We start from the raw sequence: 144,179 nt of genomic DNA on the forward strand, positions 1-144,179 counted from the left end.
CTTCCCATACCATCATGGATGCTGGCTTTTGAACCGTGTGCTAATAACAAGCTGGGAGGTCTTTACTCTGGAGGATGCAGTGTCCATTATTTCCAAAAAGAATTTCAAATTTTGTTTCATCTGACCAAAGGACAGTTTTCCACTTTGCCTCGGTCCATTTTAAATGAGCTTGGGCCCAGAGAAGATGGCGGTGTTTCTGGATTGTGTTGACATATGGCTTCTTCTTTGCATGATACAGCTTTCACTTGCATTTATGGATTGCACGGTGAACTGTATTCACAGACAATGATTTTTGGAAGTGTTCTTGAGCCCATGCAGTGATTTCCAGTTCAGAATCATACCTGTTTTCAATGCAGTGCCGCCTGAGGGCCTGAAGATCATGAGCATCCAATACTGACCGTCGGCATTGTCCCTTGTGTACAGGGGATTCTCTGTATCTTTTGATAATATTATGTGCTGTAGATGGTGGGATGTCCAAAGTCTTCGCAACATTTTTTTGAAATTGTTCCACAATTTTTAGACGCAGTTTTTCGCAGATTGGTGAACCTCTTCCCATTCTTGCTTCTGAGAGACTCTGACTCTCTAAAATGCTGTTTATACCCAGTCATGTGAGTTAGTTGCAAATTGCTCCTCCAGCTGTTTTTTTTTATTAGTACCACTTACTTTTCCAGCCTTTTGTTGCCCCATCCCAACTGTTTTGAGATGCACTGCCATCAAGTTCTAAAGAGTTAATGTTTTTCATGAAATGGTAAAATGTCTCACTTTCAACATGATACATGTTCTATGTTCTACTGTGAATAAAATATGGGTCTATGAGATTTGCAAATCATTGTATTCTGTTTTTATTTACATTTATTTACATTTTTTACACAGCATCCCAACTTTTTTAATAATTGAGGTTGTAATATTAGTCATATATGTTGTGTTGGTACATTCAATAGGCTGAGGTTAAACTAGGACATTTGGTTTTGCCTTAAATGCCTTCATACATAAAATGTTATGCAAATACACTCAAGTAAATCTACACTCATTGTCCCCTTTTATCAGCTCCACTCATGGCCATATCTACAATATGGATGACCTCTGTGACAATATGGATGAAGCCAGTGACTTAACATAATTTTTGAACCATTTCTTTTACTTAAATCTCATAATCATAAATACACAAGAAGCATCATTGTGTAAATTTGGTGGACAGTGGCGTCTATGTCGGGTCGTCACATAGTCAGGATCATTTTGGAATCTTATAGTGATCTCAAGCGAGCAGATGCCCTCTCATTGGCTTACCTGACTGACATTGGCAAGGTCCAAGCTGAGGGGTTAACTCTGGTTGAGTTTAGACATTCTGTAAAGCAGTGGTCACCAACTCTGCCTCCTGCAGACCATCGCTCCAACCCAGATCGACCCCACCTGAACCATCTAATTATCACCTTTAGAAGTCCTTGATTAGCTAAAAGAAGTCTGTTTGGACTTGGGTTGGAGGTGAAGGCTACAGTAAAGCAGATCTGCAGGAGCAGGGTTGGTGACCACTGCTGAAAATCGATAGAATGAGACATCAGCAAAATCAAGACCTTTTCAGCGAAACAGTTTTAGGTTGTCATCAGTGGGTTTGTGGGAATAGGACACTATCACTGTAACGCTCAGGGGCACCAAAAGGATCTTAATTTGGCCTTGGCTCCACTTACCATATACACTGACCGACCACTTCATGAAGTACATCTCTTTGTATCTACAATCATTGTCCACTTACCATATATGAGCACTTTGTTGTTCTACGATTACAGACTGTAGTCCATCTGTTTCTCTGCAGACTTTCTTAGCCCCCTTTCACCCTGTTCTTCAATGTTCTGGACCACCACAGAGCAGGTATTATTCAGGTGGTGGATCATTCTCAGCACTGCAGTGACACTGGCGTTCTGGTGTGATAGTGTGTGTCGCGCTGGTACAAGTGGATTGGACACCTCAGTGTCACTGCTGGATTGAGAATAGTCCACCAACCAAATACATCCAGCCAACAGCGTCCAGTGACCACTGATGAAGGACTAGAAGATGACCAATACAAACTGTGCAGCAGCAGATGAGCTATCGTCTCTGACTTTACATCTACAAGGTGGACCAAGAAGGTAGGTGTGTCTAATAGAGTGAACAGTGAGTGGTCGCAGTGGAACACGCTAAGCAGACCTGATAAGATTAGCGTATAATTGATGACAATACTACTTCAAAAAATCACACAGCCTGTCTGAGAAAAACCTCAATCAAAATGTGTAATATTTCCTTTTTACTATCAAATTCCTTATTTGAATAAATACATTTTGTAAATATATGTTAACAAAATGCTTGAGTTAGCATTTCCATAAACAGTCTTCCTTCAAGACTTCAGACTTTCAGTGGGTGTAAAGAATGTTCCCCACTTGCCTGCCAGGTCACAGGTCAGGTTTAATCTGCCCAGTGTGCGGCGAGCGGGTCATTAAGGATTTGCAGGACCTTTGATAAAGCATGAGACCGGTGAGAGGAAGTTCCTGCCAGGCCACGTCAGATGAATTAAACAAAGAACTCGGTGCTCATTAGATACAACTAGTTCAGCCTTCAGTAGAAATGACTGTAAAAACTAGAAGAACCTTCATGGACTTGATATATTATTTCTAGTCAGTATGTAAATCAAAACCAAATGCACAACATTCTCCCTTTTAATATGGCTTTGACCTCTTTATTCCACCACAATGTTCCCTCTTTTCAGACACCTGAAACAAACTGACCATTACTGACCATTATTAAGGTCATCATCATGGTAAAAATGGCACTGCTTCATGAACTGCCTTGTTATCTTAAATCATATTCATGTTCTGTGAAAAAAATGTCATGTCTTAAATGAAAAGTCTATGTAATGCATGTTAAATCGATGAACCAGACATACTAACATTCAGCACGGTAAAATCACATGTAAACATTCTGTAAAACTGTAGGCTACTGTGGTCAAGGAAGACTGGATAATGTTACATACTGTACAATATGTCAAATTCATCGCGATCCTCATGATTTATCCTTTATATTATACTTCATTGGTTCTCCCATGTCCGAAAGAGACAACAAACTGCACTGCTAGTCATTCATTCCTTAAAAATCCCTTTCAAATAGAATATATACTTCTGTACATGTTATCTGTAATATAATCAGACAAGTGTAAAGGGGAAGGTATCAGAAAATACAGAAAAAAACATGTATAAATATGGAGTAAAAACATAAAAACGAGTCCTTGGTATCTGTGTCATATTAAATGACAGTGGAAGTTTCCATCAGTGACACTCAAAGGTCTGGATACATTAAACTGAGTTTGCTACAAAATTTGGTGACCATTTTCAAGGAAATCTGCTGCTTCATACATACAAAGACAAAAGCTTCTAGGGATGTGCAATGGAGTATTTGGTTCACCATTCCAGGTGCCAATTTTGGAATTCTGAAATCACTATTCCAGTGTTATGTTGCGTCACAGAAAGTCAGGGAGAAAATATACAGGCCAACAGTTCATGAACTTGCTGCACAATGTAAGCTTTGGTGATTTGGAGCCCTCTCTGGTGGAAATGTGTAATTGCACTCAACATGCAAAAGATGGTTTTGGAATGTGGGTTGTGCCTCAGACCGCTTCCCTAATGTTTGTGAGGACACTGTAAGAGCATTCAAAGAGAACTCAATCAAAACTTTGTAAAGGACGTGTCTTCTGACGATGTGAGTAAACTATCTACTATTGTCATCATATCTTCATCAGTATAATGTTGATTTTGCATTTGAGACCCAATTATTCTTTTTGATCCTGTGCGTGTGACGTTAATATGTAAAGACGTATGACATCATCTGAAAATCTCCCACAAAATCCAACCCAACATCTCTGATTTTAAATTATTTTTTCAGGCTTTACAGGCTTTACAAACAGCATATTTTAAACGGTTTTTCCTGGTTTAGCAATATTACTTCAGTTTTAACCAAAAAATTTAGATAATACAGCTTTAAGATTAAGTTATTATCCTATATACTGTTACAAGGAAACATGAGCATTAACATGTGATGAGTTCACAAAGAAAACATTAAAATTCAGGGTTAAAGGTAGCATAAAAATGAATAAAAATAAAGATGGATAATTATCTATGTGGACACACTGCAGTAATGACAAATGGGGTAAAAAAGAATAAAAAATCAAAAAAATGAATTATAAAAAAGAATAATTTAACTATTTAACTTTCTACTGTACCATATACAGCTCCAACTGATCTACTAAATTATATGAACACAGTTTATCTGCAAGATGATTATGACACTCAAGTACCTGAGGCTGTTTCATGAGAATGACCCAACTCGGCTAACTGCTCTAGCTGGCGTAGAAGGTTGAGGGCAGGATTGTTAAACTCAACCATTAAAAGGGCCATGTTAAAAAATCTCAGCAAATCCATGGACCACGTGTTTTTATTTAATTTTTCCTTATCATTCTGCCATGACTTGAATGGGCCATTGTTTCTTCAAAATATGCCAAAACTGCAACAGCAAAATTGGCACTGAATACTTATTTAAAAATAATTCTAAATAAAAATAAAATTGTTTTAGGTATTTTTAAAGCTGCCTGCTTGCTTGAACTAGACACCAGGCATCTTTTCTTTTTGTGTAACCGCTGGTCCATAGATTCCTGTTGGGGGGAAGGGGGGTCAGAACGCACACTATGTTGCAGTGCATGCTGGGGTCTGTAGTGCATCTTAGGGTGAAACGGGCTAATAAGAATAGAAAATGAAAACACTTTTGTAGGCCAAATAGGACTGACTTGGCCCAGAGGCCTTGTGTTGGACACATGGGGTTTAGGGTTAGCCTGGCCACTTCCTATTTCTCCCATTATAACAAAAAGCATGACTCCAAAATACAAGAGGGCGCCCCCGAGCAAGTCCTCAATAAACAAGCATAAATGGAGCAAAATGGCTGAAAATAAAATATTAAACATGTTTCTAGCCTTTATACAGGAACATTCTTTAACTTAGGAAAGTAAAAAGTAAGTTTTTCTTTAAAAACTTGAAGAAAACTTTATGAGCATGTCTGCATTTTTCACATCAAACAGGTTTTGGGGGAAAAAACACTCACATTACTGGTATCGCACACTTATCGGTTGGCATTACGGGCATCATGAATGTCCATAAAACAGTTAAAAAGTCATAAAACAGGAGTTCAAAAGTGCTGAAAATAGCTTTAAATCTTTTATTTTCGTTGAAATATTTAATGCTGTTATTTTTCTGTATGAAAACGATTAAGCACACACAAACTACGATTTCCACAAAAGCTCCACAGGAACCCATTTATTTTGGACTCACTCAGCAATGCCTTCTAGCATCTGACAAACATGGAAGATGTTAATGAGGGTCAGTTCTGCTTATTAGAAATTCTCCCCGGTGTTATCTAGTACCAAAAACAATGAAAAGATATTTTACTGTTGTAAATTTTACCTCAACCAACAAGTCGTTTTGTATAGAGGACGACAAATCGTCACCATCTAGTGCTGCACTGGGTCTGGCGCTAGTGTTAGCTAATTAACTCTTTCAAGGCAGCCCGTTACACAAGTAGAGTGACCGAAAGTTTTCCTTGGGCTGTTACTTTTTAATAAGACAAGTTTTCAGATGACCACCTCTGTGAGCTGCTAGGTTTTGTTCTTTTTACTGTATTTTTACCCTGTCTGTGTGTTATGATATGCTAATATCAGAATAAAAGTCATTTATTTTTCTTCCTGGTGGTTAACTGTATATATGATCCTCATTATCAAAATTAGTCAGATTGCACATCCCTAAACGCTTCATGTTTCACTATTTAAGGAAACAGACGTGTTTCTGCTGCTCTTTCTAAAGAACATACAGCTCTGTGGGAACAATCGACACAATCGGAATGAAGATTTGCTAATCATTGCTAATCATTAGTCTTTTGTCTTTGCAGTGTATCATCACATTCAGTGTGCTGCTTTATTAAAAACATTGTCATGAGACTCCCATGAAGATTGTCTTGACATTGTACTGTATCCAGAACTTGCTGAAATACTTCACCCAAAAGTGCTAATAACGAATGGAAACATGGCTAGTTAGCACTGTGCAAATGAGATTCTGCTACTCCCCATTAGCTTCCATTCACTGTAGCCAAATTAGCATCTTTAGGGGAAGTGTTCCTCTAAAAACAGCTGTTTCTTTCTATGTATCAGGCTTTCAGGCAGGAGCCACTCTATCTAGCCCTTTTCATTGGCCTCTAGCGTTCAAAAGAAGGCTGGGTTGGTGTGCTCAATGACACAGCGCTTGCAGTGGCGCTTGACGAAGCGCAGTGCCTCTAGCGGCACGTCGCAGTCCTGCACGTTCAGCAGCTGGAGGTCGAAGCAGTTAGCCGCCACCACCTGCAGGCCGCGGCCCGTGATGCTCTCGCATGCCTTCACGCTAAGTCTCTTCAGGTTGAAGCAGTTTAGTGCTAGCAGCTCCAGGCCCGCGTCCGACACAAGGGGGCACTTGCCGATGTCCAGAGACTTCAGCTTGGAGCAACTCTTGGCCAGGTGCTCGATGCCATGGTCCGTGAGTCCTTCGCAGCCACGTGCGTTCAGGTAGCGTAGCCGGACACAGTACTTAGCGATGTAACGCACGCCCACGTCTGTGATGCGCCCGCAATGCGCTATGCTGAGGTAGCGCAGGTGACCCTCAAGCTTGGCGATCTCGCGCAGGCCAAAGTCGCTAATGAAGCGGCAGTCGCTAACACTGAGCTCGCGTATGGACGGGCAGTAGATGACGAGGAAGCGGAGGCCCTCGTCGGTCAGGCGCACGCAGCGGCGCAGGTAAAGGTGCGTGAGCTGCGTGCAGTGAGCCGCAATGGTGTGCAGGCCCTCGTCCTCCAGGGCGAAGCAGTCGGTCATGTCCAGGAAGCGGATGGAGATCTGCTGGCCGTGCAGAGGAGAGAGTTTGATGGACGCCTCTCGGGTCAGGCTGATGCAGGTCACCTTAGAGCATCCTGCAAATGAAAAAGAGACAACAACAGTATTTATTAGTGATGCATCAAGATCAGTCTTGATTACAAAAAAAGACACAAACTGAAACTGCTAACAGGCTAATAGCTAATGGCTAATAATGAATGAAAGATGAGGATCATCCGGATTATTCTTGGCTTATAATGAATGAAGGCTTACAGTTGGCAGTTAGCCTTACACTATTGAGAGATCATGCTGGCAGCCACTATCTTTAGCACTCCAGGCTAAATACCAAGCACGCTTTTCACAAAATACGTCATATAATTGTTGGGAATCTCCCCCTGCGAAGTGATAAAAAGCCCTGACTGCTTGCATTAGCTGTCTGGCCTCTTTCTGCTTTAGCCACATAATGGAAAAAAGAAAAAGCCCTTTATCGACTTCAAACTATCAACTTTTCCAAGTTCCATCCATCTTCAAGACACATCATCAGAAGGGGGTGCATCCAGTCTTTAAACTGGAAAATCTCAATCTAGAGACTATTGTGGCACCACTGTAGGAGGCAAGTCAGCAATGGTTCCGTTTTTTTTATGTTGGCCACGTGCTCTTTGAACTGAGGACAAAGTAAGCTTATATCACAGCTATGCTGGAGCCTCAGCTTTCATTTTGAGGAAAGAATATTCAAGACAGTATTATTTGCATAAATCACTATTGCAGAATTCTCATTAATCATATCAAATGCAACAGTTTAATCATTCGGCCAAGTAAAGTTGAACCAAGAAACTGGCTCTACAGTGCTAAGTAAGAGTTAACTCACTGCTCAAGCTTCCCCTTGAATAAAGGAGGTAAAAGGGAGGAGACTTAAACCTTGAAGAAACATCTGAAAAGAGTTATGTCTCATACGGTGGGGCGGGGGGGATTGTCCACACAGAGAAGTTCTGGGGTGCAGTATCGGCATCAACCAGCAGAGGGAGCCATGCTGCATTATTATCCTCTGGAGGAGCATCAACTTGTGGAGACTGAAAGGACGTACTCCAGCAGGAAGTAGTGCAGGAAGTCCGAAATAAAACTCCAGGAAAGGGCTTGGTGGAGATGGAGGAGGATTTTCTGAATTTCTCACTTGCCAGGCATTTCGTATTGTTCTGTCCACAGTGTCCTCCGGCAGGGCTGGATATTGTTTTCGAGGTTGAAAAAGAAAGATGGATGGATTGGGGGGGCTTGTGCTTTGGCTCAGATTCACTAGTTTATCTGGACCATGGGGTGACCATAAAAAAACAATAAATCAGAAGAGATAAATCTGACAGCTTTTCCGCATAGTTTGGGAAACATCCTTTTCGGAGATGTCTCCAATAAAACATCTGAATGACCTAATTTTAAATTTACCCTTTATAGCAAAATCATTCATCTGAGCAACGCAAATCAGTCAATGCCTTTATCAGTCATTCTCTTAATGAGCGGAGCAGACTATCCCAAAGCACCTTGAAGTCAGAGGTCCTGGTCCTGCAAGGGCTTATTTTCCTCTTGGAAAGTAGAGCGCTTGGACAGAAAGCCAGAGCTATTAATACATTTCCCAGCTCCAAAAGGAAGTCGTGGACATTTCGGAATAATCTATGAGGAAAAAAAAGAGCCCCACAGCTGTCTCCAGTGATGAGCAGTGAAGTGGAGTAGAAACAGTTGCAGTGGCTGGTTCGGGCCATGGCCGTGTTTGGGCAGAGCGGTGCATCGGTTCAGACTACTTTTAGAGGAAAAGCTTGTTGGGGAAAAAAATGTAGACAGTTTTCATCTTATCCTAAAGGTTATTAATCAGCCAAAATGTGTTTAGTGTCTGAAGTTTGCTCCTCTTTAGTTTTGCGCTGGAACTACAAGGCTAATGTAGCCAACCAGTTTTGGAAGCTTATACTAGGCTTGTGAGATTGTGTGCAACATATCATCATCCGATCAAGCCCCCTAGCTGTCGCTGATGGGCAATACTGTTGTGGTTGGGGGATGTGGTGGCAGGCAAGCAAGAGCCACTGCTTTTCAAAAAAAAAAATTAAAAAGTAAAAAAAAAGAAACACACAAAAAAGCACCCATGCAATTAAGGTGCCTCAAATTTTACCTGCAGGGCTGCTATTATCCAACAAACAAGAAACCTCTCAGTCCAGATTCGCTGCACCTTTCTCCAATAGCATGTTTCAGCATGGCAAGTAATGTGGTAACGCCACAGAAAAGACTGTGCAAACCACAAACCTGATAACTTACTAAGCTATCTTTGTTCTGACAGTCACTTTTCTCTGTACGTTTTCACTCCAAGGCCATAAATATACTTTCAGTATATTTAAAAAAAGTAAGGCAGGTCACTCTTCTCTAATGTCCATGTTCAGTGGCCGTGGCAGTTGGAATGACAGAAGATCTTGTTCTGATTTGTCCTCTGTCGCTTTCGAGTACTGAGCGTTTCAACTGCCACATGTAAGAACATCTAATGTAAGAATGCAAGTTTGTACAGAAGGACAGGGCATTTGCAAACCATTGGCAGGACACTGCCTAAAATAGGGGTCGGCAACATGTGGCTCCGGAACTGCATGCGGCTCTTTTACTGACCTTTTGTGGCTCCACAGAATTAGATTTGTAGGTAAAAATAAAATAATCCTCCTTTGCAGTAAAATAAAGCTCTGCTGATCGTTCAACACAGATTTAACAATAAATGGTCTGGAGAACACTGGAGTTAATGTGGCCTATAACTGCTAATTCAATCCTTTAACCCAGAAGTTTGGTGCGCAGACTGCTGGTCACCACAGCAACGCAGACAACAATCTGGCCTAGCTAGTAGTTAACGAAAAGGCAAAGAGAAAGATTTAAGACGAACGTTGATAATTCGTAGCCGAACGGACCTGTTTGCGTTTATAAGCACTATGAAGTCAGCCTCTTGTTCGAATTTTCGCGTTCCACCTTAAATAGTGCAGCAGTTATATTCTGGTGCCATTTAAGGTGGAACGGGACAATTTGAACAAGATGCTGGCGAATGAGAAGCTGACCTCAGCCTCATAAAAAGCGAATGTTGAGAGACATTTTACAAGAAACTATTCTACTTTTGAGGAAAAGTTTCCTGCCAGAGATGCGAGAAAAGCAGCTTTATCTGAGCTAAAGCTTGAAGCAGAGCAAAGTAAGTTTGCATTTTCATTTATATTATATTTTTAGCCCATACTAGTACATTAGCACATACTGAGACATATTTACAGCCAAGATGGTAAAATGGGCATAACATGTTGTGGCTCCCAAGGTGGTGTGATTTTTATTGAAAGGACAAAATGGCTCTTCTTAACATTTGGGTTGCCGATCTCTGGCCTAAAACATCACCCATCTTAGAACTTTACTTGAAATCTGCTGCATAACACTGACATACCATAACCATGTCATGGCAGCTGCTGTTACAAGTTATTATAAGCCATTGTGTTTATTACTGTAACAGCGTCATGTTACTGCTACTGTTTATTGTAACCTAGAGATGCCACATTAGTTTGATGTCATGACAGCTTATGTCACATGCTGACAAATCTGTTACAACAATTAAGCGTAATGATAAAATGGCACTGAACATAGTCTGTATCATAATCATGACAGCTAATTTTAGCATATGACATCTGCCATGATGTGTTTATGACCTGGCTATGTCAATGTCAAGTAGCAGGGTTCAAGTAAAATGTTACCAAGACATCTAAAGCCCAGTTCAGACCGGATTAAATTTTCATGGAGTTCTTTCCTCTTTCACAGGTGCTACTCAGTGATTTTATTTCTGTCTAAATCAACCATGTATTTGTGTTTCTCTCTCCTCTTTTGAGATGATTCCAGGCCAAATTACTGTTTTTCACCGAACACTGAGCTGTGGTCTGTTCATTTTAGTCCTGTCCAGACACAAATTTCTGTGATTTTCCAGGCAGATGTTGCCGCATATTGGAAATGAAGGCTTTTGACAGCTGCTGCTCGCTATATTTGGTGTCTTAGCGCAAAGTCCACATTAAACACTTCCCTAACTAGAACATGATGGATGCTTTGGAAGAATCTTTCAACCATTTACTCGGTTTGGGTGGTAGAAATTCCCCTCCATCCTCTCTACACTCAGCAGGAGAGTGAAAATCAATCAGAAAATGAAGATCCTGCAGGCTGATTAAAGGCATGATTATAATGGCAGCTACAGGTGCGAAGCATTCCTTTATATTCATAAATGAACATCAAATTTTCGTTTTCTTGTAATAATGAATATATGACCATGCATGATGCATATATCCAAGTTTGTAGAAAATACAACCCACTAGAAACTTACACGTCCTGCATGTATATATATATATATATATATATATATATATATATATATATATTTATCCTGAGATATATATATCTCAAATATTTTCCCTCAGAAAATCAAACATGTCATTTGTACCTTCTATACACAACTGTAATTCATCATGTAAATAACCTTGTATTTAATTATGTAAATATGTATGTACAGTGCTATGAAAAAGTTTTTGCCCCTTCTTCTATTTTTTCATATTTGTCAAATTTTGAATGTTTCAGATCATCAGACTACTTTTAATATTAGACAATGATAACCTAAGTAAACACAAAGTCCTGTTTTCAAAAGATAATTTAATTTATTAAAGGAAAAATGCTGTTCAGCCATACCTGGCCCTGTGTGAAAAAGTAATTGCCCCCCTAGCTACTGAATCATCTAGTAAATAAATCTTTATCTTCAATAAAGTGTTTTCTTTATCATATATTAAAATAAGTTTAATAATCTGAAGCATTTAAGTGTGACAAATCAGCAAAAATAGAAGACATTAGGTGAGGGGCAAATACTTTTTCACAGCAATGTATGGCAAAGTGAAATTAAAAGCTCCAGATATAAAGACCAAATGTACATGTTGAGAAGACAAACAATGAGAAGACTAACAATATTAATAAAACAACAATGCTTTATTTTTTAATTTGAGATTTCCTTTCCTCTACTCTGCAACACAAGCTGCGTACCTGAAACATCCAGGTGCTCCAGGTTAGGGCATCGTGAGACCACCTCAAACACAGCCTCATTGGACACGTTGTAGCAGCCAGCCATCTCCAAGCGCCGGAGCTCTGGGCAGCACTGCGCCACCGTGTACAGGCCACGGTCGGTGAGCCTGCGGCAGCCGCTGACCACCACTGTCTCCAGCGTCAGGCAGACGTTGGGCGTGTCCTGGCAGAGCCGGCGCGTGAGCACCCGCAGAGCACGGTCCACGTGCAGCACGTCACCCGTCAGCCGCACGGTCCGCCACAACCGCGGGTCCCACGCCAGGTTGTACCAGCGGCGGCAAACCCGCGCGCAGCGGCACAGCTGATTAGTGGGCAGATGGGCAAAGATCTGCAGGAAAGCGTGGTCTGGCAGAATGTCAATGGGCGCCCCCTGCTGGTCCCGGGGCTGCCGTAGGCACCGCTGCGGGTGTGTAAGGCCTGCAGGAGGTGGAGAATGCACCATTGCAACCGTCTCCGCGGTGAAGGAGGAAGAGGAAGTGGAGGAGCCATTGAAGAGGGCAGGCGAGGAGCGAGGAAGGATGAGAGCTGGACTGGGTGTGCTCAGAGTCCGCATGCTCACGTCAGAATCTGAGGAGAGAGGAAGAGAAATATGCTGAATGATGCTGGTCTAGGGCTGGTCTGGTGCTGGTCTGGTGCTGGTTTAGCTGGTCGCCCACCATGGTCATGACAGTTGACCAGCAGACCAGCATCCAAAACACAACATATGCTGGTTTTGCTGGTGACCAGCCAATGCAGCCTAATGACTTAGCTTTTCACAGATGCACAACATTACCTTTGACCAGTCAGTGCATGCTAGCTTTCCCACCACGGTGTTCTGACAAACCAAACCACATCCTGAAGATGCAAAGTCATAAACATCGCTAAAATCGATCATGTTACTAACATAACTCACCAGAATGTCATATTATGTTCATTAGAAATATTTATCAGCTAAAAACTGTAGAATTGTTAATTAGCTTAAAACTCATTTAACAGCTCATTTTGTAAACAGTTTTCAATCAGCTCATCCTTGAAACCTGTTCACACAGAGCTCATCTAATAAACTAGCAAGTTTAAATATTAAGTTAAATGCTGCTGCAGCCTGAGGAGCCATAACATTACACACATCTACATCTACATATTTACGATTATATTGCTTGTTTCAGCTACTACTTATTACATACTGTGGCTCAAAATTCTTAACAGGCTTTTTAAAAGCACCATGTTTTTCCATCAAATTTTAGCTCTTGGTGAACGGAACCTCAGTTTGTCAGAACATTGCCAAACATATTATTATTGCAGCTCTTCACATTTAAGCCAATTCATTATTAGTCAATGACTTCACATGAATAATTGAATATCAGGATTTTGCAGATTTTGTTCTAACTGTGATCAAAACATGACTTTAGATGATATATGACTCATATTACTTTGAATTTTGATGCATCTCACCCCCGCCTTAGCCTAAAAATACATGTTTTAACATAAGTGTAAACTTCCACTTTTTTATTTTACCTCTCTTCTACGTCTCAGAAATCTTTCTGAAAGTGCAGAAAGAGATCTCATGCTTTTCTCATTGTGCTCCACTTAAATGCTTATGTAAGCTCGTCTTTTCTGTTAAGAGGGGTTTAGGACATTTCATTCTCCTTCATTAATACAGTACTGAGATCTACTTTACTGATATTAGATACTTAGATTAGATAATAAAGATTTACTTTGGATTTTCCCTTTATTCCTCATGTAGGCTCTCGGTCAAGATATGTTTCGTGTCTAAAGTTTGCTCCTTTAGTTTTGCCCTGGAGCTACGAGGCTTAAGTCACTGCTAGAAAAAAACAGCACAGGCCAGCATGGCTGGTTACCAGCAAAACCAGCATATTCTGCGTTCTGGATGCTGGTATGCTGGTCAGCAGCAATGGAAGTTGATTTGCTGATCACCAAAAAAAAGCATATGATGTTTTCTGGAAGCTGGTATGCTGGTCAACCTGCCTGACCATGCTGGGTGAGGAGCTAAACCAGCACTAGACCAAGATAAACCAGCTAAGACCACCACAGAATTCATGCTAATCTGTGCTGTTTGTTTCAGCAAGGGTAGCTAATAAATTGTACTGACGTCCAAACTCAGTGCAGTGCAACCCGCATACCCAAATTATCACACACTTGCCTTGAACTGCGTCAAGCTGTTAAGTAGTTGTGAAGTCAAACAGATTTAGCTAGATATAGATAGATAGATAGCTTAGCACTGGAGCTACGAGGCTAATGTAGCTAACAACCATCACAAACTTGCCTCAAGCTGTGTTGAGTCGTAATTTCAAACAGATTATCTTATGTGGTTTCTGACACTGTATGACATGCTGTCATCTATAAAAATGGACAAAACTACATTGCGAAGCTAAAAACAGTAGCCTCATTTTTTCTGTACTTTTGTGCCAACAGAACATCTCACAGTAACAGAAACCACATAAGCTACTCTGTTTAAAATTACGACTCAACACAGCTTGAGGCAAGTTTGCTACACTAGCCTCGTAGCCCCAGTGCTAAGCTAAAGAAGCAAATATCTGACACCAAAGATCAGATCTCCATTTGTGGTAAGGGAAGAAACTGTAAACTGGATTTCTCAGGAGTTATTCCTTCGGTGAGACAGAGAGAAAAAGACCGAGTTTTACCCACAGCACTCTGAAATTCATTATGTAAAAGAGACAAGCCGTTGAAATGCTGTGAGCTGATCTTGGTTCTTTTGTTCTTGAGTCATTTCCTCTGTAAATCTATTATCTGTCCTCACCTACAACATGCTGGTCCTCGCAATGCGCTAATGGCTAAGATGTACAGTGAGTTTAAGGAAATGCGACCACTTGACCAGTACAGCTGAGGAAGCCATATTTACAGACGCTAATCTCCAATGACAGACGCTACATTTCCTCAGCTGCTGAGGCCCTCCGGTCCACTCAAATCCCCCCCCCTGGCTGGACACATGCCATGCACCCAGGCCTCAAGCCCCTCTCCCTACCCCCAATGTTACTAAGCGCTAATGCAGGCCTCGAGGCCTAGCAATGCTTTCCAAATGGTGAGGGCTCACGTGTAACATGCGAAACAGACTAAGCAAACATGCTAGTCTACTAACAAATCATGTGCCGCTCTATTCTTAGCTTGCATATGCGCTGACGTGTGGTTTCTGCTGAGCATTTAAATTTTATAAATCATTCAAATGTTGATCCAGTTGGAGGACATCGCACCACATAGAGGATTAGAGGTTCAATTCCCCATTCAGGTTGGAATACAAGTGATACACCAATAAGAGTATGTAGACACACACACCACTATACTAACAATAGTCTTTGACCAAGACCCCTAATGCTACATCTAGCCTCTGTCAAATCATGTAAAAAGATTTACATAAAATAATGTAAAATTTTATAATAATAATAATAACTGTAATGTCTGATCTATAATCTTGTGCCTCAACAACTAAATATAATACCACATTTTTTAGAATTTAATGTCCATAATGTCCATCCATGAAGACACCATAACAACTCCCTACCAACTGCCTAGCACCCACTTAGGACACCATATGCAGGGATATTTTTCCACACTTCAAGTTCAGTCGTAGAAGTTGGTTGTCGTTTCTGCTTCTGACAATCCAAGTTATCCCAATTACAAATTTAGACTTAGTCCATAAAACCTTATTCTACATCGCAGATGCCCAGTTTTGGACATAACTTGTTTCACGAACATAATTACACATACTTTCTGGCCCAGAGTTAAGAGTTGTCTTCTCATGGTGGAAGCATGGCCAGAAACGCCTGAGGATTTCTCAGATCGGACGCAAGAGTGGAGCTTGATTTTCTCCTCGCTTTCAAAGATGAAGTACTGGTTATCTGATGGGGACAGTTTTTTGGTCTACCAGATCTTGCAATGTTGTTAGGAGGTCACCTGTAGCTTCTTATCATTTTTTAATGTGTGCACATGCATTAAATGTCCAAAGGTATCCAGACACCCATTCTAATTAGGGAAATTTAGCTACTGTTAGGTGCACCCATTGCTTGTATAATCTCCATAGAAATCCAACAGAATAGATGCTCTAGAGCAGCCACACATGAGCCCAAGGTCACCATTCCCAATGCTAAGCATCACTTAGAGGAGCATAAAGCCCCCCAGCTTTAGACTGTGGATCAGTTGAAATGTGTTCTCTGGAAAGATGAAGCTCCATCCACTACCTTTGGGATGAATTGGAGTTCAGTTCATATAGCTGAATGCAAGAACATCCTTACAGCGATATTGACACATCTAGTGTCAATAGGGGGGACAAACCCCCTGTTATTAGCCCTGATTGGAAGAGCAGGTGTCCACAACCTTTTGGACATACAATATATGTAAGAGTTAAGACCAGACATTGTGATATCACAGTGTGACATGGCCGTTTATACAATGATACAGTGCTATGGGCCACAGGGAAAGGGGTTGCCAGGTTCAGGCTTTTAAGAAGCTTTAAGTGAACAACATCTGATGCTTACGCTGTATGTAATCCATTTACCAAGGATCAGAAGCAGCAAGGCTATTACATCCATTAACATGGCCTCACCTCTCCACAGTACTGTTCTTCCTGGCAGATGTTTTTTGTCCCTAACAATTCACATTAATAACAGGAGGACACAGTAGGATTTAAAGAGGAAGCCACGTTCCTCCCCATATGGCTCCATAGATGAGAAGTGTTTTCCCATCATGTGGCAGCTTACTGGCATTGTGGTAGCTGGTTTTCTAGTTCACTGCCACCATGTGTCCCCATATGGAAACCACATCGCCATAAAAACAGCAGCCATCCAAAACAATTCCAGCCCAGGAAGACTTTTAATAAAGCAATATGCCATGAGAATTCTTGAGTTTTTGTGTTGTTAGACACAAAGTGAAGTAAAACCCACTTTAACATGGTTAAATCAGTGTTTCCAGCAGCTTGTTGCTTTATAAAATGGAAACAAAATTCAAAATGATATACCAATGCCCAAGAAATAAGTATGTTTTTTTTATTAACAATAATAGCAAGAAACATCTCTTCCGACATGCAGTATAGCTTATTAACAGGAGGCTATGGTTGCTAAGAAACATTGACATGCGTTTAATAACTTCAAGCATCAAAGATCCATCACACAGAAAGCTTTATTTCCCTCACTTTGAGTTTCAAAACAAACCTTTCACTCTTCAGTCCATACAGTCCATAATCGGGAACTAATCTGCTGCTTGTGATTCAGTTTCTGTGATGTCACAAAAACCAACATATTTACATATATCTGTCTATTCAGCCTATAGCTGTTTAGCCCTTGCTACCTAGGCTAGGACATATAGCAACCGCCTAGCAACTGCTTAGGAACCACTAAGGAAAGCATAACAACTGCCTAGCAACTGCTTAGCATCCACAAAGGACAGCATAGCAACTGCCTAGCAACTGCTTAACAACCACGTAGGAACATAGCAACAGCCTAGCAACTGCTTAGGAACCACTAAGGACAGCATAGCAACTGCCTAGCAACTGCCTAGCAACCACTTAGGACACCAAAGCAACTGCCTAACAACTGCTTAGGAACCACAAAGGACACCACAGCAACAGCCTAGCAACTGCTTAGCAACCACCTAGGACACCATAGCAACAGCCTAGCAACTACTTAGCAACCACAAAGGACACATAGCAACCACAAAGAACACCATAGCAACCGCTTAGCAACTGCTTTGCAACCACCTAGAACACCATAGCAACCACCTAGTAATTGCTTATCAACCACTTAGGACACCATAGCAACAGCCTAGCAACTGCTTAGAAACCCGCTAGGACACACACTTAGGTGTGCAAGGACAACCATCTAGGACTATTCATACTTAAGTTAATTTAACTTAAGCACAATAACAAAAGGAACTTTTGTTTACATATATCTGTGCAGCCTACAGCAGTTTAGCCCCACCCACTTTGTCCAAGATGTTACACAAAGAGAAACTTTGCACCAAAATTAGCAGAAAATATTTCAATGTGTGCTCCTTAGAGGATGTGTTAACTTTCACTTACAAAATGAACAAAACATTTATTTGTATATACTTGACTGAATAGATGATTTTATTATTTTGCTATTTTTTAAATAGAATGTTATGACGTCAGCTCGCATATCAATTTGTGTTAGAAATGTTGATGTAAGTTATGTATGCAGGGTTAAAGAAAACACTTTAAGGTACATTAAATGGTTACAATCCACAAAAAGACAAAAATGCTACAAACAAATATATAAAGATACAGATGGTACATGTGAAAGTGGCCCGGACGAAAAGACGCCCAAAACCACACGGCTTTCGAAATCTGGCCTGATCGTGTCAAACGTATAGTTTTGAGTGCGCAGTTGAAGTTGCCCCGTTGCAGGCCGAGGTGCGTAGGGCAGCCAGTGTGTGGGACGGCCTCCTGCTGTGCGGACCCACTGGAAGCTGGCAGGGCGAGCTTAGCCCAATTATGCTTTTTAATGTCACCACTGGAGATGGAGAGAGGGAAGTGGCCGCGCAGGCTGGCTTCAGGCCTTCAGCTCTCACACGCTAGAATACCACCCTTTCTGCAAGCACCACCAGCTTCTAAAGAAACTCCAGGAACGCAATTACTCTGAGGCCGGACCGAGCTGCACCCCAGGAGAGAGCAGTAGGCTGTGATTTAGCATGCTAGTCCATACTAGCGTCTAGGAAACTATCAACAAAGTTAAAAACGAATCATTAAACAAAAGAGACGCTCTTTGGGAAGTGGAGTTTAAAGGATTAAAGCTATGGCAACTGCACAACAGGGGCGCATGGGGGGTTGTTTGGGCTGGTAAACAATAATTCTGACAATTTTTAGATTTTTTTTTTCCCTAAAAACTGCTACACAGCTATTAAAGCTTTTTAAGATCACAGCTTAACAAAAATATTACTAAATAATAATAATGAATCAAATATCAATTTCATTCAAACTGTCTGGTTGAAAAAATGTCTACTTTAATATTGAATGTCATTTCAGTGTGACTTGTTATCAGTTCTCCAATTCTCTAGTCCTTCATTAGCGGTCAGTTTTGACCACAGGACTGCTGTCGGCTGCAGATTTTTGGCAGACTACTTTGGATAAGTTTAATTTACAGGATGACTCGGTTTTCAACATCACTTGACAACAGCATCATTTTACAATTCTATTAGGGATGTCCGATCCTTTGTTTTCCCCCCTCAATTTGATCTGAGTCCTTTAATATTGAGTATGAGTTCATACCAAGTCTGATCCACTATTTGTGCTTTAATAGACAACATAGCTGCGCAAAATAATGCTACAGTGGCAATTCATGTCACAGGTCACTTTAGTATGTGCATAATGTGACATTCTTGACTGATGCATTTGGTTTTTTAGTCTACTCTTAGTCAAAATAACCATTTTATAGCATGTTTAATTTTGACTTCTGATCAAATCTGACTGAGCTGATGATTTGCCCAACGGTTACTTTAATATTCAGCAGTAAAATCCTTTCATTTTTGATACGTGTATAGAGATGAAGTGACAGTTTACCTTTATTTGAGTAGTTAAGTGAAATAACCACCCTATAGTGTAGTTAATATGCTTCGATGCCACAGCCGCTGCTCCTCTGTCTCACTTTTGAAGGCGCTGTTTCTGTGAATGTCAGCTTTGAACCAGAAATGGCGAAAACTTTGAGTGTCCGCAATTTGGTCGTGACTTGAAGATGAAAAACACAGACCACTGAAGTCGTGTAATTATTTTGTAGGCAGCATCATCATTCGAGACCCTGGGTCTAAGCTAGATTTCTCTATGGCAAAAATGAATGGAGTTTTTGAAAATCACTGCCTTCACAACCAAACCAAATACATTTTATCCTCTAAAATCACTGAATGTTTCTGAATTACAAGGTCATTAAGGAGTCATACTAGTAATTTTATGGCCTTAAATTTTCAATATCTATTTTAAGACTTTATAAGTCTTTTTAAGGATCCAGGGTAGGGGTGGGCGATATGGCACAAATTTTGTATCACAATACTTTAAGACATTTTCACGACACAGAATACACACATTTAGTTTTTCTGAGATTTATTAAGTTGCCCAAGACAAAATAGAACTTGTAGTACCACACATTAAAAAATCTATAATAATAATAAAACCACAATGATTTTTATTCAATCATTTACAAACTGCACTGCACTAAATCCAATTAAACAGGCCTAATTACACTCACTTTATAGTGAAACATGTACCTACATGGTGTTCTTTAAGTATCAATAAGACAACATCCACAATATGCTCAGAAAAGCATACTGTGATATAATTTATCATGATAACAATAAACATCATCATACTGCCCAACTCTAATTCAAGCGAACTTTGGAATCCTTAAATCTTAACAGAAATTTCTAAGACGTCACTGGATTTGACCAACATTTGATGACACAACCTAATTTGATTAGGCCACACTGGGCTACTATGCTACAATTTCTGCGCTTTATACATTTTATAACTCTCTACAAATAAAAGTTACAGTTCTTTGTAATCCCAATTTAATTTTAGACCCAATTTATATCAGCATCAGCATCAACTGACACATAACATAGCATATCAGCATCAGCCCATATTTCCCATATCTGTGCATCCCTAATTTTCACCATTATTTTGTTGGGTTGCCATAGTAGCAGGAAGACCACGGAGGAGTCAGCGCCCTAGACAATAGCACGAGCATCTCGCAAAACAGAGCACACGTCAGGATTTGCCCAGCTTAGATCACCTCTGTGGAGCAGACGCTGTAGAGTGAGTGTGTCAGGCTGCTAAGAAGCAGAAAGAAGAGAGGGATTAAGAATTCACTAATCCCCTTTCAGTCTTAATCAGAGGCCCATTTGTAAAAACCCCCATGAGGGCTTCTGTTGGCCCCCCTACCCACATAATGACCCCAAACACACAGAGCGCTATCTCGCTATCTGTTTTTTCTAATGAGAGTCTGCAACTAGCAGCCTGCAGCCATGTACAAACACCACACAGAAGAGCCTCTTCTAGTGCTATTTAAGCCTCTGAGAAGTGCTTTCTAAACAATGCTAGTAATGGAGAGGTAGAGTAATATGTTAACCCTTAGAAGTCTAGATGTATTATTGTCGTTTTGCTATATATTTGATTTGTGTCACATTAGTATCTTACTGATATTGTATGATCACAGTTATGTAATGAATTATATTTACATTCAACATGCAAAGACTCAACACCAGTCCTTAATTAACTCGCACCAGTGATATTATTCATTTAAAAACTGAGCATTAAAGTATAATCTTTGGTTAGAAAAGCCTTCAAACTCAGACTCGCAGTGACTCAAGACTTGACTTCCCAGGGATCCCAGAGACTCGAGAGTTGACTCTGCCTCAGAGACTCAAGACTCAGACTCACACCTCAGAGACTCAAGACTTGACTCAGACTCACACATCAGAGACTCAAGACCAGACTCAGACTCGCACCTCAGAAACTCAAAACTTGTATCTGACTCGCATCCCAGAGACTCGAGAGTTGACTCGGACTCACACTTTAGAGACTTGAGATCTGATTCGGACTTGCACCTCAGACACCTCAAGGGCTTGAATCAGACTCGAGACTCGAGACTTGACTTTGACACGCACCCCAGAGATTTGAGACATCAATCAGATTCGCACCTTATTTCCATTTGTTCTATGTCAGAAACCACAAAAGCATGGTTTGGTCATGACGTCCAAAAACTGACTCAATTCTAACAGTGGTGTTTCTCAGACTGCCATTGTTATTGTCTAACAGACTCATTTTTAAAACACTATCCCAGCCCAGTTTGTTTAAGCACTTCCCAGAACAGCCTCTTTTGTCTTCCTCTCAGTGCTGGACAGGCTTTTCTGTGGTGCATTATGGGCTGTAAATTGGTATTCCAGACAGGTATGATGAAGAATTCAGACACACTACCCATTTCTGGATCTCAAGCACATTAACCCCTTCCCATGAAATCTACGTCCATAGCCGTGGGAGAAAGGAGAAAACTTTTTTTTTCTATACATTTCTCATCACCCATGAAAGGCCTTTAAGTCTTTCACGGTATAAACCTGCACACTGACTGATAAGCTGCCTTTCTGTAGCTGCACACTTAATCTGTCACGCTGAGGTGAAGTTTTACATTCCTGGCTCAATGTATCTCATGTAAAACGCTGTCTGTGATCTCATTCTGACGTAGATCACCTGTTCTTCCTCCAAGCATTCCAGCTTGAACCAGCACAGATTCAACTAATGGGGCCCTTATTCTGTATTACTCTTGTATTTTACTTTTTCTACTTATCCGCTTTAAGTCCATTTATAAAATTTTTGTGATATTATATACTAAAAATGTTATTATAATATAATAAAAATGATTTTTTATGACCATTTTCCATTAAATAGGCTGTTTTTTGTCACTATATCTTTAAGATTGAGTAAGATAATCACCTTCGTTCAGATTGGCTGACCTCTTTGGTGACTCTTCAGTAACTAAAGACTGTCTGCAGTAACAACACTCCTCATCACTTCAACATAAATAGGTGGCGCTAAACTGCTGCTGGCTGAATAGGCGTTCATAAGTAAATGTGGCCATGGTTGTGACATCACAGCCATGATATGAAGACCTCTGTACTACAGAATGAATGAAATATTTTTAAATGCAATATTTATATTATTTTTAAAAACAAGGAAAGCTGAAGTTTGGTTTCAGTGTTCATGAAAGGGCACATGAATTATTCTATTTATTCGTATTAATATTGAACTGAAGCTGTTTTTGTGGTGCGGTTACTCATTTGTCTTCACTGGCAAATCAAAGAAAGTCAGCTTTCGAGTTTAACTCCACTTTCGCAACACTTACGCAAAATGGCAAAAGAAAGGAGACCAATTTTGCAAAGCACATGAAAAGAAGTTTTCAGCTTCACAAAGTAAAAAGATGTTTTTTCCCCTGTTTATAAGTTCGGGCCACCTCGTCCTGGATCGAGTGAGGAGGATTTGGGGGCGTTATAGGATTACGTTTTTGCAAAGCACCCTGCTGTTACTCCTAATAGGCTCTCCCATGTACTCCTTGCGGTCAAAATAAGGCAGTTCTAAGAAAAAAAAACATGTCATTTTGTGAGTAATTACAATGTTAAGGTCCCTGAAGATCAAGTATGTATCTTTAAGCTTGGTAAGTGCCAGTTAGAGTGCATTTACTCTAATCACTGCTAATGGCTCTAACTGCACTGTACTCATTTGTGATTAAATGACCACGGACACACAACATTTTTAAAAAACCCAGACATTTTAGTATCCAGTCTAGAACTTACTGGAAGTAATAACTGGACGTTTGTTTGTGTTTTAGTTTCGTCAATAGGATAGAAAAGAATAACCAAAAAGCTACACTGCCCATTAAAGTTTGGGCAGTTTAGAGACTGAAAAGCACTATATTGTGCAATAAGATGGCCACCTATCAGGGTCCTTCACCAGTGCACCAGTTTTTATCAGTTTGGTGGGACAGAAAATAATAATTATCAAGCTAAATGCCAGCCTGTTAACAGTAGCAAGCCCTTCTAGCCAAACTAGGCAGTTCTTGGTCATGTTTTGTGATTTCTCGACTACTGAAATGCTTTGTTCATAGGACGTCCTGCAAGCACAACCAACGAACTACAACTTGTGCAAAATGCAGCAGAAAGAATATTAAGACAGACTAGAAAACAGGATCATATTAGATCAGTTTTAGCATCACTCCACTGGCTGCCTGTCTCTTTTAGAAACAACTGTAATATTTTATTACAAATTTTTAAATCTCTTAATGGTTTAGCACCTTCATACATTTCTGAGTGCTGACAGATGATGTTCCAAATCGAGCTCTAAGATCATCCAGTGCTGCCTTCTCCATATTTCACATATGAAACTTAAAAGGCAGCATTTTGTTTTATGCACCAAAAATCTGGAACGCATTACCAGTAAACATCTGTCAGGCTTCTTCTGTCAATGTTTTTAAAAAACAGTTAAAACACATTTCTTTACTTTAGCATTTAACTCATTTTTGTATTGTTTCCTTTGTTTTTACTGGAATATTACTATTAGTTTTATTTTTTTTATCCTTTTTTATTTATACTTTTATCTTGTGCTTTTTAATTGTAATTATTAATATATCCTCGTTTCTGCTATGTATTATTTATTTTATTTCTGATTTTTTTCTCTTCTTTCTCTATTGTTTTTACTTTGTATTGTGAAGCACTCTGAGCTGTATTTTCAATGTATGAAAGGTTTATATAAATAAACATTACTATAATTATTATTATGCTGAGCGATGAAACCCCATAGCCTAGGGAACACTTTGCCTTCTTTAGAAATATGAATTTTCTCGCTGTTACTTTTAAAATATCTGCAAAAGTGTTGCTAATATCAGAGATCCTGTTCACCTACCATTTGTTGAATCTGCTCCCCATTAAAAGGTGCAATAAGGTATCTCAATCCACAAAAAAATAAAAAAATAAAAAATTGTTCCTTTACTAACCTCATCAACTACCCAGTTTTAGTAATCTAAACTGAGACAGAAGGTTTTTTGATTACTGGTGTATCTGAAGCTTGTGCTGTATTTTGTATGTATGTTTTCTGCTATTTATTTTATATATCTTGTGCAACCTGGTGAAGCCAAAGACGAATTCTAGGGCCATTAACTAAGATAAAAACTTTAGTGAGGTCCATTTTGCAGAAATTTTACCTACATCTCATAATGAATAAAATAACTGCCAAATATGAGAATTACACCAACCGAAAGTCACTCTTTTCTCCTTTTCTTTTACCAAATCATTGCTCCTTGTTACCCATGCATAACTGTTATACACCTTTTCCTTTCTTTTGTTCCTTCCCCATCCCTTAATTTTTCCATGAACTGCTATTACTGTCCCATAAACTGATTTGACTCCAGTTGCCCTGTTTAAGTTTATGTAATTTATCATATAACTATTTATTTTACGTTCATTTTGAAAAATTAGCTGAAAATATGTGTACTCTGGGACTCAGGGCAGCGTAGAGATAAACAGAGTGGGCAGTAAAGTCTATGTCCGAACCACAGCTGTTCTTGGACCTTGGTGTCCTCATTGCTAGTTACGGCCATATTCTATTCTATTCTGAAACAGCTATGCGTTATATGCATTAAAATCTATTGCAAACTAAGAAAAAAACATGCTCATTATATTTTATACTTAGTTCATCAGATATCCCCAAACGTTTGGAAGGCAATGTGCATGTATAAATAGATTAATATTAGTGAGACTCGTCCAAATGCAATGAAGAGCCCCGACACCAAGATAAGCAATAAAAGAGGTCTTACTGATGACTCCTTCAAATGACAGATGGGAATGCATGGAATGCCATTTTGCCATTTGCCTATTTCATATGGGGCTCCTGTGAACACTCAGGTTCAACACTCCTCCAACAGCTACACCGTTAAAGCCTGCTATTACCGAGCCCTCAGCGACTAATCAAATAATCAAAAAAGTGAATTTTGGGTTAGTCTGCTTAAACCAACAGGGATCCAAAGGAACCCAAGGGACACTTCAGCCAGTATCTTTGAAAATCTTCCCACAGAGAGAAAACACACAAGTTTGACAACAGAAGAGCTGTTTCATCTCAGGAGAGTTCCAGGGATAATTGCTCTGAAATACGCACAGCGCAGATTGGTGCTTATCTTCAGCCTGGACTCTTAACCGCAATCGGAGCAGAAAATCTCCTCCCTTTTGAAGGATGCAAATGAGATGTTTGGAGTACGAGTGAGTTTCCATGTTTTCGGCAGACTCCTGAAGGCCTGGAGCTCAGGTGAACTGGCGGTCATGCTCATACACTTTCACATGGACATTCACTCTAAAAAGTATGTGTCTTTTGTCTTCTGAGCAAAAGAAGAACCAATTTTGTTTAATCAACAAACTAGGACTGAAACAATTATTCAACATTTTCATTCAATAAGATCCTAAATAAAGCCTTAATTCAGTCTTTGTGTCATGTTTTACTCTATCATTTACTCATTTATATAGAAAAGGTCATTTCTGGGTGCTTCTCTTACTGGTTGTCTTAGTGGAGTGGGCAGGATAGGAGGTGTGGCTCATCAGTGGCTGCCACAGAGCACAGTATAGTGTACATTTCAAGGTGGGCGATATGGTAAGTTATGAAAATTTTCACAACACACAAAATGTCACAATATTTATATTTTCACACATCTGATCTGTTGGAGCCGAGAAAAAAGAACCAGAAGTGCTACATTTTAAAAAAACTATCAAAAACTGTATATTCAATGATTTTTATTCAATATTTGGACACTGTGTAGCACTAAATCCTGTTAAATGGGACTAAATTTGCTCTCCCCATAATGAAACAGGCAGTTGGTCAATGTTCTAGAAGTACTGACAATATCCACGATATGTTCAGAACCGCATATTGCATTGCATAATCATAATAACAATATATATTGTCATAATGCCCAGCTTTACAGCTGCAGGCTGTAATACCTTTTAAGCACTTTTACACTAAAAGATGACTGTCACTGTCCTACACAACAATGTTTAATGAGAAAACCTTTTATATTTGCTTTCTAAGTAGCTTGTTTTGCTTGTTTGCTTGTTTACAAAGATCATGGCATTTTTCGTTAGCATCCTAGCATTTCAATGTTATGATAGCATCAAGCTAATGTGATATATATTTACATTGTAGAGCAGCTCTCTAGCTTACACTGAGACTTTTAAAGTTTGTAACAGATATTCAAGTTTCATATTTCATACTTTGGACAGTTTGGATGTCTAAGATTTAAACTCAAAGCCTGTCTCTGCGTTTTACTGCAGCCCATTAGCTTAGCTTATATGCCAAACTTTATCCTGAGAGGACATTCTAGCCCAAAGAAAGCCTGTTACCATCAATGAGAAAGCACTTTACATTATTGTGTCCATCAAAGACATCTGCATGTGAAACAGCAGCTGTGATGGTGAAAGTATGAAGGCTGGGTTAGTGGGTGTGGTTATGATGCTAAATACAACTACAAGTAACGTATATCTCCTTAAAGCCGGGGTTACCTGATTGTAGCCCTGATTCTCTGTCTGGCCGAGGCTGTGCTAGTTGGCTGTAGTCTGCAGATGTTTGGGTCAGTCGGAGTTGACAGTTGGAGAGAGAATCGAGTCGTGTGTGAGGGGAGCAGACTCAGATTTTTGGCCTCCCGATCGTGTTTCAGACCAGTCGGAGTTTATCAAATGTTTGATTTTTTTGACCCGACTCTGAGTGACATCTAGTGTAAACTGGTCAACGACTCAATCTGAACGGATTCCTGCAACAGCCAATGAAAACCGAGAGCGTGAAAGAAGAAAATACAGCAAGTACACAGAGAAAAATGGCGAAAAAGTCACTCACGTCCGGAGCGAAGCTTTTCAATGAGTTTCAGGCACGAGCACAACAGAGTTTATTTACATTTAAAACTCTAAAAAAATACACTGATCACATTTTTAAATCAATGAGCCTCATTTAAACATGTTTACCTGCTGCTTCTTTACAGTACAAATGGCAGAGAACACAGCAGCAGCAGCTTCACATTTGTTTATTTGCGTCTCCTTGTAACGGGAGAATGCAAGAGTTAGCATGAGTTCAGTGACAGCTTATTAGACGAGTAGTGTACGATCCCTAATCGTTTAGTGTGTGGTACGCAATATTTCAGTCGCCCAAAAAAATCTGCAAAAACCACATAATTTCACATCATTTTTATAATCTTTATAATCTTTATAAAATTATAATATTATAAAATAATATTTATCTAATCTTATAATCTCATAATTATAATCTTTAAAAGTCGTGTGGTGTAACCCAAGGCTTAAAGGAACCTCGAAATATATGCCAATTAAAGGGCTTTCCTAGAACTCTAAACCAAAGGCAAAAACCATTTAGGAACTTTTTTTGGTCATTTTAAGGAATGTTGTTCAGGTTTCGGGAAGAGGAATCACTGTCAAAGAGCTACATTTTTCACCCTTGAAAAGATCATGCTGCCCACTGAGAGAAAAACAGCCTGCATCGGTCAAACACAGTTATGTTGTTCCCCAGGCCTAATCAATCACATTTGCTCTGTGCTGATATTTGAACTCTTTCGTGAGAACTCTACTGCATTTCTCATCCTCCCTCCAGCTAAAAGAAGCAGGATGTGATGTCACGAAGCCATCTACCTCATTCCGACTTGGGCTCTGACCTCTGCCAGTAGGTAACCCGATCTAGCTGTGAGGCCCAGGGAACTTGTCACATTTGGCTGTTAGAGGCCAAAGTATGAGACCGCTGCTGCATTTTGATTAAATCTGTGTACAGCATGTTAAGCATACTGACTAACTTGCTTACTGAGCACAACTGATTGGGAAATAATTCAGTGCATCATGGAATCTTACCACGATACAAAGGAATTCGGCTCAGTTACTTTGATATTCCCTGCTAGAAAAAATCAGTATAGACAAGCAAAACTAGCATATGCTGTATTTTAGATGCTGGTATTCTGGTCAACCAGCAGGACCATGATGGGGGAGCGGCTAAAGCAGCCAGCACCAGACCAGCATGCTTTTCAGTTTGGCTATTTTTTTAATATACATTACTTAAAATACAAATAAGACAGGAAGAAATAGTAGAAAAGTTTTATTTTGGATGAAAGATGAGTCTATAATTTATTGACAATAATTACAAATTGATTATATGTTGGGGAAGGGCATTTCAAATTCTCCATAGGACTAAGGCTACATGCTACCACACAGCGGATACATTAGCCAAATGACAAGCAATGCAAAAATGATTTACTCAGACCACCATACTACTAGGGTACTTTATTAAAACCAGAACAAAAATACAGCGGCAGTATACATAAAATTTACACTAAGAAAGGCACCAAATCTAAAGTCTTTAAGACAAACAGATCAATGCTCTTCATCTGTTTTCACATCGGCTAGTGTTACAAGCTAAGTGATGTAAAATTTTTCACCTGATAACTTTTTAGCTAGAAAACAGCGAATTAAAGCTCATTAATGCTCAACATTTAATACGGATATGGTTACGTCCATATTCGCGCACGTTCTCTGAAAGCTTACGGATACAGATACAGCCATAGGGCCAGTGCAGCCAATAGTTCACACAAGACACAATGCCAAATTCTCTCATTGGTAATATAAGTGAAAAGAATTCTCTGTAAACGCCACAACGTATTTATTGGCCTCACAGACACACTAATGCCTCTTTCTTCTTTCGTAGTTGGTACATTATTACGGCCTCCTCTACCGTCGCCATGTTTGTTGTTGTCAGAAACGTTTTGCTCTGGACTGCCCTCTAGTGGATGTACTGCTTACCATCCATGCCAATGTAAGGGCACATGGACGTATGTGGGCAGTGAAGGTTGCATCGTTTGAAACTGCCGTGTTCTTTTTCATATGTAAAGGGAGCATAAATGAGCCTTTAAAACGTAGTTAGCTGACGCCGAACTTGAAAAACCCATTGAATGATGTTGGTCCTGTTACATCTATTTGAGCTGAGTGTAAAATTAGTTTGAGCTTGACGTTCATCTGTGCTTTTCCGCATCGCTTCTTGTGGTATAGCTGCACCGCTATCTGCTAAGCAGCTTGGTGTGTGGTGGCCTTTAGACGGCTGAGGTAGTCTTTCTATCCACCTTCACTGGACTAAACAACAAGAAACTCAAAGACGCAGCTCTTCACTGCCCTCTGGTGGAGCGTAGAGTTCAGACATCTCATTGTTTTTGAAATATGAGAAGTATAACGATAGAGAGAAGCTACGCTGATCAGACATTCTAATTTACTATTCAATTATTTTATCTTTCATGACCTGAAAATTCAAAGATTTTCACCCCTATTATATAGATATTGTAGCACATTCAGATTCATGCGTCACACTTCACTGACGCATTTTTCACTCCTACTCCTAATCCACAGCAGTCAAATAATCCAACGTGAACCAAAGTTACTGCATATGTGAGGAAAGTCTAGACATAAAATGATTAACATGGAGGATTTACGGAGGGATTTTTCGCATCTGGCTGCTTCAGCTCTATCTGGAGTTGTTGACAGACCAGGTTCTGCGGGCCTGGCCGATCCAGCAGTCTGACCACATCCCTATGACAGGCACTGGTCCCGCACATGCCTGGGCTATGCCCCCTTCCAGCTTCCAGCGGGGCATCTTGCTTTGATTAAAATGCCTTCTGCGCTTCTCATGCGAGATTCTTCTGGCTCGGCGGCACTTTGCGCTAATGCATTTGAGAGCAGCTGCGCTCACACACACCATCAGTGGGCCCACATGGACAAATCACTCACAGACATCTCACTAGACACTCCTCTGACAATACCAGCAATGCATATTCATGCGCCGTCACGTGTTTCACAGCAGACAAAGTCAAGTGCTGGAAAATGAGAAAAGTTGATCGTCACGTAGGAGGAAGCATCAAAACTGGTCAGGAACTCTGTTCTTTTGCAAGAACGCAGTAAATCTTTGAAAGGTTATATCCTTCCCAAGCTGTTTCACCATAAAAAATCCAGGCTTGCTGGCTGAGTTTGCTTAAAGGAATAGTTTTGTGAAAAGTCAAGTTACATACCATTTTCCCCTTAACTTCTATACATTTGAAAATATACATTTACAATTTGTGACTAACCCTTGTAGAAAGTGATCTGCTATGGACTAGCAAGTGCGGAGCTGCTAGTAAACACAAGCTAAACTAAAGAAAAAAGCTACTTTTTATTTACGTCGTGCTAATTCATTTCGTTCAGGGTGCTCAGCGACCGCAACCATCTCTTAAGGCCTACATTCGATTTAATCTTGGTCAACACAGAAAAACATTGTTTTTTTTGATTCCACACAATAATACGCACACGCAAAATGTGTCGTTCTCAATGAAAACAATAAAAAAGCCACCTTGTTCCAGTCCAGTTTGAACCATCCATTTTTGTGTTAGAGCTACAAGGCTAAAGACTAATGTAGCTAACAAACAATGGAAGCTTTTACCTCACCGATCAGCACTGTGTAGCAAATGTAGCAGGCAAGACATGCTTCTTTAGCACTGCACAGTAGCTACAGCGCTAATTTAGCTAAATGTAATGGAAGCTAAGAGCAGGTTAGCATACCCCACTTATTAGCATTTGGCAAACTGTACCCTGAACGTGTCTTGGCTGATCAACTACACAGTAAAGCTGTAAATTAGATCTTCCGTCACACAAACTATTCCTTTAACTTTTATTTTAAAAAGTGCTGGCTGCTAAAAATAACTGAGAGCTGGTAGAGCTAACCTGGAATTTAGCAAATGATGTCATGCTAACTGAACTCACTAAATTGCATTAATTGTTAGCCACACCAGTGTTTTTGGTCAGACCCAATGAGCATTGCAGTCTGTATCAGATATCAAAGCAGTCAGGGCTGGAACGTAGGGTGGGACGGAGGAGAAGAGTAGAAGTCTTAGTTTGTTATTTTGTTCCCTCTCATCCTTCGTTTGTTCATTACAGCATGTCCAGGGGTCAGAATCTCCTCCCTGCCTCATCCTTGATGTCGCCATGCTCTAATTATCATAAAACGAAGCGGAGTAATTGTGTCACTGTAAATATAAGAGGGTCCCCTGACAGACCCCGCTTCTGCGATGACTCATTCCTACGAGCACAGGATCCGTTTTATTAAATCAAAAACATCATAGAGGAAATATTCAAACATCTGGTCTATAAACTAGGGCTTTGCCACAGTAAAGGAGGCAGAAAGAAAGGGGGTTTCATGTCCCTAACCAGTCCGCTTTGCCCTCTCTCTCCCCTCCCCGAGTTTGGGGGAGCCTCACTGGTGATGCAGAAAGCAGAAAGGATCTGGAGAAACATTCTAAAAAGTCTGATCACTCTGCGGCCTGGCCTGGGCCCACATGCGCTCAAATGAACTACACACACACATGCAGACATCGGTAGGTTTAGGAAATCAAAATGGGAAATGGAACAGGCAGAGCAAGGTGGATATAAATGTTTTTCAAATGCTCATACCACTGATATTAATGAGGGTTATTAACGTAAGTGCCAGAGTAATGGTTCCACATTGACTACTTTAAACCAAACGCAGATGATCAGCCATGTTTGGAGTCCTTTTGTTTAAGAGCTGTGATGCGAATTTAGCCAACAGGTAATGGAAGCTAAATGTCATACGGTTAGCACTGCATCAGTCTTACACGTCTGGTGGGTTTCGTCACTCAACATTGCTACGAACCGCCTACTGTGACAAGAAAAGGCCATTTGACTGACATGCAAAACAACCAATAACAGACCGTTGTTTCGCCTAACTGTCTAAAGGGTGCTACAACAAAAAGACACCCGGATGAAACAAAGTCTTATGCACATCACATTTAACTGCTATTAACTAAATACTATCTACATGCTATCTACATACTACTACCTACAAACCTCCTGAACTACTCATGAGTCAGGATGCAGTGAACCTCTCCAGAGATTGAATTTGACGTTGACATCAATGTTGTGATGTGCAGGCCTTCCCACTCCTGACTAGCTAACATTTAGCTTGATGAACAGTATAACTGTCAGGCACCAAGCTAAGTATACAGAGAGGGTTTTACTGAACACTACATGGCAACACAACGAGTCCCCCTCTACCCCTCACTAAGCCAGCATGGCCATGTGTGCCAAGCTCATTATTAAAGGCCCTCATTGGTCTTACAGAGACCTAATCTCCAGCACTGAAGGCTAATCTGCAGGTTGGGCTGCACAGTCCACGTCCGAGCATGGAGAGACTTGATGTTCAAGTGCTGGATTCCATCTACTCTACGCAGGGCTCCTACAGCTACACCCCTACCCCCTCCCCGTTTGTAACATGTGGATGCTGATGAACTTATTAAACCAACCCAATCTCATTTTATTAAATTCCACAGCAACAATGATGAATTAGCTATTCCTCTGTGGCCAGTCAGCTTCATTTTCATACAATCCTTTTTAAAAACCTATTATCACCTGCGTTTGACGCCACAACTGAATATAATCCTATTATAGTTTGACATCAAAGAGAACAAGCAGCTTATGATGCAGCGCAGTGCAGCGGCGGCCTCCTGAAAGGAAGCAGTGACCTCACTGGACTCGTCTGGGCACAATGGAAATAGCTGCCTACTGGCTTCCTGTTCTCTCCTGTACAGGAAACCAGCACAGTGACAAAGACGTCCGTATTGACCAAGAAGGCGCAGAGTGTGTCCAGGAGCACAGTTCTATGCCAAATGAACTACATAGAGAAAAGTCTGTAAGTAATAGGACTGTGATGTAACTGAAGGTGTTTTGGCTCCGTACTCCAGTACACTGGAGTTGAAACGAAAAATATGCCGATGGCATTAAAGTAAGGGTGGTCGATATTTACTCTAATCTATCACAATATTTACATTTATAATAATGATATGATTTGATTAGTCTATGAGGAGGAAGCATGTTTATAATAATGTAATGTAAATGTTTAAATTCTGTCGTTTTGTTGCGTTTCTGAGAGTTGTTTAAAGAGGAATTCCACCCATTTTTCAAAATGTACATAATTAAATGGTTAAGATGCAAACAAAGTAATTCAGAATGGTTTGATGTGAAATGTGTTGAAAAACATGGAAAAATAGGGCCTGGACAACATAGGCCCCTTGAAACATAGGGGCCTGGACAACATAGGCCCCTTGAAACACATACGGCCTGGACAGCTAGGCTGCTTGAAACATAGGGCCCTGGGAACATAGGGCACTAGAAACATAGGACTCTAGGAACACAAGACACTGGAAACAAGGGCTTTTGAAACATAAGGCTCTGAGAACATAAAGCACTGGAAACACAGGGCTCTTGAAACAGGGCACTGGAAACAGGGCTCTGAGAACATAAAGCACTGGAAACATAGGTCCCTGGAAACATAAGGCACCAGAAACATAGGGCTCTTGAAACATAGGGCTCTGGGAACATAAAGCATTGGAAACATAGGTCCCCAGAAACATAGGGCTCTAGGAATATGCGGCACTGGAAACTTCAGGCTTTAAAACATAGGGCTCTGGGAACAAAGCACCTGGGAAACACAGGGCCTTGGGAACACAAGTACACTGCCTGGGGAAGTGGCCCTCAATGTGTCAAAATCAACTGTTTGGCACGCTGTTAAGAATCAAGAGCACACTGATGAGTTTAGCAGCAGCAAACAGCCTGGCAACACAGAAATTACAACAGTAGTGCCAGTAGAATACCTTACTGCCAGTTGAACTCAATCATGAAGTAAAAGTGCTGAACAGATCAAAAACACTCTCCGGGATGCTGGCTTAGATGTGTCAAAGACTGCTATAAAGAACTCACCAGCCTGACCTCTAGGATGCAAATCTCGAAAACAGAAAGGTAAGGTAACAGCTACTTTAAAAGATCCAGTGCTGAGAGCAAGTATCTCAGCAAGATGAATGACAGGGATTAATGTTAATCTTCACCTGAACTGCACATGGTACAAAGTGAACCACTTCATCTGTGAAACACAATGTCATGACCTCACTCTTTTAGCTCATTTAACTATATCAGTTTTAGGTACAGTTACAGAGATGTTGGAAAATGGTCATGCTACAATTAATTTTGGCTATTTTTGGTACATAAAACCACACAAACATTACTGATAGTCCTCAGGAAGGAAAAATGAAATGCACAAAAAAATGTAGGATGTGAGGCCTACCTACCGAGTATTGGAAAATTCCAAGTCATTCAGTACCAAATTTCCTTACCTCAGGCGTCAACCTACTTAGCATCTGTGTGCGAATAAGCATACGAGTCCCAAAACTGGTGACCTGCTGTCTATATGACATTCCATATACATGTTATTAACGTCAGCCCTTCCTGCAATTTGTTACGGTCAGCAAATATACCCACTTCCAGCATCTCGCACTCCTTTCTCCTTTAAAGCCACACCAACTTTCACTTTGTAATTTAACAGAAGGCATCGAAAAACCCAGCTGAGTACCAAAAAAATTCAGCAATCACTCAATTTAGAGGACAATGCAATCCAAAGCTAGTCTTAATCTTGGGAGATCTCCCTTGGAGGTGCGCCCACTCAACTGCAGCTTCGGGCTGTTTTTTGCTGTGTGAAGACAAGAAGAAAAGATTTGAATGAAAACATTAAGCTGTAACTATACCAAGAATCAAATCCCCACCACACAGCTATTGTGCTACACATTCCAAGCCTAAAAAGCTCCTTAGCTCCAAGCTGATCCCCCACCCAGCAATGGGCCTTAAGACTCAGCGCTCCACATGCCCTTCAGAGACCACTCTTCATCTTGCTCCAGCAGGGGTGTATGCGGGGTCTTGTTTACTCTGTCCTCCCCACATGAGAAGGGCACCCCTCCCCGCTCATCTGGAGTGGCCTGAATATGTCTCTAGCTCGCTTATTATTGCACCATATGGAAAAAACTAATATTGTGATTATACTGCCAGACATCGCAATGTGCCTTACAGTTTATTTCAAGTCAAAACCAAAAATGGGTCTTCATTTTTAGTTTTTCCCATAATCTTTTACTGAAATTAAGTGACTTTTGCCCTAAAACATCTTCTGAGTTTTGCTTACATCACCATGCACCAGTGGGCGGGGAAAAATATTTTAACCAATAATATTTAGGGCTGTCAAATGACTGAAATAATGTATTAGTAGTTAAATGTAATTAATCAAACTTCCCAGAAAAAAGGGAAGTCCCAAAGGTCCCAGATTTAACGGGAATACTTCTACATTTAAAAAGCTGTGCATTTTGTTATAGCTGCAAGTCATGTGCAAAAGTTTGTGCACCCTGATATGTTTTGTTGATTTTAAAGGGGAAAGTTTTTAATACACTTTTAATACACAATTAAAATGAAATAAAACATAGAAACACAGAATGTGGCCTGTGGAAAAGTTAGGGCGTTTTATATTTTATGTTTTATTTTTTTCCAGTATATGAAACTCAGTAAATAAATAGAGATTATGCCCCAAAAATGAGCAGAAAAAATGACATACTTAAGTTTGTTCCTGTAGAGGATGTGTTATTTTACTTTCACTTAGAAAATCAACAAATTATGTAATATGAACAGGGGGTGTTCATAATTTTTATACTTTTTGCATATAGCTGTATATGAGTGGACAAAATAAGCTTAATCAGAATGTACTTATTATTTGCAATAATTTTGAAAAATGTTCGAGAGAATACAGAGTCATTTCATCCTGAACAAAGAAGTCTCACGACTTCCAAAGAGTGAACAGTTTCTTGTACTGATATTGTACTGCCGTCCAGTGAGAGCAACAGTGGCTGCATGTTAAAACCAATAACCATATATATAATATATATCATCTGTCCAGTTAAATGGTTCAACTCCTACATTACTGTAGCCTCTCACTCTGGTTCATACAGCTCAGTGATGTCTTATTACAGTAGACCTTTTCACTTTGCTCTTGCTTTTGCTAATTTGATGCTCATTGATAGGTCTCCGGTGAGCACCAATGCTGAAAATATCGCTTTAAAAGTCATTTAAAAGCTGTATTTAACTGCAACCATTGATACAGTCATAGCAACATACAGTGTGCTGCAGCTGGGTTTCAGCCTGCTATGGATAGGTAGATGACTCAAACTAGGAAAAAGCATTGTAATTACTATATATATATATATATATATATATATATATATATATATATATATATATATATAAATATGTTATAGGTGTCTTTCTCCCTGATACCAGGTTTCACCTTCATATTTTTAGGGTATGAAAGGAAAATGTGTTATAATTTCCCCTTCACATTAGCACATATCCGAGTTTTCCTCACCATTTTAAAACAACATTTTATGTAGTATGTAAAATACATATAAACTACGATGTTCATTCCCTGTCCATACAGTCCAAATATGGAAACTAAACTGCAAAAACAGCCTGTTTTAAATTCACTGTTTCTATGATGTCACAAAAACCAACACGCTTTCATACATCTGAATATTCAGCCTAGAGCAGTTTAGCCCCACCCACTCACACTGAAGTGTTTCAGCCTGGACAGTTATGTAAAAATTAATTATGACTGATGTATAAAACATAAACGTTTTATGTGAACCTGAGGGAAAAAAAGAAATACAAGAAGAATGTACAACATTGAATATTTTTTTTTTTGTATTATATGATCAGTTTGTCGAAACACCCAAATCTGCATGGCCAGGATTCATTTTAGCATCTTAGGCCATCTTAGCCTATAGCAACATAAGATCTATATACACTTGTGGGTGGAGTATCTGAGGCTGTCACCGAATTTTGACAGGCAGCGTAAACATGCAAGCGCTCTCGGCTCTCAAGACGTCCCGAACATTTAACCGCTTCATCCGAAACAAAGCCAACAAATGTTTGTTAGAAATGAATGAATGATTACAGAACTCTACACAAGGTGAAGTGACGCGATGCTCACGAAGGCTCCCACTATTGTTCGGAAAAGTGTGTGAAAGGCAGGATGTGTACTTTATTCTCCCATGTCCCATTAAATGATGATAAATTTCAGAGTTCGCTGTGAATGGGGAGAGTCACTCCTCAACTCAACACAGACGGCAACACAAAACCACACAAGATAAACAGCTCAATAGAAATGACTATAGTATAAATTGTACAAAACAACTGTAATCTGCTGTATTCCAGGATTCCACTGAGTCACATTCCTAAACATTCCAGGAAGAAACTTGCTTGATGTACCATGCAAGACTGTCATGGGAAACGAATTTGGGAGAACTTCAAAATGCTGGCATCAGTAACCTGTCTGTCTGCTGCATCGTCACTGTCCACTCACAGGTCTGTAGTGGCTACAGCTTTCTGGAAGGAAAAACAGTGTGGTTGAGTGAGGGCCCCTCTTTAAATGTAACGTTCTGGCAAACCTCACCAGACATCAAAAGCTCTTTCCTTTTAAAAAACTTCCATCAGGAATCACTGCAACAAGCCAGTTAGTTGTGGAGATGCAACAACAGAGACTTGGCCTGCTATAATACTCCAGCACCTCCATCACACTATATAGGTTGACCCGCCTTTCTCTTAGGCCCAATCCCATTTCACCCCTCGCCCCTACCACTTAGCCCTTACTCCTCCGTTTTGCACGTTCATGTCTAAGGGTAGGGTGTCCAGATAGAGGGGTAGGGTGAAGTGTTAGGGCTACATGGACCCCAAACAGAGGTTTTTCTGAGGCACACACCAAACAGAGTGTTATGAGAAAAAAAGAAAAACCGGCAAGACGGCTGCACGAGCGACAAATGTGAGAATTTTCTCTGTTAAAAATTATGGTTACCATTGTATTATCTTAGTTTAATATCGTTTCAATGTAATGTGGTTCTTTTCTTCATAACAAGCATAAAAATGCTAGTAGTATGCTGATGTCTCATTAGCTATCTGCTGCACCACTTAAGGTGGAACGAGAAAATCCGAACAAGAAGGTGGTGAATATCTGACTTCAGCTTCATATCACTGAAGAATTTGGGGTGGACAATAATGAATAATTGTCATCCCCCTCTTTAAAGACATATGATTCCCTAAATGTAACTAAAGCCCAGCAGTGAGGAGCTGAACTTTACCCTCCTCTGCTATCACGGCAGAGGGTCGCCTACAGAGCACTGCTAGTAGCTGTTAATGAAGTAATGCTCTTTTTATCTGAGGGTCCCATTTCATAGAGGAAGATTTCAATCACTACCCCTTGTAACTTGGTGCCAAGGGGCAAGGTGACACTCAAAAACATGGGGTAGGGGTAAAAATAAGAAATGGGATTGGGCCTTAGTACGACTCATGCTTACTCTTTTCAGAGAAAACTGCCTCTTCATAACGATGGCACAATAACACTTGTTCTTTCCCAATACTGATACTGAAATCTTGACTGATATTTTTTCTTTAAAAGATTAATAATATTTATACTATTACACTATGTAAGTTTTGGGGATTTGACCTCTCTGGTGGAAACGTGTAACTGCACACAACATGCAGAAGAACAGTTTATGAGGTGGGTTGCACTTCAGACCCCTTCCCCAAGAGGATGAATCTGATGATTGTGAGTGTGTTGAAAGAGAATTCAAAGAGAACTCGGTCAAAACGTGGTGAAGGATGTGTCTTCAGAGGGTGTGAGTAAATGATCTACTGTTGTCATCATATCTTCTTGTATATGAAGTATAATGTTGATTTTGCTATTGAGACATGAAAACAGAGCCAGACCTTTGAGCCTGTGTGTGTGACATTAATAGGTAAAGATGTATGACGTGGTCAAAACCCCTGAGAAATACAACCTGACTTCTCTGACGTTTACATTATTATTTCACACACAGGATGACTTCCAAAAAGCAGTCCAAGCTGAACCACCCTTTACAACATCAGCGTGAATGGGTGGAGCTAAATATATATATATACTGCTTTTTGGATGAGGAACAGTGCAGGGCAGCCAGTGCAGGGCAGCCATCAGAAAACAGCTCCTTTATATATATATATATATATATATATATATATATATATATATATATATAGTTTTTTTAAGCCTATTTATGGTGGAGAGGTGCATGCAGAGCATCATATGGCAAAATAGACTACAAAGATTTTTTTAGATTTACTACTATTTTACCTTTACTAACCACACAAAAACTTAGAAGACACATGTGGATGTAGGTTCACTGGTCATTTTTTATTAGTAGACTGAATTTGCGTGTGTAAGTTTCTCTACAGCGCACCCTGCCACACTAAACCAAACCAACACATGACTCTGTTTGTTTGACTTTGTTTACATCATAAGATACATACATATAAGCTTCAGGACGGATTACTGACCCAGCCAGTGGGGCCAGTGCCCAGGGGCCTTTGGCTGCCAGGGGCCACGGGCAGCCACAGACCACAAGGCCAGAGGGGGTACAAATGCTTGATGCAATCCAATGCAAAATTAAGCAGTAGATGGATGAAATGAATTCAACAAGAAATGTTATATTATCACTGATTTTGTTGCTGCCATTAAAATGGTATGTTTGACCCTTTTTATATATGTAGAATATTTCTTGTTCTGCATCACAACTCAGACTGGCTTAAAGGGAATGCATTGCATTGCTGATAAACACGAATGTGAACTATTGTTTCATCTCACTCTAAGATTATTTATTTATTTAGTGTAATGGTTAGAGTTGGGGGGCCTCCAAAGATGCTGGTTCCCAGGGGCCTCGGAAGCCCATGATCCATCCCTGATTAGCTTCTATTATCTGTTAGCTATGATAGCGTCTGTGCAAAACTAAAGAAGCAAACTGTGGACACCAAACATGCCTTTGTTAATCATCTACATTTGTGGAAAGAAAAAAATCAGCAAATTTGACTTTGAAATATGTATTTCATGTTTGCAAAGTTTGAACACAAACAACTGCAAATGGATTGTTGTGCTGAGCTTCTATGTGAAAATAACTTCACACATTCCAGAAAAAACAACAGAATATGACAATTTGTTCTGGAAAATTCAGCACAATTTCAATTTTTTTTTACATATTAGAAAAAATTAAACATTAAATATAAAATGTCCCTTCTGCACAGGCCACATTGTATTTTTTATTTTTTCCCCCAAAATATTAAATTGAAAATCCAGTAAATAAACAGTAATTGTGGATAAAAATGTGCAAAAACATGCTCTTGGTATGCTCTCAACAAAATGTTGCCTAGGGCGCCCAAACATTTGCACACACCCATGTCTGCTGCTGTTATCTATTGGATATCTAGTTTGGAGAGAGGGCCATGCCTGAAGCTGCTCCTCTATCATATCTAACTTTCTATAAATGTCTTTCTCTAGCTTCCATTTCCTGTGATTAAGTTTTTGCACCCCACCACCGTCTTCCTGTTAAAAAGTGGGAGTCCAGCCAGAAGCTGCCCAAAACTCCAGGCCAAGTTCTCAGAGTTCTCAGACGACCCCTGCTACAGTTACAGAATCTCTCCTCACACTGCAAACATATGCTGAAAGTGTGGCCTGATCAGTGCCAAAGGAGAGGCACTATGCAGATGTTCATTCTCAGAGAGCAACATGGATGTTTCTGCACTCTCCCACAGCAGGACCTGCTCACCTCAGCAGTAGTCAGTACTTGGCCTTCTCCTTCCACCTGTTTCCTCTCGGAAGCCACAGAGATTTGTTAACTTGTCACGATGGGCCGGGCAACAGCTTTCACCTGAGAACCCACAGTTGGAGGAGCGCAGAAAAGAGGGCCAAGTAGATCCAAAGCCAGCGTCAGGAGGAGCTGTTACACAAACACCTGCTGGACGTTTCCCTTCGAAAACACCACGGTTTCCTTCTGCCGCTGGTCGGCTTTCAACAGTCCTGGTGCAAGGACCAAACGGAGGGGCGAGGGAAACCTCCTGAAGGAGAAAATGAATACGGGCATACCTACCACGCTTCGCTCATGAAACCGAGCCGCTCGGCCTTAATTGATAAAACGCTCTCTTCCTCTTTAAAAACAAGACCCGGGAGACAGAAATATAAAAAGTAAACATCGGAGGGGTTAGACTACATCTAGGTTTCTTTCTTGGAGCTCATTTGAGGGCTCTCAAATAACCACCAGGTCATTCCAGTGCTGTCTGCGCCGAGGCCAGCAATGAATCTTGTTCTTGGCTTTGGTTAGCAGCTATATTGCATATTTGTCTGCGCTGTTTTCTTAGACACAATCCTTCTGACCATCATGACTCTCTAAGGGTTTAGCTGGACAGTTATTTGCAAAGCTGCTATTCGAAACAGCTGACTGACCTCTCTCTCAGCCAGGCATGGACTGGCCTCTGCTGGAATCCAACCAAATGAACAAAAAAAGGTAAGAAAAGTCTTTGTGCACTTTGTGTGCTTCTACAAGATATACTGTGTATAATACAGTCATATGCAATAGTTAACCGTGCATTAAAATGTACAGAAGTCTGTTCTCTGTACAGCAATTTATTTTCACTCAGAAAATCAATGCAGCATGTCATTTGGCCAGGGGTGCCCAAACAAGTAGAAAAAACATGCTATACTTCTTTGTATTTCAAATCCAGGTACATCTACTTCTAATTTTATTTTAAATTACTTCTAATTCTACTTCTGATTAAACTTACTTTAACTTTTTTATACATACATTTTTTAATAAAACTGGTATCAGCATCAGTAGATATGTACATATAAAAAAACATTGAATATTGGCATCATCACACAATTCCCACATCGGTGCATCCCTAATTATAAAGGTTAAAGTTTAAATCCAGTGTTTTCCTTTCTACAGTTTTACTGCTTCTTATATTGCGCTTCTTACTCAAATACCCCATTTTCAAGAAACGATCAAACTATAAAGACATCAAAGCACTGTTACCTTTTCAAAGAAGAACATGTAACTTTTTTTTTTGATTGTTACTTTTCTGCAATATTTTGGCATGACAGCTGTCCTTTACACTGTATGAAAATTTCATCATGAATGGACCAACAGAAATGCTCCAAAATGGACCAGCAGAAATGTCCAAAACTGTCTTTAGATTAATCTACATTGAAAATAAAGACCTTTTTTGACTCTCCTGTAAACTTACCATTTCGGAGATGCTTGTTTTCCTTTGGACAGCGACGATGTGTTAATTAGACATAACTGCCCTTATTCAGGAAAAGATTTCATTTTAAAAGAAAACAGGATTAGATCATTTTGAGAAAATATATAGGCCTAAAATTTGGATTTTCAACTGTGAAACCATTTGGAACTCACAGTGTAGCTTCAAATATTGCATTCACAAATGTATAATTCACAAGTTTGCTATACATGTAGAAATACTACATAAAACCTCCATTTTGCCAATTTGGAAAAATGACAAATATTGTGCAATCTGAGCTAAAAGGTTAATAAATTAACCTGTTGAAGGCATTTACTTCACAAAACTTTGCATTAATTCAATATTTTAATATTTTAGCTCAGTTCAGTCACTCTGTATGCAGTTAAACTCAATATGTAAGATGCAGGATAGATCCTAATAGGGAAAAAAACTTCATAACTAAAAAAATCATAATTAAAAAACTAACTGAAGCACAGTTTTGAAATTTTGTGGGGTTGCACAAACCAAGTTGAAGTTTTTGCTCCAATTTTTTCATGGAAATCCATGATGCGACTGGCCGTACTTTAGGTACAATGGCGTAGTGTAGAAGTCGTAGCTTCAGAGGCTTGTTTATGATGGCTAACATTACTTATCAGTATGACACACACACCAAGAAAGCTCACCATATTGGTGGCATGAAAAGCAAAGTTGACGGTTTAAGAACAGGAACGACTGCTCACACAAGCTGGCAAGATACTCCCATCTAAACAAAGTGTTCAGCTCTCAGCTTGATCCCAACTCCCAACGCGTACATATAGAGCAAAATGTGGACTATGTGGGGGGGTTAGAGGAGAGGTTTTAGAACAATTGGTCCAGTTGATGTCCTCTGAGATGGAGTACAATGAGGACAGGGGTCTGTCCGGTCTGAACAAAAGACCAGGGCCAGTCCATTCCTGCTCTTAGTGCTTGCTTTCTGAAGAATAAAAAAAAAAGATCATGGGCTTCTTAATCTGACCGATAAGACACAGATGAGTTCACAACACTGCATCTCCTCTCTTTCTCACTAATTAAAACCCAATACTGATGTGTACTGTTCAGCACTCGTTGTCGATGCAGTCCTCTGGGCGGAACCTTACAAATCCTATCAAGTTGCGGCGCATTCCTCTTTACCCATGATTCCTCTCCAAAACAAACGGCATGAGAAGCCAAAGAAAATTTGCCAAGACTCGGCTTTCCAAAGCCCAGATAATATAAAACCGGCCCAATCTTTTCCAGAACCCGCATAATATCAAACTAGAGCTGTCTGCACAATGTAACTCTAGGCCAGGCTTTCCAGATTCAGGATGAAACCGAACTGTTATCTATTGTCTCCAGAGAAGAGCTGAGCTTCCTGGCCTCTTCTATCTAGACTGGATCAAGTGTGCAGTTCTTTGCAGCACAGAGAAGAAATCAAAGCCAAAATCATCACCAGCTGCTGTGAATGCATCATTTCTACTCTGGGCACAGTTACTGTAAAGTTGTAAAATAAATCTAATTATAATCCCCCTTATGACAAATATTTGCTCATGCCAAAGCTCACCCACACTACACCCTTACCATGAACACTTAGCATTATTAAATACACAAAATGTACATATTATTATACACACTGTATTGCACTATCCTGAACATCAATATACAGATATACACTAATCAGGCATAACATTAAACCCACCTCCTTGTTTTTACACTTCTCGTCCATTTTATCAGCTCCACTTACCATGTAGGAGCACTTTGTAGTTCTACAGTTACAGACTGTAGTCCATCTGTTTCTCTGCATACTTTGTTAGCCCCCTTTTACCCTGTTCTTCAGTGGTCAGGACCCCCACAGGACCACCACAGAGCAGGTATTATTTGGGTGGTGGATCATTCTCAGCACTGCAGTAACACTGACGTGGTGGAGGTGTGTTAGTGTGTGTTGCGCTGGTCTGAGTGGATCAGACACAGCAGTGCTGCTGGAGTTTTAAACCCCTCAGTGTCACTGCTGGACTGAGAATAGTCCACCAACCAAAAATATCCAGCCAACAGCGTCCTGTGGGCAGCGTCCTGTGACCACTGATGACCAACACAAACTGTGCAGCAGCAGATGAGCTATCGTCTCTGACTTTACATCTACAAGGTGGACCAACAAAGTAGGAGTGTCTAATAGAGTGGACAGTAAGTAAGTTAAAAACTCCAGCCTCACTGCTGTGTCTGATCAACTCACACTAGCACAACTAACACCCCAACGCCACCACGTTAGTGTCACTGCAGTGCTGAGTCCATGAGTTGCTGTGTAAGTGCAGGTCACAAGACTAATAACCTGCACAGCCAGCTTCTTAGCTAGCTACTTAGCAGCTCCCAACTGACAACAGAAACAGCTGGAGCTCAAATAAACAAACATTACCCACCGCTGCCCTATAAAGGTGTTGAAAGTTAACAGTTTTCGTAAGATCCATACCGATCGCAATATCTCAATAAATGTGTGTCCTGCCTTCTTTTATTTAACTGCATTTGCCTCAATCCAACTACCTAATTCACATTCAGTTTGTCGAGGCATAAACATAGCATTATAATAGATAATAGCTGGCGAAAAAATTGCGGTTAGCTTAAATAACTGCAATCAGGTGATTATGTAATGCTATGATGTGAATTGTTCACAGTGGTGGTGATGGGAACCAGACGTCAGACGATTCTAAAGACTCTATAACAGAGGTCTTTAATTAAAATTCAATAAGGTCCAGTTAAAGAAAATTTCCTCAAGCAAAGGTCTGGAACATCATAATGTCTACCTTGCATTATGATTCAGTGCCATATACTGTTTACTGAAGTAGCCTAGTAGGTATATCAACATCTTATACACAACAACTTATATAGTCAACAACTGAATGTCAAATCAAATAAAGTACAATTCAGTCATATTTCAACAATATTTCTTGTGAGATTTCTATTTTAGAGCGCACCATGTAAAATAATCTGGCTCACTTTCTCCTCTGACTGCTGTTTCCCGCCTCGTCCCTCCCCTGTGTGTGCGTCACTCACTCGAGTCTCAGTGCTCATCGTAATGTACAGATCTGACTGGCCGAGTAGCGTCACGTGTGAACCGGTACCGTGATGACTAGAAATGATACGGCGATTAAAATAGGACCACCCTGTCGAAATTAAAGAATTTTCCATAGTTTATCGGTTGTAGGTCCCGGTCCGCATAGTACAGCGTCTGGGTCCGGACTCGGACCGTGGTCCGCCTATTAGTGACCTCTGCTCTATAAGCTCCGTCACAGAAACTTAATACACAAAATATTTACAGATACACTGCCTGATTCCTGAAACATTGTCTCATAATAGTTCTGAGATCAAATTTTGGCCTGAAACATGATTTTAACACACTCGTGGCGTAGAGGTACATGCAGGGTGTTGTAAGGCAAAACAGCACCCAAAGAAAACTTGTCTGAATTATGCAGACGCTTTGAAACATCAGTAGAATTCCACTTTAACCAAACTAGCTGATATTGAGTTACAAACACCTTCATTTTGCATGTCTGGCGAATGTTGTCACTGATGGCAGCGGTACAGCAGTTTCACTCTCCTCATGATGAGCTGCAGTTGCAGACTGTGGCTGTTTTCACACAGAGTTACGTCATTTATACTAATCTGTAATCACACATCAGAAAATTAAATTATGATGCATCAGTGCACAACGCAGATCATTTGTCACGTCTTTGTTTTTCCACTTTACATGCATAAGAAAAAAAAAATCGCTTAAACTGTCCATTTATGGCTCTGAGTGAACAAGCCTGCTTAAGGCTGCGCAGGGCGATCTCAGCAGGGAACAGGGCTTTGACATAAACCCTATCTACCAGAGCAATAAAGCAATGCTTTGAGGAATGCAGAAAGAAAACATATTGCTTTATATCTGTTCTATGCCCCTCTTGAGGAAGTCGATGCCTTATTCCAAAAGTATTACAGCATGAATTGCATAACCTCCAAGGCTCACAAAAACTGGATTATACTCAGCAGACTAGAGGGTTATTTTCTTTTTATAAACAAAATCGACTTTTTTTGGATGACAAATAATCAATTTTGCTCCTTTAATGGAAAAAGGGCCCGGGGAAACCCTTACAAATCCTTATCTGACTTCCAATAACACTAGGGAGATTTGGGTGAAGTGACCTCCGATGCGTCAAATGAAACGCTCAAGCCATAAATCCACAGCGTTAAATTTGAAACGAGGAAGAAAGGACAGAGCTATGTGGAGATATGCTGGGTGAGGTTCTACATAAATGTTCTTCTCACTTTCCACATGTGTTTTTGGTGCTAATTCTTTCCATAAACACACTTCCCAGGTGTAAACCAAAATGAGAATTAGACACATTTTAGTACAAACCTCACTTATAAAAAGTTGGGCCCAGAGCTATTTAAGCCTAAGAACACTGTAAAATGTTCAAAAAACATCTTAAACAGGTGAAAACACATAATAGAATATGCCAACAGCTGAAGAATAATGCTCCTCCAAAAGCAATTTAAGGTATTTCACCCTTCATGGTTTAGTACCATCAACAGGTTCAGGAAATCCATAGAAATCTTGTAAACCGCTGCTTCACCACATGGGCTTGGGAATACTTCGAAAACACACTGTCAATAAATAGCATTCCACGCTGAGTCCAGAAATGTACGTTTTACGTCCATAATGTCCATAAACATTGCGGACTTCCCTGGGCTTGAGCTCAACAGAAGTGGACCGATGCACTTTGGAAATGTGTATGGCATTCTGACAATATGCTCATGGAAATAATGGGCCAATGAAGAAAAGGTCTGTCCAGATTGTTACCAGCATAAAGTTCAAAAGTCAGGGTAAGTCATGGAATGATGGTGTGTATATACAATACAATACAATCAGCTGTAATATAATTCAATATAATATGATACGTTGTATTGCTCTTTTTCTACACTCTTCAAAAAGATAAATCTTCAAGGATTCTTTAGTAAAGAAAATAGTTCTGTATAGAATCATGAACACTCTTTGCATAATTAAAAGGTTCTTTGCATGATGAAAGGGTTCTTTAGACTGATGGAGAATGTGCTTAGATCGTGCTATATAGAGCCTTTTTGAAAAATGTTCTTTATAGCACCCAAAAGGGTTTTTCTATTGTTACGGTCTCAAGCTTGTTTGCAAGCAAGTTTGACATTGTAACGATAGAACATTTACATTTGTGGCATTTGGCAAAAAAAAATTGATAATGTCTACACAGGTAAGTGAAGACAGTGTTAGGAGTCTTGCCCAAGGACCCTTATTGGTATAGTGTAGGGTCTACGGCATAGAAGAGTTCTTTTTCAAAAAGGTTCTGTAAATCACCATCTAAAGCACATTCTCCATCAGTCTAAAGAATCCTTTATGATGCAAGAACCCTTTAATAATGCAAAGGGCTCTTTGAGTGTGATGGTTCTATACAGACTTTACTGCATTTACTTTACTAACCATCTTATTTAAGAGTGTAGCGCATTGTTTGTGCATCTAAATATTGTGATAAATATTGTGTATCATGAAACTGCCTTTAAGTATCGTGATATGATATTTCTGCCATATCGCCCACCCTTAGTTAAAAGATACATTCCACTTTCAAAACTGAACTGGTCTCTTCAGTCCCGAGATGATTATCAGATGTTGTTAAAAGGAAAGGTGACGTCGCACTGTGGTAAACAAGCTCCTACCGAAATTTTTTGGAAAGTATTGCACACATCATATGTCTGATGAGCTTATATTTACAGGGTGGCGCAGTGGCACTGTGGGTAGTGCAAGAAGGGCCTGTGTTTGATCCCCCAGCCAGACGACCAGAGTCCTTTCTGAGTTTGCATGTTCTCCCCATGTCTGTGTGGGTTTCCTCCCACAGTCCAAAGACATGCAGTCAGGCTAAGTGGAGATGCTAAATTGCTCCTAGGTGTGTGTGTGTGAGATTGCATATGTGTCTGTGTGTCTGCCTTGTGAAGGACTGGTGACCTGTCCAGAGTGTTCCTTGCCTTCTGCCCAATGACTGCTGGAATAGGCTCCATCCCCCCCCATGACCCAGGAGGATAAGCGGCTTATATTTACAAAAAAACAATACAATTCCTAAGGTTAAACATCAAATATTATGATCTTTTACAGTTTTCGATCGAATACAGCTCAAACAGCATTTACTGCTCACGGCTTTCAGTGTTTGTTAGAATTTCACATCCTGTCCCAACTGAGGTTTGTACAAAACAACAGGAAGAAAAGAATTATACGCACAAATAGGCTTTGTTGGACATGAACCAAACCCAAGATGCAGACTACACTTGGGAAAAATCACCATCAGTGACTGCAGCTTCACACCACCTTCCAGGATAGCAAAGGATTGCATGTGTGTGTGCGCGTGTGACCCCTTGCTGCCTCCCACAGCATGCAAATCTGTGTGTTTGAGTGAACTGCAGCTCAACTCTCACTCCCCCACTCCAGCTCGCTGCGGACATAGAGCTCAGATTTCCACAGAAAACTCCACTTTTAAAGAAACAGAACACAGGCCAAATATGCATAGCACACATGCTAAATATGCTAACGCCTTGGAGCTGAAGTCCTGGAGCACTCTTTTACCCAAAAATCCCATGCTCCTTAGTCACAGCACAGAACAGCTGCCACAAGTCATGAAAGTAATCAATAATAATAGTAATAAAAGTTCTTTTTACAGCACTTTTTTGCTTTGCAAAGGGAGATTTGCAAAACATTTGAAATTTGAACTGTCTTTCTTTAGTAATTGGTTTCTTTAGTAAATACAATGTTCTATCCAGAACCATGAGTTCTAGATAGACCCAATGCATGCTTTGCATGATGAAATGGTTCTTTAGATTGATGGATATGGTTCTTTATAGCACCAAAAAGGGTTACAAGCTTCACATTGTAACAATAGCAGAACCCTTTTTGCTGCTATACAGAACCATTTTCAAAAGGTTTCTGTAGAATCATATACAACACATTCTCCATCAATCTGAAGGACCATTTCACCATGCAAAGCACAAAATAGTTCTACATAGAATTCATGGTTCTAAACAGAACCGTTGCCTTTACTAAAGAACCCTTGAAGAACCATCTTTTTAAAGCATGTAATCTACAGCTTGCATGAAAGTTAAATTCATACGTAACTTCACACTGCAACAAATTATGCACTATAAAGAAAAAAGAGACAAAATAAACGAAGCAAGTGTCAGTCTAAATAAATAACGGCACAAATTATAGAATATAAAATAAAAAACAAGAGCCAATAAGTTAAGCAAATGCTTTCCTAAACAAATGTGCTCTTAATCTAGCTTGAGTTTGTAATATTCTTCGGGAATCAAGCCACGTCCTGCCTCTTGTGAATGTGCACGACACAAACAATACTTGTGCTCGTGGTACAGCATGTGCAGAGCTGTTCTGAAATCTAATAAAGCTCCAGTAATGAGGGCTCCTCCTGTGGGGAGGCAACTCGCTCTCCCTTAAAATCCATTCAGACAGAGAGAGTGAATTCCACTGGCCTGACGCAGACACTGAGGACTGAAAAACGCAGAGGCCTTTCTGTCTCAAGTACAGACAACTGTAGGGCTGATTATTTTTAGAATCAATTAATCTTGTGTATCTTATTCCTTGCTTGTCAATGTGTCACCATTATTCAAAGTTAAAGCAGAGCCAGTTTAAAGGGAACTTGGCCACTTCCTATTTCTCCTATTACATCAAAACTATGCCATGACTGCAAGCAAGACCTCAATGAATGGGAGTGAATAGGTTTACATGGCTAAAAATGTTAATGAAATATTTTTCTTGGAATTTCTGTTCATTTTGGACTGTATTAGATGGTTGTATTTGTGTATGTATTTGTGCCCGAGCGAGGACATCGGGGAGAGAAGAACTGGGAGGGACTGGTGGACGGCACGTGAGTCCCGAGCCACGCCTCCTGGGCACCACCTCCTGTTCCGCAGCGAGGCCATTAGATCGTCGCAGTCATCGATCTCCTGCTCTCTCTCGCAACTGACATCCTCCTCCTGTTGTTATTTGCGGCCTTCGTCAGCGTATGAGGCTCAATCACCGCCTTCCTGTCCTCTCTCAGGTCAGTCATCAGGGCCCGGAAGATGGGCAATAACGGCTAGGGAGTTCTAACTGCATGGCAAACTGGTCAGTTCACTGGCCAAGTAAGACTGAGCAAGGTGTTCTACATCTCACGATTAAAAATATACACGATCAATTTTATGAATGGGTTCATGAAACCATCATGTTTGAGGCTCTCTCGGGTCCATCTGACCAACCTGGAACACATTATTAAGCAGCAGGTCGCCTCACTAAAAAATTGTCTGGTTATGCCTCGGATTTCTTCTTTTGCAGTGCAGCAAAAAACAGATATCGCCCCCTATGCTTCCTGTAGTTAACTGCAATCTGTCAGAATCAGCATTATAGAGCATTTCAGAGTGCTTTTGGAGTTTTTCTTTCCATCCAACTAACTGACATTGTTGACTAATCATTGTAACCTAATCTAAGAAAAGTTAAGAACATTTTTGCCTTTTCCTGTAAAATTACCATTTTGAAGATATATGTTTTCTGATTTCACTTCATTTTTTCAAAAACATTACAACTTTTTGCCACACATGTCCAAATATATAGATGCTTCTATCTGTGTTTGGGCTGCTGAGCAGAGCATCCAGCGCTTTAGTCTTGAATAAAGCCTGCAGGGTCATCATTTAAAGGCACCAGTTTACAGTTCAGGGATCAGCCCAGAGAACACATGTTGCTTAAAGATGTAGCTAGCGTGGGGCTAATGATTACTTCCAGCAGGGCTAGCAAAGCTCGCTGGGCTAATTACCTCTGATAAAATCAATCCGACCTTGGCTTTGCGTTCCTCCACGCTCTTGACAGGGCCTGGCGGAAAACTTGAAAACAAGATCGTTTACACACTCGGCGCAGGCAAACAAAAGCCTGTCACTCCTCCAAACAGTCACTTTTTCTGGATTAACTGCACTTAAAAGGCATTTTACAAGTGTGCAGCGAAATCGCCAGTGCCTAATCAACACCATGTTAAACAGGTCTCCACTGTATACTACATTCAAGTTGGACGGATCTCCAGTGTACAATGGACTTCGTTTAATGCTGGTACGTTTCCTTCGGTAGGGTCATTTTAAAGTGATAATTCAGCAATTTACAGTGTTTTCCCATTTCCCCACATGCAGAGGATCAGTGTTTGGTCTTAGTCTTGTGGTGCCAGACGTTATCTCGTAATGGCGATGCTGGGGGACAACAAGAAACTGTGAGCTAAATGTTGGTGGGAAAGTGAGTGGGAACAAACTGAGTGTGAAATTTCTAAACCAATCCAAGACCTCATGAGGGCAGAGCTTGCACTAGGGGGCAATGGTGCACTCATCGTCGTTAGCCCATGTATGTAACGCAAGTTAGCAAGGCTTAAAAATTTCCTCAAAAAAACTGTATGTGTCCCGTGAGCAAAGAACAGATTACATACAGTATAAATAAGCATGAACTCACACAAAGGAAAAACTGTTCCTTTAGCTAAAGAAAAGGGTTGCCAGATTGCTTCCACGGTTTCTGGACAAAAAATGTTTAAAACCCACCAAAATGCATAAAAAAAACCCCCAAAAAGTACATCAAAACAGTCTGATATTACAAAATAATATAGCATTTAAACAACATGGCATCAACAATAAGCTTCTGGGTATGTTATCCACTGATATCCTGCCTTCAAAAATTTGAAGTTCTTGCTAGATGGCATGTCAGTGCTTTTAAACAAATGTGTTTATCTTAACACTGCAGCGAAGAACCTAAAGCTTTTTACTTAATTTTTAGTATTTCTGTCTAACATGTAAAAAACACCTGGAAAAAGAAATTTCAATAAAATAATTAAATTATTTGGTTCGTATGTGCATCTTTTTTCCATAACCTGCAGAGCTCCCACAAACTCATCAGAGTTTTCAGAGTATTGACATTTTTTAATGCATTGAACATGATAGCATATTGATATAACTATTTCTTATTCACATTTTTAAAACTGGCTTTCTTTTATAGGCTGTGCCAATGTGCCATGTGAACTGGATTACCTGCTCCATTACATCAGTAATAAACTGGGTGTATAAACCGCTGTTAACTGGGTAATTTTCAATAAAAGGAATCAAATTTACATCTATTCGATAGCTAATTGGATGTGGGGAGAACTTTAGCTGTTTATTAATTTGATATTAATAATTTGTCCACCGCCAAAGCACTTTTTCCTCTATCATATCCAACCAAAATACACCCTATTTGGTGGGAATCCACCCAACACTGGCAACACTGGTTTCACAGGAGACATACTCTTGTTAGTGGCACAAAAAAAGAGGATATGTTATCTCCAGATGTGTCATTGAAAGCATGCTGAATTGTTAAATGGGTGTGCTTATGTGGTTCTGACACTATGAAATACTGAAATGGACTAAAGTTCATCACACCGCAAAAAACAGTAGTAGCAGCCTGAATTTTCTCTGCACTTAGGCCATTCTTACAGATAACAGTCTATAATTGGCAGTATATCAATGTTTCATGTGTTTTAAAACTCATGAAATAGACTAGACTAAGTGCAAAATATGTACTCTGGGGTCAAGAGTCACATTCCTGAAGCCGTAGTGCTCCATAGCGCACTGTACGGTACACCGCCAAACTTCTAAACATGCTCACAGTGCGAGGAACATCAAAGCATGGGTGAGGGAAAACTCTGCTGGGGGGATGACATCAAATATCCCCAGTGAACGACTTCAGAGGACCAAGGTCCAGGTTTGTTTTATTCCCACGCAGCAGCACGTCTCGGTGCTACGTTCCATGACCGGCTAGCACATACTCACATGCTGCATTAGGATCATATCAAGCTACTGCAAGAGGAAAGCAACCTTGGTCAGTTATCACTAAGGAAATGGTGGGAAAGGCCACTTTCTCAGAACAATGCTATCGGCCTAAGCTGATGCAGCACGGCCCAATGTTTTTAGACCTACAGTGGGCATTCTTTTCAGTACTGAGTAAGGCCGGATGAGTCACCCAGGAGCGTATGAGTGCGCATAGTTTTCCAGCAGCAGCAGACAACAAGGCAGCAGACGTACATTAACACAATCCCACCACGCTGGAATTCTCTGTCTTAATAAACAGAGGGCTTCCTTAGCCTGTCTGATGTTTGGCTATTTGCAGTGCTGCAGTCCCTCATGACAAACACAGGCCGCATGCAGTGTGTAGGATAAGCAAACACCCGCAAATCCCTATTTTATAGTTTATGCTCTTTGCACTGAACTGCATCCTTCTATTCTTGCAACTCGCTATCGTCTTAAATCACCAAATGATGGCCAAGATTACATCTGTCTGAAGTGCAACGGGGAGCAATGAGGCCAGCGAGCGCATGAACAAATGTTTCTCATTCTAAAGTCGTTGCACTAAACCTGGAGTGTTCAACTCTGCTCCTATAAGGCCAGCATCCAGAGAGTTTGGCGATTCCCACACTTACACAGCTACTAAACCTGGCAATCAACAGATGAGTAGAATCAGGTCTGTTTGAGCAAAGAAACCACCAAACTGTGCTGGACACTGGCCATATAGGACCAGACCTGATGACCCCTGGACTAAACCTACACCAAAGCTGCTTGTCTAAAAGCGATGGTGCCTAAGAGACTATTCAGTTTCAGCTGAATTCATTATTGAGCAAAATTTAGATTGTTTTTTAGTGTCCGAAAAAAATGAAAATTACACAGAGGCCTAACACGCTTTGTCTCTATTACAGCGTCCATTCTTTTCAGAGACTGACTTTCAGTTTTTCAAACCTCCAAAGTTCGGTGTTAGACGTTGGTTGCATTTTCTCCTTCTTACAATCCAAGTAATACCAAACACATTCAGTGATGGTGAGGCCTGGACTTTGGAGTGGTCAGTCAATTGTTCTGAGAACACCAGGAGCTTCTTTGTTTGATTTCTTCTTCCTTTTCTCAGTGAGGTTCTTCTTGACAGCTACACATCTTTTCAGACCCATAGCGCTGAGTTGTCTTCTTGCAGTGGAAGGATGGACAGAAACACCTGTGGATGTTTTCAGTTCTGAAGCAGCTTGATTTTCTCCTCTCTCTCAAAGACGAAAGCGTTAAGTGCTGTTTATCTGATGTGGTCAGTCTTGTTGGTCTACCAGGGCATGCACAGTTGTTCAGAGTCTCATTTTCTCTGTATCTTTTGATAATTTTTCAAGTCCAGTTTTGTAAAGTCTTGTTTTTTCACTGTTTTCCTCTGACCTTCCCATTCTTTTTTCTAATCTCCTCCAAAATATCTCCTGAAAGGAGAATAACTTGTACTAAATGGTTGTTTTGACTGGAAATTAAATATACAAAGGGGGTCCCTGACTTTTGGACAGTAGTGTATATTTCTGTAGAGACAGCTGGACGCTCACTACGGAGTTGAGTGGAGTAGAACCTGACTGAACCTGGTTGACAGTGTTTTAGGGTCATTATGAAATCACATCTGGGGGTAACCATGAAAATTTTTGGGCTAAACGTAGGTGGGAACGTGGACTTTTTAGGAACCTAGAGCGTGAAATTTTTAAAACAATCCAGTGCTTCGTAAAGGCACAACAAGTAGGGGGCGATGGTGTGCTTGTCAACCCAGTTCGACAGACAACAAGCCAGCTGTTTAGCCCATGGATGCTGCATAACTTATCATGGCTGAAAAAATTCCCCCAAAAAACTCAAATTAACCATGTAAATGAGGGCGGAGAGATGTGTGTTGGATGTGTGCATAATAACAAAACAGGCTGTTTTCCTACTATGCCTTTAAGACTGATATATGTAAACAAACTCTGTTCTGATTGGCTGAGGCCTTCAGTAATGAAAAGGGGCTCAAGATATTGAAAAAGCAGCCCATGTATAGAAACAATGTATAATGTTAAGTCTGCCGTTTGCTTAACTGCTATAGGCTGGTCATAAAAATGTGTTCATGATTGTGACATCACAACCATGACGGATTCAAATCGAGCTGTTTTTTTTTGCATATATAGACAGGAAAGGGAATAGTATGCTTATAAGACTTCAACCTCTTAAAATCCCAGGCTTATTACATACTAAGGCTTATTATTCAGTACTTCAGTGCAAGCTGGCTGAGCTATTCTAAGGTTACAGAAGTGTGTAATAAGACTTTGGGCCATGGCCATTTAAGCGGTTAACAATGCACCCATAGGACTTTAAACTGTTATTTATAAAAAGTAAAGAAAGTCTGGTGTGGATCCCTTTAAGAAAAGCATTTAATTTGAAAAGGCAAGGTTGGTTATCTTCTGACAAAATGGCTGTTGATAATGATAGCAGTTCAACTCTGCAGCCAGCAAAGCACAGGCTGAGGGAAGTTTATGCCGTGCAGGATTAAGCGTTTCTCTTCCCTCCTGCTGACACGAGAATAAGCGGCCATAAATCAGCATCTCCGAAGCCGTCGGCCGTAGAGCTACTCCGACATTACTGCGGGTGGACGGCGGGCAGACAGAGACTGGGGCGAGCCCCGCGACGCACAGGGGGAGCGAGATGGACTCCGGCCTGCAACCACACACACATACACACACCACAGCCTGGCTCCCAGCAGGCCCTCCCAGGAGAAGAAACCTCCGCCCTCAACACGCTACACACACTCTCCCTGGCCTCCACACACTCCATACACTCTCCGCCCCCCTGCCGGGCCGCTCCAGGATCCACATACGCCAGACTGTTATTGTTGTTTCAGGGACGAGAAGGCAGGCGGCCTTTGCTGTTCTTCTGGAGACAAGACATTGTGCAAGGACACAGTGAGTTTAGCAATAAACTACAGGCCAAAAGTTTGGAAGCAGCACTAACTTTGTGGAAAATAAACATGAAGGACTACCGTCTTTACTGACCTCATGAAATCCCAGGCTTATTCAGGGTTATGCAGTAACTACAGGGGCTTCAATGTAAACTGGCGGAGCTATTCTTAGGTTATAGAAGTGTGTAATAACACTATGGGCCCACCAGCACAAAGGGTTTCACTAAATATCTGTGCATCAATCCAGATGGTAGAATTTGAATAATATGGATTCACAGATAAAAATCTATTTGTGTCCATGGTTGTGTCCAGCTGTTTTTTCAACTGGAGACTGGACTTGGGAGTTGACTGTATGTTCTAAGACTGGTATGAATGGTAAGAAAGGTATCACTGATACACAAATCAGCTCCCATGGCTGCGCTACACCCATTTCCATGGTTAGGTTTGTACTAAGTTCTGTGAAAAAGATATCATTACATGCTGTTTGCATTCAAAATGTAGGTGAACAAGAAATTTGAGATGACGCACATTGCAGGTTTGTGGATTTTGCAACATAACCAACCATTCTAACCCAAATTCAGTTATATATGATACTACATCTATGATCAAGATGATTCACAGACAGTAAAACAGTTTTTACGAGCTGTGTCTACAGTTATATCACTCAGCAAAATATCCTGCTATTGTATTGTATTCACAGTAGAGGTCTGCTGCTCAATGGGTTCTGGATCAGATTCGGGCCACAGTCGGGCTCATGTTTTTCTTATGAGTGATTTTTTTATGTAGTACTTTTCTCTCTTTTTCTCTCTCTTTCTTATAATGGTAGCTAAGTTCAGAATAGCTCTGGAGTTTAAGGAACTGGGAAAGATGTCCCTGAATGAAACCATGGACGGTGAGAGTGATGCGTTGGTTTGATGGTAGCTTATCTTTTCTCTTGCTTGTGAATCTTGCCCAAAGCACGTTAAGCTTTTGTGCAGTAGCCGCAGTAGCAAGAGGAACTTTAGCACAGCGAGGCTAACGGCTGATCAGAGGAGGGTGGATGCTGCTCGCTGCCAGATATGATTAGCAATACCTTAAGAATATATGGATAAACACTGTTAGTATACGCCAATCAGGCATAACATTATGACCACCTCCTTGTTTCTACGCTCATTGTCCAGTTTATCAGCTCCACTTACTCTATAGGTGCACTTTGTAGTTCTACAATTACAGACTGTAGTCCATCTGTTTCTCTGCATACTTTGTTAGCCCCCTTTTACCCTGTTCTTCAGTGGTCAGGACCGCCATGGACCCTCACAGAGCAGGTACTATTTGGGTGGTGGATCATTCTCAGCACTGCAGTGGTGTGGTGGTGTGTTAGAGTGTGTTGCGCTGGTCTGAGTAGATCAGACACAGGAGTGCTGCTGGAGTTTTTAAACACTGTGTCCACTCACGGTCCACTCTATTAGACACTCCTACCTTGTTAGTCCACCTTGTAGATGTAAAGTCAGAGACGATAGCTCATCTGCTGCTGCACAGTTTGTGTTGGTCATCCTCTAGTCCTTCATCAGTGGTCACAGGACGCTGCCCACAAGGCGCTGTTGGCTGGATGTTTTTGGTTGGTGGACTATTCTCAGTCCAGCAGTGACACTGAGGTGTTAAAAAACTCCAGCAGCCCTGCTGTGTCTGATCCACTCAGACCAGCGCAACCAGCAACCTAACATTTACAGTGTGAATAACTGCTATACTGTGTGTATGAAATTGTGTGTAAACTGAGCCGTTTACATGTGAGTGTGCGATTTGTAAGGCCCTATGATTTCTATGAAACAGAGAACGTGGACAGAATCATAGAGTTAATACATAAACATGAAGTTCAGGTATCAACATAGAAATGTGCCCCCTAAACTGTAACCTCCCCATTTCAACACTCCCAAACGAAACCTCCCCTGAGATGCTCTCCTTCTACCAGCACCGCTGACTCCGGACCAGGACTGCAGATTCAATTTTGAAAAATATAAAAAATAAAAATTGACTCAGAACCTCCACTCTGAACGATGATCACAGTGGCCGCTTTGGTTTCAATTGAAAAGATTTCCAAAAAAAAAAAAAGGCCTCATTTTTTTCCAAAAATAGTCAACAAGACAAAAAAAAGGCGGGGGAAAAAGAAAAGGCAGCCCAGTGACAGCTAATGAGGACCAGATGCCCTACCTTCGCTGGTAGCTGCATTCTTTGGAGCTTTGGTGGATGTCTGATCCGTACTTGAACTCAGGTCGGAGGAAATGCTGGAACTGGCCTTCCCTGCAATCAGAGAGAAACAGAAACATCCCCCCAGGACACGTCAGGACACCCACCGCAACACTGCTCACTGCCATGGCACATGTTAGTCATAATGAACAAAGAGAGAGACGAAGAAGAAGGTAGAGAGAGAAAGAGAGAGCGAGCGAGAGAGAGAGATTTGGGTGCACATGGTGCACAGGACACAAACAGTAGCCTACAAGCAAACACAGCCGAACTGGTAATGATGCAACAGCATTAAGGCTGATTTATGACTCTGCTAAGATGCATGCAAACATATCAGCGTTGGGGCTCACAGAAGAGGTTCATGGGAGAGCGTGCATGTGAGAGGTTCACAGCCACGATGTGCACACCTCTAAAATCTCTAGCACACGTTGCGCAAGTCTGCAGAGCTGTGTGTCAAGCGAACGTTGATCAGCTACCAGGTAGCACTGGGGGAGGGAAGGGACCCAAACAATACTTGCCCTGAACCAGAACTACTGTAAAAAATCAAGGACCAGTTGAGGAAAAGAGACAGAACACACAGAGAGGAGCCCTCAGAACCTCCTAGACCTTCAGAGAAGGCCTCATGATTTCTGGGAACTAAAAAAATACGGTCTGTAATTCTAGTTAATTCTATGAGTCAATATTATCCTGCTGGTACTTAAACTCTGCAAGTATTACAGAAATACTCTTGTTTCATTGTTAAGTTTTTAATGGAAACATAAGGAATACATTCTTGAAACATTCAGTGGAAAATCAGCCAATCAGCAGTTGTTTTTCTCCATGGTGTCTAGGTAGATATAGCTAAGCAAGCTCTCCTATTGGTTAGGGCTTCAGTAGCTGAAGAGAAGTTATAATGCAGTAAATTAACCTTCAGCATTATTACGAAGTGACAAAGCAATCAACCAATCACACTTTGATTTCCAATTTTGTGAGAAAAAACATCTGGAAGTCCTTCACATCACCACTGTGAACACGAGCAGCAGCCTAATATACGGCTTTTTGGAAATGGAAAACAGCGTTAGCTTTACCAGAACTCTCTACTCAGAGTCACTTTGAAGCTTCCTCAAAGAAAATATTTGCTCATTTGTCTCTCACAAGCTGCAAGTAAAACATGGAATGTCTTTTAGAAGCTTTAAATGCCTGTGCTTAATCTAGAAGTGCCAAAAATGTTAATGTGAACTGCCTTTAGCTTGACGCTAACAAAATACTACAATCCTAATTGGATACTAGCAGAAATTAGCATTATCATAGAAAATGTTTTGGTATATTTTTGACATTTATGGCTCAAATTGAAGGCCTAGCAATTATTTTAGACTTGCATTAGTTATAACACACACGCATATTATCTGAGCAGCTTATCCTTCTGGGTCGTGGGGGGTGCTGGGGCTTATCCCAGCAGTCACTGAAAGGAAGGCAGGAAACACCCTGGACAGGTCGCCAGTCCATCACAGGCCTGCAGTAGTTATTAAACATTATTAAAAGTAAAGGGACATTCCAGAATAATACGCAATCATTAACCTACAAGCAGTTTTCAATATAAAAATATAAAAAAATTTCAAAACACTAGCCAGTATATGACTAGCAAAAACAGCTTTGAACAGTTGAGGGGTGTGGCTACAAAAGCCTCCGCATACTGACTAAAACTGTGTTTTGATAGACACATGAAGACGTAGGACAGTATTTGTTTTTTTTAAAGTCACAATGAATCTAAATCTAAAACTAAAATCTAAAACTTTGAAAAGAAATCAAAAAGACCGTAAAAACACAAAAAATGTAGGTATTGTTTTCACAAGTGTAAATTTAGGGGTTGGAGTCTGGGCCAGACATTTCTCAATAGAAAGTACTCTTTAAATGATAATTTTGTTTATATCATCGCTGTCCAAACAAAAACAAATCTCCAAAATAGTAACTTTACAGGTGAAGCCAAAAACACTTTTACCTTTCAATGTAAGTTAATGTAAAGGGATTTTGTTACAAGTGATTTTACAGCATTTCTATTTGTCCATTCATCGTGAAATTTTCACATAATATAAAGGACAGCTGGGTCGTTGAAATGATTGATACATGGTTTTCTTCAGACAGCAACAATATTTAGCTTATTACTATCTCAATTAACGCCATGGGTTTAAACAAATCATAAAAGTTATTGTAAATATCCGAGATCTGAATACTTTATCGTTTTTTTTTTTTAATATGCTTTTACTGTGGGACCACTGTCGTCAGAATGATCCATACACTGAAAATGCATGAACTTTAAGTTGTTTTAATTGATCTAAAGTTTTTGGTCATAGCGTCCACTACTGTTCCAATTTAGACAACAGTTATGTGAACATCCATGCACAACGTCTGCACATGCTCGCAGATTTGCAGATGCAGGCCTTTACCCGACAACTTGGGTTGCAGGGCTGCACAATGTATTGCTTATTAACTGTAATCAAGTGAATGCCCATGAATTAGCATGATGCAAATTACATCATGTTAATCGTTGGTTACTGGCCTCCACTTATTGTCAGCCATGTTTATTTATATTCAGTACTCCTTAAGTAGTCCTTTAACATATTGAAAGGTATATCACAATCACACCATGCAGCAATATAAGTGAAATACACTATTTTGTGCATATTGTGCAGCCTAATCTTACCAATAGCATCTTTTTCGGCTCTTCAGAAACTTACATAATCATCCCGATGTCCCCCACAGACAGACTAAAAAAAAAAGAGCAGAAAGTCTGACCAACTAGGCCGAGCAGGAGAAGGTGATCCTTTTAGAAATCTTTTAATACACTGATGAAGTGTTTAAATTTCATGCCTTTAACTATTCAAACCTTTCAACATGTGGGTCAAACTTCAAATCCCTGCTCTCATAACTGCAGAACGTACACATTAGCTACACAGTAGTAAGAGAATAAGAATAAGCCAGGAATGCTGGAGGTTAAATGAGATATATGAGGTATTATTGACACATAAATAGCATCTGGAATTCACAGCGACACAATGATGGAGTGGTGTGAAAAACCCATACAGATCAAGATGAGCTCCAAAGCTACATCGCTATAAAGTATGTTTACAACAATATTACAAGTGCAAACAGAAGTAGAGCTCATGTAAGCTTTTTATTTGACCATACAAGGTCTGACAGAGGGAGCTCCCACATACTGGGCAGAAAAAAAACATGCTTTGCTGTGTAAACAGACCTGTTTTTCATGAAATAGTCTTGCAGTGATATCAGTGCATTAATCCGTGGGTGTGTTTATCAAGCTGAGCAGTAAAAGCCCGCAAGTCGGACTGAGTGGGCCTTGCTCAGGGATTTAGTCCCTTCTAATTTGATGTCCAGTTACGTCACCGGCATTGTTTATTGTCTATTGTCTCTGAAGAATGTGGGTTTCACTCTAAGAGAGATTAATTGGCTAAACACATTGTAATGATGGGACATGCAAAGGCCTGCAGTTCGTTCCCACGGACAGTCCACCAGCAGGAAAGGTCATCGAGGCCAATGCATCGCACAGCGTTAAGGTGTGCATGAGTGTAAGTGTACAGAGAGTCACAAAGCAACAGGGTCACTCATTATAAACACAGTGAGGTCACTACAGCCATTTGTTAACCCCTTAAACTCTCACAGCCCTGATGTGGACCACATCTCAGTTCCTCACTCCTATAACGACACTGCTTCATAGTGGATACCAAGTCTTTTATGGTAGTTACTGGGAAATTCAATGCATCTATGCTACCGATCAAATTACACTACTAAGAATGGGAAAATTCCATGTCATTCAATTCCCAATTTTAATGCCTAAGCAGCAGAGGTGGGAACAAGTCACTAAGCTGCAAGTAACAAGTAAGTCTCAAGTCTTCACATTCAAGTCCTGAGTCAAGTCCCAAATCAAGACAGTCGAGTCCCAAGTCAACAGTCCTAATCTTCGAGTCCTGAACAAGTCAGTATGCGTTCACCTAATTTAAGTCTTTTTTTTTGTTTTGTTTTGTTTTGGGTTTTTTTACCCCTGCAAATGAAATACAAGATCCATGGCACACAGATAACCATAACAGCCATGCTGTATATATGTATATTTAATATTTCAGTTTTAGTACTTTCTTTTGTATTTTTTACTTTGTATTTTGTCTGCACTGTTTTTAGTATGTATATAATGCTGCCCTGTTGTAGAGTGATTACCTGAGCCTCACCACAAGCATTTCAATGCATGAATGTCCTGGCATTTTGTGCAAATGACAAATAAACTTGAACCTTGAACTGTATACACAAAGAGTAGTACAACTACATATGAAAAGAATTTTAATACTACTGAACTTAATTAAAAACAACAACAACTTAATATGTGAAGATAATTTTTGATGCTTTTTGGGAACAATGGGTGCACAGGATTCAAACAAAAACTAGCTCAGCACTAAAACTAGTTAGTAGCCAACTAAAAAATGTAAATACTAGCCAACAAAAAATGTAAATGAATTTAGACAACAGAAACCAAAACGAGAGAGCTGAACAAAGTTCACATAAAAGACTTCTTTGCATTAATAGCAGATTTTGTATGATAGCTGGATTAACCCTAATGTTTGAGAAAATGTTAAGATTTTTGTAACCAGATCACGAACATGTGCTGTTTATATGCTGTATTTTCTTTGCTCAAAACGGATCCCACCGCTGTCAGTAAGCATCAGAAAAAACACATAAGTGTCAATTGCTAACTTCTTATGGGTGTTACCAGCTCCCTTATTTCAGTTCTTACAGCTCATGTATAGATAGCTGTTGGAAACTGAGGCAAATGTACAAATATATTGGCATGTAAATCAGATGTTAGCAGAGCGCAGTATGAAAAAAATACACACTCATAGGTTTGGATGGCATTTTTTAAAATGCATCATTGCTGGATCTTTTTTGTCTGTTTAGACTTATCAAACCTCAGACAAACCAAACATTGTGATGCATATTGTGTATTGAGAAAAAGTCTTAAAGTATCGTGATGTTATATTTTTGCCATATGGCCTCGCCAACGTACAACAACTGTTATTTCATTCATTGGGGCGACAGCAGTGTCAAAAACAATGACATCTGTCCTTAAAACAAGAGTGAAATGTCTGAGGGTTGTTTTGCAGTTATACTTGATGCCTGAACATACCAGCAGGTTTTTTTCAAGAAGTCCTGTGGTGCTCTTCAAATTCAAAAGCTAAGCTGTTAGCAGTTTTGGGGTTTGGGAAAAACAGCTTTTTTTCAAAACACTTTTTGTCTCTGGAGCTTTCCATTCATGGCTCACAAAATTCAGCTCTTCCTTCTGCTTGGCACGTCTGACAGCAGCAAAGAGGACAGAGGCATCCTCATCTCTGCGGAGGTGAATCGCGTCTGTCCCCACCTGTCAATGGACAAAAGGCTTTGGAGGCTACAAGGACAGTTAGAGCTTGAGTTGCATGGCGTTCTTGCAAACACACTTCTTCTGATTGGCTTATGTGATGCCAATTAACTGGTGAGAGACCTTTGCAATACTGCTTCTGAAGAACAGCATGCAAACGAACCCCCCTGACCAATCACAGTTGCACCATGTGCTTGACCAATCACAGTTCCAGAGGAGTATCTGTGGGTTTTTTTTATGAATCACTGTGTTTATATAATCCAACAAATCCAAGAAAAGTCAATTACTTTGGTCAAAACAATGCAATCCGATCTTTAACCATGTCATATCTTTGATTCACCAATGCATTCCACGTTGTGCGGTCATACATTTACAAAATCTTACCAAAATGTTTTATGCTCTTCTACTCAGCTGCAATCACAATTCATAAAATACATTAGTCAGTTCAATAGACTGCTGTCTTAATTTCATTCAGTTAACTTTTCAAAGCAGCAAAAGTAAAGAGTGGCTGAAAATGTGCCTTACATTAATATGTTCATGTTGACATTTTCAATTTATTACAGCATTCAGCCTAAAAATACAATATTTTAAACAAATGTTGAGCTTTATAGCGTCTCTACGCTCTTAGCCACACGCTGATACTTTAGCCCCAAGATGAAACGTTAGCCACAGACTAGCATGATAGTCTCGATCCAACAACACGATCCACAACACAGTTCACATAGTTGTATTGTTACATCACTACAAGCAATATAATCGCAATACTAGTACATTATAAAGAGAACCGATCAGCTGAGAGAAGCCAAGCTATGCATTAAATTAGCAGCAGAAGATGCTAAAGCCTCCAGGCCTGCTCCAACCTTAAAGCTGCTGCATACCTGTCAGGGCACAGCTAGCAGTGTAATGATAGGTGGGAACATGTGAACTTTGGAAATTCCAGCGTTGTGGTGCCATCTCGATGGAAATTTATCGGTTTGCTCTGTGAGTGCCAGCTTCAAAGGCAAGCCAAACCTTGACCTTCCCGAGAAATCTGGTGTGCTTTAGTGCACCGCAAGCCTCTGACACGGCCAAGAACTCATTCTGCGGGTGAGAGGGCTCTGGCACAAGCGCTAGTTATGAAACGATACAAACATGGTCCGGGCCAAATTGCCAGTCATGGTACCCAGCATTCACTGACTCAGTGCCTGTCTTCACTTTGTGAGAAGGACTAAATATTGTGACTTGTAGGATCTGTAGCCCAGGGGTGTCCAATTCTGGTCCCAGAAGGCCACGTTCCAACACAGTTTGGGGGTTATCCGGCTTAGACCTGGTAACTAAGGGTGGGCAACATGGCAGTAACATATCATCCTGACATTTCAACGATACACAGTATACATTGCAAATATATGGTAGGAGCTAGACCAGCAAACCAGCAGTGCCATGTTTAAAAATAAAAAAAACATGAAAAATAGTATTTACAGTACTTAAGAAGGAATAAGAGGAAAATGAAAACAACAGACCAAATCAGAACCTTTGTAAACATAAAGGTTGGCTGTACTTCCGAGTGGATAACTCACATCCAGTCGGCATGTACAAACAGAACAGACAAAACACTGGCAATAAGGGTAAAGTCTTGTTGTGTTTAAGGCTGTGATGTCAAATGCACTCAAACATGTAATGGATTTCTCATTTTCCAGCTTTTAAAAGCAAGCAGAGCTTCCTTCCCACCGAGGGATCCACTGTCTCTGATAACAACCGCAGCTGAAGCTAACGTCAATTTAGCGAATCCTTTACTTTTCCAGGTGAAGAGAAGTTGCCAAGCACGATTACACGACCAATAAGTGCAACTGAATGTAACCTAGGATGGTATGTTGATGTGTTGATTGAATTTTTATTTCGACATAAGCTGACATAAGCTTGTTATAAAGCTAATGCTATTCGCATTTATGTTAGCAGCCACAGAACAAGTGTTTAAATGTAAGCTTTGTATGATTCCACACTTGATTCTGTGTAAATGTAGACATTTGTGTGAGAATAGTGCACAGAATAGTGCAGGGTATGGTTTCATATCAGCCAATCTCATACGTTAATCTGATATATGGCCAAATATGCACATATATGCAAGCGGATCAGGCACAATTTCTTTTTTTAATTTATATATAAATATGTTGTGTACACATATGTAAGTATCAAATATTGAACATACATGCATAATATATGGATTTCACATATGCATCAAACATATGCATCCCCAAACAGTTATAAGTGATACTACGTCATCTGTTAAGATTTTAATATTGAAATGTGTCAAAGAACAATATCGCTGCTGTCAGAGGAAAACCTCATATCTCCATTTTTGTCATTTTTCTGTTTCTGACATCATTTGAAAATGTTGCCCTTTACGTTGTGTGTAGATTTCATGAAGAATAGACCAAAAGAAACGACCCAAAATGACTTGGAAAAAAGTCTGGTTCCATTGACTTACATTAAAAGTAAAGTAGGTTTTTTCTTTTTCCTGTAAAGTTACCATTTTGGAGATATGAGATTTTCTTCCGACAACAGCGATATTTTCAGTTATTTAATGTTTTAATGATGTAATTGCATAACTTACCATGTGCATGTTTTAGAGTGTACTTATGTTGCTATTACACTAATTTTCACTTCATTAGAAAGTATGTGGATATAACATGAAGCATATATGACTAATATATGACATTCATATATAAATGTTTTCTATCATATATATTGTTAAATACATGTGTTACACAAATATGACTGTATATGTTGATATACAGCTAAAATATATTTCCCATATTTGAAAATGGCCAATTTTAAATAAGTTGGCATATATGGCACAAAATAAGGCAATAAAAGAAATCCCTATATGCTAATAAATGTCAATATTTGTAATCCAATTATTGCCATATATCGGATTTCTGTATAGGATAAGCTTAGTGGCAAGCAACGTACCTAATCAGCCAAACTAGACTCTTTAGAGGGACATAAAATGACCACAAAGACCATTAAATCATTAATCGTGGTTAATATACAACAGTTCTCTCAAGCAGATGGAAAATAAACTACAACTAGAACCAAAAGTACAGTTGGTTCATGTTTGGGTCAGCTGTTGGTTTTAAATGTGCTGTGAAAACACCCTTATAAAGTGAATGCTTTTTTTATTAAACACTGCAATGAAACATATAGCCGCTGCAAATTCATGATTATGTGAGAAAAATTCACCACAAAAAGTCATGAAGTCGTCAATCTGGGGAGACGAGTTTCTTTTTTTTCCAATATCTTGGTTAATAACTCCCAGAATTAGGTAATCTGTTATACCAGTGCAGCACCACCTGCGTTGTCCATCCAGAAGTACTTTTTTGCTGTCAGGACGTTACACTGACTTGTCTTATTGGTAAAAAATAAATGAAAATAATCTGATGATGTCATAATGGGCTGACATCCAATCAGCTTCTTGTTACTATGCAGTTTATGCAGTTAAATAAACTCATGGTTGTTGTTTACAAGCTATCTAAATCTTACTGCCATAACATACTGCCATATTGTCCACCCCTACTGGTAACTAACTGCTGAGTTGAATCAGGTGCATCAGAGGAATCTCCAATCTGTGACAGATAAAGGCCCTCCAAGGCCTGAGCTGGGCACCTTGTAGTGTAGCCCTTATGTAAAGATTCTCAACTCAGTCCTGCACAAGCCAGTCCAGGTTTTATTCTTCTCCGAACACACCTGCTACTTATCACCTGCATTAGGTGTGAGACCTGGCTCAGGTACACTAAGAACATCACAAAAATGTGAGCCCAATGCTGGGAAAGTTCATCACCACAGATGAACCATACTTGATAATAACATCTATTAAAGAGTCCACATCATAGAAAACCTGAATTCCCTTTGCTTTTTAAAATAACAAGTTTGATGTAATATGTAAACGTGGTTCCCTAGTTCATATAGTCCATTTATGGGAACTACAGGGCCGTTTTGAATTGACCGCTTTTGTGATGTCACAAGAACCAACTCATTTACATATATACCGGCCTGTTCAGCATGCAGCAGTTTAGCTCATTCACAGTGAAGTTATGAAGAGTGTTTTAGCCAATCGGAACAGATCATTTACACATACCAGTCTTAAAGGCACAGTAACAAAAGCAGCCTCTTTAACCCTTTAAAATCCAGGCTTATTACATACTAAGGCTTACTATTCAGTAACTACAGGGACTGCAATACAAACTGGTCAAGCTATTCATAGGTTATAGAAGTGTGTCATAAAATTTTGGGTTAAATCTAGGATAAAGTGAGGTCATGTAAAAATAAATTATGACCATTTTTGATACATGATATAAGCACATACATGCAAAATTAATACCATAATTAGTATAAGTGGACCTCAGGGGAAGAAATAAAATACAAGGAAAATGGGCCCTTTAATTAACTAAATAAGTATTTAGGCGATCTTTGTGCTTTTCAACTTGTAAGTAATATAATAATGATGCTCAGAGAAAGATCTGGCCTGTTATTCTGTTCTGTATGGTGAGGTTCTTCAAGGACTTTTCTAAAAAAAAAAGCACCTAGAGACTATTACATGGTTACTTCTTACTTGGGATGCACCAATATGGGAATTCTAGGCCGATTCTGATACCTGGTATTTTTTATGTACCCATCTGCCTATGCCGGCACATACACGCTTATAAAATGTAGAAACTGGGACTAGATCCACATGGATTAGCACTACAGAGAAATAAAAAATACTTGTATTTGTTTACAAATGCAGTACAATTAATAAAATGCATGCATTTTATTGCATCACATATTAGTTTGAATTATAAGCCAAACCTAAGTATCCTTCCGATGCTAATTTATTTTTTAACAATTGCTGATACCAATTTGCTTCCATTATCATCAAGCATCCCTATTTCCCCTTAAGCCTGATTCGATTTCTTCCAATCACAACTCTACTCTCAAATGGGAATTCCACTGATTTTCCAACATTGCTGCATAATTAAATGAATCAGATGTAAGCAAAGTCATTCCGAGTGGGTTTGATGTGAAATGCTCTATTCTAGAATCAGAACAGTTCACAGTGGTGGAGATAAGAACCAGATGTCCAAAGAGTTTAATGCCTCACAAAAACTTATTACATGAATGGCTATACTTGCATTGTAGACATTATGACCCCTGGTTCCTATCACCACCACTGTAAAGAAATCAGAGTGGACAGGTTTCTCTACAATGAACCATTTCACATCAGACCGCTCTGAATGGCTTTGTTTACATCTTGTAGATTTAATTATGCAGTAATTTTGACAAATAAGTGGAATTTCCCTTTAACAATGATGGTTGCTAAATGGTTTGTATGGTTCTAGAACAATAAATTGAACTGGCAGAGAACCTTTACTTCATGTGGATATTATTTAAACCTGAAAAACCTTTTAACCTCATTTAAAAAATAGTTCTTTAAAAGGTTCTTCATTCATCAGCTGTAAGGCTCTTCAGGGTTCTTCTGTGGCATTGCTCCAAATAACCATTTTTAACGCCCTTATTTAAGAGTGCACTAGAAAACGTTCACCTTTTAGCATGTTTAGTTCCAGTCTTTGGTTTGCTCTACCCCCCAATCCACCAACTGGACCCCCAAAACCTAAAGTACGGCTTCTAATGTACAACCAAAAGAGCGAACTCTCCAGCATTGAGCCACACACTTAGAAAATATGGTTCTTAAAGGGTCTTTTAGTAAAAGGAATGGGTTTATTTAGAACCATGAGTTCTATACAGAAGCATTTCATACTTGAATTGTTCTTTGCATGGTGAAATGGTTCTTCAGATTGATGGAGAATGTGTTATATATAGTATATAGAACCTTTTTAGAATGGTTCTATATAGCACTACAAAGTGTTCTCCTACTGTTACAATGTCAAGCTTGTAACAATACAAAAGCCCCATGAACAAGACCTTTTCCATTAATCTGAAGAACCATTTCACCATGCCAAGAACCATTTAGGCTCACAATGGTTCTAAATAAGCTAGCACCAAAAAGGGTTCTGCTATTGTGGCGACGCCAAGCTTGTAACAACAGATGACCCTTTTTTGATGCTGGCTTACACACTTAAAGAGGTGGTTCTACAAGGGTCCTTTAGTAAAGACATCAGTTCTATAAAGAACCATCAACACTCAAAGAACCATTTGCATGCTTATATGGTTCTCTGCATGGTGAAATAGTTCTTAAGATTGAAGGAGAATATGTTGCACATGGTTTATATAGAACCTTTTTGAAAAAGGGTTTGATGTAGCACCAAAAAAGGGTTCTGCCATTGTTACGATGTCAAGCTTGTAACAATAGAAGAACCCTTTTTGGTGCTATACAGAACCATATACAACACATTCTCGAACAATCTTAAGAACTATTTCACCATGCAAAGAACCCTTTAAGCACGGAAGGGTTCTAGATAGAACTCATGGTTCTAAATGAAACCATTCCCTTTACTAAAGAACCCCTAAAGAACCATCTTTTTTGAGTGTAACACACCAAATCCCATCTAAACAGAGTCAGAAAGGAAGAAAAAGACTCGCATCTTACATCATTTACTGTATGACCCATTTGACCCTGACCACAGTGCACAGAATGGACATGTCTGACCATACAGCCCTCAGAAGAAAGAGTCAGGCAAAGCTTTCTGCTGGCCACTAAGACTGAGAAGAAGAAGAAGAAGAAGGACATGAGGCTGGCTCGACCAGGGCTGAAAGAAGCTGAGAGAGCAGCTCACCTTCGCTGCCGCTCTGCTTGCCACTGTTCGCCCCCATGGTGCCCAGCGGCCAGCATAATCTACCCGCTGCTGCCCTCCACACGGTCCATACACACCAACGCGGAGCCGAGGCGAGGAAAGGGGAGGAAAAAGAAGGCAAAGAGGGAATAAACTCCACCGTTAGCCGCTTCGATCCTCTGCTGCGCGCTTTAAGACATCCTTAACGGCTCAGCGGACTGGTTTTACAAAAAAAACTGAAGAAAAAACGGGGAAAAGTCTCCAAACGTGGACAAAAAACGAAAAATACTAAGTTCCTTAATGTGCTTCTTGGCTGATGGATAGAAAGCAGGCATGCAAAAAAAAAAGAAAAAAGGGGGAAAAAAAAGTTAGGAGCTGTTGCGTCAGGACTGGACCGCGCACGCGCTCCCGTCCGGCCCGACCATGCGCACAGTCTAGTGATTATGCCTAATAATAATAATAGTATTGATAAGTTCAGTTATAATAATAATAAGGAGACATGGTGCCAATATAAACCCTCATTAATACTCTATTTGATCTCCCTGTTGTCCAGAAGGACGAAAACTCTGCAGAGACACTGTTTTTTATCAGTTATTCGCTAGAAATATAAACTAAAACACTCTTTTAAAAAGCCTTTGCGCATGAGGACCGTTTTGTGGGCGAGTCTGGTCGGTTTAATCTCTCCTGTATCTGTACTTCACCCTAAAGTCTCTTATTCAGAGTCATTGATGCGCCTCCTGCTGGTCTGCTGTTGTCAGTGCTGCTGATTGGGATTCATTGTCAAAGCATCCAAATGTTTACATGTCCATAAAAACCGTGTTTGTGAGCTGGAACTGGATGGGCGTGTCCCAAATCGACCCCTTCTGTAGTGAACTAACTGTAAACTCAGTGTCCCAATGTAGCCTAGAGCTTCTTCTAGTGCACTTGAATGCTCGTTCCCTAATGCCAGTTGCATAATGACAAAGCTCCTCAAAGTGTACAAACAAGTGCCCTATTTTGCCCCCAGAGTACTGCAAACTAAACCTAATTTTATAAAACATTTAATTCAAGATTTAATTCAAATTTGGTAATATAATTATTTTGTTAACATCTGTGAGCTGTCCAGGGCGTATCCTGCCTTCCGCCCAATGACAGCTGGGATAGACTCAAGCACCCCCGTGACCCAGGAGGATAAGTGGCTTAGAAGATGTCTGTGTGTGTGTGTGTGTGTGTGTGTGTGTGTGTGTGTTAACATCGGTGTGGAGGGAACTAATTAACTGATTCAGGTCCTTTGGGACTGTCTCAGGGTAGAGATTGGTGCACTGTAATGCTCGTTCCCTAATTACAAGGCACCTCAAAATGCAGGAGAGGTTAGTTTGTCCCAGAATGCATTGCAAATTAAGCCACATGACATAAGAAATGGAATTCAAATTTGTTTACATTATTATTTTATCTTAAGCATGTAGTAAACTAAGTGGGGATTCAGCCATTTTCAGGGGTGTCCCAAAGTAGCCTAGAGCTTCTCCTGGGGAACTTGAACGCTCATTCCCTAAAGGCTTTCCTATCAACAAAACCCCTAAAATGTGTGAATAAGTGTCATAGTTTGCTCCAAATGTACTGCAAACTGAACAAAATTACACAAAACATTTAATTCAAGCTTTAATTCAAATTTGTTTATGTAATTATTTTGTTGACATCTGTGTGGAGTGAAGTAATTGATTTAGCCACTTTCAGGACTGTCCCAATGTAGAGATTAGTGCACTTAATTACAAGGCACCTCAAAATGCAGGAGACAAACATGAGCCCTAGTTTGTCCCAGAACTCACTGCAAGCCAAACCAACTGGCATAAGAAACTGAACTGAAATTACTTCATATTATTATACTTTTATCATCTGTATTTACTGAACTAACTGAGGAGTCAGCCATTTTTAGGTCCCTAAGAGTCCCTAAGTAGCAATTATTCTAGCACGCTTGAATGCTCATTCCCTAATTAAAAGACACCTCAAAATGCAGGAGACAAACATGACCACTAGTTTGTCCAGAACACTTTGCAAACGAACCCAACTGACATAAGAAATCGTAGTCAAATTTGTTTACATTATCAGGGGTGTTCCAATGCAGATATTTTCCTAGTGCACTTGAATGTTCGTTCCCTAAAGACAGTTTATAAGACACTTCAAAGGGCCTCTCCCAAAAGTTGCAAACTAACTTTAGGTAAAAAAAAAGAAACTTCATCACTTTACTCTGCCACTTTGCTTGTAAGCATGCTAAAGGCTACACAGCTAACAACAACAAAAGGAAATACACAATGATTCTACACCACGTTTTTAGCCAGACAAGGCAATTATTCTAAAATTCTATGTATGTCATGTTCTAACTTCCCAAAAAATATTTGGTATTGGTAGGTTTGCAAGGCTAGCCGCTTAGCTCACTAAAGCTAATTAACCTAGCTGAGGCCTCACGACCACAAGTTTCTTATAAAAAAGTAAGAATGTGTGCTCTAGTTTGTTGCTGAATGCACTGAAAATCAAACCAAATGACATTATGTTATTTTATGTTGTTATATTATGAAATATTAATTTAAACTGCAGTCTTTTGTGTTCTTACATGTTGAAACGTGTAATATGCTGTCAGTCTTTTGCTAGCTCGTTTGGTCTTTTGCCATACATTTGCTAAGGTCTGTACAGCAGTTGGCTTACTGCTACACTAAGTCGAGCGTGTAGTTTGTTTACGTGTCAAGTCAAGCATGTAGTTTGTTTAGTTGTGAAGTTTTCCGGAAGGGTTGAGCATCCCATGTTCCAGTAAATCAGGTCCCCGGCAGCCCTTAGCCGACTAGAACTCACGCCGATCAAATATTCTCAATGACAATACTATGTTTGCAAGACCTGACTTAATATTGAGGTTTATCTTTTCTGCAGACCTGAATAGACTAGATTTTTTTTAGTCTTCAGACATCATTTCCACATCATTCTCAGTGCTGACAGGTACATTTCTGCCAAATGCAGAGGTGGGTGGTAATTACTTCCATTCACACAGTTCCATGTACTTTCTGAGTTCCCTGTAGAACTGCAGTGGAACTTACCACATCCAGCATCTATCAGCACAGAAATGAAAGTTTCCTATTCTTCTCTTTTTGGGATCCTGTTGGTCCAATATAAAACACTAAAGGCCTAAACTAAGAACTGTAAGCAACGAAACATTCCAGGAGCTGAACCAACAGCACCGACTGAAATGATACAACAAGAATTAGGCTTCGAGTAAAATGTAGATTGCTCACAAATATGCACAGTAGAAGTAAAAATAGCTACCAAAACCAACTTGAATAAAAATGCATCAGGTTTCCTGAAAACTGCAGTGGTACTGCTTAGTATCAGTAAATCTTTTTTTTTTTTTTAATAAGCTACTGGCAAATGATTACACCTCAAAGATAATTCTTCAAAAAATGTAATTATTTATAATAATTATTATTATTATTATTTTGCATAATTCAAATGTAAACAGTCATTCCGATGTAAACAGACATTCCTCAGTTTCTTCACAGTGGTGGTGAAGGGAACTAGGGGTTGCAAAGCCTACAACACAAATACATCATTATTTACTATACAAAACAACCAGTAAACCTACACGTTTTTGAGTTTTTATATCTAATATTAATGATGGTAAAATAGTGGTAAGTCTAAAAATGTAGGTTTTCTTTGGGGAATATTTTGCCTTAAAACTCTAATGTACCTTCTCTGCAACGGGAGATAATACGCTGGTCACCAGCAAAACTAGCATATGTTTTGAATGCTGGTATGCTGGTCAGCCAGTATGACCATGCTGAGTGACCAGCTAAACCAGCACCAGACCAGCACAAACCAGCTGTGCTTTCCGCAGGGTCCATAAAGACTATATGTAAAAAAAAAAAATAATACATTTTAGGCCACAGGTTTAGCTCAAAGCTACTGTAAATCAGTGTAAATGAGTGTATTTGTAACAATTTCAGGTTATAAAGTTCTGTGAAGTAGCTTTTAGTGGCATTAAAGGGAAACTACAACAATTTTTCAAAATTTCTGCATAATTACATAGTTAACCTGTAAGTCATTCAGAGTGGTTTGATCTGAAATGCTTTGATCTGAAATGCTTCATTCTAGAGACTTACAATCAGAATTGTTCACAGTAGTGGTGATAGGAACCAGACGTCCACCTCTAAAAGCTCCCTTACAGAAAGTTATTACATGAAATGGTTATAAATACACTGCCTGATGTCTGAGACACTGTTTTATGATACTTTTGTGATAAGGTTTTGGCCTAAAACTTATTTCATCAATTTATTTTAATCTATTCATGGTGGGGGGGGATACATGAAGGGTGTTCCAAGGTAAAATAGTCCCCAAAGAAAACTCTTTTCAGATTTATCACTATTTTACCATCTTCAACATTATATATATATATATATATATATATATATATATATATATATATATATATATATATATATATATATATATATATATATATATAAACTCAGAACACGTGTAGGTTCACTGGTGGTTTTGGATGGTAAATAAATGGCTATATTTGTGTTGTAGACATCATAACCCCTGGTTCCTATCAGCACCACTGTATAGAAATCTACAAATGAACCACTTCTCATCAAACCACTCGGAATGACTTTGTTTATCTCAACCACTGAATTGTGCAGACATTTTGGAAAATTGGTGAAATTCCACTTAAAAATCTTAGGATGTCTGGTTCCCATCACCACCACTGTGAACAGCTCTGACTTGCTAAGTTTTGCTAGAATGGAGCATTGCACACCAAACCACTCTGAATTACTTTATTTACATCAATTTAAGAATTTGCCTTAAACAGCTATTTACCTCCAACTTGCAAAGTCACAAAAACCACACACTACTATACTACACATACTACACTAAAGAACGGACTTCTGTTAGTGGTGTACTATTTTTGACATGCTATTTAGTGTGGTGGTATGCGGTTTTGGACGCAGCCACGGTCTGGCAAGTACGTGTCACTGCAATGCCTTTCCTCCAACATAGATGGCGACACTCGCCCTCACTAACGGCTCCACCTACACATAGAACAAGTCTCCTGCCGCTAACTCCGCTGACTCCAGCGCAGGACTGAAGTTGTGGTTGTGACTCTGCTGTAAGTGTTTCAGTTTTTACGGCTAATTTTCACCTGATATTCTTTTGACCGTCGGAATTGTGTCTTTAACTGTTTATCTCTGACATTAAACACTTGTTAGCGGTGTCAGCATCTCCATTAGCTCGTCTGAGGAGAATTAAACAAGGCTAAACGAAGCTAATGTTTAGCCGCAACGTTACAACTAACGTTTTGGTCATGATGCAACTGTCCGTCACGGCGAGTTGAGGTTCATTTCACCAGTTCAGTTTAACTATTTTTAACCAAGAAGTAAGGTGTAGTTTTAAATCGAGAATAAATACAGTAAGTTTGGGGATGGCAGCTATCATAGAAGACCACTTTAGACGCTAAACAGTAGGAAATGTAAACACCCGTGAATCTGAATGCGGTGTTGTAGTGTTAAAACTTAACGTTACTGTTATTACAGGCTTAATGCATTGAGCTTAATTTTTTTTTTTGTAGTTTTATATAATAAATGCGGGTTTCCATTAAAATTAGTTCATATAGGGAAGGAACATGGTCAGAATGACCCTTACTGTTTACGTTCAAAACACAGTAACGTTACTTTAAAAATAATGACCTAATAGGTGATAACATCACCGATTGTGAAACAGAATGTGCCTTATCACCTCTATGTTCAGTTCTATTTGACATTTTTGTTTGTGTTTCAAATCATTTATTGACTTTAAAAATTAGTTTTCATGACTGTGACCCTTAACGGACTACAAAGTCTGTCGCGTGGGTGACGTTGCTATCACTCATCACAACCCGCTGCGCCGTCACGAAGCTGTGGGTTTTATAGTTTTATTTTATTTTAAAGGGGACAACCAGCTTATCTTTATTATGCTTAGGTGGTTGAACTATAAACAGTCATTCAGATTGGTTTGATGTGAAATGGTTCGTTTGCAGAGAAACTTGCAGACTCAGATTTCCTTACAGTGGTGGTGACAGGAGCCGTGGGTCCTGACGTCTTCGATGCAAGTAGAGCCATTTTATTCACTGTCCAAACCCACTAGTGAATCTACTGTGTTGTCTGAGATTTTTTTTAATGTAATGTTGATCATGGTAAAATGGCCAATCTGAAAAAATAAGTTTTATTTGGACACTATTTTGCCTTACAACACCCTGCATGTATCCCTCCACTGTGAATGGATATATGTTTTAGACCAAAACATTGTCACAAAACTACTGTAAAACAATGTCTCAGACAGTGGCAGTGTATTCATAACCACTTCATGTAATAACTTTCTGTGAAGTGCACAATTCTGACTCAGTAAGTTTCTCCAGGACAGGGCTTTTCACATCAGACCACTCTGAATGACTTTGTTGACATGGCAACCCTTTAATTATTTTGAATAATTTATGAATAATCAGGAAAGTCCTTTGATGTTCAGTGTTGTTTCGGTGTTTATGTGGCTCAGTACTCCGCTGTTATATTGTATTCTTAGCTGCTGTTTTTTAATGGTCATAAAATGACTGTTTCACAAACGATCCAGTGATTTTTAGTCTGTTATCAAAACATTTCCCCATGGCAAAATGAATAGCAAACAAAATGTTTCGTACCCAACCAACAGATGGCGCCGGGTTGCACTTTTCTTCGCCAAAGTGGAACTAAACATACCGGCAGAGCTGCCTAGTATGGCAAAAGCATGGCAGTAGAATTTAAGCATTGCTGAAGCATAAAAAGCATGATAAATACTTAGTAAGAAAGAGGTGACCATTCTGCTAAATAAGTACTGACCAAGGTAAAAGGAATACTGAGTGATAGTGACTCACGGCTCCTATAGTTCAGTTTTTTGATGGTGATGGTGTTGAGATTGTACTACTTTCCTACTCAAATCTTTATCCCTTATATGCTCTAGGAATGATGCAACAGCTATGGCAACCAGCCCAATGCTCCATGAACGTATCAAAGCAGCCAAGGAGCTGCTAGAGCGAGTAGATCTGCTGTGCAGCCGCCAGGCCCGAGAGGTGGAAGGCCGTGCCAAGCTGTGCAGTAAACTTCGTGCTGAGCTCAAGTTCCTAGAGAAAGTGGAAGCAGGGAAGGTTGTGATTAAAGAGTCTCATCTGCAGAGCACCAACCTCACCCACCTGAGAGCAATCGTCGAGTCGGCCGAAAGTCTAGAGAATGTTGTGAGTGTTTTGCACGTGTTTGCTTATGAGGGCCCTGATGGGCAGAAGCAAACGTTGGTGGTGGATGTGGTGGCCAATGGTGGACACACGTGGGTCAAAGCCATTGGACGCAAGGCAGAAGCCTTGCACAACATCTGGCAGGGCCGAGGCCAGTATGGGGACAAAAGTGTAATCCGGCAGGCCGAAGACTTCCTCGAGGCCAGCCGGCAGCAGCCAGTCCAGTACAGCAATCCTCACATCATCTTTGCCTTTTACAATGGTGTGTCCAGTCCTATGGCAGACAGGCTCAGAGAGATGGGAATCTCTGTAAAGGGTGACATTGTTGCGGTGAACAGTGTGGTAGGAGTGGGAGAAGATGACGAGCGAGGAGAGGAGGATGAGGAAGATGAAGGTGAGGATGATGGTGGTTCTGGGGAAGAGGAATTGGAGGCAGAGAACGAAGCTGCAGAAGAAGATGAGGACGAGGACAGCGATGATGAAGATGCAGACATCATGCACACTCGTGTGGATCGGGACACAATTGTAGCCAGCTTGGCCTTCCCCACTGAAGTGAAGGTGGACGTCTGCAACAGAGCTAACCTGGACATCACCACGCTCATCACGTATGTGTCCTCTCTAAGCCATGGCAACTGCCACTACACCTTCAGAGAGCAGGTGCTGACGGAGCAGGCTGCTCAGGAGCGCCAGGAGAAGGTCCTGCCCAAGCTTGAAGAGTTCATGAAAGGCAAGGAGCTGTTCGCCTGTCATTCTGCGGTTCATGACTTCCGCGTTATCTTGGACACGCTAGGTGGACCCGGAGAAAAGGCCCGAGCGGAGGAGCTTCTAGCCAGGCTGACGGTGGTGCCTGACCAGCCTTCAGAACGCACACAGCGACTGGTCACCAGCTCCAAGGTGAACCGCAGGTCGCTCATGATCTTTGGGACCGGAGACTCACTGCGAGCCGTCACCATGACCGCCAACAGCGGGTTTGTGCGCGCAGCTGCTAACCAGGGTGTGCGCTACAGCGTGTTTATCCATCAACCCCGCGCTCTGACTGAGGGAAAGGAGTGGAGAGCCACGCCCATATGAGCAGAGGAAATGACAAAGGCATTGGGACTGTCTACAACAGTGGTCACCATCCCTGGTCCTGCAGCTCTGCCATTCTGCTGAGTGTCGTTCCAACCTTGATTGAAACACCTGCTCTAGCTAATGACCTTTTAAAGAAGTTCTTGATTGGCTGGATCAGATGCATCAATGTTAGGTGAGGGGGGAGGCAGGGCAGCATGTTGGACGCAAGTTGGAAACAAAACTCTGCAGGAAAGTGGAGGGTTGGTGACCACTGGTTTAAAACGATGGTTCCCAATAGTGGCCCTGGAGAACCCCTTTCACAAAGCAGTGTATTTCAGTCAGCTGGATGCCATAAACCAAACGTTGAAGGTTGTTCGATCAGAATGTTCCTGGCCTCTGCTTCTATTGGTCAGGCTTGACTTTTAGCTGTCGGTTGATTACAGCAGACAGTTTCTCTGTATGTTTTGAGCCCATTGACTCAAAACATGTTTATAATAGATTCCCATATGAAGGTGTTTTATATTTTCTGTTCTTTTACTGAGTAAAAGGAACCCATCAAAATGGTAATTTCCTTTGTTAAAGATGTTGCAAACAGAGAGAACAAAAATTAAAATGCAGAACTGAGAAATTCTGTGAAATACCTTCCTGCCTTGCATATATTCCCTGTGCTAACATACCCACTTCAACCCATAAAAGGTTTGTAAATGAGCCGATTAGTTGAATCAGGGGGGTATTTTACAAAGCAAGATTTTTTTTAGTTACCCTGATCGGACAAAAAGCAAGCTTGTCTAATAGGAGAACAGCAAAGAAACATTCTTATTGGACAATTCTCAACTTTTGACCTAAGTTATCTGGCTTACTGGCTTTGTGAAACCCGTAGGTGTCTTGGAAGTAGGAAAAACACCTAAATATGCAGAGCAGGGGTTCTCCAGGACCAAGGTCTGGACCCACTGGTATAGAACCAAGCATAATAACGTGCAATGGCACTTTAAATGCAGAAAATGCAACGCCCCATTATATTCTAAGCTTAAAGCAAATCACTTGGCAGAGGCACTATCTTACAGCTGTACATGATTCATACAGCTGGCTGCTAATGTAGACAGCGTGAGCTGCGTTTTGGTTAAACCCCCTACAGTATGTAATCTTTCTTTGTATGAGCTCAGTGCCTCAACTCTGGCCAGCACAGATGTCAATATGCACCAAATGTCATATATATGTCAATGTATTGTGTCAAACAGAACCACAGATACTGTACACTTTCTTTGTATCCCGTGGCTACCTGTTATCAACAAAACCTCATTTAATTTTTTCTTTTTTTTTTCAGTTTTGTTTGTCCTACCAGTATGCTTGGACATGGAGGATTTGAGTCACTATGTGTACTGTTGGACCTTTTTCTTATGTACAAGGAAAGCAAAGTTAAATAAACATCCAAAAAATGTCTACTATGACGGCTTGTCTCTGCTCAGTTTATTGCAGCTGTATTGCTATTAATCTTTAATGAATCTTTAATACTTTAATGATATCAGTTCAGCAGTGATGATTATTCATTATTATTTAAGACTCTCAAGGGGTTTTTTGTTGCACAGCTCTCAGCTTTGAGGCCATCGTTATCGCTGTGTAGTATTTTATATTATTAATCACAGAAATATCTAGAATGTACAACAAAGGTTTAAAATCTCAAAGCTACTAAATATGTATAGAATATACTGCTTGCAGTGCTGATTCTGAACATTTGGGGACCCTGAGTGACATTTCCACACCCACCCAAGTCGTATTCTTTTCCTTGCAAGAATAAAAAGGAATTAACACTAATTTTGATCAGGATGAAACAGGTAAATATCTGGACTTGCTGTGCTTTTCCTACAGCCAATATTGACTAAAGCAGAGCATACCTCAGGAGGCCCCCTGGTGGCTAAAGCCATCCTAAGCAACTGCTTATGCAGTTCAATGTATAGACCTGGTTCGAGGTCTCATTCATGTCCTGCCATCAAACACTGATCTGCCCTTCCGCCTGAATATTGCATAGTTTGACTCAGAGACATTTCTAAAACCTGAGCATATGTGAAAACCCGAGTAAGTGAAAAACGTAATAATTATTAAAGGACATTTAGGGGCATCAATGTATAAATTCTAGGGGACTGTGATTATTGGCGCTGCTACTTCAGCAGCCTTCCTGGATCCTGCAGAGCAAAGTGTCCCAAATCTATATTAGGCTTTTTAGAAGAGTCTGAATGAATTAATGAATGAAGTGGCTTTAAGAGAAGTTACTGGAAGCAGAAGGAGTAGGTCAAGCTTTGGACTTGATATATACAAGGTCCATATCTCAAATATGTCCATATCCCATATATCAAAATAATGAGCTGTTTATTCAAAATGTTGACTTAATATCTTGAAAATTCTGAGCTATTTCCTCAATTATTATTCCTCAATTAGTATATTGTATTCTCAAAATTTTGATTTTGTATCTCAAAATGAGTTCTTTTCTCAAATATCTCCAAATGACTTTGTTTTCCTCATTATTTTAACTTGGCATCACAAAATAGTCATTTTTCAAGATGTGGCATTATTAAGATGAAATTCCAACACAAAACATTGAAATACTGATTTAATACATTTCAAGAAAATTATTTCAACATAACAAGTCAATAGGAAATAATTCATTATTTTCAGATACTATTCAAAATCATGACATGATGCCGCTGCCAGAAACAGAGAACAACAAACTGAAGTTGGAGTTATCAAAATCTTTTTTTCTCTATTTGGTGATAATGGATACTGAATTTATTGTGGTCTAATATGAATTCATTCCATACGAATTCCATAATAGTGAACTATGAGTATTAATGTCACTTTACATGTGGAGTATGTGTAGATTTCTATAGTTTCAAATTTGACAGTGTTTTTTTATTAATATTTGCAAATATATAGTGTTTTCGTAATTCTCATCATCTCGAGTTGGCTAAGGAACTGGGTTTCCAATTCCAAATAGAACCAAGATCCAGTCTGGGGACTTTGCATTAGCCTCATCACAAACGGTAAATGATGCAAATTTGAATCAGAGATGACACCAGCACACTGTCAAAGAGGAGGCCATGTGATGAAGCCCTTACACAACTGCCTGGCCCTGATTTCTGACCCTGATCTGAATCTGTCACCATTTTTTCATTTTTAGTCGTTGTAATTCGAGTTTTTCTGGGGGGTCCACCTGATGACTTCAGAGCTCCCTTGCAGTGCTGAAGGAGGATTTTTTGGGAACTTCCCCTGCCAGTCTCAGAGCCCCAGGAGACCCACCACATCACCAGATGGGGCAATTTGTTTGTCATGAGCTCATGACGTCACCCGAGAGGGCAGCTACTAAACAAGATGCCAAACTTGCCGCTAGTATGTCAGTGAGCAGAAAAGAGGGGCGAAACATCATTTAGAACAGTTCAAAGCTCGACTTTATGAGTGGCCATACTTCTAATAGAGGACAAACGCGAACGGAATCGTGTTAGCTTAGCATCTTAGTAACTCAGATAAGGTTTGGTGAACTGGAGTTCGCTAGCTTAGCTAACCTAGCTAGCTTAGCTACCGTTAAATTAAAACTAGCCAGCTGTTTTAAACGTTAAGCGTTTGTTTTATTTCCGCGTGGACTGCTGGGCTGTCTTACCTGGCTAATATTACATATAAAACTCTCATTTCATTCACGGGTATTAAAACAAATCCTGGACATCGACCACAGCTTGACTTGACTTGGTAAGTCTGAAGTTGGCTTCCTATTCGCCAGCCCGTGGTTCCAATTTCCCCGTTCCACCTTAAATGGTGCAGCAGTTACACTGTGGTGCCTGGGGGGCCAGAATGTAACTGCTGCACCGTTTAAGGTGGAACGGGGAAATTCGAACAAGAAGCTGACTTCAGCTTCGTGTAATTCTTGGAGCTAACGCTGGGACTAACTTTATGAATGAATGTCGGTTTGTTTATTACGAGAATGTGGAAACTAGCACGAATCTGTCTGTTAAACTAGTGAAATCATAAAGTTAGGTCCTTTGTTATTCGTTAGCGATGTGTTTCTGAATGTGTTGGACTTGTTTGACGGCTCAGTGTATCCTAGCCAGCTTTATAGAGAACATAACATTTGTTGTGGAACCTAATTTCTGGTTGTCCATCCTTGTGGAGTCGTGACGGTGAGGTAAAGCTAGTTAGTGGCTCGGTGGAGGAGCTTTAGCTGTTCGGCTGATTTTGCTTACACGTTAGTCGAGCTGGTTTGAAGCCTTTCTCCTTTACGACAGCGCACTTCTGTGGCTAAATGGGCGTGTGAAATGAAACAGGTGTCAGTTAGTGTGTGTTTGCAGGATTTTGAGAGAAGTGGTGCTTTTACATTTGAACCAGAGCGATGCTTATCCGTTACCACACCCTGACTAACCTCAGGCTGGCCCTGGGGACGCTTTCGTGGTGATGGAAAAGAGCCACACTGGTGCAGGAAGACTAATTTTAAGTTCATTGTATTCTAAGCCACATTGGAGAGAGAGATACCCAGTCAGCCATAACATTGAAACCACCCCCTTGTATCTGCACTTATTGTCCATTTCATCAGCTCCACCTTCCCTACAGGTGCACTACAATTACAGACTGTATTCCAACTGTTTCTCTGCATACTTTATTCCCCTTTTACCCTGTTCTTCAATGGTCAGGACCATCACAGGCAGGTATTATTTGGGTGGTGGATCATTCTCAGCGCTGTTATGACACTGACGTTGTGGTACGAGTGGTTTTCAAACTCACTCCCCACTTTATTAGACACTCCTACCTTGTTGGCCCACATAACAGAGACAATAGCTCATCTGTTTCTGGAGTTTGTGTTGGTCATCCTTCAGTCCTTCATGAGTGGTCACAGGACACTGTTGGCTGAACATTTTTTGGTTGATGAACTATACTCAGTCCAGCAGTGACACTAAGGTGTTTAAAAACAACAGTCTGTAGTTGCAGAAATGCAAAGTGCACCTAAAAGGTAAATGGAGCTGATAAAATGAATGATAAGTGTAGAAACAAGGAGGTGGTAGTAAGATTTTGGCTGATCGGTGTAAGTTAACTGTTGAGTCAGGAGTTGAACGACTTCAGATTTTTTTTAAGTCAGCAGTTATGTGATGAAAGTCGACATTGACTAATTGCTGATGACATCATTAATAAAACCACAGGAGAAGGGAATGCTTTGCAGCACGCAACTTCAAAAATCCCGGATAAAGCCAAACTCCACAGGTCAGCAGAGTGTGACATGCCTTTTCCAACAAGCCCTGGATCGCATTGCTAGCCTTCAGGGAACCGGAGATGTGGACCCTGAAATATTAAAAATTTGTATCCGACTTGGGCGCACCCTAGGAGGTGTTGCCAAGATGCTCGCCTGCAATGAAGAATGCAAAAAAAAATGTAGAGCGCCATAACTGACTTTTACTATGTGATCTTTGAAGCATTGTAGATTGCGTAGAAATGTTATAACAAAGCCGAACTCCACAGGTCAGTAGAGCGTGATGAGGCCATTCCAACAAGCTTTCAGGAAACCAGAGATATGGGCCGAAATCTGAGGAGTCCCTGTTGTTAGAGTCATAATCACTTGATTAGCGAATAGTCACTGTGAAGCTTACAGCATCATCACTGATCAGTAAAGTCGACTATTCAACTAGCTTGTGCAACCCGTACTACTTACACACAAATTGTGTTCCACTATTACACTGACTCCTCATACAGGGGGCTGGCTGGTTTACACAAGCCAGGCTCTGTGACTTTTAAAAGTCAAAGCGAAAACTGCTCTGTTTGATAGTTTCTTATGATACCAGCCACTATTCAAGTCTTGTTGGTAGTTTGTTTAGTGATTTGGTTCTGTGGAGTAGATGAAGACTTAAATATGACTTTTTAAGGTAGAAATGGGCGCAAGCAAAAAGATAAAAATACTAGGTTGATTCATGGAAATGCTGTCAGTTTAGTGAAATGCAGTTTTGTAGTATCCTTCTCAAGTTTACCTGTAAAGACCTGTCATTTTTTTACACATTTTCAAGGGTTTTTTCTATACCTAATGTATAAAATAAAGGTATACAAGTACTGTGTGTTCTGGGATAGTTAGTCATGCCCCATTTTGAGAACTTGAACCCAAAACATTCTGTCTTTATAATGAAAAAGACGCAGCAGGATGTTTCCAGTTGGGCTCACCTTTCACAATGCACAGAACACAGCCTCCAGCAGCAGAGTACAATAACAAATGATGGAACAGCTGGAATATGCATCGGAATACAGCCTTTTATTTCTGAAGACCGATTCAGACAGCATTTTGGAAAATAGTGAAGCCAGCTAAATGGCACTGGGGAAGGGGCTGAAACGGTGGTCGCAATGGCTGAAAGGAAATGCAGAAATGGTAACTCTCCAGTTTCCTTTTTATTGCATAAAGTTGCTTTTTGAAGGCCTGCTGGGATTAGAGTTTGGATGAGACACGCATGTCAAAGCTTTTAAAAAAACACATTAAATGCATAAGAATGATTAAATATAACAACGCCATGTGGAAAAAAGCAAATAACGCATACAGATGGGTGTGTGCTTCACATTCCATTCTAACTGTAAGAGAGGTCAGAAGGAGAGTTTAAAATGTGCATTATCAAAATACAAATTGACAGCTAATCATTGCCGATTCATAGGAAAGGTACATTTTGATTTATTTATTTATTTTTTTTAGACTCGAGTAGACTAGTCAAGTTGAATCATAAGTAGTTACATCATTTCCTAAAATCTGTTTATCCATAATTAACTAATGCAAACAGTAAACATCATTTACAAGCAAATGTCTGACACTTGACACCCCCCAAACACCAGCAACTCATTTGAAATGTCCACTCTTTTCTCTGTTGACACTGCAGCAATAGGAAGTCGGACCCACAGTAGGGCAGAAATGATGTTTACTTAGCATTTATCTTTTGAGATACACCCTGCAAACTGAAACAACAGGTTGTGCTGCTGTGATTACGCAGATTTTATCCACAGAATCTCATGCTAGTGAATGTGTTCTCTCACGTTGTTTTAGGCTTTTGTAAGGATGTAAAATCTTGACGCTGTTTCCTGTGTAAGTTTTAATTAATATTTTGGTTCTAACTCACTGTATGAAACACCATGAATCTCATCGCAGTATCAACAAAGGTTTTGCATACAGGATTCCTATATTATAGTAGGGGTGAGCTATATGGCCAAAACCAAACATCACAGCACTTTTTTTTTTTTTGCATAATATTTACGTTTTACACATTTCCCAATACACATAATGCATCACTTTTTTTTTTATTCAACATTTTACATGTTGCACCGCACTAAATCCAGTTAAACATGCTTAATTATGTTCTCTGTAATGACGCAGGCAGTTGTTCTTTACGGACAATATCCACAATATGCTCAGTAAAGTATATTGTGACAGTTTAACATTTTCATGATGATGGTAACTGCTGTCGTATTGTCTGCTGTGTGTACTTGCTCCTGCTGGCTTTTATTCATTATTAGCAATAGTGGAACTGATAAAATGGACACGTTCTCTCAGTTTTAGTTCCGTAAGGCCATGATGTCACTGTCAGGGTGTAAGAGAACAGATGAATTCAGTTCTAGCTCTGCAGAGTAGCTCTATTGTTTAGTGCCTGACGCATCATCACAAGCAGGGTGGGAGCAGGGCGTCCCTGTCCTGTATGTATGTGTGTTCATGTGAACTGTTCACTTGTTTCGTTATAATAGACTGAAATATTGCTTGTGCATTTATTTATTTTTTCTTTTTTTTATAAAAAGGTTCTTCTTACCCAGGTTGACTTTACCTTTCACTTCCTTCATCTTGGATTTGGAGAGATGGCGGCCAACAAACCCAAGGGACAGAACTCTCTGGCCCTACACAAAGTGATCATGGTGGGCAGTGGTGGAGTGGGCAAATCTGCACTTACACTGCAGTTTATGTATGACGAGGTAAGACTTTTGTGGGTGATACTAGGCTTACATTGTTTGAAATACTGGTGATGTATGTTGCCATTGTTTGTGCCTACATAGAAAACTGCATACACACTGTGTTTCCAACCCTGGTCCTGGAGCACACTCTGCTCTGCACATTTTGGTGTGATCAGTTAATAAACGAATATAGTTTGTGTATTAGAACAAGAAAAGCACTAAAATGTGCTGGGCAGTGGGTACTCCAATACCAGGGTCGGGAACCTGTGCTCTAACCGGACCCTCTTTCTGCCTTTCTCAGTTTGTGGAGGACTATGAGCCCACTAAAGCTGACAGCTACAGAAAAAAAGTAGTTCTAGATGGAGAGGAGGTCCAGATTGACATATTGGACACAGCTGGTCAGGAAGACTATGCTGCCATTCGGGACAACTACTTCCGCAGCGGAGAGGGATTCCTCTGTGTGTTCTCCATCACAGAATCAGAATCTTTTGCTGCAACAGCTGACTTCAGGTTGGAAAAAACTTTGAAACTGAATATTTGTGAAAAAATGTGGCATACCCCAACACAATAACAAAACAAACTGCCTCTCTGAAACCACTGAAGTTTGAATTTTTTTTGTCCAAGTCTAAGGCTACGTTTACACAGCAGGTAAAAGTGGCCCAAATCCGATCTTTTTCCTCAAATGTGACACAGATGTGTCATCTGTGTGTCAGTGTGAACAGCAAAAAACGCATTGAATCTGACATTTTCAATTCTGATTTGAGACGCTTTCATATGTGGTACTGAAATCCGATACGTATCCGATCTGCGGCAATGCGCTTCAGTCTGAACAGCCAGATCGGAATTCATGAGACTTTTACATCAGTTCAACTCGACATTTGTCATAATTTACATTTAGGCTGATGTTTCTGTACTAAAAATTTAGAAGAGACTCATTAAACCGCTTCGTGTTTAAAGAGGTTTCGAACGAAACAGCCGAACGCGGTCAGATGAGACCGAGGCTGCAGCGTCAAGAGTTGAAAGAATCCGAGGACACGAACCAAAGAAGTGGCCGTGGCCGAAATAACGCGCCCTTTTTACGCCAAACTTCTGGGTGATGAGTCCAGCTGTCAACCACTGGAACTTTATACTCGCTCCTGTGATGCCGGCGAAGACGAAACTGAAAGCTCCGGGAGTGACTGGCGTTCACTGGCCGTCATGACTGTTTACCTCTGGACAAGCCGCCACGTGAAGTATTGTTCTTTTGCGCATGCAGGTTAGTTTAGGAGCTGATCTGTTCAGACTGATGTCGCATACAGATCACATTTAAAAGATAATGTGAACAGCCAAACAAAAAAAAAACAGATTTGGTGAGAAAATCAGATTTGGGCCACTTTTACCTGCTGTGTAAACGTAGCCTAAGTTACTGAATGGCTAATTAGTACTGACTTCATGTAGGATAGAAAAAAGACCAGTTCTCAAGGAGCACTGGAACATTTCTGATATATTTCAGGCACCAGCATAGCTGAGGCAGTCAATCTGCAGCAGATACTTGACACAGATGCGTTTGAAGCTGTAACAGAACAAAAATGCAGATTGTCGGGTGGCTTATAAGAACTCTTGGTAAACTGCTTCTACAAGATAGTCTATGTCTCTCAGAGAGCAGATCCTCCGGGTTAAAGAGGATGAAAACGTGCCCTTCCTGCTGGTTGGAAATAAGTCAGATCTGGAAGACCGGCGACAGGTGGGAGTAGAGGAGGCCAATGCCCGTGCCAATCAGTGGGAAGTCAGCTACGTGGAGACCTCTGCCAAAACACGTGCCAACGTGGACAAGGTATGTACGACAAACGGACCTCCTGCATCACTTGTTCCTGACTGGGTAACAGTGAGAAATGAACACTGAATTTCTTATTGGTACAACTCCAGAGATTCATCTGACGTTTTCGGGAGTGTCACTAAAAATGTAATTTTGTGGTTGTTACAGGTGTTTTTCAACCTAATGCGACAAATCAGAGCTAGGAAAATGGAGGATGGCAAAGAGAAGAACGGGAAAAAGAAAAGAAAGAGTTTGGCAAAAAGGATTCGAGAGAGATGTTGCATTCTATAATGACTGTGTCTGCACATGGTGAAGCCAAGTCTTCCCGATTCTTCTTTTTTCTGCCTCCTACTTGTTTCCCTCAAGGCTAATCAGCATCTTGTTTCATTTACATCTTTTTGCAAGGTAGTAAGGGACATAAACAGGTATGTATACACATACTTAAAGTTTGCTTAAGAGAAAGATATCCACAACTTGGAAGTTCTCAACGAGGAAGCTGCTTAAGACTAAGACTGAATGCCTCTTAAGCAGCAGAAGACTGCTACAATGCCATTTCATTTCAACCTTTAAATGTACTGTACATAGGCCATATAATGTGGTACTGCTGCATATGATTGTAATTTCTGGTTTTCAAGAAGACTGAGGTCCTTATTCTTCCATGACAAATCTCCAGCATGAATCCAAATACTACACAGCTTTTCAGGCCAGCATGCATCTGTGTGATGGGCACACCCTAGTGGAAGAAGACAGTCATAAAAATCCGGTTGTCCTGCTAAAATTAGCCTCTCCTGTCAACTTGAGTCATTTCTTCCTCTACAGACCCCCTGCAGTGTTCCGTATGTCTACATACCAAAGACTGGCAGTACGTCTTCAAACAAAGTTTCAGTTTGTTGTAAGCCAGTGGTTGAGAAATGGTACTGTAGATGTTTTAACTTCAGTAAACGAGTGCCTTCACTTTTTACTGCTTAAATATAATCAGAGTTGCCGAATCCCAGTCCCAGAGGTCCAGAGTTGAGCACAATTTGGTGATTTCCTTACTCTAACACACCTGATAAACCAATAAACTAACTGATGTATTGACTAAGATTCATTTAAGAGGGAAAGATCCCAAACTCTGCAAGTGTCCAGGCCTCAAGTGCTAAAGTTGGGCATGCTTGCTTTAAAGGAAATCTCTACCAATTGTTGAACATTTCTGCATGATTTAATGGCTGGGATTTAAAGTCATTCAGGGTAGTCTGATGTGAAATGCTCCATTTAGAGAAACAGAGTCAGAATTGTTCAGACATCTGAAGCTAAAGGCATCTACCTTGCAGACAGTTATTACATGATATGGTTTCAAATATGCTGCCTGATGGCAGAGATGTTGTTTTATGATAGTTTGAACATAAAAAATGTTTTAGGCCAAAACCTTAAATCTATTCATAGTGTGGAGGAGCATGCAAAATGGCTATATTTGCATAAACATCATCATGGCCCCTGGTTCCTATCACCACCACTGAAGAAAACTGGTACATTTCTTTACATTTCACATCACACCACTCTGAATCATGCTGTTAGATTTTTTTTACAGTAGTAAAAATTGAAATCAAACTTTACAAACGTTATTTCCTCAATGGCTCACTAGTTTGGGCTTTCCAATTAAAAGCTTTAGTTGTAAGGAGCTGCGCACATTCATGGAAGAATATGACCCTCAGCTGTAGGAGATGGACCTTATAAGCACTACCACTTTATGTGAAGAAAAAAAGCCATAAAGTGTAGACGCACTACTGTTTTCTAAAGTCAACCTTTTGCTTGAAGACTACAAATCTTCAACTTTACTTTCTAGAAAGCGCCTTAAAAACAAACACACATTGGCTATAAATCAATCAGCAGACATACCAGTCAACCAAATGACTGTTACCAGAATGACACTGAAACATCCAGGTCAGTAGTGTAACCTACTAATAGGAAGTCTATAAGGGTTGTCAATGTAATTGTTGATAGGCTGTCTAACCATAAGCTTTGATCCTAAGCAAACACTTTGAGATTATAGTATGATTGAATTCAATGATTTAGAACTTATTTTATTGAATATTTATGATGTGCGTGGTGGCCTTGGCCTAATCATTCTTCTATTTTTCTTAACTCTATTCAATTTCAGTGGTCACATTTCATCACCATTAGTCACACTGCACTTCAGTTAGCTGAGCTGCTAATATTTTCAGACTTGTCAAATCTTTATAATGTGTGAGGGCTACATACAGTACAATTCCATTATTAAAAGTAGATTATTGAAGGATTTCTTTTTTCCTTGTTATGGAAAGGGCTGTTTTCAATCTTTGGTATGTTCTACTCCAAATTTTAAGATTTTTATCTCAGGAGTTCAGATCAAATTTGTTCTACAAGCTGCTGTACATGATAAAAAAAAAGATTATCTGGCTTTAAGATTCAAGTTTGTAAAATGTTCAAATGAACAAGCAAGCAAAATCAAACAAAACATGATCACAGCACTTCAGCATAGTCTTGTGCATTTACGATGTCCAGAGGTTGTTGTTATGGGCAACTATTAGAAAAATGGCACTTTGTTCAATGTTTTTTCCACTATTTGAGCAAAATTTGAAACAATGTAATTAACCCTTAAATGTACATGTCTACAGCTCCCTCATCGCCTGCTGTTTAACACTGTGTTTATTTCCCCCATGTATTTTTTAACAAGATCTGTTGGCTCCTTTGTCGGAATACTTCACACATATTGCCGCCTTTGCTAATAATGATGATTGACTGATCTGAAATGGCCAGACAGCATTATGGAAAAAAAAATGTTCATGCTAACTAATCTTTACTAACTTTCATCCATGTTATTTTTTTGTGAAGTATACCTTTAACCAAACATTGCAGGAGGGACCATTTACTAATGTTGCTGTTGCAATTGCAGTGCCATTAGCTAATGATGCTGAAATAGTACACTCAGCTGAGGCCTTTTGGTACTTTCTGTTCTGTTAATTAAATCAAATGTCTAATTTGAAGCTGAAAACAGAAATACAAGAGATTTTAATATACTTCCAGTGGTTGGAGTTGTTCTAATGTATTTGTCCAGTTCTTTTGATGAACTTACCTGTCCATTACACCTCATCCCATCCCCCCATTGCTCTATATACTTATGTTCTGGATTAAAGGAACTGACACTACTTCTAGAGTTACAATAATAAAAAAGCAAGGTTATTTTCAAGAAAGAGCCATAGGTTTTGGTTTCACATTACTGCCATAATAACAGGTTACATTTATGATGGATAAACAATAAATCAGGGATCAACTTTTAAACATTCAAATAGATAACTAAAACATATGGAACAACTTAATGGTGACAATGCCACATCTGCTGACAGTCTGCTAATCAGATCACTGAACAAAAAAGTATTAAAAACATCTCATTTTTGTGTTATCAAATATGTATCTATTTAGCAAGTAGATTTTTTTTTATCCTTCTACCTGTGGTATCATTTGGACTTGAGTAACTTGGCTGAGGTACTTAAACATTTAGAAAATCCTGAGTGTGTAAAGTAAAAAAGAGGAAACAATTAGTCCAACCAACAATCTTGCATGTTTTTTGTTACAAATTTTGAACTCAACAGCAGCTCATAATGGGCCTTTGTTGGCCACATGCTTACATAGTTAAACATCAGTCCACATTTTTTTTTTCCGTTTATAACAAGAAAGTAAGCTGACAGATCCAAGATAAAATTAAAGATACCACCTAAATAAAAAATTTTTCAATATGTACAAAATTGAAAAAGAATGCCTAGAAAAAACTTGCTCTAGTGCTGGTACAATATGGGAATAGTGTTCATTCAGAGGTAGACAGATGTCCAAACCTCATTTTAACACTGCCCGGGCACCCACCGAAGCATCGCTATCGGTGACCAAACTTCACTGGAGCTGAAGAACAGAGAGTCGGGTCCAACTAATTGCTGCCAATATCTACGGCAACAGTCGTCTTAATCCCAGAGTCAAAATGAACGTAAAATATAAAAGTATAATAGAAAGTCTCACAGTATACAAACTGTATAAAATGTAAAAAGCTGCAACAGCTCTGCAAGAATTATTGCTACTGCCGAGTCCATTCTGCCACTGTAACTGAACCAACAGCTCCCTCCTCGACCCAAAACTTCAGCGAGGGGCAGAGCTAGTCCTGCTAAATAAAACCAGTTGGGACGTGTTGTCACTGCCATGACTAGTTTAAAACAGATTCAGTTCGAGCTGTAGTACCTCCCTTTCCTGCCTGTGTTTGTGGCTTGCTGGGTGCTGCATTTGGACTGGGTGTCTGTGACTGAGATAGGCTGGAGATTAGCCCACGGATCTTGAAGCATAGACGGTTTGTAATACTTGTCCATATCATTTCCCCCTCTCTCCCTGCCAAATGGTGTGGATGTCCGCGGCGAACCCTTTAGGAGACAATCGGTATGTAAAAAAGATATCACAATCAAACTGAGGCTGCTATTCCACATGACACTATGGAAACCTGTTCCCACCAGGGAAAAGAGAAAAGAACATTTTTTTTTCTTAATTATTTTATTATTTCCTTTTACTATTTCTAGCAGCAGTATTTCAATATTGACTTAGTATCTCAAACCTATGACTTAGTATATAAAAAGTGACTTTTCTTGAAATACTGACTTTTTAAAGCACTCAATGTCTCAAAATACAACTTTTTAGAACTACTTGTTTTCTTGAAATAACGACTTTTTTCTCAGAATATATATATATATATATATATATATATATATATATATATATATATATAAATCAAAATAATGACTGTTTAAAAATACTCACTTAATATTTGAGACTTGTTTCCGCAAGCTTAATTTTTTTAATATATCAAATTAAAGACTCATTTTCTCAAAATACTGACTTTGTGCCACTTATTAACGACTTGCATTCCTTCCTTGAAATATTATCATGCTTGAATTACTGACAGTCACTTTTTTTCTCAAGGAATGAGAAACTACGTCGAAATAATGAACGATTAATTTACAAGAAAATAAATTATTTCAGTATAAGTGTTTAGGACGAGATACTAAGTCATTATTTCGACATAAGCCAATAATTTCAGATTTTCTTTGCATGCTGCTGTCAGAAAGAGGAAGAAGAGAAGTTTTGCCTGGAGGGAATGGGCTTCCATACGACACTGCTCAGGCCAAAAACATTACAAATAAAAAAACTTGCGTCTGTAACTGCAAACATGTTCAGTGTAGGCCTGAACACAAACACATTAAGCTAAGGTTACTGAAAGAGCCATGACTCGATGTGTCTACCTGAAAAGACCCGCCGTGCTGCCCCGGGCTGGGGTGGTAATAAGGCGAGTGCCGGTGCGGAGTGCCGCCGCGGCCGCCACTGTTAGGCCTGCGCGGCGTGTGAGCGGGAGACCTGCCGCTGTGTTTGCCGTTACTGCTGTTACCGCCGCCTCTGCCGCCACTAAAGTCCCTGGGCGGCGTGTTTGGAGACCCGCCGTAGGGTCCGAACCTGGGCCCGAATTGAGGAGGCGGGTTTGAGAAAGCCCAAGGCGGCGAGGGGAGCATCCCGGGCCCCCTCTCCATAGCCTGTGGAGGGCTGCGAAACCCGCCCGCTCTCGGGCCCGGTCCGGGATAAGGGTGTCGAAAATGAGGTCTCTGCATTAGAAAGGCTCGAATAGCGTTACCGAAACACGGAAACGCTCAAATAACGTTACTGAAACACGGAAACGCTCAAATAACGTTACCGAAACGCCGAAACGCTCAGATAGCGTTACTGAAATACCGACGTCGTGAACTGCAGAGCCTTCAAACACGAGTAAACACACAGCGAGCTGCCCCCTACCCAGCTGTAGAGTCAGGTGCGTTAACTCCTAACTATTTAAAAAGCAAACTAAGCTTTTAGATGCTATTTTTTGTCGTAAACTTTCTTATTTTCTAGTCTTTTCCTTAAAGAAGCTTGCTAGGACTTTGCTAGCCTGTTTGCTAGCAAGACGTACGAGGACAAATCCAGTCCGACGAAAACACAGTCCAGCTGTAACTCGGTTCCGGGAAGCAGCTTCTCTTCGCCGCTGTTTCTCTACGCGACTCTCCGGCTGTGCGATCCAAATTAGTTTCCTGAAAACTCTTTGAATAATCCCCGTTAAAATGTCCTCCTAGTACGACATGAGAGTTCAAATCTGTCTGTCTGCTCGTTAAAGAGCTCTGAGCTATTTAAGCAATTCACACAATCTTAACCGCTCCCGGATGAAGGGGATAAGGGGCTTCAGTGTCACGTTCGACCCCCTGGGCTATTCATATTTAACAATGGCCTAAATTAACTGCTGACGTCAGTTAAAGAAAAAAACGTGACTTTTCTGTAAATATATATAAGAAAATAGCAAAACTATTTTTTCTGTTTTGTGTGAGGGGTTGACTATTGTTATTTTATTAGTTTATTTTTGGCTATATAAGTTGGTTTGTTCAGGGTGGAGGACTTAAAAAGATAACAGATAAACTATACTTTGCTTAAAATGATTTTTTTATATTTCTTATATATATAAAATATATAAAAAAGAAGGTTCTTCAAGGGTTCTTTAGTAATGAAAAAGGTTCTATATAGAACCGTGAACACTCAAAGAAACATGTGCATGATTAAAGCATTCTCTGCATCGTGAAATGGTTCTTCTATCGGTACAAGCTTGACATTGTAACAATAGAAAAACCCATTTTGGTGCTATATAGAACACATTCTCCAACAATCCGAAGAACTCTTTTGCGATGCAAAGAACCCTCACATCATGCAAAGGGTTATTTGAGTGTTCATGGCTCTAGAACCACTTTCTTTGCTAAAGAACCCTTGAAGAACCATCTTTTTAAAAAGTAAATATTATGATTAGTATTAGTATTATGAATACCTTTATTAGAGAAATAAATGTTATTATATGTCTGCTCAAAAACTTCTTAGATCCAAAATTGCAAATTACAAATGTTACAAACAGAGTTTTGGAATCAAACTATTCATATATGAGCTTAAAAATGCTTATTAGCAGATGTTTGTCTCTTATTTACGGCATTGAATGTTACAGCCACTCATTATACTTAATGATTCCATTATATGTAAAACTCTACATGAATATTTGTGATTTATGCACAAGTTTCCACATAAACACTGCTGTAAAAACCAGCACAGAGCAGTATAAATTCCATACTGGTCTGATCTGGTTTGTGCTGGTTTACGCTGGTTTAGCTGGTCACTCAGCAGGGTCATGCTGGTTGACCAGCATACCAGCATCCAAAACACAACACATACTGTTTTTTTAATGACCAACCATGCTGATCTATACTGTTTTTTTTTTCTAGCAGGGAAGACTTTAGATGTTCTGTAATTTACTTAAGTAACAGTTTACAATCCAGTGAACTTCAGCATTCAAGCTAGCTAGGCCACATTTTCCAGTACTGTGAAACAGTGACCATATGTGAAGGGGATATAGTTATAGATTAAGCCAGAGTTAAAGAGTTTTAGAGTTATATAATGATAGATTAAGCCAGAGTACACAGTAGATGAATGAAAGGTGAGTGAAAGATTGGGTGAAAACTACAAAAGCATCAGCGATAACACATAGGTTTAAGTTTCAATAGCAACCCCCCCCACCCCCCCACCCAGACAATCAGAGATTTATCCACACCTAACATACAGACTGTGGCAAAACAGAGAAAGACATCACTGAATGATAACAGGCCCATCAACACCTCACTGCAGAATAACCCCCCTCCCCCCAGCCCTGCACTCTTACACTCCTTCAATGGTGTAATTGAAAGAGTAATCAAAAAATTTTAAATTTCTGCATAATGTAATCTTTGAGATGCAAACAAAGCCAGTAAGAGTGGTCTGGTGTGAAACGGTGGATTGTAAAAAATAAAGCTGACTGGTTTCTTTACAGTGGAGGTGGTAAGAATCAGTGTGATGGGACTCAAATACAGCCATTTTATTTATTGTCCAAATGGCCTGTGAACTCACATGTGTCTTCTGAGGTTTTATACGTAACATCGGTGGTAAAATACTTGTAAATCTGAAGAATATGTGTTTTATTTAGGTACAAATGCCCTGCATGAACATCCAAACTGTGAATTAATTAAAAAACATACATTTTAGGCCAGAAACTCAAAACTATCCCATCTAAAACTCACAAAATAATGTCTTAGGCATCAGCTAGCATATTTATAAGCATGTCATATTGAGCCTAGCCTAGTGAGCCATCTACCACCAAGGGGAGCTGTTGTCTAGACAGGAGTGAGTAGTAACTAGTTTCATTTCCTTAATGCCATGTATAACAATACAGTTTTGATTGAAATTTGAATAGTTCTCCTACACTCCTAAAAAGATGGTTCTTCAAGGGTTCTTTAGTAAAGGAAATGGTTCTATGTAGAACCATGAACACTCAGAGAACCCTTTGCATGATTAAAGGATTCTTTGCATCATGAAAGGGTTCTTCAGACTGATAAAAACCTTTTTGAAAATGGTTCTATATAGCACCCAAATGCGTTACAACCTTGACATTGTAACAATAGAGGAACCCTTCTAGGTGCTATATAGAACCATTTTCAAAAAGGTTTTATACAGAACCATCTAAAGCACATTTTCCATCAATTTGAAGAACGCTTTTGTGATGCAAAGAACCCTTTAATCATGCAAAGGGGTTTCTGAGCATTCATGGTTACATACAGAACTTATTGTTGACTAAAGAACCCTTGAAGAACCATGTTTTTAAGAGTGTACAAGCTTGACATCATGACAACAGGAGAATCCTTTTGGGTACTATATAGATCCCTTTTCAATAATGTTCTATATAGCACCAAATACAACACATTTTCTGTCAATCTGAAGAACGATTTCACCATGCAAAGAATTATTTAAGCATACAAAAGGTTCTTGAGTGTTCACGGTTCTATATAGAACCACTGTCTTTACTAAAGAACCCTTGAAGAAAGTAGGTCAGCTCATGGACTACTTTGCAATTGCTTACAATTCTCACTTTGGAGCTTTAGTCTTTCATTTTAGACTAAAAAGAGACAAATAGAGCCTTACACACTTCAGTTCAGCTGGATATGCTGGATGCACTAAGAAGTTCTATTGCAGTTTATAGAGAACTTAGTATTGGAGGAGTTTTCACTGAAACATCCTTTTACATGAGGGCAGTTTTAGGCTCTTCTGCCCAACCACTGGTAGCAGGCCTTGGCAGGTAGATGACCTAGAGGTCTGAAAGGTCAGTTGTTGGCTCCGAAAGAGTACGAGAAGCAAAGTAATCAGTTAATTAGTACAGAAAACAACCCTTATACTTTCATAGATCTCAAGATGGCTGGCCTGTGGGTCTTAAAGTCATCTGGGATGTTCACACAATCTCTGTTTTGTAATGTGTTGTTGAGACACTAAGGTGTTCAGTATGTAAGTCTGTATGTGGTAGATTTACTGTGTGTTCAAAAGTATCCAGACTATTTCAATTGTCCGGCTATTTCAAGGTGCACCTATGGGACACTCTGGATCACCCACACATAAGCCTAAGGTCACCATGTCCAATGTTGAAATGTATAAAGCCCCCCAGCACTGGGCTGTGGAGCAGTCGAAGTGCATTCTCTTGAGTGTTGGAGCTCCATCCAATACCTTTGGGATGAGTTGTGATCTAGAACTGATCATCCAACATCAGCAACTAATCTCACTAATGCTCTTGTAGCCTAATGCAATCAAATCCTCACAGCAATTTTCCAATGTCTAGTGTAAATACCTCACAGAAGAGTATAGACTGTTACTGCACCAAAGGGGGGCAAAAACCCTATTAATACCCTTGATTTCAGAAGAAACTCTGGTGAGGAGTTCGTTTACAGAAATGTAGTGTACGCGTCAATATCTTCTAATTACAGCAGGTTAAATCCGGCTGTGCACGTCTAACAGAGCAACGCTGTGTTCAAAACACTTGATTTGGAAGAGGATAAATGGAGACTCTCACTCGGACTTAATGGGGAAGGGAGGGTCAGAGATTCACTGTTCTGAATTGCTCTCCACTGACATCACCTCTGCTTACTGGTAACTAAACTCTGGTCAACAAAAAACAATTAATTATAGATGGAGTCTTTTTGGCACAAGGCTGAGTGGAGTTTGTGGTACTGGAACCATGGAGGCCTTTTTGCTACAGCAATTTGAGTTTTATAGAGGTTAATTAATGGACACGCTTCTTAGTCTTATTTTCTTTTAATAGATTATTTTTCATCCAGAGATTTGATGCATAGGAGAGAGAGAGAGAGAGAGAGAGAGAGAGAGGCAGAGAGAGAGCACAACCTCTTGTGCAGTGGGTGGCAAGTCCAAACATGTTTGTGAGTATAAACCGGGTGTGAGTGGAGTGATTTATCCTACTACTGATCACAGATTTAAGTGGAGTGAGGAGTGTATATGTGTGTGTGTGTGTGTGTGTGTGTGTGTGTGTGTGTGTAAGACACTCTCAGCTTGTTATCTTCTGTTATCTATGTGTGGATTTAAAAGACTAGAGCTGTAGCCTAGGTGGTTAGCAATAGTTAACTAGCTAGTTATACTAACTAGCTGCTGAAAAAGACCTATAGAAACCATTAGGATTAAAACCTAACAGGCCTTCTAATGGGAAATGGCTTAATGGTTACCATTACAGACCTCTAGTTTCTTGTAGGACACTTTCAGATTCTTTTAGGAAACCATCAAATGCATCTGGAATCAGTCCCAGAACACCTGTTAAACTATTAGAGTCCTTCACACTGTGAAATCAGCCCATCAGGAAAACACTAAATACAATGACTGACTATTGGACACCACCAGGAACCAGCAGAAACTTTTAGTGTTTTCTGTGATTTTTCTCAGCAGGGTATGTGTCCCGGGTATTGAGTTTTGGGCTGGAGAGTCCGGTTTTGAGCTCCACTGTCCATTTAGTTAACACGGTTTCCACATAGTGTTGAAAAACAGCATGTTTATGGTTTGCTAGACTAAAACCAAGTTCTGTGCCTCAGGAACAGGCTCTTAAATGGCCAATATCTTTTTTATTAAATAAAAGAGGTATTGATTTATGTATACTGATGATATCTAAACAATGTAAAGTTTCAAAATGTACCAGTCACTTCCCAGTCCATACAGCCCATATATGGAAACTAAGCTGCAAAAACACGGTTTTGAATTCACTGTGGTTGTGATACCACAATCATGAATACATTTACATAGGTCCCTGAGGATTTTGTTCCAAACTTAGCTGTTCCTTACATTTTAGCAGACTGTATTTGCATGAGGTGCAATGCAGGGCAGCCAATCAGAACAGACATACAGTGACAGAAATTGTCTGTTTAATTCTAGGAGATACAGAGAAGTGAAGAACGTCATGTAAAAATGAGTGATGGCTGGTTTTGGTACATAAAATCACATATACGTTATAAATAATACAAAAAACATGCAGAAAATGGACCCTGTGAATCCTCAGTTAGGAACAGATATAAGGGGAAGGCCTATCTTTGGTTTTGTAGAAAGACTTTTATCAACCAGAGTGCTGCTACTACAGTATCCCTCTTTGTTAAAGGGCCCAGTTCATGAATGTTTTGTTTCAAAAACATTCAACAACCGTTTTTAAGTTGGTCTTCATGCAGTTTTCACGAAGATTCATCAGTGTTTTCTTACTTGGGATTTGTTCTTAGGTAAGAACAGAATCTACACACACTCAAGAGCGCAAAAGTGTGAACGATTCTGCGGTTTAAGAACACGTCATGAAGACTTTTTCTTAGGACATTTCTCAAGAACAAATTTAGGAAATAACGTAAGGAGATATTGGTAAATGAGGCCCACTGTTCACTCCCCAATCAGTCTATATATGGAAACTAAAGTGCAAAAACAGCTCATTTTGTATTCACTGTTACATCCATCTATTCAGACTTAAGCAGTTTAGCCCTGCCCATTCATACTGAAGTTATTAGGAGGAATTCAGCCTGGACTGCTTTTTTAAATGAGTCAAAAAAAAAAACCCAGAAACAAAAATAGCCTGTTTAGTTCTATGGGATAAAAAAATTAGATGGACATGGAAGAATAAACTGACAAGACAAATGTAGGACATGTGCCCTTTAATGAAATCAGAGGCTGTATTAGAATGGCTCTTTAGATGTTTACTCAGGTACTGACAGAAAATTTCAAATTCAAAGCTTTAAGAAATTTTCTAACCTAAATTTTATACTAAAGTGGTCATCGGTTTCCAAGTGACCCAATTATGCTCTATTCTTGCATAGGAGGGTCACCAGCAGTCACGTTCTGCTTGCACGAACAGGACTGTTCTCATTACTGAGAGAAAAAACAACAATGGCTCTTAATGGGGAAGGGGTTTGTCGTGCCCCTGACCGTCACTGCTAAAGTAAACACTCCCAGAAATAAAAGGCCGGCACATGCAGCCACTCTTTGTGCTTAGTCATGGCCTGGCGAAGTATGGGACAAAAGTGTGTCAGTGAAGTCAGCATGGATTGATTGGCTAACCAATAAAATGCTGGGAACTAAACTCTGCTGTCAAAGTTCCAGACACTGACCCCTTTACTTTTACCCCAGTTTTCGGGTGGGGGGGGGGCACATGTGGCTAGGGTTCCCCATCAACAAGACAAGCACTCCAGCCCATGCAGTACATTCATATCCAACTTTTTCACTTTTTTCATCTAGAACCACAGAATATACATCAATAGACAGATAAAGTGGTATAAGCACAGGGATGGTGCAGGAAATTGAATATGAAGTTGAAGTACAAAATATCAGTTTTTGTTTCTGGTATTTCTCTTACAGTTTAAAGTCAACGTGAACTGGAAATAAAGGAGGGTTATCTGAGCTAGCTGAGCTATCAATGAAAGGTTGATCAATGACCGATGGCTGGATGTTCTCTTGTAGGATTTTCTGGTAGAGAGCAGAATTCATGGTTCTGCCAATTGCCAGTCACCCAGACCCTGAAGCAGCATAGCACCTCCACATCACCACACTACCTCCACCATGTTTGAATGATGCTGATATAATATTCTTATTGTGGAATGCTGTCTTAGTTTTACAGCAGCTGTAACAAGAACCATGTCTTCCAAAAAAATTCCACTTTTGACTTATCAGTCCACAGAACATTATTATAAAAGTTCTGGGGGTCATAACGTTTTTTTTTTTTTTACTGGCAAGTAAGAGACAAGCCTTTACGGTGCTCTTGGTTAGAGCTTTTTGCAATTAAACTCTCTCATGGATAACTTTTTTGCCCAGTCTCTTTCTAATGGTGGAATCACAAATGCTGACCGTATCTGAGGTGAATGAGACCTGCAGTTCCTTAGATGGTTTTCTGGGTTCTTTTGTTACTTCCTGGATGAGTCACCGCTGGAAGAAGTTTTGTAGACCAGCCACTTCTAAGTAGAATTACTGTTCCTAGTTTTTTACACTTGGAGATAACGGCTTTGACTGTGGGGACTCTGGAAAGGTTCTATTTAAGTGATGCTTAGATTTGACAGGGCTGGCAGTAATCAAACCAGGGTCCCAATTTTTAACTAAATCTGGTTAACTGGTTGATTGAGAGTAGAAAACATCTTAAAACTTTCAAAATAAGCAATTATTTTGTTTACCCTAACCTTCTACCTTTCGGTATTAAGTGAATGCAGTCATTAGCATCAGCATTAGCTTGGGAATTCACAGCAAACAGCCAACTGTACTGCATAAAATAAAACATTATTTCTGTATTTTTCATATAATTCTTTATATGTTTTGACTTGTACATGTGAGACAGGACAGTAATGTTACATATTGACTTAATTTTACTAGTAATTTGTAATGGATTACTTTTTTGAGTAGCTGGCCCAACCCTTTTTAAGATGCACTGCTTGTATAATCTCCATAGAAAAGCTTTGCTAACAGAAGGGATACTCAGAAGTAGCTGCACGTGAGCCTAAGATCACCATGCCCAGTGCCTAGTGTCAGCTAGAGGGGTATAAAGCCCTGTAAGTAAAGGGGCTGTGGAGCAGTGGAACTGAATTTTCTAGAGTGATCAAGCCCCATCCAACACCTTTGTGATGAGTTGTGATCCAGATCCAACATCAGTACCTGACCAAACTAATGCTCTAGTGGCTAAAAGTAATCAAATCCTCACATGACTGTTCTAACATCTAGTGTAAAGCCTTCCCAGAAGAGTAAAAGCTGTTATTGCAGTAAAGGGGGAACAAACTGGACAGTGTTCATAGACGTGTGCAAAACAAGATCTGTCTTGCCTAACTTCTATTTTGTTTGTGGTAAAAAGTTGCTCTCTGCACAGCTCAAGGTTTCCCATCAGTATATCAGCCCTAAATTCTGCTCAATTATAGATGTAATGTTTTTCTCTGTCTGTAGAGGTCATCTTTGCTTTAGCTTAGATATGTAATTTCCTGCATCACTAGAGCAGTTTCACTGTTCTGTGCTCTCTGCTAAGATTTGCTCTTAACGAAAGGGCTAAGAATGGCACAGTCCAGTTTTGGTCTAGATTTGTTAGAAGTTAGAATTGTAAAGGAGTCGTACATGTATGTTCACATGATTTGCTTTTACACTGAAACACAATATTAACCAAACAAAAAAAACAAAAAACAAAACAGGGATATCAGTGACTCTCTCTCTTTCTCTCTCTCTCTCTCTCACACACACACAGACACACACACACATTCTCAATAAAAAAAGTAGTAACACTACATGGACAAAAGTATTGGGACTCACTGAGTTCAGGTGTTTCAGCCACACTCATTGCTAACAGGTGAATAAGATCAAGCACACGGCCTTGCAGTCTCAATAGACAAACACTGACAGTAGAATGGGTCGTACTGAAGAGCTCAGTAACTTTAAACATGGAACTGTCATAGGATGACACCTCTGCCATAAGTCAGTTTCTGAAATTTCTGTCCAAGGCCAGGCCCTCTCGTCCAACATCAGCGTCTGACCTCACAAATGCTCTTCTGGATGAATGGGCAAAAATTCCCACAGACACTCTCCAAAATCTTGTTGAAAGCTTCCCAGAAGAGTGGAAGCTGTTATAGCTGCAAAGAGAAGACCAACTCCATATTAATGGCTATTGAATGAGAATGGGATGCCATATAAGCTCCTGTAGGTGTAATGTGTAGGTGTCCCAATACTTTTGTCCATATAGTGTATATCAGAACATATTGGGGAAAAAATGAAACATAATACATTAAATGTGCCATAACTTTTCCATAGGCCATATTTTATGTTATATTTCGTTCCCAATATGTTAAATTGTGCATTAAAATGTGGAGTGTCTTTTAACCAGGGGTGCCCCAAACCTTTGCACATGACTCTATGCCAAACATCAATTGTACTGGGTCATTATGTAATAAAACACAGTGAAAGCTTCATACAGTAGCCAGATCAAGCTGAATGAGTTTTGTATGAATGTGAGAATGAGAATATCGATCAAACTACTTATGGGCAGAAGTCTGGGCTGACAAGATTAATAACAAATTTTAATTTTGCCAAATGTAGTTATTAAATTATGACCATGAGCAAAGTGTATGTCATTACACAGCGATATAGAGAAACTACATAATTAATTAGCTCTATAAGTGGCCTCTGTTAATCCACTTCCACTGCTGCAATATTGCTCATTTCCACTAACTAATTCCTTGTTGGGTTTGCAATATTATGTTAGCACTAAGGTAATAGCAGTGCATTTGAATACTACATGGCAGCTCTAACTTAAACTGACATTTGAAACTTGCAAAACACATTTCAGTAACATATATTTTATTTGGCGCATCATGAAATGAAAAATCCGGCAAAGAAGATCCCAGCAATTGGTCTCCTCATTTCCCAGATGTTTACAGACTGTTGTTAAAAGAAGAGGAGATGCTACACAATGGTAGACACGGCCCTGTCCCAACCTTTTTGAGATGCGTTGCTGCCATCAAGTTCTAAATGAGTTAATGTTTTTCATGAAATGGTACAACGTCTCACTTTCAACATCTGATATGTGTTCTATGTTGTATTGTGAATAAAAATGGGTCTGTGAGATTTGCAAGTCGTTGCATTCTGTTTTTATTTACATTTATTTACATTTTACACAGCATCCCAACTTTTTTGGAATTGTACTTCATAACAACTTCATAAAAAGTGACACCAACTTACAACTGCCTACCAGTCTGTAAGCAGTTAGTGAAGTATCTAGACCTTTCAGTAGGTGTAGAATATTGTATTTTTTTTTCTTAAGTTTCTACTATTAGTTATTATGTCAGTGGTAAATTCAATATGTAAAGGCTGTTACAAACCTTTATTTGTGATTTATTTGGACAATACATTAATTTAAGCGTATGTCTAACTGACAGTATCTTGCACACCAAACATGATTTTTGTGTGGCAAAAATGTCAAATTATTTTATTCGCTTTCTGTTTGATTTTTACGAACTTTCAGCGGCAACATGAACTCACTGACCAATCACTGTCATTTCTCCCATTGGCATGACAACAACCAAGCTGACAGAGCAGCTGTGTTCCAGCAACTGGAACTTTTTCACGAACACTAAAAAGACCAGAATCTCCAAAAGCACCTCAAACCGGGCTCAAACTGGACAACAAACATCTGAGTTAAAGCCTGTATGGAAGCACTCAGTATTTCTGCTTCTGAATGAAGTGATGAAGCTATTTACACTGTCACTTTTCTAAAATAGGCAAACCAATGTTATTATTTGGTTTATCTGTTTCATCTATCTATCTATCTATCTATCTATCTATCTATCTATCTATCTATCTATCTATCTATCTAATATGGAGGGCAAACCAATGTTTCTATTTGCTTTATCTGTGAGATCTGTTTCATGAGAAACTGCATTGTGTCTGGTGTGTATAGTTCTGATGCAAAAAACTGTGTCTATTTCAAATTTTCGTTACATTTTTTCATGCCAAGTTCTGTGTGTAACAGCCTTAAGGCCTTCTGTCCAGCTCCTGAAGGCCTAATCAATGGAAGAGCTGTATCTACTCAGATGCCAAAAAGAAAAACATGATCATTTTGTGAAAATACGTTAACACATCCTCTAGAACACAGAAAACTTAAATATGCCTTTTATGCATATTTTAGTGTACTATTTATTTATTTAGTTATCTGCAGAAATAAAAAGTATAGTGTAAAATGTGCCAGATCTTTTGCACAGGCCACATATTTTTTTTTTCTCAATGTGTTAAATTTAATAAATAACCCTGTCCTTCACGCCCACTCTGCGTCACACTTCAAAAGCAAAATCAACAAAATTTTGACCCTGGGGCATCCTAACTTTTGCAAACGACTGTAATGTGCACATGTATAAAACATATTACATCAAAATGATGCCAAAAGTAAGTAAACTGACCATCAAAATTACACTGTAATGTATTTTATCTCATGTGTAATTTAAGTACAAGTAACACTATTTCATTAACGCATAAAAGAATATATTATATTACATTAGTCATTGTGGATAAACTGACCCAGCTTCTGGTCTGTAAAGCAGGCAGTGCTTTTATACACACATGTGAATGTAATTTCTTCCCGGCCACACCTCGGTCCAGTCTGGGCTGAATCTGGGAGGAAAAACAGTTTCTCTGAAGTTCGGAGTCTCCCAGCACTTTGGGTACAGTCATGCTCTAATAATCAAATCTTGTCATCTGGCTTCATGCTTTGCTGATCACAAGCTATTCATACCCGGTGCTTTATTGTGCCCCTCTGCAGCGTTACAGACTTTCTCTTTGGGATAGCTTGGGGTGCCGGGAATCATTCGTCCTTATCTCTAATCATCTATTGATGATTCTTCAATGAAATGTGTATTTTTGAACTAACTCTATCCCTCCCATAATGCACAGGAGGCGAATAAAGCACAGAGTGTGGAGCATGTCCAGGAAAAATTGCACGTGACATATTGGCCAAATCCAGAATGTTTTTCTATTTGACGTATAGTGCACTACAGAGTTTAACGTCATTCCCTTATGCGCTACAGAGAATACAGAGTCACTGTGGATCCAGTCAGTGTCGTATATCTTGAGTCAAGAACAAAAGAATATGTACAGGTGATATTAAAGGAACAGTTCTGCCAAAAAGAAATGAAAAACAGGACAAGACTTGTTTGGTGCAAGAAAGTTTGCTCCTTCAATTTTGCACTAGAGCTACAGTCATATGTAAAAGTTTGAAATGACATGTTTTGTTGATTTTTCAAGTACCCCTCCTCTACAAGGAACAAGCTTAAATATGGCATTTTCTTCTACATTTTAGTGCATACATTTTATTTATTTGCTAAGTTTACCATATTGAAAAAAAAACATATACAATGTGCCATAACTTTCAAATAGGCTATGTTTTATATTTTATTTTCAGCAAATAAACAGTAATTGTGCAGTAAAATGTTCAGAAGCGTGTGAGGATGTGTACCAGGAGCCCCTAAACTTTGCAAACGACTGTAGCTAACAAGTAAGAGAAGTAAACAAGTTGAGCTGTTAAGTAATCTCAAACAGACTTGCCCATGTGGTTGCTGGCACTGTATAACACTGTTGTCCAGGGTCATTTCTGAACATGTGGAAAACAACCCACTTATGCTACCCTATCCAACCCCAATCATTTATGGCAAGAATGAAAAAGAATTAATTATCCATTTTCATCATGAAAAGAAATGGGTAAAGAGTGAAGACAATAAAACAATAAATAAGTATATACAAGGGAAATACCATCTACTTAATTGTGTGTATATATAAGTTATTAATAAATAACACAAACACAATGAATGCTACATCCTCAAAAAGGCCCTGCTGTTATCTGTATAAATGACTTAAGTTCATCACATTGCCAAAAACAGTAGTAGCAGCCATCCTCCACTGATCGACACCAGATAGCAAAAAAAATAACGTAACAAAAGGAATATGAATAAAGAATACGATTTGACGATTAATATACAATAGTGAATATAGGAAAAAATAGTAAAAAAAATAGAAGTATTTAGATTAACCAGTGTTAACCTATGACTACTGTTAGAGGTCTATAAGAGTAATAAATGAGAAGTAGATCTATGAAAACCATTCAAAGTTACTGACTAGTAACAGTGTTACAGTGTTACTGTTAGTCACAATTACCTTTATTGACTTCTGCTAAAGTAACAAATGAAAAATATCTCTCTGAAAGCCATTGTTACTAACTTGTAACAGTGTTACAGTGTTGCTGTTACTGACACTGCCTACTGTTAGAGGCCTATTAGAATAACAAATGAAAAGTAGATCTACGAAAACCAGTCACTGTTACTGACTAGTAACAGTGTAACAGTTACAGTAACCATTACTGTCACTGACTACTGTTAGAGGCTAACTAACAGGCATACTGCTGTTAGAGGTAACAAGTATTCAGACACTTTTGTATGTGAATGACAAATAGATCTATGAAAACCAGTCACTGTTGCTGACTAGTAACAGTGTTACAGTGTTACTGTTACAGCCAACGTTACTGTCACCGACTACTGTTAGAGCCTAGACCTATGTAAACCAGAGACTACTATTAGAAGCATAACACACCAAAAATGAGAATTAAATCCATGAAAGCCAGCAACTAATGTTAAAAGCCTATCAAGACGATATGCCGCTATGAATATGTGAAGGACTCTGTACAGTGAAAGGCAGGAGAAACAATGTCTATAAGTGAATAGAACTAAGTTTAGTCCATCTAGGCACCAGTATAATCAGGAACGTGAGTGGAGCATAAGGCTTTGTATACAGCAGGATAGAGAATTGACACGCAGGACCACCTGTGGCCACTGAACTGATCTGGAAGGCATGCGAGCAAGGGGCACCCGATCAAGGCAGATCTTGTGACAGGATCAGGCTGGACAGGATGGGCATTTGTTCAGCTCGACAAAGAAACACACACACAGAGTTTTGTTTCAGGTAACTGGGCACAAAATATAGTGTTAAAAGGGGAAGCAAGAAGGTAACATGAGCTGAGTAAGGTTTTGGAGCTTACTACTACACTGATCGCAATATATGTGACATACGTGAGTTGTTATTGTCTTTAGGGGGTACATGCTGTCTTGCAAAACTTTAAAATAAGTTTTGTTTCATGGAAAACTTGGTTTAGAAAGTTAATAGCACGCCTAACTGCCCATGTTGTGTTTGGTTGTTTAATATGCAATGAGATGCTTTCTTAAAGAGATGTCATTGGGGGCTTTGTTGGTGTGATTTCCAACACTGTAGTAATGTTTGCATGCATCATTATGTCAGAGTTGACTGACATAACATCTAGAGGAAGTTCAAGAGTGATGAAGCCTGTGAAAACCAAGCCAAACCCAGAGGTGAGTGTTCCTAAGAAACAGATCTTGAACAACAGCAGAGGTGATATAAAATACATGCAGATCAAGAGGGCAATCAGAGGGCAAAAGACCCCCTGGTCTATCTGTGCACGTGCCTGATACCAAACATTTCCTGACTGATTAGCTGCATTTTTAGTACTTCAACTGTATTTTACTTCAACTGTAGATGAAGTTCAAATTAGCCTTTTGGGTGACACATTACTGTTTTTCTCACTTTTTCAACTGGTTAAAAGTTGTAATTTTTAAAATAACCCCAGGAACCAATTAGAAACACAACAGAGCTATAGTTCAAAGTCAGCCAAAGTGTGAAGCTCCTGCTCAGCATGGTTAAACAATGCTGGAGAAGTCTTTAAAACCTAGAGGCGATTAAATCAAGCACTGTCTCTCGTTTGCATGTAGCTTTCATGAGTGCTTTTGCATAATGGCTGCATCCATCAAGTCTCAACACCTCATTTTCCGTCCATTTTGTTCTCCGGAGGGAACATTTAGAGAAAGATGTGTGCCAGATAAGTTCCTACCTGAGTTCCTAAGTGGAGTTGTTGTCGGACACACTCAACTGACTAAGATGAAGACTTGAGTATGTCTGAAATTGAGATTAGCTACTTCATTATGAAACAGACTGTTCTTGTCTGTGCCAGACATATGGAGAATAGGTGTTCTTGTCTACACCAGACAAAGAGTGAGAGGTAACAAGTATTCACACTTCTGTTTTTGTTACTTATTAACTCTCAGTGCACATATACACTTCAGACTTACGTACATAATGTCTTGTTAAAAAAACTAAACCTGATATGGAAAAAGTATTCAGACACTATTAAATAATAACATTGGTATTAGAGATTGGCATTGGCAACTACAGTTTCGAGACATCTACGTAGCCTTTTGCAGCATTGTGGTTTCATATTGGCCCATTCCTCTTGGCAAACTGTTTTCAATTCCAAGGGTCCCCTTGGCTAGGAGGGTCCCCCTGATGGACTTGAAATTTCAAAATCCTGGATATATTTTCAATGGGAGTAGATTGGCTAGGCCATGCAGGCACTTTCATCTTTTTTGAAACCACTCTTGAGTTGTTTTGGCTATATGTTTGGGGTCTTTGTCTTCTTGAGATGTCCATCTTACATTTCCATTTATGGTATTTGGCAGACGCTCTTCTCCAGAGCGACTTACAATTTGATCAATTTACACAGGTAGGCGAAGGCAGTGTTAGGAGTCTTGCCCAAGGACTCTTATTGGCATAGTGTAGGGTGCTTACCCAGGCAGGGATTGAACCCTGGTCGACAGCGTAGAAGGCAAAGGTGTTACCCACTACACCATACCAACCATACCAATCTTCTCCCCAGATTTAGTTCACTCCATGCACATTTCCTTCGATGACATGTAATGCCCCAGTACCGTTTGCAGAAACCCAATATCATGATGCTCCCACCTTCATACTTCACTCTGTGTGTGATGTTCTTGGGATCATACATGCAAAGTTTCATTCTCCAAACATGATATATGCACTGCAAGTGTAAAATAGCAAAAGCAAAATATCACCCAGTGAGGGGAAACAAGTAATAGCTGAATACTTGTTCCCTTCCACTGTATGGAGAATAGGCAGAAACTTTTGAAGCAGTATCTTAGTAAAGGGGTTTTTTCCCCTAATACATTTTTTTAGCACACCCAGAAAACATTTAGCACTGGAGTGATGCTGTGAATGTGATATAATAGCTGAAATAGCTGTTATTACATAATCATTAATTGTCCCTGCTGCTGTCTTAAACATTTTGGGTGATGTCTGCCAAGCCTGAGGTCATGTATTCACTTAATGAAATCACAAAATGCAACAGTAGACTTTAAAATTTGGGCTTTTCCATTGCCTAACCTCAAATGAGCATAGACCAATCAAGATACACAAGACATTCTGGACCTTTGAACTCTAACACTGTTTCATAAACAGAAGCATGAAAAGAGGGAATGTATGTGCTTAGCAGAGGCATTGATCAATGATAATAAGTGTATTTTTAGCCTGATTAGGCCTCAGGCCAAAGTGGATGCCGGTACGTCGGCCCAGGCCAAGTCTGTGCTGGAGGTAGCCATTAGTTATGTGATTAGCTGTGGAAAACGTGCTCCACTTTGAAACATGCCCGTTGTCTTCAGCGCGGCCACCGAGGGATGGGGTCATGCCGGAAACCCACAAAACAAAAGGACACCCTCAGATGCAGCAAATGATAATTTAGTAAACATTACATAACCGGGCAGTTTTGGTTCTTAATATGGTTGCCAGAGAAGTGGTCATTCTTGCGTATAATAACTCTCTGGTATTACATAACGGCCAACAATTCATCTTCTTAGCCCCTCAACCGACACCATCACATATTTTGGTTCATCAAATGCTGATGGCAACAAAGGACACTCTGTGCTTCACGCTAGCTGAAATCCTGTTTTGTAATTACCTTCTTTTTATATCTATTTTTTTAATATATTGAAGAGAAACAAAGGCACAATGCTTATGGACTGATGACTGCTGCCTCATTAGTGCATGTGCATGCTGAAATTTGCCTTTCTGAAAATAAACCTCTTTATTTAACCCAGCAGTCGCAGAAATAAAAAGGACCTCAGAGACTGTGACCAACAAAAACAGCTCAGTTGTTTAAAGCGGAGAAAAAAATATCAACACAGTTTTCCAATACTCAAAATAACCTTTCTCATATCAGTTTCTCACACTGTATGACACACCGTCATCTATAAAAACAGACAAAGAAGCTGATAAAATTCAGGCTTCAAGATGACTGCTACCACTTGTATCATGGCGCATATATGGAGGTATACAGTGTATACCTTTCCCCTGAAGAGGTGAAATTGGTTTGACCATGACTCAATCCAAGCATGAGTTGTTTAACCAGCATGAACCCTTTTCTGCTGGTTTTCTTTTTCTTGCTGTCAAACCATTTGGAAACTAGTTAATACGTGATGCAAGTTTAAGTATGATAAAGTTATTTGAATTTATAAAGTAAAGTTGGGTCTGACTATGATGTCCAACAAATCAGGTTCTGAAATCATTATATAATAATATTGCCATCTTTCACTAATTTTCACACCTTATATATATTTATGAATACATATATGAAAACTAACTAAATGTTATTCTACACAATGTTAGCTTGTAGCATATTGTGTTTATATTATGCTTTTACACAACCATTAAGACCACATTTAAAGCATTTAATTAGAGAGTAGACTAGCTAGATGCTAGATGTATCCATCCAGTTTAACCGGACAACAAAAGATATTTTGAGATTCATTATACTGAAATTATTTGTTTAAAGTAACACTCTATCAAATACTAATTATCCAGACACCACTACACTACTATCTGGTACTACTGTTTTAGCTGTGCAATATATTTCATACAGTGTCAGAAAACACCTAAGCAACTCTATAAGAGATAAACAAATGCGTGAGTTTATGATGATTTAGATATGAAGTTTGTATAATTTTAACCTGGTGGGATGTAAGCTTACGTCAATTGTTAGCTAAAGCTGTGCTTTGAATGTTTTGGTGATTTGGAGACCTCTCTGGTGGAAATGTGTAACTGCACACAACTTGTGGAAGAACATTTTGTACTGTGGTTTGTCTGTTATTTTGTCATTCGCCGATGTTGAATTGGATTTGAGACCTAAACATTGAGCCTAACCTCATTTATGAGCCTGCGCATGCAATGTTACTACGTGAAGATGTATGACGTGGTCCAAAAAACTCAAAATCTGACCAGCACCTCTAATTTTTAAATTAATATTTCAGTATTGCTACTTTTTTCAATTAAAAAACATACACGATAAAGCTTTACATAAGCCTCAGCACTCTAGAGTAAAACTAAAGAAGTATGTTTTGAAATATGTCTTGACTGATCAACTACATCCCAAGTAAGTAACTGTTTTGACTTTTTGTCTTTGATAATTACTTTAAGAATACCAATCTGTTAGCTTGATGAGGGCTGCTTCCATTATTAGTTGAGATTTTTTTGATTCGATTTGAGAAAAGGACATTTACTTTTTCTGGCTTTGTAGTAGGGAAGTCCTGGATCTCTCTGGTAAAATGAAGGTCATAGTTCAGGAGCGTCCACTTTGATGCTCACGTGCTAGGATCCTCTTACCTGGTAAAGGCCCGAAATTCTGAGTGTTTATGTCACACTATAAGCCTGCTGGCTAGAAATGAGTAGAAGTCATTGTAAATCACTCTCTAATGGAACTTTAGGCCTCACTCTTGGCAGCCTCCAAAACTGTGCGGTGTAATGTTTTCCTCACTCTAACACACCTGATTCAACTTACCAGCTAATATCAGGCCTGTTATGAGACGAATAAGACTTGGGAAAGCACACGAAACTGGAAGGTGTTGTGGTTGTCCAGGAATGGAGTTTGACACCTCTGCTTTTGACGCTCCTCCAGAATGTCAAAGGTCACATATGCTTAAGGCCAATCACCATCCTGTTTGTCAGAAGTCACACGCACTTTCTTTACATGACCAATGCTGGAGGCTTCCAATTCAGTTTCTGAGGAGCGCCAACCTGTCCGTATTTTGGTTTTGTTCCTTGCACCAGTCCAACCAGTAGGAAGACAACATTTGCATCCTCTATAAAGATACACAATTTCATATTTACTCCAAATTTAGTCATTCAGCCAAAGCATTTTTGGTGTCCAAAGAAATGGATGCTATTTTTACCAATTAGCATTGTGCCTGCCTCACATACTTGTTCAGTAATCTCAAATAGACTTGTTTATGTAGGTTCTGACACTGTGTGTTATATTACTGTCTACTGCTGTGTCTTGATTTGCTCACATGTTCTGTAAATAGTGAATCAGTATATAGTGAATGTTAACTCGGGCACTAATTAGGTCCCTGGTATTAAGAACATGCAATGGTTTCAGACTCTACTTTTTCTTTAGCGAAGAAAAAAAATTGCAACGCTTATTTCACTCATGCAAAAAAGTTACTGCTCTCTTTTAGTAGCAGCAACTGCACCCCAACACCTCCTATAACAGGAGATTAGTCTTTCACATTGCTGTAGTGGAATTCTGACTCACTCTTCTTTGCAGATTTGCTTTAATTCAGACAAGACTGGAGGGCCTTTGAGCTTGAACTGCTTGTTTCACATCCTGCCCCAGCATCTCATACATCTCATTCATAAGTGGACTCGCTAGTTTGCTTTGGATCATTGTTGCTCTTGTGCTTTGGATCATGGACAGATAACCAACTCTGACATCCATCAAAAGCTGTAGAATGCAGACAAATTGGCTAATTAGTATGTTAGAGTTTGAGTAGCACATGAACGTGAGCTGACTTTCTTGAAGTAGTTCTTAAGGAGTGGAATGAAGACCTCTGGCCCACAATACTGAAGCAGGAACTTTCAATGTTGCCAAGCCCTGTTCCTGAAGATCTACCCTCTTTTATAGTTTTGTTAAGATCCTGACCTAGCAGGCATGGCTCCGATGACCCTGTTTAAGGTGTGTTAGTTCAGAGCTAGAACTAAATCCTGCAGAAGGCTGGATCTCCTCAAGCACAGCTCAACCCCTCTTCCTACACCTGGAACATCTCCAATGCTTATCTAATGTCTACCAAGAAGACAGGGTGGAAGGACAACATGGACTAGGTGTGGCTTAGTCTGACCTGTGAAAATGAAGGGAGTGGTGATACTGCAGATGAAATATTATTTATCGGTGTAAGGAATTAGTTATTTTTATGAACAGAAGGTGGTATATGGTATACAGGGGCATCGCCTGACCTGGACTTCAAAAGCTATAGCCCCAAATACTTTTTTAATCAGCCCCAAACCTTAAAACGTTAACATTTGATACGTGTCATCCCACCTCAATTACATATCACTCTCATCATCCACGGTCTAATACAGGGGCACACTGACCTGCTCCTTTAACTCAGAGAGAGAGTAAGAAGAAAAGAGAGAGAGAGAGAGAGAGAGAGAGAGAGAGAGAGAGAGAAAATCATTTCAACTTATAAAAGTAATTAAAATGGCAGTTTTAAAAGTTCACTGATCATAAAATAGTAAGTTAACAGAACAATGTATGTTACATTCGGTTTACTCATTATTTGAAGTACAATAACATTAACAATTCAAAACAGCCACATTACTAACTTTTTAAGCTTTTAGAGTGTAAAAAAAATAACTCATTTAAATACCATCCTGACCCCGATATGAAAAATGGTTAACATATATTCTGTAGGGCCCGTTGGGCTTGGGGGGGTCTTTTTTTCAATTTGGTTTTGGCCAAGAAGAGTTTTGCTGCATTACTATTTAGCTTTTCAGTTAATAAAAGCTATAGATAAAACGTTTGTGTGCTAGCAGGACATTTGAGAGGAGATGTGTAGAAGAGATGGCTCATGTGGAGAGAGTGGAAATGTGTAGAGGACTTTAAGAACAGCATTATTGGGGAAATATCTCTGTTTATTTGTTTGTTGTTTGCATTTTCTGTTAGTGTTCTCACTCTTCTTTTGTTTGTTTTTTTTACGATTTTATTACAAGAATTGCCAACCAACATTGCAGAATTGGTGCATGTTTTGTTGATGCGTAAATCCCAAAACAATTCTACAATGAACTGGGCTTTACACATGCCCAGATCATGTCCCTGGTGGTGTATAGGTAAGTAGTCTAAAAGTCCTTCATCAGATGTTTTAAATTATTTGTTATATTCAATTTCATAACTATTTAACCCATTTAAGCGTAGGGTTGTTGTTTTGCCATTCATTTGATTTGTGTTACAGAATTATGTCAATCCTAGTGCATTATTAATGATATACAGTGGGGTCCAAAATTCTGACACGACTGGTAAGAATGCTTCTAATTTGCATTCCTTTCTAATTTAATACAACGTTTTAATCACAAATTATATCACCAGCATAACAGCTTATGTTAAAAACAGAATCTTTCTATCTTTTGAATATTGACACCTCTTATATTTTCTTCTAGTTTTGCTGGCATAGACTTCAGAAGTGTGCGCTAAAGCCTTTGATTAATGAATCAGATTCACCCGAGAGTCATCTGAATGCCAGCTTCAATGGAAGAGATAAGACTGGAAAAAAAACAACTGGACTTTTTGTATAAAGGCCTTAACAACAGAACAATCTCCCAAATTTGCTTAAATGTGAATAGTGACCTCCTTTATTAAACTTACCATAACTTTTCTTTTCTTTATTTAAATTTTTCAAAATTCTACAACTTTCTGTTGTTTATTCCGAGGTATAAATGAAAAATAAAATCTTTGATTTTTAATGTGGTCCCAGACTTTTGGACCCCACTGTAGCTGTGTGCTGTTTGCGCTTCTGATTTTTTTCTTTGTTTTAGTGACAAATATAAGTTAGCTACAAAACTTTAAATAGCTACCAGCGAAAAATGTGTAAGATGGGATGCTTTCTATATGGGGGGGTGGGGGGTGGTTGCGCATAAACAACAAAAGCCTGGAGACAAAAACAGAAGGTTTTAACATTCTAAAACATTTAAAACAAAGAAAAGTTAGGACAATTAAAATAAAGAAAAATCCTCAAGAATGTGCACTATTTTTAAGTCATTACTCAAATTTAAGCAAATTTGGGACATTAAAATTGTTAAGAGCTTGTACAAAGGTCAGATTATTGTCCCTCATCCTCTTATCTCTTCCACTGACGCACGTGTTCAGACGACTTTTAGGTGGATTTGATGCGCTCTTCAGAAGCTTTTGCCTCTTTTGTCTCCACTTGTGAGTCCATTGAATTCAAAGATCATACTTTTTTACTCAAATTGTTATGCTGATAATATAAATTGTAATGATTTTTTTGTAGTAAATTAGACAGGAATACAAAGTGGATGTGTTTTTACTAGTGGTCTCAGATTTCACTGCATTAAAGTATTTTACTCATGTTTTCTTCCCATGGAGGATACAACCTGTATAAAACATTTAAAGGTAGTGCATGGCTATGTATTACACTCATTTACTTCAAAAGCATTATCAGACTTTTGTACATAATCTCAAGAGATATAGAGGACAGGCTTGAGGTCGCTCCTCTTTTGAAGATGTGGAATAATCGAGGGTGTGGGATGTTATCCTGTATGTAAACATGTACCTTCCACATGTCATTGCACTGACAGTGCAGTGTTTCTGTTGGATAATAACGAGAGAGTTTTTGTCACTCTTTTTGAGTGCATGAGCCACGAATGACAATAACACACCCCTTTATGGAAGTTTATGTTCACACACACCCAGTGTACCTTGGATAAGTCTCACTGGTGTTATCGGGTTCCTCCTTTTCCTTCTCGTTCAGCTGAGAGAGCTAAACAAGGAGCCATTAGGAACGTATGAGCTCATTTACAGATGGGAAACCACAACAATGCAACAGAGTGCATGTATGAATGTGGTCAGGGATGGACTGGCCAATGGGAGGATCAGTACAATTCCCAGTAGACTGCAATGTCCATGGGCTGATGAGACAGTGAGAAAGACAGAAATACATGGTCATTTTAATGTAGTCCTATACAGAATGAACGGACACCACCCAGGACAAACGGCATGTGCTGGGTGAATACTGGAATGCACATATCTGGACACGTTAGTGGCCCACTGCATTCTCAATGTGTGGCCGTCGGCCAATCACGCAAATGCTGCTGCCCCAGAACAAAGCATAGTGATAACAACCAGGAAAGGTAAACCATCAAGGCTAGCCAGCCAGAGATGGAGAAACCCCCAAAAAGCATAAGAGGTAGAAACTGAAAGTTTCTTAAGCAAGACAAAAAGAAATGAAGAAATAAAAGTACAGGATTTGTTTGGATATCAGAGCAAGGAACTGCAGGGCCAGAGCAGAAGGGCTAATTTAGCCAGTTCATTCAGTCTACTTGTACAAGGCTACAGATAGCAAGCTTAGTGGAATTGTATTATTATTACACACTGGCTAATTAACTAGCTACCTAACTAGCAGTCAATCCAGTTCTCAGCATCTTTGATGCGTTCACGCTGATGTATGTTGATGTTTATTGTTGTTTAAAAATGTGCGTCCACTGTGGTTGAAGTGAGCTGGTGTAGACAAAAGTCCAGGGCTGAATGGCTTCTAGTCCGCCTTAAAATGTGGCAAAGATATAGCACTTTGTTCTTTTACTGTACACTCATATACACTTAACAACCACTTTATTAGTCACCCCAACTTTACAACTGAACCCACTACAACCATTAGCAGGGTTTCCATTCAAACGTTTCCCAAATTTGAAGCAAACTGATAAAAAAACTAATAAAAAGTGAATGCAAATTATCAGCGTTTCTATTGTTTTCCACAAGTTCCTAAAGATGACGTGACATGCTTGTGACGTACAGCACAAGCCAAGCGTCTCACTCACTGTGCATGGCGTATACAGTGGAATGATTTGAAACTAAATAAGCTCTCAGTAGAGCAGTCTTGACAGCTCTTTGTCAACCATACATAGCCTTAACAGTCTTGGTCATGATAGCATGAGGAAACCAAGGTTTGGACCTTGGTAGTTTCAAAATGCATTTATGATATTCACTGTGAAAACAGTTACAAGACTACCCAATCAGTAATGACTGTTCGCAGCTGACCTCAGAACAGCGGTGGTTTGGCCACAGACTTAACGGTACCACTATTTTTATCTCTGTACAGGATGCTATGCTAACGCTACCTAGAGAGACTATGACTTCTTGAGATGCAATTTTACAGGTAAGTATAACACACATACTGTAGGCTAACATCACTATGATGAAAATGGAGACAGTTTGGAGGGTAATTGACATTATGATTGTTGATTCATGTTTTATTTGGACCACTTGTAACATTCTTACTACGCTTTAGTCTAGTTTATTAGCTGCTCTATTTAGGCTACAGGCTCTATAGTTGGCTCTATTGGCAATAACGTGAGAAATCATTGGTAGCCCAAAGTTGTGTCACCTACTCATAACTCATAGCATACATACACATGAGAAAATGTACTGTTAAAGACATGGCATAGTATCATGTAACATAATTAAGAAAACAACAGGTATATTAGGCTGTGTTATGTCTTGTTAACAGCATGAGTAGCCTACCTTTCCGTTAGCTGGGTTCTAACAGAGACCGTCTTTTATAACCTATTTTTAATGTATATTTTTTCAGTAATTGGTGGGGACTGAAGTGAGAAAGAAAAAGCACAGATATGGGTATAAATTACATAAAATCAATATAAAATGGACTGATTTAGTATAGGTACTGCATGTTTAGTTACATTTAATTAAATAATGACCTAAATAAAATTAAATAGAGTAACTGGAGTGGAACAGTAACAGCAGTTCATGGAGGAACAGAGAGATGGGAAATTAATATATGAAAGAATTTCCCATTTATTGATAAACTAACCTTTTCACCTTATGCAAATCTTCTTTTGCAACATTTAGTCATTCTCTTAAATATCTGGCATTTTTTCAAGCAGGTTTTTTTAATAAGCATGTAAAACATTTTTGAAAACCCTTTATTGTACATAGTAATCAAAACCTTTGTGGCACTAACATTTTTGAGGTGGGGCTTGTGGAGAAAAAAGAGCAACATGAACATAAATTAAACTTAATTTTTAGCATTGCATTGCTCTCCAAGAGAAAAAACAAGTATCTTGAAAATAGCAGCTTTACAGGAGAAGGCAAAACCACGCTTAGCTTTTAGCACTACCTAATGTAAAGAGGTTTTATTCTAAGTGACTTTGGAGCATTCCTATTAGTCCATTCGTCATTAAATATTCACAAAATGTAAAGGATAGCTACAGTGTTCATCATATTTCAAGACAAATGTAGCGTTAGAAATCTCATCTATTAACATCCTCACCCCAGCAGGATAATCGCACTACCAAGCTCCTATTTTTCAAGGCGGACATGTTCATCTGTACTCTGTGTTGTTCACTACTGACTGCTATAAAATGTTCGAATGTATCGATTCATAACTCTCTTGAAGCAGGTAGCGTCTTCAAAAGCTCATCAAAGAGATAAATCCATATTTTTACAATAGCAAAAAAACTTGGTTTATCAAGTTATTAGCACAGCATTATGTTTGGTTGTCCAGAATGACTCTATTTTGCAATGTGACGCTTTTTAAAGAGACATTAATAGTACTTTCTTGGTGAAAATTTTTGTGCATCCATGTCATATGGAAAACCATTTCTGCCAGATAAAAACTTTTTTTTGGTCTGTTTCAGTAAGCAGTATATCAAATTGTTGACTTACGATGTTGAGACAATGCCTTTTTTCTCACTTTGGACTTCCTGAAATAAAAAAAATTTAAAAATGTAAACATAGTATGTCAAAATGTTGTCTTGCATTAGTCGTTAATTAGGGCGGCATGGTGGCGCAGTGGGTAGAGCTGTCGCCTCACAACAAGAATGGCCTGGGTTCGATTCCCGGCCGGGTGACCAGGGTCCTTTCTGTGTGGAGTTTGCATTTTCTCCCCGTGTCTGCGTGGGTTTCCTCCCACAGTCCAAAAACATGCAGTCAGTCTAATTGGACATGCTAAATTGCCCCAAGGTGTGAATGTGTATGTCTGTCTGCCCTGCGATGCACTGGCGACCTGTCCAGGGTGTATCCTGCCTTCCGCCCAATGACAGCTGGGATAGGCTCCAGCGACCCAGAAGGATAAGCGGTTTAGATGATGTATGTATGTATGTATTAGTCGTTAATTAGACATTTGCGAAGAACTGGCGACCTGCCCACGGTGTATCCTGCCTGTGAAACAGGAAGATAAGCGGCTTAGAAGATGAATGAATGAATTATTTAGACGTAATACGTCAATGTTTTGGGAAACAAAGTCATTAATTTTGAGACACTATGTCAATAGTTTTCATGTAATAAGCTATTACTATGACAATTTCAAGTTCAACTTTAAATTTCAACTAATTTGTTAGAAGCTATATAGGACCTGCAAAGAAGTTGTACTACATCCAACATCCAGAATGTCTCATACTTAAAATGTGGGAATCACATCTGAGGCACAAAATCTTATGAAGAAATGCCTAAAACAGTAATTACAGAATATAAACATCTAATTGCCTTTTGATGTTCCCATAAAACTTGAATTAAATAAACATATTAAAATATCTTCTGGTGCCTATCTGACATTTTCTCAATGTATACTGTTAAGAAATGTTTGAAACTATTCATGGGAGTAAGTGTGTTTTTGCCTAGACCAGGGGAAAGAAAACAAGATGCCAACATTTTGAGTAGAACAGTAGTGCCAAAATGTGTACTACAATTCACAAATAACTATAAAAGTAAGGAACCATGGCAGACTGTTCACTACAGCTTTAGAGTGGGTGTAGGCCTGTCTGATAATCTGGCTGCTGAGAGTATTTGGGACAGTGGAGAGAAAACTGTATTGTGTTATATTAAAACTAAACCAGTGATACAAAAGTACAGAATGTGTCCTTTTGTTTCCAGATATTTTTGCTCTTGTGTGCTTTATCTAGACATTGTTAAAGCACATTTGCTTGTGTGCTTTATCAGCCCAGGACTCTGCATGATAATCTGTCTGAGCTGCCTGTGGTGAAACTGTATTGTTTAATTAAGGCCACACTTCTGATCTATCACTGTTATTTCACCAAATAAGAAAAAAAAACTAAGCAGACATCTGAAGTGGTGGCAGAGTCTCATATTACTCTGTGTAAGTTGTTTGAAATGCAATTTCCACTTTTTTTGAGGTGGGTCAGTTGAACTATGTATTTTTTTCTCAATAATGTTGGGGGAAAGATTTATTTTCAATTTATTTTGTAGTATTGTTATTGTGTTTAAATACTTTTTTGTGGCAGCTGTACACATTTTTTTGATATCTAGAAAGCTGCAGTTGAACTGTCAGTTTTAATTTCAGCACAATTCTTTTTGTGGAGAAGTGTGAATTGTTTTCACAGCAGGGAGTTCTCACCCCTCCCCTTACACCTCCCATTGCTCGCTAGCAGCTAAACACAACATTTCACACACAGTGTCCTAGTTTATGAGTTATGACGATTTCTATATATACACAATTTGGCTGGTTAAAGCGATTATTTGCCCAAATTATTGATCAGCTTACACATTTTGGTGTCTGAGGTTCACTTCTTCACTTCTTTACTTTTGCACTGAAGCTACAAGGCTAGTGTAACTAATAACTAATGGAAGTCTATATATTACCAAATAGCATTGCATAAACTGCATACCACTGACACCGCATGACATACTGTTATCTATAATGCTGTCATATAACTTCAAATTAGGATTATTAGGAACAGTCTTAAACCCTGAACTTTTAATCTTTTTATATATCACACTGACAACACACCCTATATATTTGTCCAAAATTCAGCATATATGGGAAACTAAAGTACAGTGTTTACAAGTAGTTTTGAGATATTCTCTGAACATTATACATATTCTTAGGCAGATGAAACAACTCAAACATTCATATTTTATTTAACTCACTTCCAAAAAAGTTGGGGCAGTAGGTAAAATGCCAATAAAAACAGAAAACAGTGACTTTGTCTTTTACAGGTATATTATGTAGAAACGCAGATGAGATTTCTAATATTTTACCTTATCAGTTTTACTGATTTTGTAAATACAGGCAAATTCTAAATTTGATGCCTGTAACATATTTTGAAAAGGCAGAACAGGGGCAATGTATGACTGGGAAGTTTATGGAATTATCAAAAACACCTGTTTTGGAATTTTCCACAGATAAACAGGTGAATAGGTAACAAGTGATGCTATCCTGATTCAGACTCAGTCACCATTTTGCGAAAAACTGTGAGCAAATATTCCAGCAGTTTAGTTCAGCAAAAATATTTCTCAATGAACGATTCCAAAGAATTTATGGATTTCAACATGTATAGTCCATTACATTATCAAAAGATTCAGAGAACCTGCTAAAAACAAACCTTGGATGCCTGTGACCTCTGATCCCTCAGACGGCACTGCATTAAAAGCCCACATGCTTCTGTAATGAATTCATAATCACAATCATTTAACCTAAAACAGTTTTCTAAAGCAATATCAGAATGCCAATAACATTTGGTCTTCCAGGGCAGCATTTGGAGATCTCTGGTTTAAACATGTGCATTTGGATTAGTATCCCAACATTTGTTTTGAAATAAAATGGGTTTGGGGGGTGAAAGTTTTCTAGTTGGCTATTGTTCAGTTGGACCCTTAGTATTGATTCATAAGTTATGATCTACTTGAAAAAAAAATATTTTTGGATAAGGTAAAGCACAATTTCCTATCTAGATTAACATCTTAAATCATTCTAAAAACACAGTGACGACAGAGGTGTCCCAAGACTACTTGTGAGAACCGTAAATCTGACCTAAAGTTGGTGCTTTTCATCAGCAGGTTGTGTTACACCCACTCCCATCTGAGTGCTCTACACCAGAGGAAACAGGCCCTCACTGGTTACCCACTTCAAAACAAAAATTCCCAGCAGTGACTGCAGAGCATCCCAGTCCAGCACTTTTCTACATATCATCCAGCTGTGTCCACTTTGTGTCTGTTTACACTTTTTAAGTGATGGACCTCACACTCAGCATAGGCCGAAATACAATTGCTTCTTGTTTATTGCTGAGTGGCACGAGATGGACATAGAAGCAGGTGTGGAGCTTCTCTGAAGCACGCAACAGGAAGGATGCTCCTGGAGCAGTTGGGCAAATGCTGGGAATATGACATCCTAAGGGCATCAACTTTACAGAGCTTTACTGGAGTTTAGATCAGTTCGACTATATGACACTGAATGCAACAACTGAAGAGTTCCTAGTTCCCAAATCAGCTGTCCTATTTACATAAACATCTATAAATACAAGCAAGAGCTTGCATGCAAACCTCATGCAAACCTATAGACTCCCCCATGCACACACAAAGCAATTACAGAAAGAATTCCACCCACAACAATGAAGTCTGGGCCCTCTTGACTGTTCCAGCAGCTCTAATGAACCGGACCGAAACGTCCCAGTTCCGCCACATCTCTGCTGTGCGAGCCCAGGCCCATCAGCCTCAGCACTTGGGTCAGCACGTGTGAACCCAGATTTTCTCCGCCAGTTACTCCTTTGTTCCCACAATCAATGGGAAAGCATTCTTTTTTTGTAACCCACAATATTTGATATAAAAAACAGTAGCAAGGCAATTCACAAAACTGGCATGCTGGTGCTGACGCACAAGAGACAACAATGTCCTCTTGAAGATTAAATGTTTTTTTCTTCCTGGAACATGCTCTTCTCACACGCTTCCAGCACACACACTGCTTCGCTCTAGTCTGCTTCTCCTCAGTCTACACCATTGTCCTGCCTATTTATACCATATGGGAAGCAGTCCAGTGGTATGAATGAACCCGGGTTCTCTGCATTAGAGCTTTTCCATTTTGGGAGCTTTACAATCAAAAGAAGATTGATGAAACAGGCCCAGCGGATAAAAGAGACAAAGCGGCTTAGTTCAGGTATAGCATGAATTGAGTTGGGGGGAAGTGGAGCAGAGGACACAGGAAAAGGTCATCTTGGACTGCCACTAAAAGTTTTAACTACATGATTGCAAACAAAAAAGTCTAGTGACTATTCCTTGGTACATTTTTGGCTTTTTCCTTTCCAGCCATTGGAACTAGACTAAAGGTGTAAGTCCAGTTCTGAAGGATTATTATCTATTGCACAATTTTTAAGTGAATGCGTGAATGACCATCAAATTTCCTCAGTTTCCTCCTTGCCCCAAAATGTAATCAATCAGACATGTTTGATGTCTGAGGTTTGCTTTTTTAGCTTTGCCCTGGAGCTAAAAGTTGGCTAGCAAATAACAGAAGCTTGTATCCCACCAGTTACTGCACTGTGCAACAGAGACCGGGACTCAAGTCAGTGACTTGGACTCAAGTTGCACTTGAGTCGCATGTTAACCTGACTCGCAACTCAACTCAGAAGCACAGAGAGTCGAGACTCGACTCACACTCCCTCGCAGCGACTTGAGACTCGAGTCAGACTCACACCCAGAAACTCGACTTGGACATGCACTTCAGAGACTCAAGACTTGACTTGGAGTGGCATCTCAGAGACTCAACTTGGTGTGGCATCACAGTGACTCAACTTGGACTGGCACCTCAGAGAGTCAACTCGGAAAGGCACCTCAGAGGCTTGACTTAGACTCGCAACTCAGAGACTCAAGACTCAACTCAGACTCTACCTCAGAGACACACACAGTAATTTGTGACTCAATTCAGACTGGCATCTCACAGACTTAAGACTCAACTCGGATTGGCACCTCGGAGATTCGACTTGGAAGTGCACCTCAGAGATTTGATTTGGACTCGCACCTCAGAGACACAAGACTCAACTCGGACTGGCACCTCAGAGGCTTGACTCTGACTCGCAAGAATCAATATTTTAGTGTCGATCTGCACATCCGTATTTCAGACATATGGTCCCTAGCACCACTGTAAACATTCTGATTCTTGAAGCCTCTCCTGAATGGATCACTATGAATACGTTTGTTAACATCTCAATTATTTAATTATGCCGAAATTAAGAAAAATCACTGGCCGATGCAAAAAAGTGGCTATTTCTCCATTTAATCTACTTTTTATTAACGGCACTGCTGCATTTATTTGAAAATGACCTAACGTAATGAAAATGTGCAAATTTTGTTTGTGTCTGAAAGTACTTAAAAAAACTACAACCCCATTTTTGAAAAAGTTGGGACGCTGTGCAGAATGTAAATAAAAATAGGATGCAATGATATGAAAATCATGTAAACCATATTTTTAAAGGAAAATACTAGAAAGACAACATATCAAATGTTGACACTGAGAAATGTTGTTGTTTTTTGAAAAATATTTGCCCATTTTGAATTTGATGCCAACAACACGTTCCAAAAAAGTTGGGACGGGGGCCTGTTTACCACTGTTTACTGTGTTTCATCACCTCTTCTTTTAACAGCACTCTGTAAGTGTTTGTGAACTGAGGAGACACTGCTGTAGTTTAGAAAGGGAAATGTTTTCTGTTCTTGTTTGATACAGGATTTCAGCTGCTCATCAGTTCAGGGTCTCCTTTGTCATATTTTTCATTTCATAATGCGCCAAATGTTTTCAGTGGTGACCGGTCTGGACTGCAGGCAGGTCAGTTTAGCGCCTGGACTCTTTTAATATGGAGCAATGCTGTTGTAATACATGCAGAATGTGGTTTGACGTTGTCTTGCTGAAATAATCAAGACTTTCCCTGAAAAAGACGTCGTCTGGATGGCAGCGTATTTTGCCAAAACATGTATATATCGTTCAGCATTAATGGTGCCTTCACAGATGTGCACATCACCCATGCCATGTGCACTAATGCCCCCTATACCATCATGAATACTGGCTTTTGAACTGTGCACTGATAACAAGCTGAGTGGTCTTTAGCCCGGAGGACACAGTGTCCATGATTTCCAAAAAAGAATTTCAAATGTTGATTCGTCAGACCACAGGACACTTTTCCACTTCCCCTCAGTCCATTTTAAATGAGCTCGGGCCCAGAGAAGGTGGCAGCGTTTCTGGATCCTGTTTATATATGTTTTCTTCTTTGTGTTTTAGAGTTTTAACTCTCATTTGTGGATGCAGTGATGAACTGTTTTCATAGACAGTGGTTTTCAGAAGTGTTTCTGAGCCCATGCAGTGATTTCCACTATAGAATCATGTCTGTTTTTAATGCAGTGCTGTCTGAGGGCCCAAAGATCACGGCCAGCAAATACTGGTTTTTGGCCTTGTCCCTTACATACAGAGATTTCTCCAGATTCTCTGAATCTTTTAATGATATTATGTACCGTAGATGATGAAAAGCATAAGTTCTTTGCTATTTTATGTTGAGAAACTTTATTCTTGAATTGTTGCACTATTTGATGGTGCAGTCTTTCACAGAGTGGTGAACCCCTCCTCATCTCTACTTCTGAAAGACTCCGCCTCTCTGAGGTGATCTTTATACCCGTTCATGTTACTGACCTGTTGCCAATCAACCACCAGGTATTTTTTTTAGCATTACACAATTTTACCAGCCTTTTGTTCCCCCATCCCAACTTTTTTTGGAACGTGTTGTTGGCATTAAATTCAAAATGGGCAAATATTTTTCAAAAAACAATAAAATTTCTCAGTTTTAACATCTGATTTGTTGTCTTTGTACTATTTTCAATGAAATACAGGGTTTACATTTTTTGCACATCATTGCATATTGTTTTAATTTACATTTTGCACAGCGTCCCAACTTTTTTGGAAATGGGTTTGTACGTGAATAGAAACATCACACATCAGTTGTGTTTAATTGTTACTCTGCTTAAACAAATCAATAACGATTGTTTACTGATCCAAATTGTACTCTTTTAAATAGTGACAGAAAACATGGTAGCACACAAAGTTCAGATTCTACACAGTGATACATTTTACTATGGCAAACACAGACATACACACACTTTTATGCCTCTGGTAACAGATTTAAGAACTGGGGCCATCGCCAAACTCTCTGAATGTATTGCCAGTGATAGGACTTCTGAGCTTAGATGTGATATCACAAAAGTAGCATAACCAACTCTGTTGTGATGATGTTGGGGTTATCTGTTCCCTCATACGTTCCTGTAAGTGGTACTATAGTTGGAATGGAGATTCTACATACTGAACTCATGTTTCAACTAGCTATTGTTTAAGTCTAACAGCAGAGCGAACATTGACCACAATAATACCCTCAAATTTAACTCTGAACTTACCCTACCCTTACCTCCAGCTACGAAACGTTATACTTAACTGGAACAAGAAATTTTGTATGAAGGCAAGAACCTCCGGTAGATCTAAAGAGGACAATCGAAATGAAGTGAACCCATATGCAGCAAGTCATTTGTGTAGTTAGACCAGACCAGAGCTCTGCTGGTCCCATGATGGATATAATGTCAAAAGTGTTCTTTCTCAGCTTTGCTAGAGATGAATGCATTTGGAGGACGCATGACCTTTGCAGAAAAACCACACAAACGCGTCTCCAAGCTGTTGTACCTGCAGCGGTGAACCAGAGCCGTCAGGAATGGAGCCAGAGGCAGATTTATAGTTCTGGCCATGAACACGTGGGAGCTGCTTTTGTTCTTAGCCATGTTTTCCCTGCCTCGTTTCCCCCCCTGCAGGTGTGGGATTTGTGAAGGGATTGCCACGATATCCCACAAAATGGGCCTGATTCTTTCTCATTTTCTAAAGACCTGCATTTGTAGACATTTATCATATACATGTCATGAACATCAAATCATATATATATGAAAAAGGCAAGAGGATGGGATAGACCACTGTAAAAAGTGTTACCAGGTTGAAGTAAACAAAACTCTAATAACATATATTGTTGAATGTAATTAGTGAATTGAACTACTTTAAGTTGCACTCATTGTTGAAACAGGTGTTCCATTGCTTGCATAGCTTGTATAATCTCTGTAGAAAAGCACTGAAGCGTTGTTAACGGAATGGGAAGCCTAAGTTCACCATGCTCAATGCAAAGCGTCGGCTAGAAGGGTATGAAGCCTCTCAGTGTTGGGCTGTGGAGTGGTGGAATTTGTTCTCTGATAAAATGGAGCTCCATCCAATACCTTTGGGATGGGTTGGAGTGGAGTTTGTGATCCAGAGCTATTTATCCAACATCAGTACTTGATTTCACTAATGCTACTGTGGTTGAATGCAACCATATCCTCACAGCGATGTTCCCATATCTAGTGTAAACCCTTCCCAGAAGAATAGCAGCTGTTACTGCAGAAAAGGGGAACAAACTCCCTATTAATACCCTTGATATCAGAAGAAGCACTGCATATGCAGATGCCTTTTAACCTTTGGACATACAGGGTATGTCTTATATAATGTCTTATGTCATAACTTACACATTCGTTTCACTGTGGTTACCTAATAATTAATATTAGTTACTGCATAAAAACTCTTCAGATTAATAATTGAATAAGGGGTTAACTGAAGGCTCATACATTTCTGCCTAACACACTTTGATGCAATTATATTTATACTTATATTTTTACTTTGAAAAAAATCACAAGTTTAATCAATTCAAAAAGAGAGCAAGAGAAACTTTCCGGAAGGGATTATTTAGTAGTTGGCTACTCTTCAGAATTTTTTTTCACACATCATAATTTTAATCACTTCACCTTCTGCTCAGATGAAAAGGGAAGAAAGCAGAGAGTGATTCAGCAGAGCTTGGCGAATCAGCCTGGTGGAATCGTTTTTGTAAAGATTTCGGTTGTCCTCTCAACTTCACTCTCTCAGTGGAGGGGAGTGGTTTTCCAGCACTCTAGGAGTGCAGCTCTTCTGTGGAAGGAGAACCCCCCCCCCTCCTCCTCCTCACACCCTCATATCCTCTCAGCCCTGACTTTTCCATCACTCTGATTCACTGGAACCAAAGATGTTCATTATTTTATAAAAGGCCAATAGTTCCAGCGTTGTAATAAAGTATTGGAGAGGTTATTACACTCCAGTTCTAAAAGAGTAGGGAGTGTTTTTTGAATTGCTCAAGCGCAGAGGGTGGTCCATAGAGAGGATGGATATGACAATGGCCCTACTGTACCAACCTTTTCCAAAAATTAACTGGTACTTTACCTATACAGGTATATGTTTCCAGCAAGTAAAAGCTCTCTGTGCATTGTATAGAGTCAAAAATAAAACTGCCAAAGTGCCCTACATTTTTTTTCTACATTTTTCTTGCATTTAATTTTTTTTCCTGAAGTACATCTACACCATTTTTGTTGTCTTGGTACCAAAAAAATATTTCAAAAGGTAATTCATTCTTATATGACCATTTTCAACCTCCCTTTGTCCCTTTAAACAATCTGATTTGTTACTGTGCTTTTAGGAGTGATGAATGTAAATGACGTCTGTTTTTGTGGAGCTTTCCGTGGAGCTTGCTTTGTAGATGGATGATTTGTTCTTCTTCAAACTGCCACAAAGTTGGAAGCATGCAATTCTCTAAATGCCATTCTATGTTCTAGCATTAAGAGTTCCCTTGACTGGAACTAGGAGACCCTGCCCAAACCATGAAAACAGCCCCAGTCCATTATTTATCCTCCACCAACCGTTACTACAATCTGTTTCCACTGAGTCCAATGGTGGTGTCCCTTATACCACTCCAGCAGATGTTTGGCATTGCACATGATGATCTTAGGCTTGGGTGTGGCTGCTTGGCTATGGAAACCCAATCCATGAAGCTCACAACCAACAGTTCAACAGTTATTTGCTTCCAATGACAGTTTTAAACTCAAGGTGAGTATATCAATGAGGATTTCAGACAATTTCAACTCTACTTGCTTCAGCACTCAGTGGTCCTGTTCTGTGAGCTTGTGTAGCCCACCACTTCACAGCTTAGCTGTTGGGTTCTTAGATGTCTCCTCTTCACAATTACAGCACTTACAGCTCTAGCGGGGCAGAAATCGGACAAACTGTCTTGCTGGGTACACTACATTCTATGACAGTGGTACGTTAAAAGTCACTGAGTTCATCAGTATGACCCATTGTACTGCCAGTGAAGGTCTATGGAGAGTGCACGGCTAGAAACTTGATTGCATGAAGCTGTTAGTGATTAGTGTGGCTGAAACAGCCACACACACTAATTAGAAGGGGCGTCCATATACTTTGGCCATATAGAGTATCTCTGAAGCCTTGCAATGATCCACACATCAGAAATGGTGATTAAAGTTTCCTGACATCTCTGAAGATTTCAATCTTCTTAAACTTAACACTTTGTCCCATACATTTCTGCCCGGATGAGGCACAATACAGGGCAGCCATTCATTCAGAGATCATTTACATACATTAGTCTTAAAGCCTACAAGTTATAAAAACCTACAAGTTTCAAAATACCAGACTAAAATAAGAAAGAAAATTTGTTTTTCATTATATATGCCTTTTAGATGTGTAGCACTCTAAGCTCAATAATAGTTTTCACCTAAGACATCCATTTCTACTAGACATTTGCCTGAAAATTGTATAAAAATAAAAATGGATCTTCCCATATGAGTATGTGCGATGGTGGTCTGAATAACTCTTTCCGCGGTAATCTGATGTGCGAAGGGGTTTTCAGCAGCTGTTTTGGATGTCACATGGCCTCAGAGAGCTTCCCTTGCTAAAGCTGTTGGATCAGATGTGCGAAGCAGACTATGACGTATTCCTCCCTGACAGGCTAACACATTATTCTCATGCACGTTCAGAGGCAACACAGTGTTTTCCATCCTCCACCTGTGCTTGGCCTGCATGCTGCAGATTCAATAACCACTCTCTCTACAGGCCTCTGCATGGTCAACTTTAACAAGGTAGTGTGTCAACGTGAGTTTCCACTGTTCACTTCTAATAAACATCTTACCATAATTATTTAATCACTGCAGATCTTTGAAGTCGTGTCTTCATTCTGTAGTCTGTGTCATACCTATTTTAAAAATTCCAGACACAAGCAGACAGACAGATTTTCTCTACAAGAAAAATTAAAGACTTTTTTCATAAATTGCTGCTGTCTTGTCCTGTGATAAATAAAATGTTCCAAAAGTAAACTGCCATACAGACATTTTTCCTCCAAACATTACTGGATCATCTGAATTACAAGGTCTTTACGGAGATATGCTATGCTAATATTGCTACATGCAAGCTAATGCTGCTGCCTACTGAATTGTCAATATAGTGATGACTATTTATAGTAAACTTGCTTTGATGAGACGTTATTTCAATGTGCATGTGTCTTAGCATGCTTGTAGCATGTGTGTAGCATTATTCATATTTTGGCTTATAGTTCAGAGGATCCACTGCTTACACCCTAGTCTAGGTCTATGGTTGTTATCATCATTCTCATCAGCAGCAATTATTAAACAAGTATTAACTGATAAATTGTATCCATATGCTGTTTAATAAGTAGATGATAAATTGTATAATCTCTTAATAATATCTTAATAATTTTCCTATAACTGCCTTCATTATCACCATTATATGGTTACACAGTTGAAGTTTTTGCTATTATTTTATATTTATTTATTATTATTATATTTATTATTTTATTTATCATTCTGAAAAAATCTAAAATTTCACCTTTTTTTAACAATTACCTACAAGTAAATCTAGTACTGCAGAACACTAGATTTGTGTATAAACAACAAAATGAGATGTCTATTATTGAAAACAGTGAATCCAAACTTTTGAACTGTAATTCCAGTTACAAATAGTTGTTTCCTGTCAAGCAGGAAACAGAATGTACACCTGGGCCCCTACCTGGCAAACTGCCTCACTGTTGTTACAGGCGCATTATAGGCCTGTGTTTTCCACCATTCTACTCCCTGTGGTAAATCAGTGATCATATTCCGGTAATCCGTCAGTTTATGGATGATACCAAACTCAAAGGACTGAGCACAGATGGTTGAGACAATCTAGAGAAGGTATGCGAAATATTTCATATATTAATGCACTAATAAAGCAATATTTCTCTAACATAGTGTTATTCTGCCCATTGTCTCAAATTAAAACAATATGTAGAAGTATAATATTCACTTGTACATTTTTTTAAAAATTGATTATGAACTACCTTGTTACATTGTGGAAACATTCACTTTCATTCAAGCACACATTAGTAAATTCATAATGTTAAATCTCTGAATTTCTTCTAACGTATGTGATTTGTGTAGTTATGCTGTTGTTTCTATATCCCCTTTGAAAATGACAACTGACTATCCAGACACTATAGTGAGCCTGCCTGAAGCCGTCTCCACCACTTTCTTCTAGAACATAAGCATCATCACCATAATGAAACAGCAAACACACACAAAAACATCACTGACTAGTGATGGCACAATAAGACTTTTTCTTGTACGATACTGTTATGGAAACCAGATTATCAGCCATAATCCAACTACTGAGCTCTTAAAATGATACATTTTTATTTGAAGCACTTTAGCTGGTCATCTAAACATAGGCTATCATGCTCAAACCACTCAATCATTTTACTATCCCACAGGAAAAAAACATGGTTAACAATATCACATCATCCAGTGTGACTGCACTATTTCAGGCTAGATTTGTTACAAGATTGGATCTATTTCATTCTTTTTTTCTACCCTCAGATATCTGTTCCAACATTTTCTGCCAATATTGGCCTGATACAAACACCAGGTAACAGATTGGTGCCATCTTTACCACCTGCTTCCAAACCCATACAATTCGCCTGTACTTCAAATGTAGTCAATCAGTTTTCTTCTTTAATTTTGTATTGTAACTAACATGTCATTTAAGCTTATGGGCAACTAGTTAGCTTTGTGCAAACTGCATATCATCACACATTTGCCTCAAACCATGTCAAGTTGTTAGGTCATTTCAAACAGACTTCTTTGACACTGTATGACATGCTGTTCTCTATAAAACTGGACAAAAGTACATTGCTGACAGTAGCAGCCGTCTTGTAGCCTAAACTTTATACAAGTGTCTATTGTTTTGCAAAACAATTGCTCTCTTCGTTGCATAAGTTCTTGTGGTCTGTGATGAAGAACACCACCATATGCAGGCCCTAAGCAACCTATGTAGGGACACCCCCCCCAAACCCCAATCATAGTCTTGTGTAAGCAAGAATAAAAATAATCAATAGCTTAATCATTGTGATCATACCTAGACTCTGCACTTTTTTTTTTTTACAAATGATATTGGACAAGTACGTACTTGGGGGCCCCTGCTTTTCTGGGGGCCCTGTGCTTATACCACAGCCCTGACAGCACGTAATGTCGAGTAGAATATGAAGAAATTCAACTAGATCGCTAGAAGGTTGAATACAAGTGATTCTGTCTAAAGACAACTACCAGCAGTCCTACAACTGCACAAATTGACCCATAAAACCTAAAGCTAATATTTTAGTAATTCAGTTTAACCACAAGATGGCATTCTCATTTTCTTAGTCACTACAATATCTGCCTCTGACAACACACACAAACAACCTAAGCCCTCTACAGTGATTAGCAAGAAAATCTCAGAAAAGTTCAGAGATGTCTGTTTTCTGAATTTGTGTAGTTTGTTGTTTATTTACTATGGCTCACACAAAATGAAACAGTTATACAAATATCCGGTGACAATTAATAGTGAAATGGAACAAATTATGCACTTAATTAACCAAAATAATCCAAAATCCAAAAGAACATTTTTCTACGAAAAATAACACATGCTGTGCCGTCCTGTCACAAATCCAGGCTGTCGGTGTACGTAGCCATTTACAGGTGTTCTAATTAGGGGCCACATTCTTCCCAGACATGACAACTATGATTACCACCCAAACAAAGTAATTAAAGCATGTTTCTTCCATTTTTTCTGACTATGGTGTATCATTTATGAATTTGAGAGGTGTAATTTATGTGTATAAATGTGTCGTAAATGACAGGGCAGGAGCACGCTAGTCTTAGAATCACAGGCTACACCTTTAACTCGGCCAACAAAAAAGCAACTATTAAAGCATTGAAGTGTTTCTCTCAAATGGGAAATTGAATCATAGTGGCTAAAGGAGAACTTTATTGTCCAGTGAAGATGAATGGTAGACAGATTTGGGATGGAAATGACATTTCCTGACCATGCAGAATAACAAAGGCACTTGGGATAATGCTTTTCAAAAACTGGACAATGTGCGCACTTCGGACTTGACTCAAACCACATGTCCGAGGCTGGGTTAAACTGTGCTGTTTTCACATCTGCTGCACGGAAAATGCCTGCGAAAATGAATTAGTATTTATTTGGTTTTCCAGTGCAGTATTATGCGAAAAACAGGAAACATACAGTACTAGCCACGCTTAAAACCCTAGTCTGTGCTTGATTTTGGAAATTTAATCAATGAGTTGATAAAAAATTGTTAATACTTTATTTGGATGGTCCACTGTAGATGCTCAGTCTGTCTATAAGTAACATTCAACTAAATTTCCATTAAATATGACTTCAATTTCAGTGTGAAGGAGTTTATTACATCTGTCCCTAACCCTACTCCTAACCCTAACCTTCACCTCAGGGCAAAACCTACACCTACTCCTAGCCCTAAACCTAACCATAATGGTGTTGATAATCAACTGAATATCACTAGAAAGTGTGTTAATGATTTAAGTATCTGTAGAGCATCTATAGGGGACCATCCAAATAAAGTGTGATCAAAAAATTTGCAGTGGAGGGGGCGCAGCATCCAGTCTATGGTTAAAAAAAGTGATGTTATATACAAATGTAGTCAAGTTATATATACAAATGTAGTCAAGTTAGAAATACAGAGTTAATTACATTTCAACCAAAGTGTTCTGAGACAACCGAAGTTTAAGCGTCTCATTCCGTGCACTGATTTTTACTCACTTTTCCTCACCACCGTTGACCAGATCATTTGGATGGTGGTCTGTTCTCAGCACAGCAGTGACATTGACATGGTAGTGACATGATAGTGTGCAGAGCTGGTACAAATGTCCAGCTGGGGGTTTTACACATGGCAGTGTCGTTTCTGATTTGAGGATTATCCTTTTTCCAATATTCTTCAGCCAAGATTTGTTCTATGATCAGAAAATGACTATTGATTGCGGGCTAGAGGACGGCTAACTTGCATCAGTAGATGGGTTACAGTCTCTAACTGTACACCAGCAAGGTGGGATTTCTAATAAAGTGACCAGTGAGTGTATGTGTGGCCCTCGATGGAGCCTGTCAGTGACCCCTGCTGTAAGAGTTAATTCAGCACTGCTGAATTTTACTGCGCACTGCCCCCGGAATGACGAAGTGAGCACCAGGGGGCAGGGCCCTGTGCCCCAGAGGTCACCTTGATGTCGAGGTCAGCGGGGGGCCCACTAGACGTCAGCATTGCAGAACATGAAAAAGCCCCTTGACCCAAAGAGCTTCCTCTGATGCCTCTCTGACTCATGCTCGTGAGGAGAAGAGCAACAGGAGTCACGGGAGATCAAGGAGAATACAAACGCGCCATGAAAACGAGCCACTGGGCAGTCTTTAGTCTTAAAGGCCCTATCAGGAAGTTCCAAAGCAGTACCACCTCCTCCTGTACGATAATTCAGATTATGAGGATGCAAAATGGTAAAAATGATGAACATTTTAACCCCTCAAACTCTTTAAAAAATGGTCCACACTTCTCTTCCCCATGGTCAGAACTACATACTCTACACATTAGTTTCATAGCAGTAACCAAATAGTTCATAGAGGTTACTGAACGATCCCTTCCATTTAAGAAGTTACTGCGAGCGATAAAACAATGAAGTAATTTATTGTGTTTTATTTCTACTTTTAAGCCAAAACAAGTGGATAAATCTGTCCAAAGTGCAGATTCTAAACTTTCAATCCATACTCCATTTGTGTCCGTAAGTAGAAAAGACAATATTTTATTGTGATTTGAATTTGTTAATGAAGTTAAAGTTGTGCACAGTCTTGTTTTGCGGAAAAGCATCCTTTACATTTTGCCATGTTTCTGAAATTCCTTGACATTGAAAAAAACAGCAAAAAGGCAGAAGTGCAGATTCAGACTTGTTAATACCAACTGTAAATCACTAGAACTTAAGTCTAACCACCGGTGGTGAACCGTGATTATTAGAGCTAGGCTTTCAGTTCGGTCCATAAATATCAAAACCCAGCTGAAAACGAGAAAAAAACAGCCCTCCACAACAATGCTCATTTCTGCTGGTGACCCCTTGGGACTGCGGTAGTATGTTTGCAAAACTTCAAACTAACAGAAATTCAACATTAGTATTTTTCAACTGTTCTGGATTAAACACAGACATTTGAAATACATTTATAAAAGACATTTTATTACATATTAGCATATATTTCACCTTGCATGTAGTAGTATAACAGACCCCAGCACAGAACTGCCAACAGTGTTGTCCATATGTACCATCTGACTGGTCAGACTACCACTGGTTAGTGCAGTCAGTGACATATGTAAGACTTCCTGAAGGCCTGAAGTGTCTTTTTTGCTTACTAAACTGGTCCCACCCACTGTAAATAAAATGTGATTGGCTGATTCCATTATCAGTTCCTAATTATGCTAATCTGACATGTTAGGCCCTCAGGTATGCTCCTGAAGTCCTAACCAATGGCAGCACTAGCTTGGCTGTATCTGCCTAGATACCACAGAAAGAAAAAAAACTGATGTTTCTATTAAATAACAATATAATACAATTTAAAGACATGTTATGATTTCACAGAAATCATTAGGCCTTCTGTAAAGACCTAGAAGGCCCTGAGGGTTCCTCATTGGTAATTACACAAGTCTAGTTGAACAACATAGCAAAATGAAGGACCTCTCAACTTCTAAGAATATTTTGCAGCTATTTAGTATGTTGCAATACTCAGAGCTGGCCTATAAGTTGCAGCAATTCCTAAGTGGGCCTTTAATTCCATGTATGTTCAGTTTATTGCTGTCCTTTCAAGTTCCCCTACTGAACCATATGAGTAGAGCCCGGTATCCATCACACTTTTGTTTGTCATTTGTCACATCTTAAACAATAGGATGAAATGCTCTCTGAGGACTGCCTGTGCCCCCAGCTGGGATTGAGAGAAGTGCCTTTGTCGATGCAGACTACCGCTTCAAAACCACAGAGGAACTATGCCCCTGGCCAATCAGGACACGCGAGTCTTTTGTAGATTGTTTGGTGCATATGGCCCACACATTTTCCTCTCGGCTGTGCTGCTCTTTCCGGACAGAGTACACACTCATCCAGGGGCCGAGTCGCACAGATGCACCCAATTGGTCCAGCTGGCTGCAGTGGGGTAAGTGCGTGATCTGTCATCACACCTGACACTGTTGGACTGCATTTGATGGGAAATTTGTAAAACGGCTTCATGACAGAGCAATGAGACCTCCATGGGAAATTGGGCTGCGGAGCACAAGCAATATGCTGCTCATTTGATAAACATTCTCTACTTATCATAAGTTTGAGGGCTCTTTGCCTTCTTTTAAAACTGACATAACATAACATTAAAAAGCTACACTATATGGACAAAAGAATTGGAACACCTACACATTACAACTACAGGAGCTTTTACGACATCCCACTTTAAATCCATAGGCATTAATACGGAGCTGTTCCCCCCTTTGCAGCTATAACAGCTTCCACTCTTCTTGGAGAGTGTCTGTGGGAATTTTTCTCCATTCATCCAGAAGAGCATTTGTGAAGTCAGACACTGATGTTGGACGAGAGGGCCCGGCTCACAATCTCCGTTCTAGTTCATCCCAAAGATGTTCGATGGGGTTGAGGTCAGGTGGCATTCAAGTTCTTCCACACCAAACTCAACCATGTTATTTTCTTTAGGGACCTTGCCTTGTGCACTGGGGCTCAGTCATGCTGGAACAGAAAAGGGCCTTCCACCAACTGTTTCCAGAAAGTTGGAAGCATACAATTGTCCAAAATGTCTTGGCATGGTAAGATTTCCCTTCACCGGAACTAAGGGTTCTAGGCTAAACCCTGAAAAACAACCCCATAGCATTATCCCTCCTCCACCAACTTTTACACTTGGCACAATGCAGTCAGGCAGGTAATGTTCTCCTGGTATTTGCCCAAATCCAGACTCGTCCATTAGACTGCCAGACAGAGAAGTGTGATTTATCACTCCACAGAATACGTTTCCACTGCTCCAGAGTCCAGCGGCAGTGTGCTTTACATTACTCCCCCTGACGCCTGGCATTGTGCATTCTGATCTTAGGCTTGTGTGTAACTGCTCGGACATGGAAACCCATTTAGTGAAGCTCCTAACTGGCACTTCCAAACGCAATTTGGAACTCTTTAATGAGTAATTCAACAGAGCATAGACACTGTGCGCTTCAGCACTCACCAGCCCCGCTCTGTGAGTTTGAATGGTCTACTACTTCGTGGCTAAGCTGCTGTTGCTTTTAGGTGCTTCCATTTCACAATAATAGCACTTATAGTTGACAGGGGCAGATCTAGCTATTTCACAAACTGACTTGTGGCAGAGGTGGTATCCTGTGACTGCCATGTTTAAAGTCACTGAGCTCATCAGAAGACCCCTTCTACTGCCAGTGTTTGTCTATTGAGACTGCAAGGCTATGCAGCAATGAGTGTGGCTTAAACACCTGAACTCAATAATAAGGAGGGGTGTCCCAATACTTTTGTCCATATTGGATATATGCTAATCCTTGGTATGGAGAGCAGGTTTTGCCTTAATGGTTTTCGCACAGCACCAAACTGTTATTAAAAGCACATACTGAAACATATTGAACCACATGAAAGGTTTGAGTGCTGACATCATAACAGTGTGATAAATTGTGTGGGCTAGTCTTAAAGCTAGCACTGTCACAAACATGTGACACTGTTTTCCCAAAAATAAACCCGGTTAGTATTTCATATCGTGACTGTCATAACCATAACATCAAAACAATTTAGATCTGTTTTTTCACATCATTTGAAAACACCCACTGCCCTTTACATTGTCTGAACATTTCATGACAAATGGACCAACAGAAATTATTGTTTAATTGTGGACCAACAGTCCAGTGATCTTAATTAACTAGAATTACATTAACTTGCATTAAAATTGAAATGATTTTTGTTTCTTTTATAAATATACAATTTCTGAGACACAAAGTTTCCTTATGACAATGCCTTGAGTTATAGTAAACTGATGAGTAAAACAAAATTCTCATTAATTAAAAACATTTGAAAAACTAGCATGCACTATAAGCAAAACAGTAAATCAGTTGTGAAGACTTTCCTCACCTCCATCCCTGTCAGCTGTGGCCATGGCTGCTTCGGTAAGACACACATTTTATACAGAGGTAATGAAAAGTTTATGGAAAACAGGTGGGCATCAAATGACTTCCACAGCACTTTGACTGTGACTCAGCTACGATCCACTGAATATGAAAAAAGGATACACTGTTTAAAGCTTTTAGAAAACACAACCTCTCCCAATAACCAGCCTTAAATTATCAGTTCTAGGAAAAGTTGTACTGAGATCTATAATTTACTACAGAGGAGGTGCATAACTTACATTTAGAGCGACGGATTCTGACACTGTCAGAAGTAAATGATTCAATAAGAATTTTGCTACTAGTGTTACTCATATTTTTAAGAGATTAATACAAATTATGAACAATGCACTTACAACATACATTCCATCTATATATTATCTGTGCTTGCCCTTTAAGTATTTTGCATGAATGCACTACCTTTGCCAGCTGAATGCTCATCTTGGACTATGGATATGAGCAGTGTAGTGTGAGTGTGGGCAAACTATACAATGACTGAGTAGGGCAAGATGGATGTGGATGTTTTCAAAAGTATGCGCATTATTTTTAATTAATTGCACATAAAGATGCGTAAAGTGATTGTCATAAAGTTTAAAAAACTTTCCACTGCTGTAAATTTAGCAAGCAAGTTGTCTGTTGAGGCCTCTAATCAGACTGCATGCTAATATGAAACTCATGCATAACTCACCTAAACAGTCTAGGCTTGATTTGATGTTTCAAATACCACAGGCTTAATGTTAAAGAGTAACTACACCCCACTATTTTCAGCTAACTCCACCCCTGGCTCAACTTTGAAAAATGCTCAAAAATGGGAGGGGCATGCTGGGAGGAGCACTGCAGTGATCTACGGGTTTAGAGGTCGGGTTGCGAGGGAAACTGGGTGGGCTGGGCTGCTGTGTTTTTAGAGCTAGTGTACGTTAAGAGAAAATATGGAGAGTGACAGAATCAAACGGCACTTACGAAGTTGACAGTTTTTCTTTATTACCATTCCCATCTTCGACGAAGAAAGGTGTTTCTGATCAGGCAGTGTGTTTTGAGACTTAACAGCATGAACCACTGACTCAAGCTGCTGAAGAGTTAACATAGTGCTGGAAAATGATTAGCAGCGAGCGGCAGAGACATCCGAATGGTAGAACATTCTCTAAAATCGTGACAGCTCGCTTCTAATGATGTGTTCAGCAGGTCCATATGCGATAGAACCCAAGTCCCGATTTCTTAGATGCACTGAATTAATAAAGTGGATTTCTTTGAAAACTGTCTAAGTTTCATTCAGTTTGACATCAAGGTTGCAGACTGCATCACCGTTCAGCCAGGGTTTGATGCAGTGGACCTTAATCCTTACATTCTGCAAGCTGTTCAGTGCACTTACCGGTGTTACATCCGATTCAGTTCCCACTCAAATTCACATTCTCTTTCATAAGTCGAACCCTCAGGCGCGCGCATTCACTGAACAGAAATCAATGGCAAGCAACACTGAAACTATGGAAAGCGGGGAAAAAAGTTCAAGAAAGGCTGTACGGACGAAAGGTTGACACAGTCAGTAACAATGGCCATTTAATGTTAACCTTTCCTGAACCGTTTCGCTTTCTGTATTTCCAGTATTGCTTGCCGTTGATGTCTGTTCAGTGAGTGTGGCACCCGAGGGTTTGATTTGTGAAGGGAAACATGAATCGGATGCAACACCACCAGCTTTATGGAGACTCGCAGAAATCCTTACTTAATTGGTCCAACATCTTTATTACAAACTAAGCTTAGATTAATTGGGTTATTTACAGTTGTTACAGACAGCTAGCATATCACAGCCCTGTGAGGTGGTGCTGGGGTAATTAGCTCAGCACGTGAGTTTGGTTATCTCTTCGCTCCAGGGTCCTATGATTTCATATTTATGAGTGCGACACGAGTAGGGCGTCATTAGGGGCCGGTAATGTTATTTGAATGATTTGCATACTAATAATCACAAATCCTCTGCAGAGAACACACTACTTCATATTAATGCACAATTACGGTTTACTCATTGAATTTAACATGATGGAAAAAATAAAATAATCATTCACTATTTGCAGAAAAATGTCTGTTCCCTGTGGATGATGAACTTATTTTCAACAAAACATGTAAATTATCCAAGTGTGTTCCAACCTTCGCATATGACTGAATGCTTAGAGCAAAGGCAGGGTTAATGAAATGCCTTTAAAAAGGTGCTCACTAAGGCTATTGCTTCTTCTATAAAGTTCTGAAAAGACTACTGGTCTCACATTTGTATAGGTTTTAGAGAGTAACTTAGAAGTAATGAGTAGTTACATTACTTTTCCCATGAAGTTATAATAAGGTAATGCCATTGAGTAATAGTACTTTGTAACTGATTTGTTTTTTTCAGTAATGTCCCAACAGCTAGCTACACTAGCATCATAGCTCCAGTGCAAAATTAAAATAGCAAACATCAGACACCAAACATATCCTGACTGACTGATTTTGGTTGAGGAAGTTTGTGTCCAGCTATTCCTTGTAGTGACAGTAACTCTATTATCTGGTAGTAATAATCTAAATTTTTGATCACATCTGGCATGGGGCTGGAAAAACTCTAATCATCTTCAAACCACTTTGAAAGTTCTTTTTGCGTGACTAGAGCCGTCAGAGGGGAGAGGACAGAGGAGTGGTCAGACTGGTGGGTGGATGTCAAATTTTCAACTGGTCATGAGGAAACCCCTCTTACCGCCCTTCACCCTCTTCTCCCTCCTCCTCTCCCTCTCACACTTTCTGTCTCTCTTTCTCTTAATGACACAGTACAAGGTGGGCAGTTGAGTCAGAGCATGTCTGCGTGTGTGGGCGTGTTCGCGTGAGTGTTTGTGCAACTTTGCGTCCTGCGTGTCTCCTTATTTTTGTGTGCGTTTCTGAATGTGTTTGTGAGAAAGGCAGAAAGAAAGAAAGACTGCATCTCACGTCTATCTCTGGTCAGATGTAGTGGATGAAACATTGCTTGACCACACTACGTGGGCATCATCATCATCATTATCATCATCCTCCCTGAGCTATGGAATAGACCACGGGGTGTAGGTACACACAGTGTGAGCGCCACTAATATGAGAATGACACCTCTGCGCCCACACATGGCCTGTTCCTCACCAATCACAGTCACTCACCAAGGCCTGGTGGGTGGGCGGACGCATCACGCAGGCTAAGTAATGAAGGTGTTGATGGAGAACACCACCGTTTTCACACGTCACACTGGGCAGATTGGTCATAACGCTGAAAAAAAAAACAGAAAAGAAAAGAAAAAACACGACCTGTGTCATCAGTAAATACAGACAGAAATAGATGATCACACGTAACAGTAATGAATCGCTTGAGACACATTTTAATTAACCAACATGTTCCCTGCAGATATGCTACCTACATCCTTCAAGGCCTGTGTGGCATTTTTGAGGACAAAGTCTCTCATTTCTAATGATTCTAATGATTCATCTCTCTCCAGAAAAAACACACAAACACTGGCAGAACAGATGATCCACATCCTCAAAAGAAAAAACCAGCACTTCCAATTAGCATAGCCCTTATTAGCTTTAGATGAACGATCCCCCGAGGTGTCTTGTGCAAGAGTGCAGGCCCGGCAACCCACACGGTGCGCACACACATGTCCACTTTAACTGGCAGCCAAACTCTACTGTGGTGGGTTAATGCTCTTAGAAGGCAGTCTTCTCAGAGGTGCTACAAGTTCTGGGCCCACTAGCTCTGATATGCTAGTGATATGATTCCTTATCACTGTAACTGGTGTGGCACAGAAGAGGATGGCGTCATTTTGAGTCGTGGTTCCACTCAGCACTTCTTCCTCATACTCATACATACAAAGAGAGTTTCTCTTTTGGAGTCTTGGTTCCTCTCAGTGTTTCTTCCGTGTGCTCTTAGGAAGTTTTTACTACCACTTTTGCCTTCAGCTAGCTCATTAGCCCACACTCCATTTCATTACCCCATTTCTCAGGTCTGGAAAGCTGCTCTGTAACAAAGCTGTTTGCAATAAATGCTTTCAAAATAAAACTGTAGTCAGCCACACTGACCAGGCCAACACTACTTTAAAGGGAATTCCACAAATTATTCAAAATTTCTGCATTGTTAAGATGTAAACAAAGACACTCATAGAGGCATAGTGCTAAAAAAGTCTCTAATAGTGGTTTGATGTGCCATTCTAGAGTAATTTACCAAGTGAGTATGTTTCACAGCAGTAGTGAAAGGAACTAGGTGTCCGAAGCATTTATTGGCTTTTAAATTACCTCATGGAAAAGCATTACAGGGAATAGTTACAAATACCTAATGCCTGAAACACTGTTTAAACATAGTTTTAATTCAAATCCATTGATGGCAGAGAGGTACACGTAGGATGTTGTAAGGCAAAATAGCACCCAGAGAAAATGTTTAGACTTGTCACTAC

At 39.6% G+C, this 144,179-nt stretch overlaps 4 protein-coding genes across 9 annotated transcripts; 2 read left to right on the forward strand and 2 right to left on the reverse strand.

Annotated features, from left to right (window-relative positions):
* Positions 1-3,264: 3,264 nt before the first annotated feature.
* Positions 3,265-71,352, reverse strand: fbxl7 (F-box and leucine-rich repeat protein 7). Of its 3 annotated transcripts, XM_036556459.1 has the most exons (4): positions 70,701-71,352; positions 58,524-58,613; positions 11,960-12,565; positions 3,265-7,002 (listed from the first exon to the last, which is right to left on the reverse strand). In XM_036556459.1, exons 1-4 carry the CDS (start codon positions 70,735-70,737, stop codon positions 6,266-6,268), a joined length of 1,470 nt encoding a protein of 489 aa, XP_036412352.1. In that variant the 5' UTR covers positions 70,738-71,352; the 3' UTR covers positions 3,265-6,265. The 3 variants fall into 3 exon arrangements, with proteins under 3 accessions (XP_036412352.1, XP_036412353.1, XP_036412354.1); XM_036556460.1 differs by lacking the exon at positions 58,524-58,613; XM_036556461.1 differs by lacking the exons at positions 58,524-58,613; positions 70,701-71,352 and adding an exon at positions 41,053-41,200.
* A 4,388-nt stretch (positions 71,353-75,740) lies between these two features.
* On the forward strand, positions 75,741-80,453 carry cunh7orf25 (chromosome unknown C7orf25 homolog). The gene is made up of 2 exons (XM_036556504.1): positions 75,741-75,828; positions 77,688-80,453. Exon 2 carries the CDS (start codon positions 77,704-77,706, stop codon positions 79,024-79,026), a length of 1,323 nt encoding a protein of 440 aa, XP_036412397.1. The 5' UTR covers positions 75,741-75,828; positions 77,688-77,703; the 3' UTR covers positions 79,027-80,453.
* Positions 80,454-82,316: 1,863 nt separating this feature from the next.
* On the forward strand, positions 82,317-90,615 carry ralab (v-ral simian leukemia viral oncogene homolog Ab (ras related)). 4 transcript variants are annotated; one of them, XM_036555947.1, is made up of 6 exons: positions 82,317-82,740; positions 85,156-85,387; positions 86,806-86,961; positions 87,242-87,450; positions 88,579-88,753; positions 88,904-90,615. In XM_036555947.1, the coding sequence occupies exons 2-6, from the start codon at positions 85,328-85,330 to the stop codon at positions 89,024-89,026; spliced, it is 723 nt and encodes a 240-aa protein (XP_036411840.1). In that variant the 5' UTR covers positions 82,317-82,740; positions 85,156-85,327; the 3' UTR covers positions 89,027-90,615. The 4 variants fall into 4 exon arrangements, with proteins under 4 accessions (XP_036411840.1, XP_036411839.1, XP_036411841.1 ...); XM_036555946.1 differs by having other exon boundaries at positions 82,318-82,740; positions 86,791-86,961; XM_036555948.1 differs by lacking the exon at positions 85,156-85,387 and having other exon boundaries at positions 82,318-82,740; positions 86,791-86,961.
* Positions 90,616-90,682: 67 nt separating this feature from the next.
* On the reverse strand, positions 90,683-94,960 carry LOC118796824 (M-phase specific PLK1 interacting protein). The gene is made up of 2 exons (XM_036555951.1): positions 94,030-94,960; positions 90,683-93,156 (listed from the first exon to the last, which is right to left on the reverse strand). Exons 1-2 carry the CDS (start codon positions 94,387-94,389, stop codon positions 92,962-92,964), a joined length of 555 nt encoding a protein of 184 aa, XP_036411844.1. The 5' UTR covers positions 94,390-94,960; the 3' UTR covers positions 90,683-92,961.
* Positions 94,961-144,179: the final 49,219 nt, after the last annotated feature.

Source organism: Colossoma macropomum, unplaced genomic scaffold (genome assembly GCF_904425465.1).
Source record: "Colossoma macropomum unplaced genomic scaffold, Colossoma_macropomum, whole genome shotgun sequence".
NCBI classification, from domain to species: domain Eukaryota; kingdom Metazoa; phylum Chordata; class Actinopteri; order Characiformes; family Serrasalmidae; genus Colossoma; species Colossoma macropomum.

What these genes read in the sequence shown, in the direction of transcription:
- cunh7orf25 (XM_036556504.1), top strand. Translation starts at nt 77,704, where the DNA reads ATGGCAACCAGCCCAATGCTCCATGAACGTATCAAAGCAGCCAAGGAG.
- ralab (XM_036555946.1), top strand. Translation starts at nt 85,328, where the DNA reads ATGGCACTGGGGAAGGGGCTGAAACGGTGGTCGCAATGGCTGAAAGGA. An exon ending in GCTGCAACAGCTGACTTCAG is followed by an intron (nt 87,451 to 88,578) that starts GTTGGAAAAAAC and finishes TATGTCTCTCAG; the next exon opens with AGAGCAGATCCTCCGGGTTA. An exon ending in CACGTGCCAACGTGGACAAG is followed by an intron (nt 88,754 to 88,903) that starts GTATGTACGACA and finishes TGGTTGTTACAG; the next exon opens with GTGTTTTTCAACCTAATGCG.
- fbxl7 (XM_036556459.1), bottom strand. Translation starts at nt 70,737, where the DNA reads ATGGGGGCGAACAGTGGCAAGCAGAGCGGCAGCGAAG. An exon ending in GAATGCAGCTACCAGCGAAG is followed by an intron (nt 12,566 to 58,523) that starts GTAGGGCATCTG and finishes CTCTCTCCTCAG; the next exon opens with ATTCTGACGTGAGCATGCGG. An exon ending in GGAGCACCTGGATGTTTCAG is followed by an intron (nt 7,003 to 11,959) that starts GTACGCAGCTTG and finishes TTTCATTTGCAG; the next exon opens with GATGCTCTAAGGTGACCTGC.
- LOC118796824 (XM_036555951.1), bottom strand. Translation starts at nt 94,389, where the DNA reads ATGCAGAGACCTCATTTTCGACACCCTTATCCCGGACCGGGCCCGAGA. An exon ending in AGCACGGCGGGTCTTTTCAG is followed by an intron (nt 93,157 to 94,029) that starts GTAGACACATCG and finishes TGTCTCCTAAAG; the next exon opens with GGTTCGCCGCGGACATCCAC.